The sequence below is a fragment of the Canis lupus genome, chromosome 17 (assembly GCF_003254725.2).
Source record: "Canis lupus dingo isolate Sandy chromosome 17, ASM325472v2, whole genome shotgun sequence".
Lineage (NCBI taxonomy): Eukaryota > Metazoa > Chordata > Mammalia > Carnivora > Canidae > Canis > Canis lupus.
Window position 1 is genome coordinate 59,234,005 of NC_064259.1, and position 144,179 is coordinate 59,378,183.

At 40.1% G+C, this 144,179-nt stretch overlaps 2 protein-coding genes and 2 long non-coding RNA genes across 9 annotated transcripts; 2 read left to right on the top strand and 2 right to left on the bottom strand.

Moving 5' to 3' along the window:
- Positions 1-11,939: 11,939 nt before the first annotated feature.
- LOC125752800 (uncharacterized) lies at positions 11,940-13,692 on the bottom strand. Its single transcript, XR_007403133.1, has 2 exons — positions 13,365-13,692; positions 11,940-12,843 (listed from the first exon to the last, which is right to left on the bottom strand). It is a non-coding gene; the product is annotated as an uncharacterized LOC125752800 (long non-coding RNA).
- A 19-nt stretch (positions 13,693-13,711) lies between these two features.
- VPS45 (vacuolar protein sorting 45 homolog) lies at positions 13,712-88,120 on the top strand. 4 transcript variants are annotated; one of them, XM_049095873.1, is made up of 15 exons: positions 13,712-13,936; positions 14,574-14,708; positions 17,547-17,607; positions 21,132-21,211; positions 22,256-22,324; positions 22,446-22,583; positions 22,991-23,101; positions 26,805-26,939; positions 27,413-27,526; positions 27,930-28,097; positions 37,508-37,666; positions 37,880-37,987; positions 38,970-39,091; positions 53,967-54,098; positions 55,520-55,937. In XM_049095873.1, the coding sequence occupies exons 1-15, from the start codon at positions 13,844-13,846 to the stop codon at positions 55,665-55,667; spliced, it is 1,773 nt and encodes a 590-aa protein (XP_048951830.1). In that variant the 5' UTR covers positions 13,712-13,843; the 3' UTR covers positions 55,668-55,937. The 4 variants fall into 4 exon arrangements, with proteins under 4 accessions (XP_048951830.1, XP_025308952.1, XP_025308950.1 ...); XM_025453167.3 differs by lacking the exon at positions 55,520-55,937 and adding an exon at positions 87,981-88,120 and having other exon boundaries at positions 13,713-13,936; XM_025453165.3 differs by lacking the exon at positions 55,520-55,937 and adding an exon at positions 83,315-83,978 and having other exon boundaries at positions 13,713-13,936.
- Positions 81,678-88,342, bottom strand: LOC125752801 (uncharacterized). The gene is made up of 3 exons (XR_007403134.1): positions 88,237-88,342; positions 87,690-88,106; positions 81,678-82,102 (listed from the first exon to the last, which is right to left on the bottom strand). It is a non-coding gene; the product is annotated as an uncharacterized LOC125752801 (long non-coding RNA).
- Positions 88,343-88,722: 380 nt separating this feature from the next.
- PLEKHO1 (pleckstrin homology domain containing O1) lies at positions 88,723-99,527 on the top strand. 3 transcript variants are annotated; one of them, XM_025453169.3, is made up of 6 exons: positions 88,723-89,151; positions 89,627-89,773; positions 94,470-94,610; positions 95,310-95,414; positions 95,806-95,907; positions 97,045-99,527. In XM_025453169.3, exons 1-6 carry the CDS (start codon positions 89,125-89,127, stop codon positions 97,747-97,749), a joined length of 1,227 nt encoding a protein of 408 aa, XP_025308954.1. In that variant the 5' UTR covers positions 88,723-89,124; the 3' UTR covers positions 97,750-99,527. The 3 variants fall into 3 exon arrangements, with proteins under 3 accessions (XP_025308954.1, XP_048951832.1, XP_048951831.1); XM_049095875.1 differs by lacking the exon at positions 88,723-89,151 and having other exon boundaries at positions 89,635-89,773; positions 94,374-94,610; positions 95,259-95,414; XM_049095874.1 differs by lacking the exon at positions 88,723-89,151 and having other exon boundaries at positions 89,635-89,773; positions 94,374-94,610.
- Positions 99,528-144,179: the final 44,652 nt, after the last annotated feature.

Consider the following 144,179-nt stretch of genomic DNA (forward strand, 5'->3'; position numbering starts at 1 on the left):
CAAGGTTTTGATGGAGATTACATCAAATTTAGAGATTAATAGGAGAGATTGACATCATTATAAAATTGAATTTTCCCATTCAAGATTTTATTATCTCTTCATTTATTCAAAATGCCTTAAATTGTCTTTCAGGAAATATTTACAGTATCTTAAACAGAAGTCATATATTTCTTGTTGGGTTTTGCTCTTGTTATTCCTATAAATGAATTTTTTTCCCACTATATTTTTTTCATTAGTTATTGCTAGCATACAGGAAGATGCGATTTATTTATCTTGTATGGAACCATTTTATTTCACTCATTAATTCTAATTAGTGTTTCATTAGTTGCCTTACATTATCTAAATAGGCAATTATATTGCCTGCATATAATGATTTTTGTTTCCTCTTTTCTAGTACTTATTTCTTTTATTTCTTTATTTTTTTTTGCATTGGCTAAGACTTCTAGAACACTGTTGAATAGTACAGCAGGTATAGCAGCCATTCTTGTCTTATCCATGGAAAAACTTTTAATGTTTCATAATAAAGTGTAAAGTTTAAGTTTTTAACAAATGGCCCTCAATTAAGGTAATTTCCTTTCCCTAGGTTAGAACAATTTTTATCAGGAATGGGAATTGAGATTTATCAAAAAATCTTTCAGCATCTTACAAGATTATCTTTTTATTTTTTATTCTTCCAGTATAATGAATGTATTCCCTAATATCAACCACATATTCCACATTGCATTCCTGGAATTAAATCTATTTGGTTAATTCAATTCATTCAATTCAACAAAAATGTATGTACCTAATATATGGCAAGCACTTGACATGTGTTAGGGAACCGGCAATGATTCCTCATTGAGCTTATGGTCTAGCAGATGTCTATGATCTATTTTCCTTTTAACCCACTGCTGAATTTAAATTGCTAATACTTGATTTAGTATTTTTATATTTATATTCATAAATAAGATTGATGTCAGTTTTTTTGTGTGTGCTATACTTTTTCCTTTCCTTGTCTTGTGGTTAGGATAACCTTATAGAAATATTTTGCAAATGTTTCTTTATTTTCCATGCTATAGGAATGTGTAAGACAAAGATGAATTAATACCTTTCTTACAGCTTTTCTATAACCTGCCCGTAAAATCACTGAGACTTGGGGTCTTTTCTTCTCCTTAAATTTTTTTTTTCAATTGTAAATTGAAAATAAATAAAATTTACCATCTTAACCATCTTTAAGTGTACAGTTCAATGAAGTATATTCACATCATTGTGCTCTTTTCCTTTCAAATACATTTATTTTACTATTCCTTTCACTATTCTTGTTTTAAATACATTTCTTTTACTTTCTAACTGCTTCTATGGTTAGTGGGCTATTAGATTCTCTACCTCTTTTTTTGGGTTACCTCTGGCTTGTATTTCCCAGAAATTCCCAGATTTTAAATGTATTGCTCTAAAGCAGTACACAGTAAATTCTTATGCTTTCTAAGTCTTCACTATTTCCGTGATTATGTCCTCTTTCCATCACCAATGTTGCTTTTTTGGTTTCCTCTCCTCCATCTTTTTTTCTCTTTTCATCAGACTTTTCTGTTTTGTTGGTCTTTCCAGGAAATCAGTTTGGATACACTAATCAAGTATATGTTTGACTGTTTGTTTGTTTTAAGATTTTATTTATTTATTTATATATATATTTATTTATTTATTTATTTATTTGTTTGAGAGAGAACACAAGCAGGGGGAATGGCAGAGGGAGAGGGAGAAGCAGACTTGCCACTGAGCAGGGAGCCAGACTGGACTAGTATTTCTTTCCTAAGACCCTGGATCATGACATAAGCCAAAGGCAGATGCTTAACCGACTGAGCCACCCAGGCACCCCAATTGTTTTTTACTTCATCATCTCTTCATTCCATAGCTCTGCTTTTTTAGGTTTATTGTTGATGTTCTTTGCCTAGCTTATTGAGTTCAATGTTTGGTTCATTGATTAACATCCATATTTCATGTTTTCTAAGTGCATTTCTAAAGTTGAATGTTTTCTTTATAATACTACTTCCTCTACGCTGTAGGCTTTGCTATGTAATATTCTCTGTGTTGTCTTCAATTTCAATTTTTACTTTCAACCCAAGTTACTTATTATAAGGGTTCTGTTTACCTTGCAAGCAGATAGTATTGTAGGGTATTTTTTAGCTACTTCTTTTTGGCTATATATATATATATATATATATATATATATAGCCTTCCACCCTCTCCTCACACTCATTTCCACCCAGAGATCCATTCCCCCACTTTGGAACAAACTACTCCCAACACCTGTCCCATCTGTTGACCTAAAGATCTGCATACCCTCTCCAGCCTGTGGACCTCACATTCATTTCACCCTGCTCTGTCTTGTAAGGGTCATTCTAAACATTTGTCTTTCTCACCAGCTGAGGCCTTTTGGGAAGGATTTCAGAGATCTGTTATACAACGTTTTGAAACAGTATTTCTCAAAGGGAGGTCCAGAGGACTTTTGCATCAGAATTATCATGTGATACTAATTAAAAGTAGAGTTTCCAGAGCTTCATCTCAGATTTATTAAGTCAGAATCTCTATTTTTAACAAGCATCCCAAGTGCATCTATTCTAGCACATTAAAGTTTAACAACTATTGCTCTATATGATACCCTGCTAAGCTTCAGCAAGTTCAGAGTATGTCAGCCAGGTAGGAAGACTCTAAGAACCATGTCATATAAAGAATATTGAAGAAATCCAGGATGTTTAAAGCTAGAAAAAAGACTTGGTGGGGGGGCAAATGGGTGGCTTAGTGGTTGAACATCTGCCTTTGGCTTTGGTGGTGATCCTAGGGACCTGGGATTGAGTCCCACATCAGGCTACCTGCAGGGAGCCTGCTTCTCCCTCTGCCTATGTCTCTGCCTCTCTCTGTGTCTCTTATGAATAGGTGAATAAAGTCTTCTAAAAAAAGGGACTTAATGGGAAGAACACAAGAGATGCTGCTCATATGGAAGATACTGTAATTGTATTTCATATAGCTTTTATTTTTAAAGATTTATTTATTTTAGAGGGAGAGAGTAGGGGAAGGGACATCAGGAGAGGTAGAGAGAGAATCCTCAGGCAGACTCCCCATTGAGTATGGAGCCCATCACAAGGGTCTATCCCCTGAGATCATGACTCAAGCCAAAATCAGGAGTTGGCTACTTAACCTACTGAGCCTCCCAGGCACTCCTCCATATAGCTTTTAAAGGGTAAGTCCAAAGGGTAAAAATTAGACAGAGACAGATTTTGGCTCTAACATAAGGAATAGATTTTTAATAATTTGAACTCTTCAAAAATGGAATAGCCTTCTTATGGATTAGTGAGTTCGCTCTGATTTGGACATATCTAAGCAGATAATAAATGACTTTGTGCCAGAGATGAAGAGAGACTTTTATATCAGACCAGATGACTTCTACACTCCCTTTCACTTCTTAGGATTCTTAAGATTCTCTAATTTTAGGTTCATGAGCTCAGTAAGAGTTATAATCATTATAACATTTCCAAATGATACAGGAAGCCTGTTTCTTCATAGTGAAGAATCCAGAAACATTTGGTAGATTTAATACAACATCTACAAAAATTGGTGTGAAAAAAGAAGTCTCACACAATTATGTTTTTTTTCAAATTTGAGAGTTGTTAAAGGTTTATTTTAGATCATATTTCTGCACATATATGTGATGGCTAATCTCATTCTGAGAGTTAAAAACACAAAACTTATCAAAATCAGGTGTGCAGTGACCAAAAAAAACTCATTCATTCAAGGATGTGTGGCAAAGAAAACTACTTAGAACAACCCAATATTACTATCTGTCTATAAAATAACTCATCTATACTCTTTCCATTTTCATAAAAGGGAAAAAAATGTAAGTTTAAAATTTGAAGCAGACCGGGCCAGGCACCTGGCTGGCTCAGTCAGAAGAGCTTGGGACTCTTGAAATCAGGGTAGTGAATTTAAGCCCTATGATGGGTGTAGAGATTACTTAAATAAAACTTTTAATAAATAAATAAAATTTGAATCAGAGACTAGATGTATTAATCTGTGAAAATGGTTCTTCTATTGTGTGCCTTTAAAGTGATTTTTAAAAAAGATTTTATTTATTTATTCATGAAAGACACAGAGAGAGAGGCAGAGACACAAGCAAAGAAGCACAGAGAGAGAAGCTCCATGCAGGGAGCCTGGGTGGTACTCGATCCTGGCATCCTGGCACCGCAGGATCATGCCCCGGAGCGAAGGCAGGCATTTAACCTCTGAGCCACCCAGGCATCGGTCCCTAAAGTGATTTTTAAAAAGAAATAAACTAAAAAAAAAAAAAAAAAAAAGAGAGAGAAAGAAAGAAACTCAGTATTACAATAGATAAATTATATATCACTATATTTATGTGTAGTTGTAGCTATGATTCCTTAAACAAAAATTATCCAGCAGTGCCAAGGGATATCAGTAATAACATCAAGGATTTTTAGATTCAGATTTCAAATTCTTGTCGAAAGAAGTTAACACTTGTTTTTAAACTAGCTTCTCAAAATTAGAAATATTATTCAACAGATACATACCAAAGTTGAAGGAAAGTTTTGGGAAAAGGAGACAAAACGAATTGTGAATTTTCTAGAGAATTCTGCCAATATTAGATTTAAATGTTTTATTTTTTTATTTTTTTTAGATTTAAATGTTTTAATCAGATAGTAACTTAATTGCTTTCACCTTATACCTTATATCATCTCCAATTTGTCTTGTTACAGTTCTGCCTATGTTAAGTAACAAAAACAAACTAATCATATATCTTGCATAATCAGTATGTTGTAACATTAAGATCAGACTAATAATACAAATCCACTTCACCGCTAATTTTTAAACTTCCTGCAATCCTACAGTAAGTCCTCAAGAATATAAAAATGTAAACAAAAAAGCTTTCTAGTTATTTTACAGAAGGTATAAACACCAACTACAAAGAGATATAAGGTAATTTAATTAACATGATTATAAAAGCATTTCTAATAAAGCAGAGGAAATAATTGTGTTGCTTGTAGTTTTACTCTGAGTTACTCTAGAGGCAAATCCCTATTATGGAAAAACAATAAATGCAAAGCATGTTTACCTTTTGAATATTGTTCTAGCCTTCCCCTTTCCCCAATCCAAACAACCTGTTCTTAATTCCTATAGCACACAGGATGGATTGGAAAAGAAAGAAGCTAAAAGTTGGCTATTGCAGTGTTTTAGATGTGTGGTATATGCATGATGTAGTCACAGATGAAATGAAGGAGCAAAGGCTACTTTTCCTCAGTTAATGGCAGCTTCATCCCACCAATTGTTAAGGCTAAGTCTTGCTGAGACTCCTCTCTCACATATCCTTTATTTTAACCATCAGCTAATACTGTCACAGTCTCCAGGATCCAACCACTCCCTCGCTATTTCCATCTCCCTGGCTAAAACCTCATATCGCTCAACTGGATTATTGTAAATGCTCCTAACTAGGCTCCCTGCTTTTTACCTTTGCCCTCTGCAGTTTATTCTCAACCCAATAGCCAAACTGATCCTCTCCTTAAAGATCTCCAGGGACTTCCATCACATTCAAAATAAAAGTCAATGCCCTGACAATAGAGTCCTGAACACACTATTTCCAATGATCTATCTTTGCCCCTCACCATCTCAGCCCCAGCTATACTGGCCACTTTGAGCTTTTATGAACAGGCCATATCTACCTCAAAAGTTTTGCAATTGCTCTTCCTTTTACTTGGAAGATTCTTTACTTAGAGATCACATAGCTTATTCCTTTAACCTCCTTCAGGTTTTTGCTCAACGTCTACTTTTTTTTTCCAGTGAATGATTCTCTGACTATCCTATCTATAACTGCAAATCTTACACATCCCCATAGCCACCATCTCCCTTTTTAAACCTGTTTTGCTCTTCTCTGTAGAATTTATCATTATCTAATTACCATAAATTTTACTTATTTCTTTGTCTGATTGTCCTAAGATTGTAAACTTCATGAGGTTAGGAATTTTGTCTGTTTTATTCAATGCTGTATTTTCATAACTAGCACATAGTAGGTGTTCAGAAAATGTTAGTTTAAAGAACAAATAACCTCCACAAATCTTCGATAGTAACCAGTGTTGAGAATTAGCTGCTTCCACAGATGCATCTATTGGTGGTGGGGCTTCGTACCAGTGCTAAAGCAGATGCATGACATCGTTAGATTTATATGAATATACTGCTCCCAGAAATTGAACAAGGCACGTACAGTATGTGTATATAAAACAAGAGAATGATTTCTGTATGTAAAATCTACAACACAAGGATTTATGAACTGAGGTTTTCTAGTCCATTCCCTTCATTTGAAAGACAGAGGTCTAGTAAGCTTAAATCATTTCTGAAGCTCACTCAGATATTAGTAGTAAAATATACTATAAATCAGATTACCTGGTTCTCAATTCAGTGTTCTTTTTATTCTACCATGGCAAACTTGAGTTTTCTTCTGACCAGGAATTGAATCCATCTATAGCATCTGAATTCAAATTACTACATCACCAGGAAATAAAGAGTCTAATTTCCCAAAAATTATTCCTAAATTAAGCCATGGTGAGTCTGGATGTTGTTGTATTCTTTCAATAATAATTGGAAATTAAAGGGGGGAAATCACAATTTCACCATTAATTGTATATTTTGTGCCACGAACAGAGGAAATTATCATTTGCAATATAGTATTCTGTCTAGAAGTATGGATTCTGGCTGGTGTTCACACCTCCAGATTTAAATCCCAGTTTTGTCACTTATTAGTGGAAATCTTCTTATCTCCTTAGGCTTCAATTTTCTCCTTTTTAAAAAGAGGGTAACAGCCCTACTTAGTCATTGTTTGTAAGAATAATGCAAGGAAGTACTCAGCACATAGCCTAACACATACATATTTATATGGACAGATCTGTCAATTGCAACCAGACATGAATAGAAGTTATAGTCAGATTTCCACCCTTCAAATTTTAGATGTGACATTATATATATCAAACAAATCTTCCAAATTGAATTCTTATTGATTTAAACCTTACAGATTTTGTCCAGTTCCTTAAGAAATGAAAAAAGTGGAAAGCAATTTGTGCAACAATTCAATAAGATTTAAAGCAAAAACCAGCAACATTAAACTCAACATTAAACCATTTTCTAATCTATTTTGACCAAAACAATACATTTTCCCCCAATTTTGTAGCCATCACTCAATCTGCCAGCATCAAATGTTAAAAAGCCTCGTTATAACTTCATGGTGGTCCAAGGGCGCCCTCTGTCTGACTATTGAAAAAATTCAAAGCTAAATCAAATACTTTTAGAAAGCTGATGCTTTCTCAAGTAAATACTTAACAATTTTAGGAAGTTAATTCTCTCTAATCATGGCTAGCAGGTAGAAAGAAATAAAAGTCATGTCATTTGTTATGAGAGCGCCAGAACAGTTAAGTCTACATCCCTGTAAATTTACCTGGGAATTTGGAAAGAAAATCCATTATATTTTTCCCAGAATGTATCCAATATCATTCAATAAAACTACTGGCATAAATCATCTGGATACATATTTTGATCTCTTTGTTTATACTGTCCATTTAAAACTCCACATTTTATTTAACGTGCCGTTGTAGAAGTTAGCTCAGTAATGAGTATCACCAACATCAAATATTTATTGGGTAACTTCTGTGTGAAAAGGATAGAAAAAAACAACAACAAATCACTATCCTCAAAGAAATGACAATTGCTTTCTAAAAAAGGATGTGCAGAAGGAATATGTATAAAGAAACATGGTAAAATGCCCAGTGAAAAAGTTATGCTTCTCTAGGGATTTCTGGCTGGCTCAGTCAGAAAAGGATGCAACTCTTGATCTCAGAGTTTGAGTCCCCATGTGGGATGTAGAAATTACTTGAATAAATAAAAATTTTTTTAAAAAGATATGCTTCTCTAAACTTGCTGCTGTGTCATCTTAGAGAAGTTATTCAACTTCTCTGAACCTCAATTTCTCTGTAACATGGAGATGATACCTCAGAGGAAAGTTGCAAAAGCTGGGATATTTGTAAAGGGGGTCGGCTAAAAGCTCAGTAAAAGGTGGTTGCTTTTCTTTATTAATATTATTATGAGATAGGGTGCCTGGGTAGCTCAGTCACTTAAGCATCCAACTCTTGATTTTGGCTTAGATCATAATCTCAGGGTCATGGGATCAAGCCCCAGAGTTGGACTCCGGGCTCAGCTGCAGTCTGCTTGTCCCTTTCCCTTTGCTCCTCCCTGTACTCTCTCTTTCAAATAAATAAACAAAAATTTAAAAAAAATATATATATATAAAGAGAAATCTTGAATATCCTCCTACGTTAAATTTGTTTCAAATAGGATATTTGAATATTTATCACTAAATATTCTTTTTTCTTTTTTTAGAATAACTATTTTTTTAATTAATTAATTTATTTATGATAGTCACAGAGAGAGAGAGAGAGAGGCAGAGACATAGGCAGAGGGAGAAGCAGGCTCCATGCACCGGGAGCCCGATGTGGGATTCGATCCCGGATCTCCAGGATCACGCCCTGGGCCAAAGGCAGGCGCCAAACTGCTGTGCCACCCAGGGATCCCACTAAATATTCTTTCTAGTGAAGAAAAACAAGTAATCTTGATCAAATGCTTGATCAAGTCAATAATGAGTCATTTCTAAAGGGATTATTTCGCTATTAAAAATATAATTAAAATTCCTTTACCACTAATGAAATGTAAGGATTTATAAAAATATGCATTTTCTGGTATTTACTTCATATGGCTTACCTATTCTCTTGAAACATCTAAAATGTTAAAAATAATTTCATCACATTTCATGCTCATTTATGTTTCTGACACAGTAACCCAAGAACAGAATTATGATCATAAAAGCGATCTTAGCAAAATTCTAGTTCAATCTTTTTTTTTAAATGACTTATGCATTTCATTAACATTACACTTCTAAATTGATTTTGTGAATTTTAATAATTTCTTGGGGAGGCAAGCATGTGAAAATGTATTTGTTTATTGCTATTTTTTTAAAGATATTATTTGAGAGAGAGTGAGAGAGAGCACAAGCAGTGGAGCAGGCAGAGGGAGAGGGAGAAGCAGGCTCCCCACTGAGCAGGGAGCCCCTTGCAGATCAATCATGACCTGAGCCAAAGGCAGATGCTTAGCAGACTGAACCACCCAGACGTCCTTATTCCTTTTTTTTTTTAATTGAGGTATTATCACACATTATGTTAGTTTCAGGTGTATAACATAGGAAATCAACAAGTCTATATGCTATGCTCAGTATAAGCACAGTTACCATTTCTGTGTCAAGTATTTTTATATTCAGTTTGTAATTGGGGAAACTTAAAAACAGTAAAACTTAACACCATTCAAAATATTTGCTAAGAAAAAAGTAACTAAAGCTAGGCTAACAACTACATGTATTATCTCACTTAATAATGTTCATCCCAACCTGAGGTAGGTGTTATTTTCTCCATCTACAAATGAGAAACTGAAACACTGAGTGGTTATGTAACTTGCCAAAGTCCCACTGGTATTCAGCAAAATCAAGTCCACGTTGCCTGATCCAGAGCCTGCACTCTCAACCTCTATATATCCTTCCTATTACTTAAAATTAATCCTCTTAAATATCCATGGATCTGACATAAATAAATGATTAAATAAATGCATGGGAGTAAGAGTATCACTCTATTTTACAGAAGAATGCCACACAATAACTGCAGAAGAAATGAGGAAAATAATTACTATCAGGTAAACACCAATGGTTTCAGGTAGAACTAATAGTGGATTCCAGTTAAAATTTGCAGGTATAACAAGTATGATGAGAACTGGGATATTTACAATACATCAAGGCATCTCTCCATATGATATTTTTATTTTTGCTTTAAGTATACATTTTTTAATTAAAGTATAATTAACATACAATGTTGCATTCAGGTGTACAGCATATTGATTAGACAATTCTATACATTATTCAATGCTCATAACAGTAAGTCACAGGGATATCTGGGTGGCTCAGCGGTTTAGCGCCTGCCTTCATTCAGCCCAGGGCGTAATCCTGGAGTCCTGGGATCGAGTCCCACGTTGGGCTCCCTGCATGGAGCCTGCTTCTCCCTCTGCCTGTGTCTCTGCCTCTGTGTGTGTGTGTGTGTGTGTGTGTGTGTGTGTGTGTCTCTCATGAATAAATAAAATCTTCAAAAACAAACAAACAAAAAGAGTAAGTCACCACTCACCACCACATAATATTATTACCACATTGTTAACTATACTCCTTATGTTGTACTTTTCATCTCCATGACTTATTTTATAACTGAAAGTTTTTACCTCTTAATCCTCTTTATCTGTTTTCACATATTTATTAATTACAAGGAGAAAAATAATTTTACAGAGGAGAAACCCAACAGACACCACCTAACCAAACAATCAAAGTTAACATCACCATCAGAAAGATGAAACCACCCAAACTACTGAATGTGCAGGCAGAATCCTTCATGCAAATAATTTTTTTAAAAGATTTTATTTATTTATTCATGACAAACATAGAGAGAGAGAGGCAGAGACACAGGCAGAGGGAGAAGCAGGCCCCAAGCAGGAAGCCCAATGTGGGACTTGACCCCAGGACTCTGGAATCACGTCCTGAGTCAAAGGCAGATGCTCAACCTCTGAGCCACCCAGGCATCCAGCAAATAATTTTTCCTTTATGATTTAAGGTAATTGTTTTTGCTACCATAAAGTTCAGTACTAAACCACCAACTGTGACAAAAGCTTAACAAACCCTGTTTGATTTGAGGTTGGGTATTCACTAAGCCTCTGAAGTAGCTTGAAGCATATTTCTCCTAAGTTTTGTCTTGGTGAAAATCGTATGGTTCACAATTTATGAAGGAGCAGCCCAATTCTTCCCATCAATACTTCTATTATTGTATAGTAATGCAAGATAAACTTCTGGAAATTATATTGGGAAACTGTAGTTTACAAATTCTGAAATTGGATTATATTTAAAATTTTTCTTGTCAAAGGGGAATAAAATGTCATATGTAAAAAATAAGCTAAAAGTTATACCTACCTTTTGATTTTAAATAATTAAAGCTGAGGGATGCCTGGTTGGCTCAGTCGGTTAGGGGTCTGCCTTCAGCTCAGGTCATGATTCCAGGATCCTGGGACCAAGCCCCACATGGAGCTCTCTGCTTAGCTGGGAGCCAGCTTCTCCCTCTCTCTCTGTCCCCCTGCCACCCCCTCACTCATGCTCTCTCACTCTCTCTTGCTCTCTCTCAAATAAATAAAATCTTTTTAATTAACTAATTAAAGCTGATATTTACTGAGCATTTAGTATGTGCCAGGCACATTTTTTCTGCACATTATTTCATTTAATTCACACAATAGGCTGGCAAACTTTAGAACTATCACAGCATCCTTTAAATCTATAACTATTTTGTACAAAATGTTTATGGAAGCATCTTATCAATGTACAAAATAACACTGCCACTGACATCAATGGAACTTCATGAGCAATGGAATAAATTACTAAGCCTTATCAAAATAGGCATTTTCCTGTTCTTCTAAAGTGTTATAATTGTCCAACTATAAATAAAAGAATGAAGTTTCTTGCCATGTATTATTTACAGGCTGACTACTGTCTAAAAAAGCACAAATTTCATAGACAAGACTTACCTTGTTTTTTCTTAAAAAAATGCATAAAATGGAAAAACAATCCTATACTGAAATCTAAATTATAGGTAAAAGAAAAAGACCAAGTGACAGGAGAGTAGAGGTGAATTTTCAAATATTGATAACTTACAGGATTTCCAGGTGTTTTACTGGTTCATTTTAAATTGTAATGTATTTTAAATATGTTTTAAATTTTAAGTAATATTTTAAGTTAATATTAGAATTCTATACAAATTACATTTTTCTCATTTATAACCACTTTAAAGTTCACATTTTTATTTTTTTAGATTTTATTTATTTATTCATTACAGACACACAGAGAGGCAGAGGCATAGAGGGAGAAGCAGAGGGAGAAGCAGAAGGAGGCAGGGAGCCTGATGCAGGACTTGATCCCAGGACCCCAGGATCACACCCTGAGCCAAAGGCAGATGCTCAACCACTGAGCCACCCAGGTGCCCCTACATTTTCATTTTAATATAACTTTTCTTTTAAAATATAATTCAAAAATGGATTTTTAAAAAGCCCAATGGGAAGTTTTATTTACACGGTAGAAAAAGCAAAAAGAAACACATTCTGCACAATTTCAGAGGTGACAAAAATCCATGGTATTTCAAGTGGCTTCTGAGCTCTGCTAAGGGATTTGATAACTGTATATAAAGTGATCTTAACAGCCGGATTAATGTTAATATGGTCTGGGTCTAGTTTTAATTGTATACTTTTTAAAATATAATGAAAGAATGATTTGGTAAGGTCGAACCTATTGATTAAAGTGATCCCAACAAACACTGGTCATTATTTTAGTGGAAATATTTACAAGCAATTTTAGTTTCTGATTTGTGTTGTTTTTTTGTTTTGTTTAGATTTTATTTATTTATTAACGAGAGGCACAGAGAGAGGCAAAGACACAGGCAGAGGGAGAAGCAGGCTCCATGCAGGGAGACTGATGCGGGACTGATCCCAGGATCCGGGGATCATGACCTAAGCCGAAGGCAGAGGCTCAACCGCTCAACCGTTGAGCCACCCAGAAGTTGTTTATTATCTTCCTGATTTTTTAATTCCGTAGGGTAAAGGTGTAGAAAAACTAACATTTTCCCTCCTTTTCGAGAAATGGCAAAACGGAGAGACCTTCGGGGTATTAAACACAAATGCAGTCATTTAGAAGTTGATGACCTTAAAAAAAAAAAAAAAAAGAAGTTGATGACCTTAAGATTCATTTTGTGGCTACGTTTTTGTTGTTCCTTAAGCCAAAACGTGAGTTTCCCCCTAAAATTCTCACGCTACATTGCTCAGCTCCCCTGATACGTGCCCCTGCCCATTTCTGACTCTCGCCTGGGCTTCTGCCCGCAGGTTCAGCGCCCCAGGTCACCGCACCCGCTCCGCGGCAGACCGCGGAGGCCAACCGCCCAGGGCGCCCAACTCGGGGCCCCACCGCCTCACCCTCTCCCTCGCCCCCCGCAGGCCTTCGGGGGCCGACTCAGCTCCCCGCCCTGGGCGGGGTCTGGGGCCTCCCCAGAAACATCCCTCAAAGGCATTCTCTTTCGTACGCTCTTCCAACAAATATTCCCTTTCAGGAGCCCCTCGGTCTGCAGAAAACCAACTCGGGCCTCCCTTGGCAGAACTGTCCTGGCCTTGTTCACGACACGGTGAAGCCAGGAAGGGCGAATCCGACCATTACTTAGCCAACACCTTACCGAGCGGCCGGGAGCACCACACCATCCCTCTTCCCTTAATTCCTCACGGGCCACCCGAGTATTCATGGCAAATAGTGACCGCGGTCACCCTCTGCCGTTCCTGCCTCCGAGCCAGCCCTGTGTCAAGTTCCTCCACCCGGCGAGCGGGTACCCTGTCCCCAAGCCAGCAGAACAGGCTTCGGCCGCAGCCGGGCACTCCGGACCCAGGCCCATAGCGGTCGGGAGCCAGGCCTCAAGACACCACCAGGCTGGGGGTGGGCATGTTATCACTTCCGAGAGGGAAGGGGGGGCGGGTCTCCGCTGGCACCGGCGGCTCAGCGGAACTACAACTCCCAGCACCCGAGGAGATGCCCGGATTTCCGGAAGCCGAAGCCCAGCGGGGAGGAAGCAGCTGAGAGCCGGCCAAGAGGCCCTGGGTTAATTTAGCAAGAAAAAAGGGGACCAGAAGGGCTGTGGGGCTCCGCCGTCCGTTCGCCACCATGAACGTGGTTTTTGCTGTGAAGCAGTACATTTCCAAAATGATAGAGGACAGCGGACCGGGTATGAAGGTACTTCTCATGGATAAGGAGACGGTGAGTTTGCTTTTGCTCAGTATGTGAGGGAATCCTCCCTCCTCATAGCTACTCCCGCTCCACCGTAGGGTTTAGGATTTAACTAAGAATTTTGAAGCGAGGGTCGGTCCTGTGTGAAACTGAAAGGTTGTATGCAGCTTGTCTACTGTGTTGTCAATGTAAATTGCTCTATTGCCAGAGGTTTTTCCTCCCCCGCCACCCCCGCCCCCTCAACGACTTACTGGAATCAGAAGGCCTTTCCTAAATGTCTCTGCCAAAAAATAATATGTGAGACAGGGCACTTGGAAGACTTTTATTTCTACTCAGGCTTGTTTCTAAAATACAGCTGTTAGTGCTCGAGCTGAGACGATAGGCTATTATTTGTTGGTCAAAATTATTTTTTTAAAAAAACACTATAAGGTGATGGAAAAAATTTTTTCGAAATTTATGGATTCTCCGTGTTCAGAGAGAACATGTTTTTCATGTACATGTTCCGGTACATTACCTACATGTTCTGGATGCTCAGTAAATGTTATTACATACGTTAATATTTATGTTATCCAGCCAAGTATAAATGAAAAAAAATTTTAAGTCTTAAATGTTGCTGCTTGTTCATATTATTTTTGACTAGCATAATATGAGTTCTTTTTCTTTACAGACTGGCATAGTGAGTATGGTCTACACACAATCAGAGATTCTTCAGAAGGAAGTTTACCTTTTTGAACGCATTGATTCTCAAAATCGAGAGATCATGAAACACCTGAAAGCAATTTGTTTTCTTCGACCTACGAAGGTACTGAGCTGTCATTTGCCCAGGCAAATACAGAATATGATGATCTGAAAGCATGAAGAAAGCAAAATAAATTTGTATTACCATTTGTGGCATCATAATTACCCTGGTTCATCAGAGTTATAACCTTGACTCCCCTTCTTTCCACATTTCAGTTTACTCCTTTCAGTCAATTTTTCCTCCAAGATGCCTTCTAGGTTCTTGGCTACTTGGTTCTAACAGAGACCACATCACTTTATTCCTGGATTAACCTCCATACTATCACACTGAACACCATTGCCACTTAATCCTATATACTTATATACTTATGTATGTACACCAATATCTTGAGTTTATATCATTTTATTCACATCTATGCACAGGAACATAATGGCTTGATTTTACTGCCATAATTAAATCAATATTCAGTAGTCCAGCCCTCGAATCCCTCCTTGAGCTGGTTTGGTCTGCCCTTATGTATCCAGCCTCCTCTGTTCAATCTCTGCTCCTCTACTATAGCCAACTAGGCCTTTTTTCACCCCTCTACATGCTCAATCCTCTTCTCTATTTGTACTCTTCCCCTAATTAAAGGTTCTTTAGCCTTCTATCCATTTCATCCATCATTTTCTAAGTCTGGCTTGAGTCTTCCTGTAAAAATCCTGTACTATTTCAATCTTATTTTTGTATACTCTCTTTATATTCATGATCTTCAACTCCAATTGCACTCTTTGACAATGCTTGTATATTACGTACTTTCTGAAATATAAATCTGACCGTGTTACCACCACTTGAAATTTGAATGACTTCTCATTGTTTTTATGCTAAAGGCAGAACTCCTTAATTATGGTTCTGTGTGATCTAGTTCCACTAGTTCCACATACCTACAGCCTCATTTCAAACCATTCCCCCTTTTATTCTTAGCCACATTAATCTTTCAGTTCACTTTATTCCATCATGCTCCAGGACCTTTGCATAGGCTCTTCCCTCTGTTTGAAACTTCTTTACTTCCTTCAGCAAATCTTCCCTGGTTTTGTTGACCAAGTCAAACCCCCCTCTTATAAGTACTTATCACACCAATATCTTCTCCCTATTGCTTGTCATAGTTGAAGTTTTATATCGTTTGATTAATGCCTATCTTACTAGCAATAAGCTCAATGAGAGCAGAGATGGTATCTGTTTTTTTCACACTATTATGCCTTCTACATAGTGGACCTCAGTAAATAATTCCTGAATTAATTAACATATTAATACTGCGTTAGAGTTATTTTCAGTTGTTTCACATTTGTGGCTCATATGAAATTTTGTTGCTGAGAGGGATCTTAGAGATTATCTATTCCAACATTTCCTAAGATTTTTCATCAGAGAAACATCTTTCACAATTATATACATATACTCTCTCAAACTAAAAATGTGTTCCTTAAAAATTATTTTCTTTGATTATATTATAAAGTTAATTTAAATGTATTTTTTAACCTAAATGGCAATTTTAAAAACCTTTTTCCTATTTAAAAAGCAATGTGCATTGCTTAAATTACTTTTAATTCTCTAAGGAAATGTATGTATTTTTTTTTAAACATTCAAAACTGTATTTCATGTTTGGACTGGGGATCAAATTCATATAGAAATTTAACTATGTGTTAATGGTATCAAAAATAGATTAAAACCTGCATTATGATCTTCTGTAATTGGAATGCTTATGTTTTGACCATATAAAAATCAACTTCTTTTTACTTCTAAATTTCACATTTTATTTTTATTCTTTTTAAAGATTTATTTATTTTATTTGAGCAAGAGAGGAAGTGTGAGTGGGGGGGGAGGGGCAAAGAGAGAGATAGAGAGTCTCCAGCAGACTCCCTGCTGAGTGTGGAGCCTGACCTTGGGCTTTATCTAATAACCCATGAGATTGTGACCTTGAGCCAAAATCACGAGTAAGGCACTTAACCAAATGAGCCATCCAGGTGCTACTCATTTTTTATTTTTAAATAACTATATGAGGGCAGCCGGGATGGGTCAGCGGTTTAGCACCACCTTCAGCCCAGGGCGTGATCCTGGAGTCCCTGGATCGAGTCCCACGTCGGGCTCCCTGCATGGAGCCTGCTTCTCCCTCGGCCTGTGTCTGCCTCTGTCTCTCTCTCTGTCACTCACTCACTCATGAATGAATAAATAAATAAATAAATAAACAAAATATTTTTGAAAAATAAATAAATAATAATATGAAAGGTCAGCCTGCTTTTTACAGAAATCTTCATAAACATTACAGTGGTGCAGTCTTAGGTCCTGATAAATTAAAAGCCAAAGTGAATACAATTAAGTGTATTTTCTCTTGAATATTGATTTTTTTAAGATTTTGTTTATTTAGTCACGAGAGACAACGGAGAGAGAGCAGAGGCTCCATGCAGGGAGCCCTATGTGGGACTCAATCACGGGATCTCGCCCTGAGCTGAAGGCAGATGCTCAACCACTGAGCCACCCAGGCATCCCTGAATGTTGATTTTTTTAAAGAACTAGAAACATCTAGATATTCTAAGAATTTTGATTAGATGAGTAATTTATAGACAAGCAGCCTGAGGCAAATTTATAGTTGTTATCAATTTTATGTTGTACTTCAACATTTGTGTTTTTAATATTTTTACATCTTAATTTGGCCAAGGTGATGCAGCTACATAATTTTATAGATGATTCCTGATCATTATATTTAACATACCTCTTTTTCTCTGCCAGCCTTCATCCTCATAACATACATTTAAATCTAGACCTCAGCACTCGATGGACTCTCAATAAATACTTAAATAAGTCAAAAGACAATATTTATTATTCTTTAACTTAAACAATTCTCACATATTATTTGTTTATTTTTTCTAGGAGAATGTGGATTATCTGATTCAAGAGCTCCGGAGACCAAAATACAGTATATACTTTATTTGTAAGTATATTATTTCACCCATTCCATCATCAAACTATCCTAGCTAGTTTGTTCTATTGGGCACTACATATCATCAATAAGTTAACTGAATTCATTACTATACAATTCTGATTTCTTTATATCCTTTCAAAATATTAAAAGTCATGTGACCATTCTATTTTAGAGAGCTAAGTGTGATTTTTTTTCATTATTGATTAAGTGAAAATTACTTTTTTAAGTTTTACTTTACCTATCAAGATTCTTTGTATGTCAAAAATTATAAGTAGCCAAATTTCACATCCTACCTCTGCAAAAAAAAGAAAAAAGCATTTATTTATTTGTATTTTATACTTTTATGAACTGAGGCATAGAAGCTGATTATTTACTTGGAGGAGGATATGCTTGAATTTGTTGGAAAAGCAGAGATTTACTTACATTCCAGATGAAAACATTCCACTTCCCTTTGCCACTTTATTTAATACTTGAAAGTACAAGTTATCTGGTAGGTATCTCTTATGTATATAACTTTTTTTTGGTGGTGGGGGCAGAGTCCTGGAAATAAATTAGGTTTGTGGTTACTATACATTTTATATGATTTTTTTTTTTGATGTAATACATTCTGTTTGTAAGTTACATGTATTCTCCTCTAGATGTCATTATTGATCCTTATGGGATTAGTTGGTATACTTTATTTGGTGCCATTTCCAAAACCAAGGACAAACCTTAATTCTCAGTATGTAGGGCATTTGAGAAATTTTATTTTTTATTTTTTTTAAAGATTTATTTATTTATTTATTTATTTAAAATTTCTCAAATGCGGCGGGGATCCCTGGGTGGCTCAGTGGTTTAGCGCCTGCCTTTGGCCCAGAGCAATTGCTGGGCCATATGCTCGTTCCATGTTTAGTGTTTTAAGAAACTGCTAAGTGTTTTCTAGAGTGACCATACCATTTTACTTTCCACCAGCAATGTACAGGTGATCCAGTTTCTTTGTATCCTTTTTTTTTTTTTTAAAGACTATTTATTTATCTGACACAGAGACAGCATAAGAGGGGGTAGGGAATGGGAGAGGGAGAAGCAGGCTCTCCACAGAGTAGGGAGCTCCATGTGGGGCTCAATCCCAGGACCCTGGAATCATGACCTGAGCGAAGGCAGATGTTTAACTGACTGAGCCACCCAAGTGCCTCAAGTTTTTTTTTATCCTTATGAGCATTTGGTGTTGCTCTTAGTTTTTATTTTAGCCATTCTGATAAGCATGTAGTCACTGAAGTATTTTTGTCTGATCACAAGCTAGGTACTTAGAAAAATGTAGAAACTTGTACTTAGTGACATATATATACATATATATGAGAAATTCCCTGTGTTTCAAATTTAAGACATATAATGGAATCACTTCTTGTGCTGAGTCTCAGTTAAAAATTGAGTAGGTCATAAGATGAAAGACTCCTTTTTCCTCTAAAGAGAGTTCTTTGATGCAGCAGTTGAGATTAGTAACCAATAATCTAATGTTTATTCTCCTGGTTCTAAAGATTATTTGATTTGCGCTATGAATCTATGAAGTAGAAGATAAAAATTATATAAAGGTAGCATTAAAGCCTAGGAAATACAGACTCTTGGAACTTGGATAAAGCAATCAATTTCACAATTTTATTTGATTAAAATAAACTAAATGAGTTTGTATGTAGTGATTTTATTCATTACAACCTTTCAGCACAATTTATATCATCACTAACCTGGCCTTCTGCTGCTGACTTCACTTATTTATAATTTTTGTATTTTTATGTCTACTAAAAATATTGTATAATAGGCTTCTCCCTTTATTAAAAAAAGAACTCTCTATTATGGAAGTTTTCAAATGTATACAAATAGTATAATAAATCCTAATGTGCCCATCACCCAATTTCAAAAGTTACTTTGCCATGGCCTATTTTGTTTTAGCTATATTGCCACCTAATCCTCCACCAACATTATTTTGAAGATCTAAGACTTAGGAGTTCATTCCTAAATATTTCAGTATACATCTCTAAAACACAAGGACTCATTTTTTAAAATACCGTTATTATAAGCAATGAATAAAATAAAATACCATTATTATATCTAAATAATGAAAAATAGTTCCTATTTTCAAATACTCAATGTTAAAATTTCAGATTCCCGTAATGGTTTGGTTTTGTTTTGTTTTGTTTTGTTTTGTTTTCTCACTGCTTTGGATTTGAATTATGATCATAATAGCCACACATTGATACGTTAAGTTTCTTTAGTCTTCTATAGGTGTTTTCTTTGTCTCTCTCCATCTCTCTCTCTCTCTCTCTCTCTCTCAAGTGCAATTTATTTATTGAAAAAACTATATTGTTCTGTTAAAGTTTCTCACACCCTGCCTCTTGCTGATTGCATCCCCATAGGATTGTTTAACATATTCTTTGTAGTTTAAAATACTCATGGGGCACCTGGGTGATGCAGTCCATTAAACATCAAAATATCAACTCTTGTTTTCTGCTCAGGTCTTGATCTCAAGGTTATGGGATCGAGCTCCACTTCCAGCTCTGCACTCAGTGTAGAGTCTGCTTGAGATTCTCTCGCCCTCTCCCTCTGCCCTTTCTACTCATGTGCATGCACGCTCTCTTGCTCTCTCTCTCTCTCTAAAATAAATAAATCTAATTAGTAAATAAACAAAATATTCCTCTAGCCTCTAGTTCTGTAAATTGGTACTTGGATATAGAAGCTTAATTAGATTTAGATTTGATTTCTTTTTGGCAAGAATATTTCATTGTCAGTGTTGTGTGCTTTCATTGATGGTCTCTTACTGTGATATTAGCATCAGTTGATGCTCAATGCCTAGGTTCATCCATTGATGCACTAGGGGTTGATAAAAATGATGATGTTTCAATCATCATTTTCATTCCTTCTTTGGTTTTTAGCTGGAATATTTCCATAAAGAGAAATTTCCCCTCATCTACTATTTGGTTATCTGTTGTATAGTTTTGTATATAAAAGAATAAAAGCATTATATGGTCTCATTCATTTGGGGAATATAAGAATTAGTGAAAGGGAATAAAGGGAAAGGAGAGAAAATGAGTGAAAATATCAGTCAGGGTGACAAAACATTTGAGACACCTAACTCTGGGAAACGAACAAGAGGTAGTGGAAAGGGAGGTGGGCAGGAGGTTGGGGTGACTGGGTGATGGGCACTGAGGGGGGCACTTAACGGGATGAGCACTGGGTGTTATGCTATATGTTGGCAAATTGAACTCCAATAAAAAAAATAAAAAATAAAAATAAATGAAAGCATAAAAGCTTACTTCTTTCCTTTTATTTGCTATTTTCAATATAATGACGTGGTTCCCTGGCATCGTCCACTACCTTCACAGTGGTCTTTTTTTTAAGTATTATTTTGAACTTACAGATTTAAATATATTTGTGCTACTCATTTTATTTTGAAGGTGTTCAACTTTGACATATACCACAATGTATACATTAGGCTCTTTTATGTCTAATTGCAACAAAAGTGATCTCCTTGGAGTCAGCCACAGCTCATATGTCTGTTTCAGATTTCAGTAATGTGATCAGCAAGAGTGATGTGAAGTCATTAGCTGAAGCTGATGAACAAGAAGTTGTGGCTGAGGTTCAGGTAAACCTATGGGTCCTCTAGCACATCTCTTATATTGGCCCTTTTTAAAGATTTGAGTCTAACAATTAGACAGTCTGTGCTGTCTCAGAAGAAGGGATCAGATATAAATTGGTCAGACATAAATGTGCATTGCACCAAACTATACTCATATTTAGAAACTCTAAGAAGTATCACATTGGGAACAGAATTAAAGGATTCAGTGGAAATGAGATTGGATTGGTACTGGATCCTACTTAACGGATAGGGAGGGTTTCACAGGGTTGGGAACAGAGTCAGATGTATTCTATGCTAGTTTTATGAACCACATTATAAGAATGTTCATCTACAGGGCTATGTCTGATTGGAAAAGAATAGGAAGTAAAGAATATGAATGAGGTTTGTTAAAGTTCTGTTTGTGTTTATAAAGCAGACTTTTGTCATTAGGTTAAAACTTGGTAACTCCTAAATATTCTGCATGCTATATAGTACATCACATCAGAACGTATCATGTTATCTTTTATTTCTTAAATGCTTTAGTGTTCTTGAATACATTTATATAGATGTTTGAATATATTTATCACTTAAGTGAAGAATAGGGCAGCAAATAAATAAGTTTTGGATTTTCAGAAGGATGTGCTAGATGATAAATGAATAAAAATTTTAAGTCATATTCTCCCTCATGAGAATACACTGGACAAAAAAAAAATACACCAGACAGCGACGTTCTTTCTCATCTTTGTGTAACAATGTATACCCTATAGCAGGGTCTTATTTTTACTAATTGTTAAGTGTTCACAGAGGTCTCCAGAAATGTAATATATATACTTCTACAACTTTGCTTTTTGTTTTTTAAAAGATTTATTACTATTGTTACTGTTTTAGAATTATTTTATTCCCCCACATTAACTATTGCTACTCAGTTATTAAGTTTTGTATGTCTTTGACACCTGCACTTCCTCAAATTTGATTATATCATATAGTATTATGTTGCATATGAAGATATTACTGTTATGATACAGCTGGAATTTATGAAATAACTGACTGATCTTGGTGCTTTGTTTGCAGGAATTTTATGGTGATTATATTGCTGTGAATCCACATTTGTTTTCCCTCAATATTTTGGGTTGCTGCCAGGTATGGAAGGAAAGGATAAAAAAATAAGTTTATTTATCAGGTGGGAATTAATTCAGCAAGTATTGGACTTGTAAGAAAAAAATTCAAATATTTTCTCTGAATATACATTTTTAACAAAAAGGGTAGAAATTGGGATCCAGTCCAGCTATCCAGAACAACTCAAGGATTGACAGCTCTCCTTTTATCTCTGAAGAAATGTCCCATGATTCGTTATCAGCTTTCATCAGAGGCAGCAAAGAGACTTGCAGAATGTGTTAAGGTATGGCTTCCCCTATCCCCAGTACCAAAACATTAAGACCATTCATTTCCTTATCGTATTTCAGAAACTATAGCAATATTTTATCTATAACCAAGGAAGTGATGTGTTGGGTTTACTGGCAAAGAGGTAGATCTTTGTAATAAAAAATCAAAAGCAACACATTAGAACTAAAATTCTTAGGCTTAACTCAGGAAACATTTGCAAGCTAAGTAAGTTAAATACTTATTTTGATCCTAACTTCTTAAACAGGATGCTACCAAACTTTGTCAAGCTTTTGAATCCTTTTCTGAAGGCCTATGAAGGTGCAAAGAACTGTTGTTAAATGTGTTTTTTATGTATTAATTTTGTTTATTATTTTTGTCTGCAACTAACTGGTTGACCAAACCATCTATCTCTCTCATCCACAGCAAGTAATAACTAAAGAATATGAACTGTTTGAGTTCCGGCGGACTGAGGTGCCTCCATTGCTGCTTATTTTAGATCGTTGTGATGATGCCATCACCCCATTGCTAAACCAGGTGCAGAACCCTTTATTAGCATAATAGAAGCATGATTTCAAGTGGTATTCATCAAAATGCAGATGTGGAAATGAACAATGTGGTCCACTTATTTGCCTCCTTATTTTCAGTTTTTCTTTTCTTTTTTTTTTTTTTTTTTTTTGCTTTGTATTTCCTGAGGTTTTGGTATCGCTATTCTTCCAGCCACAGTCATCTTTGACTCTTTCTTCTGCCTCATCTTTCCTGTCCCTTTCTGCCACCACCTTCACCCCTATCAAGGCAACTTTTAGGCTCTGTAGCTTCTCCTTTTCTAATGTCTGGCTGCAATTTTTCATTCTTACTGTCATTACCTCTGTGTAGACCCTAATCTCTCATAGGAATACTGAAATAGTCATCTACCAATTCCTCATTTTTATTTTTTATTTTATTTTTATTTTTGAAAATTTTACTTATTTACTTCTTTGACAGAGAGAGAGCAGGAGGAGCCACAGGCAGAGGGAGAGGGAGAAGCAAGGCTCCCTGCTGAGCAGGAAGCCTGATGTGGGGCTCAATCCCAAAACCCCAGGATTGCGACCTGAGCCAAAGGCAGACACTTTACGACTGAGCCACCCAGGAATCCTTATTTTATTTTTTTATAAGAGAACAAATCTACACTTTTATTTGTTTACTTTTCAGTAAATTTAAATCCTTGAGTGTATAGCATCACATGGGTTCTATGTCCAGTGGCCTTAGCAGGAAGATTGCTTCAGAATTTGACATGAGCCATGCCACTATTTATATCAGTTACCTTCTCCAGATTACTCTGGTTTGTTTTGTTTTTGTTTTGTTCAGGTTGCCACCAGGAGTCACTGTGTTACTTGCTTTGTACACATAAGCACATCTCTTGCCTAGAGAGAACTTAGTTTCATCTTGAGCATAAACACCTTCAATTTTAAAAGCTGTGTGCTCCCTCTGGTTCTGGAGATCCTGCTTATAGCCAGGAAAGATGGCCTTGAACCACAGCCTTCCAGGCATATTTATCATTTTAGCAGTCCTGTTCCCAGCAGGCCTCCACAGCTCCAAAATGGCTGAAACAAGCCCTGATTCCCCACTTTTAATTTCTTTCAATTCTAATATATTTCATACACACAGTGTTGTCAAATCACTTTTCCTGAACCACAGTCCTGATCTTACTACTCTTGGCTTAAAAATCTTCATTTGGGGCAGCCCTGGTGGCTCAGTGGTTTAGTGCCACCTTCAGCCCGGGGTGTGATCCTGGAGACCCCGGATCGAGTCCCACGTTGGGCTCCCTGCATGGAGCCTGCTTCTCCCCTTCTCCCTCTGCCTGTGTCTCTGCCTCTCTCTCTCTCTCTCTCTCTCTGTCATGAATAAATAAATAAAAAATCTTTAAAAAAAAATCTTCATTTGGTTCCCATTTGCCTACTGGCTTAAATACAGATCCCTGAACTTGGCATCCAAGAGCCTTCACAGCATGGCCCAACCTACAGCTCACTACTGTGCAGATATGCCACATGGTTTCCAGCCATCATTTTTTTCATGTTGCAACCTCTGTCTAAATGCTGGATTATTTGGAATACCTTCTCTCTTCACCTATCAACATTCTCCTTTAAAACCACTCAAAACATCTCCTTGAAACCTTTCATTGTTTTGGTCAGTTCTTTTTTTTTTTTTTTTTCATAAAATTACTCCAGAACTTTGTGTCTCTCTTATGTCTTGTGCAGCACTTGCCATGTTGGACCTTTGATTATTTTCACACATTCCTTCAAGGTAGACTGTGTCTTACATGTGTTCTTCTGCAAGTATAAAAATAGTACCTTATACAAAGTAGAGGCTTTATTAATAGTGCCTTTGAATTCATGGGGAAAGGCATAACCTATATTTCAGTCTCTTCCTAGCTTAAAATCACGTTAATGATAGGAGAAATCTGTAGCAGTGGAGTGCAACTTTTCTATGATAGGATAGCCTTCTATTCCTAAAATACAAACTAATACATGTTCACTTAAGAAGTTTTGAGAATATAAAAAAGGAAAATGATTGCTTGTAGTTCTGTTTCCCAAAGAAAAACAACCATTCAACTGTTTCACTGAAGACCTATTATGTTCCAGGTATTATATTAAGTATTGGAGGTAATGTGGTGCCTGAGTGGCTCAGTCAGTTCAGCATCTGACTCATGATCTCAGCTCAGGTCGTGATTTCAGGGTTGTGAGTTCAAGCCCTGTGTTGGGCCACATACTGAATGTTGAGCCTACTTTAAAGTATTAGAGGTAAAAGGTTAAAAGATGCAATGTCTGCTCACAAAGAGCTCATGATCCAGTGGGGATAGAAGTAAACTGATCATTTTAATTATAGAGTAAGTGCTAATGCTAGAAGCATGCACAGGATCCTGTCTATGGGAGCATAACTATTTTGTTGTACTTATTTTATGTGCCCCCATGAAACTTGCTTTTTTTTTAAGATTTTATTTGAGGGATACCTGGGTGGCGCAGTGGTTTGGCGCCTGCCTTTGACCCAGGGCGCCATCCTGGAGACCCGGGATCGAGTCCCACGTCGGGCTCCAGGTGCATGGAGCCTGCTTCTCCCTCTGCCTGTGTCTCTGCCTCTCTCTCTCTCTCTGTGTGACTATCATAAATAAATAAAAATTAAACAAAAAATCTAAAATCTTTAAAAAAAAAAGATTTTGAGAGAGAGGGTATGTACACATGCTAGCAGGGGGAGGGGCAGAGACAGAGAATCTCAAGCAGACTCCTTGCTGTGCACGGCCCAATTTGGGGCTCAATCTCACAACCCATGAAATCATGACCTGAGCCAAAACCAAGAGTTGAACACTTAACTGAATGAGCTACCCACCCAGGCACCCCTGAAACTTGCTTTAAGGATTCATTTGGCAAGTATTTTAAGAAATGAAGCACCTTCTTTTGTAACCTTAAGTTCTTTCTTAGTAAATCTAGATTACTTAAAATGAAGTGAAAACATATAAAATATTTCTATCATTTACATTCTAGATTTAGAAGGTAATTTGCTGGAAAATACTTAGTTTTGTCTAATGGACCTATAACTAAAAGTAACCCATTCTCCAATAAGTAGTGAGAAGGCAGAATTTGGGGTTTCTCTATTCCATTTTCACCAAATAAGTTCATATTTTATAAGAATGGGAACCAATCCTTTTTTTCATAATTCTATTAAGTAAATATATGAAATAAAACGGATTCGCAGGCAAAGCTTCTGAATATGTGTGTTTTGATCAACTCACAAGGTTGTTTCTGATAGTATTAGTGTTCCCAGGATAAATATAGCACCACTCAGATCTGCAAGAACACACTTCTCATGCTGCAGAAAACCACAGAAGTGTACAGGAAATGGTACAGCTTGTAACTGCAGTACCAATATAGCCCTATCTGTGAAGCCAAAAATATACTCTTAATTCACAGGCAAAAACTGGAGCTAATGATAGATCTAATTTGTTTTCTTTCTATCAGGAATATTAATCTTGCTGCTCTTCTTCTGAAAGTGTAAAATCTAAAAGTATTTTGACTTTTAGTTTAACCAATTACCATGAATCAGTGCTTAGTAGAACACAAAATATTAATAAAACTTGAATTAAATAAAGAACCTCTATGTAAAGAAGACTAGTTGCTAAAAATATTACCAGTTTTTGTTTTCCTGAAGATTTACTATTTCCATGCTTTGTCAGTTACCAATTTTTTTGTCATAATTCTTTATTTAGTGGACATACCAGGCCATGGTTCACGAACTACTGGGCATAAACAACAATCGGATTGATCTTTCCAGGGTGCCAGGGATCAGTAAAGACTTAAGAGAAGTGGTCCTGTCTGCTGAAAATGATGAATTCTATGCTAACGTAAGTGATTAAAGTTTTTTTTTTAATTGTTTTCAGGTTTTTTGTTTTTGTTTTTGTTTTTGTTTTTTTAATGTAAGAAGGCCAGTATTGTCTTGTTTGAATGAGAACAGGTATGGGATTTCATGTGGAAGCGTAATAGAGGCATCCTGTAGATAAACTGCATCTCAAGAGAGGGCGGAAGACTTGGATTCTGACACTTTAACAGTTTGGGGGTTTTTTCATCAAAATCACATTTTTAGCTTTGTACTTTTAGAATTAGAACCCAATGTATTTACTTCCTTCCCTTCTGTAACCATTTGTGAGAATAGTAATGGTATTCATCACCAGAGTCCTGGCCAATGTCCAGATTTGGTCATTATAATGGAATTTTCTTGCCCTTCAATTCTGCCTTCAGAATTCTATTTCACTTCTTTTAAATGGTCTGAAAGTCAGACTCATCGATAGAATTGTGTTTCCACCTTCCTTTTTCACAGAATATGTACCTGAACTTTGCTGAGATTGGTAGCAATATAAAGAATCTCATGGAAGACTTTCAGAAGAAGAAACCAAAAGAACAGCAAAAACTAGAATCAATAGCAGACATGAAGGTAAATTGAACATGTTCATGGATGACTAACATGCAAGACTTTGGAACTCTTCATGTAAGCAACATTTCTGGAATATTCTCAGTCTCATTTCTGCCTTGATTCATTTTGTTTGGTTTGAGATAATTTTCTATACTATTTCTCTTTAGGAAACAATATAGTGAAAACTTCATAACAAGCCATGTGCTTCTTTCCATTCTTCAGTCACATTTGGAGTATTTAAAGAGTCAGTCTACTGACATATACCAGTTCTTCTCCTTTTAAACATAAGCAAAATGCCATGGGATTGAAAGTTGTAGATGCCTTAGTCTGGGCAGAACAATTCTTGCTTGTTTTTTCCCTTCATACATGTCTGTCCTCAGTCAAGAAATAACAGAACCCCCAATTGGTGTTTTTCCCATGGCAGGCCTTTGTTGAGAATTATCCACAGTTTAAGAAGATGTCTGGGACTGTATCAAAGCATGTGACAGTGGTTGGAGAGCTGTCTCGGTTGGTCAGTGAGCGGAATCTGCTGGAGGTTTCAGAAGTTGAGCAAGAACTGGCCTGTCAAAATGACCATTCTAGTGCTCTCCAGGTATCTATTCAGTCCAATTTGATGAGCACCTACTATGTGTAAGGCACTGTACCAGGCAGAGCAAGAGATACAAAGGCAAGTAATTCTTCTTCACCAACATGGAATTTATAATCTAACAAGGAGTTGAGACAAGAACACAGATTAATTTTATTTAAGATAGATACAAGAACCACAGGAGAAGAATAATGTGCAGTAGCAAAAGGTTCAGGCAGTTGACTATTGAGGAGGGCATCCTAGTCTGCTAGAAAGAATACTAAACTAAAATCAGAAGATCTGGATTTAACCATTTGTCACTTACTGGCTTAGTGACCTGGAGCTGTTGGCTTAATTTCTGAGCCAGTTTCCTTATCTGTAAAATAGATATAATGACATTTATCTCACGTTGTAAGGATGATTTTAAAGATACAATATATATTAAAATGCATTATCTTAAGTTTTTTATTATTGAACACCTGCTGTTTATTCCATGAACATGTAAATGCTTTCCACGTGTACATTGTGCTATAAGGATCCAGAGGTACAAAGAAGAAGACCTCTTTTCCTTTTCCTCAAAGAGCTCACACTATAGTAAGGAAGAAAGAAATTTAAACCAGGAATTATCATGCTACAAGTGCTAATATACTAGATATATTTACAAAGGAATATGGAATACAGAGGAAGGACAGCTATTTCCCCTAAGGATGAAGCTTCTTAAAGAAGAAGACATAAGACTTAGGTCTGGACAAACAGGGAGGAATGCACTAAACAGAGTAGAGTGCACCAACCAGGGAGGAGAGGGGAAATTCTTGGCAGAGAGAATGCAGACACAGAGATGGGAGATGGGGGGGTGGGGGCAGAGAATGAAAGGAACAGAGAATAATTCAGTGTAGCTAGTTAGTGCAGGGTACAAGATGAATGGTCTAAGATAAGCCAGAAAGACAGCCTGGGGCCTGATTATGACCATCAAAAGGAGATTGGGCTTTAATCTTAAAATGTTGAGAGCAACCAGAGCATTTTAGAAGAGAAGAGACATAATCAGACCTTGGCCTCAAGAAATGTACAGCATTGTCAAAGCGACAAAACTAAAGCACAAGAAATACATAGGTGGTATTTCAAGGTAATATTTAATTAAGTCAAAATAACCTCAAAATAAGATTTGAGGCTATTAAGGACAGTTCCTTAGAGAAGGCTATATTAAGATGGACCACCAAGAATGAATAGAATCTGGAGGAGGATTTCAGTCAGGGATAACAGCAAAAGCAAAGAGGTAGAAATATGCAGAAAATAATAAACAGTGCGACCTGTTGGAGAGTGGGTGTGGAAGAGAAATAGGAGATAAAATTGAATTTGTAAACAGGAACCAGTTTATGAAGAAACTTGGGAGAGGAATTTGCACTTGCTGAGATAAGCAAAGAGATCCGTTGTAGGGCCATATGTAGAAAATCCATATAATGAAAGCAGTATTTTAGGCAATTTAATCTAGTAAGGATGCTTTAGAGGTGAAAAAACTGAAGTTAGGCCAGTAGACTCACAGTGATAGTACTAAAAATGCTCAGTAAAGGCAAATCTGAGAGTTCAAAGGGAAAAAAACAATTTAGCGACAGATTGGATATAAAGATAACAAGACAGAACAAATCTGATAATTCCAAGCTTCCTTAGAAATGGCAATGTGGTATCACTGGCAAGAAGTCACTTGAGAATGAGAGTCCTTTGAGAGGTCTACATTTCTCAGGCACTCACCATAAGAAATGCATGTCCTTATAATAGGACCCTATATTCTACAACCCAATCTCTTTCTTTCCCTCCTGCAATTGAACTTGACTTTACAAAATAAAGCCAAAATGGTATAATGGAAACAATACAGGCTTTGGAGCCAGACTGTCCTGACCTTTATTCTGTCTCTACATATCAGAATTTTGGGGGGAAAGAATTACTTACTTTGCCCAAGCCTCACAGATAAAGATTTCATACTTTAGATTGTTACTAGGATTCAGTGAGATATGTAAAATGTTTCTTATATGATAGGTGCTTGGTAAATATTGGTTCCCTTCTTCTAAGCATAATGCTTTAAATATATGGTACAACTAAAACAAGGAAATCCACCGACCTGTGATTGCTCTAGTTATAGCAAGGTCCTTACTGGGATTTAGAGTTGCTACTTTTGAATGTTTCTTAAGATGCTGTTTGCTTTATATTTATGAAAAGGGCTTCAGTCATCACTGAATTTTATCCCTATATTCTTTAATCCTTTCAAAGAACTTTTAGGCTGATTTTATTATTTTTTTCAATTGTATTGAATTCTAATTCGTTTTTTTTTTTTAAAGATTTATTTACTTATTCATGAGAGACACAGAGAGAGGGGCAGAGACACAGGCAGAGGGAGAAGCAGGTTCCCCACTGAGCAGGGAGCCCGATGTGGGACTCGATCCCAGGACCCTGGGATCACACCTTGAGCCAAAGGCAGACACTCAACCACTGAGCCACCCAGGCGTTCCTCTTATTCGTTTTTTTAAGACATTTTTTATTTATTTATGGGAGAGAGAGAGAGAGAGAGAGAGAGGAAGGGAGCATAAGCAGTGGGGAAGGGCAGAGGGAGAGAGAGAAGCAGACTCCTAGCTGAGCAGAGAGCCCGATGCAGGACTTGATGTCCTGGGATGATGACCTGAACCAAAGGCAGACACTTAGACGACTGAGCCACCCAGGCACCCTTGAATTATAATTCTTAAATAGATAATATAAGTACTTGGTGAAAGAGATATGTAGTAAAAAATGAGTCTGTTACTAGTCTCACATGCATCCTTAGTTATCCTGTATCTGCACAAGTCTGTGTGATATGTGTATCTCTCCCTTTCACTCCCTCCCCTCTCATTCTTTTTTTTTTAATTCAGACGATACCATACTATACACATAGTTCTGCATTTTGCCTTGTTATTTAACCATTTATCTCAGAGACTGTTCCAGATCAGAACCTAAACACTCACTCTTTTCAGTCATTAAATAGCATTCCTTTGTAAAGATGTATCACAATCTATTTAGTGACCAACCTACTTGAAACAGTACTATTAATCACAGTTTGCAGTTGTTTTGTGGGCCCATAGAAGTATTCTTGTGAAAACTTTTTATCTTTCCCAAGAAAATTGATTTTCTTCTCTTGTTAAATAAAAACAAAATTTTATTCTATAATTAAATGTAAATTTCCTTCTGTTTATCATTTTATTTTTCCCTTTGAAACAATAGAACCAAACTTAACCACTAGCCAGTTCCAGTATCTTTATTTGTATCTCTCTATGTATGGAAAGCAGACAAGGTTGCTATAATTCCTTGCCTGAAACCTTATTTCTGGGCAGCCCTGGTGGCGCAGTGGTTTAGCGCCGCCTGCAGCCCAGGGCGTGATCCTGGAGACCCTGGATCGAGTCCCACGTCAGGCTATGCATGGTGCCTGCTTCTCTCTCTGCCTGTGTGTCTGCCTCTGTGTGTGTGTGTGTCTCTATGAATAAAAAAGAAAAAAAAAAAAGAAACCTTATTTCTTATTCACTTTAAAAGAAAAAAAATAGATACTTTAAAATATGAATTCCATTATGATCCAAAATATGATCCATTCGTGGTATTTTTAAAAGTTATCCTTTGAAGGTTTTCTTGCCCATGTTAATTAGGGTTTTACAGTGAGCAATTGATTTGGACTCCCCCACCATAAAGGATTTCTTTGGCAATACGATTTAAATAGTCTATAAATGGAGCTTTTGTCTGGTAGTGAGTATGTGCCAGGGGCCTGACCCCTAGATTGGTTATAGCATTCCTTGGCCTGACCTTAGATGATAATATGTCATGAAGCAATGAATTGAGGTTTTTAGTAGGGATGGGATTTGCTTTATTGAATAGTAACTGTATCATGGTGAAGGGAAAAAAATTATATTGCTAAAAATTAACCTATAAATTGCTGCCACTTCTAACCAGTTACTGTACAGACTAACAAAAATTTGATTTAGAAGAATTTTCATAAGAACCAAACTGCAGTGTACTGTCATTAAAACCTATCCATAGCCTTGGAAAAGACTCATTTGATTAGTGAGGAATTTTTTTTATTGTTGTTTTTGTTTTTTTATGCCATGAAGAGAAATATCTTCAGAAAGTAAGCAGTTTTTCCCCCCCATGTGTCATATTATAGCTTTTTGTTTGGAAGGAAGAATTACTCTATTTTTATATACTTCTTTCCTGACCTTGGGTAAAAGACCTCAAATCGTCCTATTAATGGTATATAGTAAAGACTCAATAAATACTTGTTAGAAAAATGAAGAGAAAGTTCTGTTTGAAGCAGTATAGAGTAGTGGCTGAGAGTTTGGGAATTTGATGGCTTGGCTTTGAAAATTATAACCACTCTAAGTCTTAGTCTTTTTGTCTGTAAAATGGAGAAAAATCATAGTACTTAAAGATTTTTGTGAGGGTCCAGTGAGCTAGTACATGTAAAGCACTTAATATGGTACCTGGTACTTAACAACATTCAATAAGTAGAACTTTCACCATTATCTGTACTATTATTTGTTAATATATTCTATTTTCTTTATGGCAACCAGGACATTGTTTTCTCATCTACTCATCACCTCAGATCTCTTTCTCCCTGATTTGAGAAGGGTTTTCTGCTTCTCATTAAAATTATAGGAAAATTGTTTGAGACACATCGAGGTGACAATTTTACTTTCACCAACTAAGAATAAAAATGATCATTTTCTCTCTAACCCAACATTTAGCCAGTGTTTCAGACAGTGTTGACCAGCAGAAGACCTACAGCAAAGCTAAGTATTTTAATTTTCTTCTTTTGACTAGTCATTAAGGAAAAGAATATGACAGATATATTTACCAGTCAATGGAATTTGGTCCTACCTACTTTCTATCATTTTTCCTAGCTAACCTCTTAATTGTTCCACAACACTTTTATTTCAAACTGTTAGATTAGACTCATTTTTTTTTTTTTTATCATATCAGCATGTTGAAGGCTTCTGCCAATTTCAGCCTGCTGTTCTAATCTGCTGGCTTATTATCATGCTATTCATTGATGATTTTACTACATTAATGTGATAGTACATACCAAGGTAGAGTTCTTGTTCTTTAGGTTAAATTAAAACAAAAAATAAAGACTATTTTTGGTTGCTGACTTCATCTGTAATTTATACAGTGGTGTAACTATGTCTTTATAAAAATGTGTTCTTGTTGTGCTGCTTCATCATAGTTTTGGTAGAAGAAAATAGAAAAGTAGCCCAAAACAATGAAAAGATCTTAAATATCAGAAAAAAAACTGTTTTTTAACTGATGTTTTTTGAGTGACCATTAGCTTCTTTTTAAAACTTGACCTTCAGAGATAGTGTGTTTGCTTTCCTTTTCCTATTCTTTGATTAGGGCTATATGAATGTTAGAATTCATTGAATTCTGTGTTTGAATCCTATCTTCTTAAGAGGACAATAGTTTTCTTTCACTCTACTCAGCCATTGTTATTATGTGAAGTATACTTTTCTCTTTTGAAAGTCTCAAGGTTTATGGAAAATTTATTAAGAAAAGAGAAGTCAGAAGTTCATTATGTAATTCACTCATATTTCCAACATATAAGTACCTCCACGTAGCAGATACCTGCTGTGTAATTAGAAGTCCCTCAGATTGTTTTCTCCTCTTCCCTGGTTAGTACCCTGGAATTTCAATGTAATGTATGCCACTATCAATCAAGTTGATGAGTCAAGTAGCCATTAGTGAAATGTTCAAAATCAAGTCAGAGGATAATATGGGATCTAGGCAGACAAAAATGCCCTTCTTCTTCAAGAACTTACATAAAGTGAAAGAGAAGAAAGAACTTACCTTGTTACCTACGTGTTTCCTTCCATGAAGAAATAGATAAGCCTCGCTGGAACACTGACCTGAGTCATGGGTTGGGTTCTAAGGGCTCAAAAGTAAGCGAAATAATCTACTCAAAGTAATCTTGGTTCACATCTGGGCCACGTCCTCAAGGGAGAGCTAAGAGTCAGACCAGGGACTCTAAATAACAAGCACCAAATCTCAAGGAAGAGAAGTGGATTCTTTAATGGGAAAGAGCCAAGAGTCAAGATGCAAGTAAAAGTAACCAACAAAGGAGGAAATACAAAGGAGGAGGGTACAGGCTTATTGCAGCAGCCTTTGTCCCTATACCAGTTCTTTTTTTTTTTTTTTAAGATTTTATTTATTTATTCATAGAGACAGAGAGAGAGGCAGAGACACAGGCAGAGGAAGAAGCAGGCATCATACAGAGAGCCCGACATGGGACTCGATCCAGGGTCTCCAGGATCACGCTCTGGGCTGCAAGCGGCACTAAACTGCTGCGCCACCGGGGCTGCCCCCCTCTACCAGTTCTGTGGTTTTTATAGTTAATTGAGAATCTCAGATTTGCTAAAAAATATAGAAATTTAGTAGATTTAAGGTAAAAAGAGAGTGACCCCAAGGGCAGAAATTGAAACATCATGCCCATAAAAAGAGATCCCAGATGGATGTTTTAAACTTAGGCTAAGTTGATTGAGAGACATAGGAAATAGGGTATTCTTACTTGGTAATAATTTGTACTCTGAAATTTCTTCATATTATCCTAGAAACTAGTGGCGAATTTGAACAGATATTCTAAATAGTCTGTATTCTGTGATTGCTCTGGAAAGGGTACCACAAAAGAAAAAAAAGTAAGGAAATTCTTATGACTACAAGGTTTAAATCTATAGAAGAGAAATTTCTTCCCTTTTGATTCCTTAAAGATGATGCTAGTGAAATATTCACTTAGAAGAGCAACAATAGAAATCTTCCCCAGAGACCTTCCTACTTGAGAGCCACCTGGGAGGTTCCCCATGTCATCATAGTGCTCTTTGGTGTGAACAGAAGAGTTCTTAAACATTAGACCTGGTTGTTGTGAAGCATGAAAAAGATAAGGTACAGGAAAGCATCTTGTAAGTTGGAAAGCTTCATTTGGATGTTATTATGTCCCCAGAATCTAGTGCCTTCCAAGGCTCTTGTCAGTCTTTCAACTGAACCCATTTCTTTCTCTGATTGCCATGTTCCTGGGTTTTTTTGTTTTGTTTTTAAGATTTATTTATTTATTCATGAGAGACACACAGAGAGAGAGAGGCAGAGACACAGGCAGAGAGAGAAGCAGGCTCCATGCAGGGAGCCCAATGTGGACCTCGATCCCGGGACTCCAGGATCACACCCTGGGCTGAAGGCAGGCACTAAACCACTGAGCCACCCAGGGATCCCTGCCATGTTCCTGTTAAGAGAGTCTCCCAGGGTAATTCCAACACTTACTGATTCTTTAGGGCCTTTTGCAAATGTCACCATCTTTATGAAATCCTTCTGGATTCCTCAGCAACCAAGTGTACTTTTCTTCACTCTCTCCCCTTTCCCGCATCGCACTGTTTCTCAGTTTTTGTTTCTTGTTTTGTTTTTTGCAAACATATGTTTGTTATAATACCACATATGTTTTTCTGAAAAATCTCCTATTCTGCAAAATCATGTACAAAAAATAAAAGTGTTATGGGAAAATAGGGTTATAAGCAGGTCACTTAAAATCTACCTAGCTAAAAAAAATCTATATAACTTTGTACTCAGTGCCCTCATAAAAATAATGATAAGCCTAATAAAAATATTAGCACAGTTAAATCTCCATAGGCATTTGCACCCAGAAATATACTCAGTTCATCCATTGTAGCCTTCCTTATTCCTGGTTATTCTTCAGGATGTAAGGTCACAGAAACTTTTGCTTCTCATACAAACTAGTTTCACCAAAATTAAAAATATAATATGGGGATATCCGTCTGTTTTTTGGCTGTCATTTTTTTTGCTTTTTTTTTTTTTTTTAAATTTTTTTTTAATTTTTATTTATTTATGATAGTCACACAGAGAGAGAGAGAGAGAGGCAGAGACACAGGCAGAGGGAGAAGCAGGCTCCATGCACCGAGAGCCCGATGTGGGATTCGATCCCGGGTCTCCAGGATCGCGCCCTGGGCCAAAGGCAGGCGCCAAACCGCTGCGCCACCCAGGGATCCCTTTTTTTTTTTTGCTTTTTAACTCAGAGAAATATCTTTGCATCCTTTTCATTTGTACTTGCCCTTTCCCCAGATAGCTTAATACTGTGGAAAATACAGCAGTCCTTAAAGGTATAAAGCCAGCTACTACTTTTTTTTTTTTTTTTTTAAGATTTGTTTATTTATTCATGAGAGACACAGAGAGAGACAAAGACATAGGCAGAGGGAGAAGCAGGCTCCTGTAGGTGGCCTGACGTGGGACTCAATCCTGGGATCCCGGGATCCTGGGATCATCACCTGAGCCAAAGGCAGATGCTCAATCACTGAGCTACCCAGACAACCCAAAACCAGCTTCTTCTTGCAGAAAACACTGGTATAGGATTTACATACTTTTTTCCTAACATAGTGTTAAAGCTTCCTCTTTCAAGAGGAAGCTTATCCCTATTTCCTTCTTAATACTAACATGCTGGAAAAACTACATATAAATCAATATACTTTCCATGTTAAACTAACACCATTCCCATATTCAATGATCTCGTGGAGTTAAAATGCATTCAAGAAATGTGCTTTGTAGCAGAATAGGCTGTAATTGTTTCATTCTCCTCACCTCCTTGTCTGTGAACTCACTGAGGACATAAACTGTGTCTAATTCACCTCTGCATCCCCTCCAGTGCCTGGCATGGTGCTTTATGTTTAGAGGGGGATCACAAAGTATCTCTCGGCTTGAATTAATTTGTTCTGCTGCATAATAAATATAAATACATACTCTAGGGAAGTCCCTTAATGTGAGAATTGACAGAACCTAAATGATTTTGTGTAGCAGCCTTTGCTGTCAGTACCTGTCCTCTTAAGATCATTAACTGTTCAATTTAGAGATTACATGCTTTACATACTCATATCTCTGAAAGCCATGTTGAGACATATTGTTACATCTGATGCTTCTTGGAGATTAAGCCTAGTCCTCCTACATAAAATTCTACCAACTTGTCTCCATATCTCTGGCAGTCACTAACACTAAGCAATAGTTTTACAAGTCAACAGATCAGTTGTGTGCTGTATTGATTGAAATAGTGGAAATAATCTGTGTTCCTTGTTTTAGCAAGGAAATTGCAGTCTTTTCCATATGAGAACACAGACCATCTCATCAAAGGAAAGAAAGGAGTTAAATTCATTTTTGTCCTAAAGCAATTGCAGTGGGAATTTTTTTCCTTATTTAATTCTTGTCTTAGGTAAAGGCATTTAATTTTCTGTAGCTGAAACAATTGCTAAACCTAGGACCCGTACATTGCCATAGTTGTAATCTTATTCATGAACTCAGATATATCACTGCCATTCAATAATTATTAGACCTAAGATATTATATATCACGCAGGTGAAGGGGAGAGAAATATCAGCTCTTTCTTTTTTCAGAATGTAAAGAGGCTCCTGCAGAACCCCAAAGTGACAGAGTTTGATGCTGCCCGCCTGGTGATGCTTTATGCTCTACATTATGAGCGACACAGCAGCAACAGCCTACCAGGACTAATGATGGACCTCAGGAACAAAGGTGTTTCTGAGAAGTATCGAAAGGTAACCAAATTTGTATATTAATCCCACCAAACAGGTAGCAACTTTATTATTATATTCTTAGTTCTGACAAATGAGAAGTCATACTGTTTTTACTTACAGAAATGTAGAATTCTGTCCTCTCATGTCTTAATTTCCTTAATAAGGGTATTTTCTTATGAAATTAATTTCCTGATCCCTAAGCAGTAAAAGGTGGTTTCTCTTTTTTCCTTTTAGCTCGTGTCTGCAGTAGTTGAATATGGTGGTAAACGGGTCAGAGGAAGTGACCTCTTCAGCCCCAAAGATGCTGTGGCTATTACCAAACAGTTCCTCAAAGGATTGAAGGTATGGCATGTCCCTTCTGCTTTCTTAAATGAGAAACAGTGAATAAAAATGATCTTCAAAGTAACTTTAAGATTGCTGCTGATTTAGTACTATGTCAATTAAATGAAATTAAAGCAGACATCCTCCTGATAGCTTTTTCTTCAAACGCTTTCTGTATTGGAGCAGCATCAGCATTGGACCAAGCAGCTGAACAGGGAATAATGAAATATTTCCAGGAAATACCCAAGAGTAAAATGACGACAATTCTGTTAGTCATAACTGTATTACTCCACTTGTTTATCATTTTTAAGATTTGTTTGGTAGTTTTTCTTTGAAGGAAATTAAAGATGAAGCAAACCACTCTAAATCTTTTAAAAATATTTTCTTGGGATCCCTGGGTGGCTCAGTGGTTGAGCTCCTGCCTTGGGCCCAGGGCGTGATCCTGGAGACCCAGGGTCAAGTCCCATGTCGGGCTCCCTGCATGGAGCCTGCTTCTCCCTCTGCCTGTGTCTCTGCCTCTCTGTGTGTCTCTCATGAATAAATAAATAAAATCTTAAAAAATAAAAATAAAAAAATAAAAAATAATAAAAATATTTTCTTAAAATAGTAAAAATAATAATAATTTTAATCTGCAAGCCTTTCTTATGTTTCCTGAAATATTTCCATTTTCCTGAGTGTTTCTAGACTCCTTTTCTACATGGTCTTTTCCTTTTATTTGCTCTGCCTATCATATCACATTTTCACAAAAAGAGATGATAAAGGATTTAAGCAATTCCATTTTCGAAATTCTTTTATAATAGCTAGGCTTAAATTACAAAGCATTTTTATGAGATTGGAACATTTCTCTTGATGAAAAGAAATTTTTAAATTATTTAACCATAAAATCCCTATTGGAATCTATCCCGTGAAATCCCTGTTGAGTGCATGTCCTTTTCTGATGAGTATCATTAACTGTTATATTGCAAATTTCCCAAAAATGATATAAGAATCATCTTCCCCTTAGGGAGTAGAAAATGTGTATACTCAACATCAACCTTTCCTACATGAGACCCTGGACCATCTCATCAAAGGAAAGCTTAAGGAAAATTTGTATCCTTATCTAGGCCCCAGCACACTCAGAGACAGGTAAGATAACCAAGATATTAATAATAAAAACCAGAAACACTAAGAAAATGGAAATGTAGAGTGTTGTAAGAGACTACAACTAAGATTATATTGCTCTGTTATTTTAGTTCTGAGATTCTTTTGGTTTTACATGTGTCAGGATTAAATTCATCTGCCAAGCCTGAAAGATTATTTCTTTTGGAATAAAGAAACAGGTATTTTGGAGTATCCCAAATACTTGTATTCTGTCCTTTAGTTTCAGATGAGTTTACTTATGCCATTTAAGGTTCGGTTCCATGGCATTTAACATTTGGAGTTTCAAACATTAAAGCCAAAAATAGATTTGCTGCTTGATTGCCATCCAGAACAGGTTGTTACTATTTTTGGTGAGGACTGGACTTTGCCAAATGTGGCCAGCATACAAACTGAGACCTAATTAACAAAGGCCATTTGTTATACAGGAGCTAAGAATGGCTCGCTTTTGGGGTATTAACCAAAGGAAGCAATTAATTTGTCATTTTAATCCAGTAGTCTGTTAGTTTTAATAAAAACAAAACTCATCCAAAACAACTTACTTAAACCAACCTGAACTTTTAAATATACACAAAGTCTACTTTGTTATAAATTATTTTGTATTTTTTACTGGGACCACATATTATAAAGAGCTTAATGTATGTAATGGAACGCTGTTGGATAGATTGATATGCGAATTGTTACTATTGGTAGAATTCTTCTATCATTTCAGCTCATCTTAACCTAAGAGTCTTGGAAGAAGAGTATATATTAGTATACTATAATAATATATAAATAGTATATTTATAACTGTAATAAGCTTCTGAAAGGAAAAGATGGCTCTTTTACATGATAAAATGTATTTTTTTCTATATTGTTCCTAAAAAAAAAAACACAAAAAACTCTAATTTGGTAACAACAGAAAAAAAAGATCTTTTTAAAAAATCCAAAGTTGTGGGATGCCTGGGTGGCTCAGCGGTTGAGAGTTTGCTTTCAGCCTAGGGCATGATCCTGGAGTCCTGGGATCACTTTGGGCTCCCTGCAGGAAGCCTGCTTCCCTCTGCCTCCGTCTCTGCCTCTTTCCGTGTCTCTCATGAATAAATAAATAAAATCTTAAAAAAAAAATCCAAGGTTGAGAGGCAGAATATCTGGGGTTAATTTCAGACAGTACATTCATTTAGATAAAATGTTTAAGGACCTTGGAATCAAGATTCAGAAATGTCAGCTTAGTGGAAACTGTGCAAACCAGCCTAAAGCTATTCACCTTAGAGGCTTTTTGAAAACCAGTGTAACTCTATTAAATGACCTTCTAATTAGTATGATAAAAATAAAAATATTACTTTTTTATGAATTTCAATTAAGAATTATTGAACAAGGAGTTAGCTACTTATTGCTAAAGGGACACCAGAGACCACCAGAAGAGTATATTATTTATGGTTGGTTCGTAACAGCAAACCTTTCTAATTTGGGTGATTCATTTCCAACGAAAGCTCAAAATGATGCTCTTCCAGCAAAATGCACATTTATCAGTTGTCAGCAATCTGTTAGCATTTGTCATTATTACCTAAGTACAAATATAGTTAATAATTCAATTGCTCTATCCTTTTTTATAACAAATATTTTTTTATTGAATGTCTTCAGTATGTCAAAAACTGTTGTAAAGGCTTGCTTTTGGGGTATTAACCAAAGGAAGCAATTAATTGTCATTTTAATCCAGTAGTCTGTTAGTTTTAACTCATCCAGAACAACTTACTTAGATCAACCTGAACTTTTAAATATACACAAAGTCTACTTTGTTATAAATTCTTATGTGTTTTTTACTGGGACCACATATTATAAAAAGCTTAATATATGTAATGGAACGCTGTTGGATAGATTGATATGCGAATTGTTACTATTGGTAGAATTCTTCTATCATTTCAGCTAATCTTAACCTAAGAGTCTTGAAAGAATAGTATATATTAGTATACTATAATAGTATATAAATAGTATATTTATAACTGTAATAAACTTCTGAAAGGAAAAGATGGCTCTTTTACATGATAAAGGCTGGGGAAATAGAAGTAACAAGAAAAACAAGTTACCTGCCCTTAAGGAACTGACATGCTGAAGACAGTAAACAAATAAACAAAGAATAAAATTTATTAAGTGCTACTGTGGAAATAAATAGGGTAATAACCTACAACATAACTTTGTAGAGGTGAGGAGGGTTGCTTTAAATGGAGTGAACTGAGGAAAAAATAAAACAAGACGAAATCAGGGAGGGAGACAAACCTTAAGAAACTCTTAATCATAGGAAACAAACCAAGGATCTTTGGAGGGGAGTTGGATACATTATATGTTAATTAATCGAATTTAAATGAAAAAAATTTTTAAAGAAGAAAAAGTTATAGTATCAGTTAAAAAAAAAATAATAAGAGAACCTCTCTTGAGGAAATGCTATTTAAGATGAGCTTTAAATTACAAGACAGAGGGCAGCCCGGGTAGCTCAGGGGTTTAGCGCTGCCTTCAGCTCAGGGTGTGATCCTGGAGACCTGGGATCAAGTCCCATGTCAGGCTGTCTGCATGGAGCCTGCTTCTCCCTCTGCCTGTGTCTCTACGTCTCTCTCTCTCTCTCTCTCTCTCTCTCTCATGAATAAATAAATAAAATCTTAAAAAAAAAATTACAAGACAGAGCGAATCACATAACAATTAAAATGCATCCCAAGCAAAAGGAACACCAGAGCAAAGCCCTTGAAGAAAGAGAGAACTTTGCAAGTTCATGGAACAGAAAAAAGCCCAGTGTGGTTGGGGCATAGTGAAAGGAGGAAATAAATTGAAAAAATAAGTAGGGACTGGATTACTTAGGGTCTTAAAGGCCCTGGTTAAGAGGGGTTTTAAATTTTAAATGTCATAGGAGACCATTGAAGAATTTAGCATGTAAGTGACATGAACTGAATTACTTATAGGATCACCTTGTGGGGAGAATGGTTTTTTTGTTGGTTTTTTGTTTTTGTTTTTGTTTTTGAGAATGGATTTTTGAGGGCAAAAATAGCAGGGAGACTACTTAGGAGGCAGTTGTAATAGTCTAGGTAAGGAATAAAAGAGGTTTGGTTAAGGGGCCTGAGAGAGAAAGAATCGATAGACTTGTTTAATGGATCTACTCCATTAAAGGGGGGTATCTACTCTTACCCTCTTACCATAAGAGAGAAATCAAGAATAATTCTCGGGTTTGGGGGGGGCAAAGTTGCAGGTGCCTATTAGATAACCAAGTAGAAATGTTAGATAATAAATGGGGAGTCAACAAGATTTTGGTGATATTTAAAGCTATGGGATATAAAATATATAAGATCACTGAAAGAAAAAAAAGAAAAGAAAAGAGCCCTGGACCGAGCACTGAGTAGAAGACATGGAGCCAGAAATGGAGACTGAGGAAGAGACAGAAAGGTAGAAGGAAAACCAGGGGAGCATGGTGTCATAAAGACCAAGAAGCCTGTGGTAACCTGAATCTAGTCTTCTGAGAGGTAAAGGTGAAAGCAGTACAGAATCAGATAGGGCAACATGAAGGTCTTTGGTGACCTATTCCCTAGTTTCAGTGAGATTGGAAACCAAATCAGGGTTACAGGATGTAAGATAAAATAGAGATAACAAATGTATATCACACTTTTAAAAAAATTTTGCATGAAGATGTCAGAGAAATGGGATGGTAGCTAGGATAGAGTGTGAGCTCAAGGGAAAGAGATTCTAGAGCATATCTGATGAGACTGTAATCTGATGAGAATTACCCTAAAGAAAGAAAAGTCAAAAATACAGAAGAGAAAGAGGAAGAGCTGCAGAAGTGAAGTCTAGGGATCCAGATAGAAACAGAAGTACTTTTTTTTTTTTTTTAAGAAGTACTTTTTTCTTTTTAACAATTTTGATGGTGAGAATTTGGGACCATCTTGTCTGATTGCTTCTATTTTCTCAGTAAAATATGATGTCAAGTTATCAGCTGAGGTAGTGGGTAAAAAGAGAAAACATTGTGAAACTGTCATCTTGCAGGCCAGGAATCAGATTTACTAGGGAAATATAATTAGGACTTCTAGGGCAGCCCCGGTGGCGCAGTGGTTTGGCGCCGCCTGCAGCCCAGGGCGTGATCCTGAGACCCAGGATCGAGTCCCACGTCGGGCTCTGTGCATGGAGCCTGCTTCTCCCTCTGCCTGTGTCTCTGCCTCTCTCTCTCTGTCTCTATGAATAAATAAATAAAAATCTTTAAAAAAAAAAAAAAAGGACTTCTAGCCAAATTGAGTGCCCATTAGAGTTTTATAGTCATTAATTTAAAATAGAGGGGCACCTGGGTGGCTAAGTCAGTTAAACATCTGATTTCACCTCAGGTCATGATCCCAGGGTCCTGGGATTGAGCCCTGCGTTGGGTTCCCTGCTCAGTGGAGCGCCTGCTTCTCCCTCTCCTTCTCCCCCTGCTCGTGCTCTCTATCTCTCTCACTTCCTCTCTCTCTCAAATAAATAAAATCTTTTAAATAATAATAATAATAAACTAAAATAGAGGGGTGCCTTGGTGGCTCAGTTGGTTAAACGTCTGACTCTTGACTTTGGCTCAGGTCACTATTCTGGAGTCTTAAGATCGAGCCCTGTGTGGGCTCTGCACTTAGCATGGAGTCTTCTTGCCCCTCTCCCTCTGCCCCTGCCCCCCACTTTCCCCCTTGAATGAATGAATGAATGAATGAATGAATGAATGAAATCTTTAAAATAGAGGTTATGGTCTAATTGTGTGGTTTTCTCCAGCAACTTTTGGCTATACTAGATTAAATGAGGGCAAGGCTGGTAGCTAGGCCCAACCAGGATTTGGGGAATTGAAAACAGAAGGAGGGTATTGGATGGGAAATAAAGTATTTGTTTTGTGGATTGGAAGTCTTAAGTCAAAGAATTATTAAGATAGAAGTATTAGTGTAAGTGAATTAGAAATTGAAAAGGTGATTATTAGAGAAAAAGATCTTGAATTGAAGACTTCACAGTACAGATACTTATAGTAAAAAGTTTATAATTACGGATGTTGATTACGAGGAATGGAAGAACAGATCATTCTGGGTGAGAAGACCAGGATGTGATATGAGTAATCCATGTTGATGTGAAAGTCACTGAAAATCCTGAAAGGAGCAGCAGTGAAAAGGACACTAAACCAGACCTAAAGTCCTTGGGAATAAGAGAGTGACCAGGAAAGGAGGGGAGAAACAGTGTTTTCAGGAGAAAACAGTGCAACTGCCTCATGAGTTTCTAACATAAGAAAGAAGGTGAAGAAGGCAGAGAAGTTGGAACAAAACAATAGGACGGGGCACAGAAGATCCCTACACCTTTTGGCCCTGCTTAACATCAGGTAGACTACAGAGGCCTTGAAAAGACCTACTGAATAATTCTGCTTCTAAAAGCTTTCTTTCTAGATATATTTGTGCAAGTACACAAAGACATAAACAAGGATACTTACTGAAACCTTTGGAGTTTTTTTTTCAATTTTTTAAATTTTATTTAAATTCAGTTAATGTATAATGTATTAGACCAATACCAATAATGTATTATTGGTTTCAGAGGTAGAGTTCAGTGATTCATCTAGAGTATATAACACACATTACATTATGTGCCCTCCTTAATGCCCATCACCCAGTTACTCCATCCCTCAACCCACCTCCCCTCCAGCAACCCTGTTTGTTTCCTATGATTAAGAGTCTCTTATGGTTTGTCTCCCTCTCTGATTTCGTCTTATTTTTTCCTCTCTTCCTCTGTGATCCCGTTTTGTTTCTCAAATTCCACATATGAGTGAAATCATATGGTAATTGCCTTTCTCTGATTGACTTACTTTGCTTAGCATAATATCCTCTAGTTCCATCTATGTCATTGCAAATGGCAAGATTTCATTGTTTTTGATGGCTGAATAGTAAGTAGTCCATCATATACATATATATATGTGTGTATGTGTGTATACCACATCTTCTTTATTTATGCATCTGTCAATGGACATCTGGGCTCTCTCTATCATTTGCCTATTGTGGACATTGCTGCTATAAACATTGAGGTGCAGCTGCCCCTTTGGATCACTACATTTGTATCTTTGGGGTAAATACTCAGTAGTGCGATGGCTGGGTCATAGGGTAGCTCTATTTTCAACTTTTTGAGGAACTTCCATACTATATTCCAGAGTGGCTGCACCACCTTGCATTCCCACTAACAGTATAAGAAGGTTCCCCTTTTTTTCGCGTCCTCATCCTTACCAACATCTGTCGTTTCCTGACTTGTTCATTTTAGCCATTCTGACTAGTATGAGGTGGGATCTCATTGTGGTTTTGATTTGATCAGGTTTTCCCTGATGCCGAGTGATGTTGAGCATGTTTTCATGTGGTTTTTGGCCATTTGTATGTTTGCTCATGTCTTCTGCCCATTAATTGGATTGTTTGCTGAAACATTATTTGTAATAGTTTAAAAAAGAGAGAAACAAACTAAGTATCCATCAATAGAGGACTGGTTACTAAATTACAGTACATTGCTATTCATTCTTCTTAAAAAGTGGCATAACTTGGGGCACCTGAGTGGCTCAGTGCTTGAGCATCTATCTGCCTTTGGTTCAGGTTGTGATGCCGGAATCCTGGGATCAAGTCCCACATTGGGTTCCCCGCAGAGAGTCTGCTTCTCCCTCTGCCTCTCTCTGTGTGTCTCTCATAAATAAGTAAAACCTTTAAAAAAAAATGGTATAACTCTTCATGAGGTGATACAAAAAACTTTTTAAGATATATTGGATAGAAAAGCAAAATGCTATAATATCCCTTTTGTGTAGAAAAAAGAACCCATATCTAAGCATAAATGTGATTATATATGTATGTGTATATAAACAAGTCTGCTTAACTATACTATATGTATACAATATGTGTGTAATATATATGCAGGCACATATATGCATATGTATACAATAAATATTTCATAAAGGATAAGAAAGTGTTAATAATGGTTACCTCTAAATATTGAGACAGTAGTTAGTTAGATATATATCTGTCTTTCCCAGTAGATATTGATACTGTTTTAAGTATCATAATCTTGAAGTAAAAACTGTGTTTCATTAATACTTGGGTTTTTTACAATATTTGACACAGTGCCTTACAAATTGGTATTGAATAGGTATCAAATTTCTTGTGTAGGCATCTATAATAGTAGATATGACAAGATTTATAGTTGGAAAATTTAAACTAGAGAATAAATTTGGTTGATGTTACCAGAAAATTTAGATTTTATAGTTTGCTGGTATCCCTCTACAATATATTGGCTTTACATCATCTTGGCCTCGCTCTCAGTTCTAGCCACTATCTTGGATCATCACACTGAGAAGAGTCATTCATTTTAGTCATCTTTATGATAATTTAAGTCTTATCATGATAAGAGTCCTTGGTTTAATCGTTATTAGGAAATATCAAAGGAGATGTGGCAAGAATACAACTTTGAAACCAGGAATGCTTGTAGAATTGTTTTAGTCCTGAGCTATTAAATTCATGGTTAACCTGTTTGGCAGTATAGCCATATCTACAAATTGAGTTTTGATCTTTCCCCTGCAGATGAGACTCCCCCATTTCCTATTTAGTAGGCTCATTTTTCTTTCTTGCTCCAGAATTGCTTCTTGTCTCTGATAAAAATAAGCAACTTAAAAACATTTGGTGAGAAAATGGAGCTACCTGGTCATGCATTCCACAATCAGTTCAAAAAGGAAGTACTTTTTCACATTTACACAAATTTAGTGGAATCTTGTGGTAGCAATTCATATTGTTTCTATAACCGCAGCAGTCCTTTTCCAGTGGCCTTTTTTCCTATAGTAAATGCTCATAAGATCTTTACACTCTATAAGTACTCAAAAATTTGAATTTTAGCCATAAGTGTAATGGTCCACAAAGTAGATAAAATATTGCCTCTTAAAAGTTTTTCTACTTCGTTTATTCATGTACAGAAGTAATGATTTCCAGAAATACTATATGTGAAAAATGTTTATTTTTCTAGTAAAATAATATGTAAATTGTTTGAATTCTCAAGGTGTTCTTGTGTATGTATATGCAGCATGAACTGGCTGCTGTTTTCTATCTAATGTTTGCTGCCTGCACTAATTAATGCTTTTAGTTGCTATGGTGAATTACAGAGCACTTGTATATTCCACTTAGCTTCAACCATCATATAAAAATGATTCATTGTGTATTTTCCCGTTGGCCTCATCAGAACATCTACTTTTAAAATTCACCAGGGAAAGGAATGAAAAGGAAAAATGTCAGGGTGTTTGTTTGTTTGTTTTTTCCCCATCACTGTTCCTCCTTAAGCCAGCTTGAATAAGGAGTAGGAGGCTCAGGAAAACATTTATTAATGTTTTCATAACCAAATGTGACATAGTTATCTTTGTTAGGTACACAATTAAGCTATAAGAGTCTATCCCAGTATCTAAGTTTTGTTCTTATATTAATATAACCTACACCCACAGTTACCATCTGTGACATTTTCTTCCCTCTCCAGTAATACTCCAGAAAATACTCTGGTACCCTGAAATTATCAGACTAAAGGATAGTATTCTAACGCTCTTCTAGGAGCCTGCTTGAGGGGTGCCTGGTTGGCTCAGTGGTTGAGCATCTGCCTTTGGTTCGGGTTGTAATCCCGGAGTCTGGAGATCAAGTCTCACATCAGTCTCCCCTTAGGGAGCCTGCTTCTCCCTCTGCCTCTGTCTCTGCCTCTTTCTGTGTCTCTCATGAATAAATAAATAAAATCTTAAAAAAAAAAAAAAAGTGCCTGCTTGAGTTTATTCCTTCCCAGTTCTTGCCTTTCTTTCCCACAGAGACAGGTGTACTCTTGAGGCAAATTATAGGCAGAGGGCAGCTCTAGGGAAGAAACATCTCCAGAATGATCCTTGCTTAGCTGCTTTTTCAATTGACTTAGCAGATCAGGTGCCCAAGACAAAAATGTTACTGTCTGGTTCCTCTTGGTCACTGTACCTTTGCAAGGAAGAAACTTCCTTCCCATCTTCTTAATGAAATAATCTATGCAATTCATGAGTATTTACTCAAAATAACTGCATAACAAGTGTCAGTTTAGGGTTGCCTCTCAGCATAAAGAGTATTACGTATGGAATCTCACTATAAAAATAATACACATTTTCTGAGAATAGAATTTCATTTCAGCTTTGAGGATATTATTACTTCTGAACACTGCAACTGTTTTTTGTTTTTTGTTTTTTGTTTTTTGTTTTTCCTGTTTCTACCTGGGCTGGCCTCCAGATAGTTACATAGACTAAACAATTGGCAGAATGTCTTCTGTCTCCTTGGTGGCACATTCTTATAACATTGGATTTTTTTCTCCATAGAACTCATTCTTCATCAGTATTCTTTAATGAATATTAAACCAAGTATGACAGTATTTGAGAAGCCATTATCATCTCAGCTCATTCATACTTCTAGAACCAATATAGTGGGAAGAATTAAAAATTTATATTCTTCAAAATTTCATGTTGAAAAGAAATTGTCTATACCCATGAGGGTAATACTGTGATAAAAGTTACAGAGACTCATATCAGTATTTAAAATTATAGCCAACTGTAGCTTGGTAGATTCTTTTGGTCTATTCCTAAAGAATCTACAAGATCTGAACTTAAGTTCCTTTCCCCCTTCTGTAGAAATATTAGTCAGAACTGAAACAATACCCTCAGTTGGAGAAAAAAGAAGAGAACTTGTATTTTGCCTGAATATTCAGTCCTTGAAAAATGAAGAGTTCATCATACTTGGTAGCAAAATGTTACTATCATAATTATGCATTATTTCCTAAGCAAATGACCCTTCTCAACAAGAGAAAGCTGACCTGTAACTGGAGGCAAGGACTTGAAGAAAAAAAAATCTTGATGGTAGAGAATTTTAGTGATTCAAGTCATGCTTTCCTATAAGTTACAAAGAGCCTCTTTCCCTGCAGCCTAAAGCACTAGATTAACCCTGGATTAATAACTTAGCTTTATCTACTCCGTGATACTAGAGGAAATCACACAAATTATAGATTAGTGCCACTACAAACTCATTGTTTATAAACTCACTTGGGCCTTCCCAGGTACTCAAACTTTTATGCATGCTTAGTCTTTGTCTCTCTCCACAGCAGTTTTGAATGTTTTCCATTCGCCAAATCACCTAACCCACCCCAGCCCACAGCAGTGTTTCCTAGAGAAAAAAAATTGAATGTCAGACATTAACTCCCTCAGTGTCTAGCCCCCATAATTATTTATTCTTTCCGTATTTATAAACTTATTTATATATACCTACCTTTATGTCCTTCCTCCATTCTAAAGGAAATACATCCTTTTTTGGTACTTAGAGCTGATCATTCTGTCAGCACTCTAGTTTTAGACTCCTACCATTTCTTCTGAAGCCTTCCTGTAATGGTTATTTGCTTGTTCCCTCTCTCTCCTTGTCTAATATATTTTCAGCTTCTCCTCATTTAACTACTTTCCCACAGACTATAAGCATACTTGGGTTTTTCCTGTTAAACAAGCAATAAGTATAAAGCCCTTGAACCTGGGTTCTTCTCTAACCTGTGTCCTTTCTTTCACAGCCAAACTTCCTGGATGAAGCCACTGTCCTCTTCAATCCATGCACCCTGGCTTCTTACTCCACTATAATACATGAGACTTTTCTTACAAATTCATTATACAACAGCATACACAGCGGTCTCTTTCAATCCTCATCTTATTTACCCCACTGTGTATTTCACACTGTTAACCCTTCTGTTCTTAAAAGTCACTTGTCCCTTGGCCTCTACCTTCTGGTTCTCCTCCTACCTTTCTGACAACTTCCTTCTAAGTTGCCTTTGCTGGCTATTCATCTTGCTTATCCTGCAGCTGTTTAAAGACTCTCCAAAGCTCTTTCGATTCTCTTCTCATTCTATACAATCTCCCTAGGTTGAACTCATCTATTCCCCAGCTTCAGCTTTCACCAGTATTTGAGGAAATCATTAGGCTTAAATGTCCAGATAGATGCTTAGTGGACATCTCTGTTGGGATGTTCCACAGGTATCTCCAACACATGTTTTTGTCTTACTTTCAGGAAATCAGTCTTGCTTTTTTTTCTCAAACCTAAACCAGAAAATTTAGTTATCATGGACTCTTCCTTTATCTTCATCCTCCACATTTAATCATTGAGTAAATACTGAAGAGTCCTCGTTTTTTGGGGGTGGGGGGTGGTTTGGGGGTTTGTTTGGTTTTTTTTTTTTTTTTTTGGTCTCCTATATATACAGCCCCTCCTCTCCATTCCTGGTATTTCTTTAGTCCCATTTTTCATCTTCTCTTTCTAAAAGTCTTACAGTGTCCTTTTGTTCTCCAGCTTTTCCCACCTGCACCCCTCCCCCAATTCATTCTCACACAGCTGCCAAAATTGCCCTTCAAAAAAGCAAATCTGATCACTCTAACCTAAAACCCCTCAGTGACTCCCCCATGACCTATAAGACTCAAGGCCTTCCATGGTCTGGCCTCTGCTTATTTCTCCCTCTCTTTCTCTCATTATGTCTCTAACTTACCTGCTTTATTCCAAAGGAGTTAGGATGACTCCAAAGTTTTCATCATAAGCAACTGAAAAGATAAACTGGCCATCAACTAAGATGGGGAAATCTATAGGTGAAACACGCTTGGAGCAGAATTTAAACATTTGAGTTGAGAAATTTATTAAACAACCAAGTAGAAGAATCTAGTAGATAGATATTTAAGCCCGGCATTTAGGAGATAGGTCTACCTGGGCTGGAGGTAGAGATTTGGGAGTCATCAGCAGAGAGATGTGTTTAAAGCCATACAACTTGGGTGTGATCATCTAGGGATAATCAGTAAGTTTAATAGCACTTTCTACAATGATGGAAATGTGCTCTATCTCTGCTATTTTATAAGGTAGTCAGTCATTAGCCATGTGACTATTGAGCGCTTGAAATGTGGCTAGTTCTACTGAGGGACTGAGTATTTTATTTTATTTTAATTAATTTAAATTTACATAGCCATATGTGGCTAATGGCAACTACATTGGGCAAAGCAGATCTAGAGAGTAATTGTAGGTGAAGAAGAAAGGAAGACCAATGACTCCATCATTAAGAAGTCAGGGAGATGAGGTGAAGCCATCAAGGAACACTGAAAAAGAGCAACTAATGAAGTAAGAAAATCAAGAATCTGATATCCTGGAAGCCAAGTGAAGAAAGTATATGGAAGAAGAACAAGTAATCAACTTAATCAACTTAAAAGGACCAAAAGTGGTGCTGAAAGGAGGTGGAGAAATAGGTACTTTCTGAGTTGCTGGGAATGACATCTATAGAGTATCTTGGCAATATCTACCAAAATTTAAAATGCGCTCTAGATCCAAGATAAGGGCAAGGAGCAGAACAATGCACATTAAATGCATGTGTGTGTGTGTGTGTGTGTGTGTGTGCGCGCGCGTGCACGCACACACACTATACATATATATGTATATGTATGCAAATATGTATATATGCATATATTTACGTATATGTACACAAAGGTAATATCTCTGAAAAGACACATAAGAGACAAGTAGTAGTGTTTGCCTCTCAGGAGAAACTGAGGTGCAAGAACACTGGTGAGAGGGAAACTCACCCCTTTTGTATTTTATGTTATATGCAAACATTTATCTAGTCAAAAATAGTATATTTTAAAATAACAAAAATAATGATAGAATATGTAACAGTAGGTAATTCCTAAAGCATGGTAGTGCTAAATACATTGTTTCAGGTGAATTAGTCTAAAATGCTTCTTTTGTCTTAAAAAGTAAGTTTGTGGAGTGCCTGGCTGGCTTGGTTGGTTGGGCATCTGGCTCTTGGTTTCAGCTCAGGTTATGATCTCAGGGTTGTGGGATTAAGTGCCTTGCTCAGCATGGAGCCTGCTTGGGATTCTCTCTCTTCCTTCCCCCTCACTGCTCCTGCTCATGCTCTCTCTTTAAAAAAATAAAAAATAAAAAATAATGCTTAAAAGCATGATTTTAAGTTCTAGGTTCATACAGAAATGCCATGATTGACTACCTAATTCATTGTAAAATAACCACCTTTTCATCATTGGGAGCCTTTTATTGGGTAATCTGCAATTCAGAGATACTCTGAACATTTTTAATTTTTGCCATGGTATCTGATTCTGTTTCCATGAAGTGTCATAAAAATAAATACTCTGTTAATTCCTTTAAGGTGTTTTAGAAAGAGACAAACAAACAGAAAAGAAATGTAGGGTGGGTTTTTTTTTTCATGATTTATACATAAGCCTGTATAATTAAGGAGGTTTCTATTTAATTTTGTGCTATAACCTCCAAAATGGATGCTTCTCTTGGATACAGTTTTAAATAATGTCCAATGAGTCATTTAATAAAATTACTTACTTGCTAAGATTAAGTAATTTTGTCTTCTTTTGATGGCATGAGAAAAGAAAAACAGGTAAACTTTAACAGTTTTGAAGTGATACGGTCTCCTTTTTTTGTTGGTTTTTTTAAGATTTTATTTATTCATTCATGAGAGACACAGAGAGAGAGAGAGAGGCAGAGACACAGGCAGAGGGAGAAACAGACTCCATGCAGGGAGCCCAATGTGGGACCCCAGGACTCCAGGATCACACCCTGAGCCAAAGGCAGATACTCAACCGCTGAGCCACCCAGGCGTCCCTCCTTCTTGATATCTACAGAAGGAGCCAATAGAAGGCCCTTACTTTTGTTTTGAAGCCATTTTGATAATGATTGGAACACAGTAAAACTACACAGTGCTACCCAAATGAGGCAAGTGACTGAGCTGAAGTGTTAGTATGTCCAATAACAAAACTATACTCAAGAGTTTTTTGTTTGTTTTCACAGGGTTGGTATTTTTTCCTTGGTTTATCAAAGGATTTGAGAACAAAGATTTTAAGAAGTGGAGTTCCTAGAAGTGCCATTAATTTATGTATCCCATTCTCTTTTTATACTCAAAGTACTAATGTTTCTAGTTTCCATCTATTTTTTTAAGTTTTTTGTTTGTTTGTTTTGTTTTTTTGTTTTGTTTTTTTTATTCATGAGAGATACATAGAGAGAGAGGCAGAGACACAGGCAGAGGAAGAAGCAGGCTCCGTGCAGGGAACCCAATGTGGGACTTGATCCTGGGTCTCCAGGATCACGCCCTGGGCTGAAAGCGGCGCTAAACTGCCGAGCCGCCCGGGCTGCCCCTCCATCTTTTTTAAAAAAAGATTTTATTTATTTATTCATGAGAGACACAGAGAGAGGCAGAGACACAGGCAGGGGGAGAAGCCTCCGTCCTGTGGTGAACATGATGCGGGACTCAATCCCAGGACCCTGGGATCACAACCTGAGCCAAAGGCAGATGCTCAACCGCTGAGCCACCCAGGCGTCCCTCTAGTTTCCATCTTATGGGAACACCCTAATATACTTATAGTTTCCCAAATACTTTAAGTCCTTGGACAGAGGCTATTGTAATGACACTGTATTAAGTATTTGACAAAGGACTTCTATATGAAAGGAATTGTGCAGTACAAGTATAAATTACTGCTATATTGATATCATGGCACAGTGAAGTACTTGGGCAGCCTCTCGAATATAAAAGTACATTTCTAGATTTGGTTCCAGCAAACACTATTGTGCTATTCTGAAATCCACAGCACAGAAATTATAAGACATCCGCTCATAAACAGAAAGCAAATCACTATTCAGCATTTCCTGCTCTGTTTCCTGCCAATTTCAGATAATTAAAACTTTTTTAAGCCTTTTATTCTATTCTGCTTTAATTCTGCTTCCTCCACCAAAAATGAAAGATTTAGAAATTAAAACTGCATATAATAGTAACACCAAATCTTTGCTTTTTTTCCCCTCTTATCCTATGATGTTAACTTTCTTCATTATTGCAGACCTCAGGATATCATTGTGTTTATCATTGGAGGAGCCACCTATGAAGAGGCTCTAACAGTGTATAATCTGAATCGTACCACTCCTGGAGTGAGGATTGTCCTGGGAGGAACCACAGTGCATAACACGAAAAGGTAAGGGAGAGCAATTCAGTCCTACAACTCTGTTCCCTTTCCTAGAGGATAAAGCTTAAATTTGTAAAGCTGAATAAACTGCTGTAGACCAGTGCATCAGTTCATAGTGTAATAATAAATTGTGTGAGATGAGAGCTCTAACTCCATGAGGTTCATAAATCACCTAATTAAGGTCAAAGACCTGAAGAGTAAAGACCAGCCTGTAATATTAATCTTATAGCCACAGACTGACACTCTGAAATACTGAAACGTAATTGAATTCTGTGAGTTTTTTCTTTTTTATTAATTACATTTATTCAGTTAGTATTTAGTAAGAAGAATACAAAGATGAATAAGATAAAGTCCTACTTTTAGGAAGTCATTGTCTATTAGGAAAGATAGAACAGGGATCCCTGGGTGGCTTGAGGGTTTAGTGCCTGCCTTCGGCCGTGGGCATCATCCTGGAGTCCTGGAATCGAGTCCCACATCAGGCTCCCTACATGGAGCCTGCTTCTCTGCCTGTGTCTCTGCCCCCGTTCCCCCCGCCCCGTCTCTCATGAATAAATAAATAAAATCTTAAAAAAAAAAAAAAAGGAAAGATAGAACATAAAAAATAACAAAATAAGTACCTGAAGAGACAGACCATAGAGCCATGGATTATTAGTGACTAAGAAAAATTAGTAGATGTTTCATGGAGAAGATAGTGCATATTCTGAACCTTGGGCAGAAAATGGACATAAGGAGGGAGAGCACATATTGGCAGACTTAACCACATGAACAAATTACTGAGGCTGTAGGCAACGAGCATAGAAAAAGAACAGCAAATAGTCACCCAGTTGGAATGTGCAATAATAAGTGAGAAAGTTGACTGAATGCCATCATTGTGAAAGGCCTTGAATTCCAGGCTGAGGAATTTTTACTTTCTAGTGTAGAATATGAAGAATCATTGGAAGTTATTTAAGCAGTAAAATTACAAAAGGGTCACAGTATTTTGGGAAGATTAATTTGGAAACTAAGGGTAGGGAACACAGGAGAAGGAGACTGGAGAAGTGTGGCATGATAGTTGAATTTAATGATTAGAGACCCTGAGATCCATACTGAGCCATGTACACATGGATACATTGGGAGTCATTAGAGGTATTTGTGTACGTTTTCCTTTTTTATTATTATTTGGCTTTTTTTTTAAGATTTATTCATTTAAGAGCACACAAGCAGAGGTGCATGGGTAGGGGCAAAGGGGTGGGAGAGGCAGACTCCCCATGGAGAAGGGAGCCCCACTCTGGGTTCCATCCTCCGATGCCAGGATCATGATCTGAGCTGAAGGCAGATACTTAACCGACTGAGCCACCCAGGCGCCCCTATTATTAGGCTTTTTAACATAACTTTTCCCTTTTATTATGGAAGTAATACACATTTATTCTGAAATTCTTTTTTTGTTTAAGATTTTATTTATTTATTCACGAGGGGCACAGAGAGAGAGGCAGAGACACAGGCAGAGGGAGAAGCAGGCTCTCTGTGGGGAGCCTGATGTGGGACTCATCCTGGACCTGGGATCACGCCCTGAGCCAAAGGCAAATGCTCAGCCACTGAGCCACCCAGGCATCCCTCTGAAATTCTTTTAATTCAGAAAATATAAAGAGAAAAAGAGCTCCCCTAATCTCATCATTGTTACACTTTGATCTTTTCAGACCTTTTTTCCTAAGTGTATAAACACGTATGTGAATGTATCGACAGAAAGGAATCTCTTTCTTGTACATTCTGTTTTTGACCTGAATTTTGTAGTCTTTGATTAAACATAAACATCTTTTAGTGTTAAAAATGTAATCATTCATTCATTAAACAAATATTAATTAAAAAAGATTACCTGGGTTTGAATCCTGACTTTTTCTCTTACTATTTATCAATTTAGGCAAATTAGTTAATGTCTTTGTCAGTTTCCAGGGCTTACTGGAATTTATATTTTATATATTTACGTATTTGCTTTTGATTTGCCAGTTCATATTCTTTGTCCATTTTGCAATTGGAGTATTCCCTTTTTTTCCCAATAATTTTTATTTATTACCTACATAATTAAGGATATTGACCATTTGTTACATAGTTTTACAAATCTTTTTTCCTTGTTTGATATTTTTGTTTTATATTATTCACAGTATTTTATTGTATAAAAGTTTTATTATATTTCACTTTTTACTTTTCTGTGGTCAAAATTACCAGTGATTTCTGCTTTGGTGTCATGCTTAGTTCTTTCCCAGCCAAAATTATATAAATACTAACCTCTCTTTGTCCCATGATATTTAGGACTTGCATTTAAATAAAGTTATAGCTTTACCATCTATCAAAATTTTATTTTATTGTAAACTGTGTGGTAGTTTCCTTTTACAATTTATAGAAATACTGCATATACGTACATATTTTATTACATACAGAGAAGCATACAAATGATAAGCAGACTGCTCAATGAAATATGACAAAATAAATATATAACTATGTAACCACCACCCAAACCAAGTAGTAGAATGTTACCAGCACCTCCAGAAGTCTCCCTTTTGCCACATGTCTCCTCCTTGTCACAATTCCCACAGAGTAATCACTATTATGACTTTTGTCACTATAGATTAGTTTTACCTGCCCTTAAAAGATACTTGTTAGAAGAATGAAGAAACAGGTTAAAAGTAATCTATTTCTGCCTTTCTCATAAATAATAAAGGGATCTTGGAAGGATCCTGTGAAGGATCTGTAATCAGCTTCCTCCCAACTGACAAGTTATTATTGTCCAGCATTTTGGTTCCATTTTGTTTTTATAATCTCCAAATTAGTCATCATCATTATTTTCAATTATCATTATTTGTTTAGATTTACCCATTTATTTGCCTTTTCCCCTCCCTCCTACTTTTTCACCCTGGCCCTTCTTTCTGATCCAATCTTCTTACTAAAAACATCCTTTAATAGTTCTTACAGCTACTTGATTTTTTTTTTTTTTCCTAAAAATATCTTAGGGGATCCCTGGGTGTCTCAGCGGTTTAGTGCCTGCCTTCAGCCCAGGGTGTGATCCTAGAGTCCCGGGATCAAGTCCCACATCAGGCTCCCTGCATGGAGTCTGCTTCTCCCTCTGCCTGTGTCTCTGCCTCTCTCTCTGTGTGTGTCTCTCATGAATAAATAAATAAAATATTTTTTAAAAATAAAATAAAAATATCTTAGTTTATAAATCTAGAAATCCAGGTTGATAATTTATTCTTAGCACTTAAAGGTCAGAAGACAATGGAATACTACTTTTAATTGTTGCTGTTAGGAAGTCTACTTTCAAGATAATTGTTTTTTTGGGTTATAGGCAATATATTCTTCTCTAATTCTTTTTTTTTTAAAAAGATTTATTTACTTATTTATTCATGAAAGACACAGAGAGAGAGAGGCAGAGACACAGGCAGAGGGAGAAGCAGGCTTCATGCAGGGAGCCCGACATGGGACTCCATCCTGGTCTTCAGGATCATGCCCTGGACCGAAGGCAGGCACTAAACCGCTGAGCCACCCAGGGATCCCTCTAATTCTTTTTAAGATTATCTTTTTGTCTTTGGTGTTCTGGTTTTAGTATTATGTATATAAATGTGCATTTATTTTTATTTATGCTACTTGGTATGAAAATTCATGTTTGGCATAATTACTGGAAATTTTCCAGTCATTATTTCTTTGAACATTGCTGCTTTTCTATTTCCTGTGTTCTCTCCTTCTGGAACTCCTATAAAGATATACGTTACGCCTCCATCTATTCTTTGTGTCTCTTAATCTCTCATTTATATTATCCATCCATATCTCTCTATGCTGCCTTCTGTGTAATTTTTTCAGATCAGTATTCCAGTTTAATAGTTCTGTCTCCATCTCTGTTAATTTTCCCATTCAGTTTTTAACTTCAAAAGTTATATTTTTATGCTTGTAATTTCGTTTTGCTTTTTTAAGTTTGCCTGTTTTTATTAATTTCTTCTATCCTCACATTTTCAGATCCTTCATTTTTCTTTGATCACATTAATTCTATACTCTAAAACACTTTCCAGTTCCTGAGCAATTAAATAATCTTTTGTGTAAAAGGAAGAAAGTGAGGCAAAGCAAAAGCTTTAGACTAGATTCTTCCAACTAGCCAGCTTTGGTATTTCTTTGTCTGACCTAACAGTATGCTAAGCAGTACATCGAATTATGTTTGAACTGATAGCCTTAGCAATAGAGGTTTTGATAAAATCTTGGACAGGATTGTTCACTGGCCCTAACAATGAAACTTTTTTTTCTTTTTTGATGAAACTTTTTAAGAAGGAGGGAGCTACTATGGTAATTGTCACCCTGGAAAAACTTTAGTTAATGTTTGCAATACATAAATGATCCAAAATCGGGTGTTTATCATTTATTTTTATAAAGATATAACCTCCAGTAAATAATAGTGAAATGTATCACTATCAGTAAAAAAAATAGTGCAATTTGTATTTCAGAATCAAGTTGGGGATCCCTGGGTGGCGCAGGGGTTTGGCGCCTGCCTTTGGCCCAGGGCGCGATCCTAGAGACCCGGGATCAAATCCCACGTCGGGCTCCCGGTGCATGGAGCCTGCTTTTCCCTCTGCCTGTGTCTCTGCCTCTCTCTCTTTCTCTCTCTGTGACTATCATAAATAAATAAACATTTAAAAAAAATTAAAAAAAAAAAAAAAGAATCAAGTTGTTGTAAAGGCTTAAGTAATCGAAAGCAACTTAGCTTCAACTTCTAATGGAAGGGCACCATTTTCATGATGAATGTAGGCTACCTTGGGTATTACTATCATATTGAGTAAGTTCACAACTCAATGTATTTTGAAATTTTAGACTCTAAGTAAAAAGATTTTTTTAAATTAGTTTTATAACTGGATTTAGTGGGGCTACTGTGAGCTAGCAAATAACCTTGATTCGGGAGAGAGAAAGTTTAATAATTTGTTTCTCTGAGTTGTTAGGGTTTAATTTTTGTGCAAGGGGTTTATTGTACAATTCCTTATGTAATATGTGGGTTGTTTCTTAAGGAAAAGTCCAAAGGAATAAGTAACACACAGCATTGATCCCAAGAGCTCTATAGCGCAGAAGTATTCTTTTGAGAGATTGGTGATCAGAAAACAGTATACTTTTAGATACGAGCGATGAGTGCCCTCCTTTTGTACTTGGAATCATGTAAAATGAGATATGGGCTGCCCCCACAACAATATGGTTTAGTAGGAATATTGGATTTCCCAATAAACAGGAAAAGAAATCACGTCTCATAGCTGGGAGTATGATGTGCTGATATAGAAACTACTGTCCCTCTGGAGTGGGAAATGTATGTTGCAGGATATTTCTGAGATGCAGGCCACTTGAGTTCCCTGATCTCTTAAGTAAAACTCGAGATCACTACAGGTTTATTTTGCAGTCAGATCCCAGTACCACCACTTACTTGTTATGATTTTGGGCAAGATACTTAGTGTAATGGTAGATAGGTCAAAATTGGTCTCTTGCATCCTAGAAAAATTACATGTACCCTTACCTCTGATGTAGCAATTTTAGTAACCTTCATCCTAAGTTACCTTCTATTTCTAAAATACATCAAGATTGGGAGTGCCTGGTTGGCTCAATTGATAGAGAATGCAATTCTTGATCTCGAGATCATAAGTCTGAGCCCCACGTTGGGCATAGAGTTTACTTAAAAATTTTTTTAATAGGGGATCCCTGGGTGGCTCAGTGGTTTAGCGCCTGCCTTTGGCCCAGGGCGCGATGCTGGAGTCCCGGGATCAGGTCCTGCGTCGGGCTCCCGGCATGGAGCCAACTTCTCCCTCTGCCTGTGTCTCTGCCTCTCTCTCTCTATGTCTATCATAAATAAATAAATATTTTTTAAAAAATTTTTTTAATAAAAAAATACATCACTATTACTGTGTATTAAAACAAAATCTTTTAAAAAAATAAAATAAAAATCTTAGTTGTAGGCAAAAAATAAAGGACAGAAATCAATTCTTTCCTCTCTCCCTTATATATTTCCAGAAATTAATTTTTGTTGAGAGAATGTGCTCTGTGTAAGCTTCATCATAAGCCAAAAAGTATCTGAAGATATATGTCCGTTAGATTTTTTTTTTTTTTTTTGTCCGTTAGATTTTAAAAGGAGATATACAGTAGTTGAATCTGAAATTCAACTTGCCATTCAAAGTTATAATTTAAGGCTGGTCCAAGTGCAGTGGTATTTACAATTAATTGATCACAGCAAGTTACAGATTTCTTGGGGCACCTGCGTGGCTCAGTCAGCCTCGTGTCTGTCTTAGGCTCAGGTCATGATCCCAGAATCCTCAGATTGAGCCCTGAGTTGGGCTCCCTGCTCCGTGGGGAGCCTGCCTCTCCCTCTCCCTCTCCCTCTGCAGTTCCCCCTGCTTGTGCTGTCTCGCATACTCTCTGTCAAATAAATAAATAAAATATTTTAAAAAACAAAATAATGATTTAAGCTGCTCTTTTCCTTAAGTACCTTTTTTTTAATTGAGATATAATTGATATATTAGTTTCAGGTATACAGCATAATAGTTTGATATTTGTATATATTGCAAAATGATCACCATGATAAGTAATTAACATCTATCATCACATATGGTACAAAATTTTTTTCTTGTGATAAGAACCTTCAAGGCTCTCTTAGCAACTTTCAAATATACAATGCAGTGTTATTAACTATAGTTGCCAGACTTTACATTATATCTCCATGATTTATTTATTTCATTAATAGAAGTTTGCACTTTTCAACTCCCTTCACCCATTTCACCCACCCCTTCACCCACTGCCTCTGGCAAGTACCAATCTGTTATCTGTATCTGTGAGCTTGTTTTGATTTTATTTTGTTTTGCTTTGTTTTAGAGTCCACGTATAAGTGAGATCATACAATATTTGTCTTTTTCTCTGATTTATTTCACTGAACACAATGCCCTCAAGGTCCATCTGTGTCTTTACAAATGGCAAGATTCCATCCTTTTTATGGCTATTATTTCATTGTATGTATATGCATCACATTTTCTTTATCCGTCCATATGCATCACATTTTCTTTATCCGTCCATCTGTTGATGGACTCTTCAGTTGTTTCCTTATCTTGGTAGTGAAAGTAATTCTTAATGAACATGGGGGTGTGTATATCTTTTTGAACTAGTGTTTTTATTTTCTTTGGGTAAATACCTAGAAGTCAAATTGCTGGATCCTGTGGGAGTTCTTTTTTTTTTTTTTTTAAGAGAGAATTTTTTTTTTTAAGAATTTTATTTATTTATTCATAGGGACAGAGAGAGAGGCAGAGACACAGACAGAGGGAGAAGCAGGCTCCATGCAGGGAGCCTGATGTGGGACTCGATACTGGGACCCCAGGATCACGCCCTGGGCTGCAGGAGGCGCTAAACCGCTGCGCCACCAGGGCTGCCTCCTGTGGGAGTTCTATTTCAAATTTTTTTGAAGAACCTCCATACTTTTTTCCATAGTCACTGCACCAATTTACATTTCCTCAACAGTGCACACAAATTCCCTTTTCTCCACATCCTTGCCAACACTTGTTATTTCTTGTCTTTTTGATAATTGTCATTCTAACAGGTATGGGGTAATAGCTCATCCTGGTTTTGATTTGCATTTCCCTGATGACTACTGATGTGGAAAATCTTTTCAATTACCTATTGGCTTCCTGTATGTCTTCTTTAGAAACATGTCTATTCAAATCCTCTGCTCGTTTTTAATCAGATTGTTTGGTTTTTTTTTTTCTATTGAATTGTAGTAGTTCTTTTTTTTTAATTTAAGATTTTATTTATTTATTCATGAGAGACAGAGAACGAGGCAGAGACATAGGCAGAGGGAGAAGCAGGCTCCCTATGAGGAGCCTGACAGGGGACTCAATCTCAGGACCTCAGGATCACTACCTGAGCCAAAGGCAGATGCTCAACCACTGAGCCACCCAGGCGTCCCACCATTGGAGTTTTGATAGGGATCTCACTGAATCTATAAGTTTCTTCAAGTAGTATTGATATTTTAACAATACTAATTCTTCTAATACATGAGCATGGACTATCTTTCCATCTATTTGTGTCTTTATTTTCTCTCATCATTATCCTATAGTTTTGAGCATATAGGTCTTTTCCCTTCCTTTGTTAAATTTATTCCTAGGTATTTTATTCTTTTTGATACAATTGTAAATGGGATTATTTTCTCAATTTCTCTTTCTGATAGTTCATTATTAGTTCATTATCATTATCATTATTATGTATACATATGCAATAGATTTCTGTATATTGATTTTGTATCTTGCAACTTTACTGAATTCATTTATCCTAATATTTTTTTGGTGAAGTCTTTAGGGTTTTCTATATATAATATCATGTCATCTGCAAATAGTGACGGTTTTACTTTTGACTTTCCCAATTTGAAAACCTTTAATTTTTTTTCTTGCTTAGTTGTTCTGGCTGAGACTTCTAATACTATGTTGAATAAAAGTGGTGAAAGTGGACATACTTGTCTTGTTCCTGAGCTTAGAGGAAAAGTTTTCAGCTTTTTACCATTGATTGTGATGTTAGGTGTGAGCTTGTTACAGTGACCTTTATTATGTTGAAGTACATTTCCTGTGTACCTACTTTACTGAGACTTTTTACCCAAAATTGTTGTTGAATTTTGTCAAATGCTTTTTCTGCATCTAGCAAGGTAATTGATCATACAATTTTTACCTTTCATTTTGTTAATGTAGTATATGAGTATCTTCTTTCTTTAAAACAGTTCTTTTGGGGGACACCTGGGTGGCTCAGCAGTTGAGTGTCTGCCTTTGGCTAAGGGCGTGATCCCAGGGTCGTGGGATTGAGTCCCACATCGGGCGCCTGCTTCTCCTCTGCCTATGTCTCTGCCTCTCTCTCTCTCTCTCTCTGTCTTTTGTGAATAAATAAAATCATAAATAAGTAAATAAATAAACAAAACAGTTCTTTGTGATAATTTTTTCAGTGATTCCAGTATTGATTACAATGAAGCAAAGTTCTATAGGCCTTCTGTAGCTATATAATTTGTTTCTATAGGGCCTGCTCTGAGTAGGTGTAATAGTAATTATCTTTGTTTAGATTTAAACACTTTTTTTTTTAATTTTTTTTTTTAATTTTTTTATTTATTTATGATAGTTACAGAGAGAGAGAGAGAGGCAGAGACACAGGCAGAGGGAGAAGCAGGCTCCATGCACCGGGAGCCCGACGTGGGACTCGATCCCGGGTCTCCAGGATCGCGCCCTGGGCCAAAGGCAGGCGCCAAACCGCTGCGCCACCCAGGGATCCCTGATTTAAACACTTTTTAAAATAGAAGGCATGTCCGGCAACCCTGGGTGGCTCAGCGGTTTAGCGCTGCCTTCAGCCCAGGGCGTGATCCTGGAGACCTGGGATCCAGTCCCACATCGGGTTCCCTGCATGGAGCCTGCTTCTCCCTCTGCCTGTGTCTCTGCCTCTCTCTCTGTGTCTCTAATGAATAAATAAATAAAATCTTTAAAAAATAAAAAAAATAAATAAATAAAAATAAAAATCTTTAAAAAATTAAAAAAAAAATAGAAGGCATGTATATACTGCAAAGACACCAAGGAATTTTGCAGAAGCTAATTACCTCCTTAGCAGCATTCCTTTTTTTTTTTTTTTTTAAGATTTTATTTATTTATTCATGAGAGAGACAGAGAGAGAAAGAGGGAAGCAGAGACATAGGCCGAGGGAGAAGCAGGCTCCATGCAGGGAGCCCAATGTGAGACTCAATCCTGGGACTCCAGGATCACACCCTGGGCTAAAGGTAGACGCTTAACCACCCAGGTGTCCCAACATTCTTAATAAAATTGCCTTCTGGATAAAGAGACAGCCAATATTTTCTTCTCTCCAAAGCCATATGAAGTTTAATACGAATTTTGTATTGCCTTCCCTTTTCCTTTTGTACATAATGAAACAGAAAAATGAAAAAGATATTAACCAGTCACAGAGACCTCTTTAAAGGCATAATTGTAATGCTTTTTTGATGGCCGGGAATCTGACCTGATAAAGGATCTAGGTAGTGGATTTTTTTTTTAAGATTTTATTTATTTATTCATGAGAGACACAGAGAGAGAAAGAGAGGGGCAGAGACACAGGCAGAGGGAGAAGCAGGCTCCATGCAGGAAGCCTGATGTTGGACTCGATCCCAGGACCCCAGGATCAGGCCCTGGGCTGAAGGCAGTGCTGAGCCACCTGGGCTGCCCTGGGTAGTGGATTTAGCAGGGATCTGAACACATGCCGGTGCCGGCCCTAAGTGGTTAGTCTGTTATGTCTGTGGGGTCCATGCAAGTTTGCAGTGTGGATGCTGTAGTCTCCTGTCTTAATGTTTGCCCTTCTTATGGAATTATTCCCCCCACCCCACTTCCTTCTTCATTTGTTTCATTAGTCATACTGGCCCTCAATTGCAGGGAAAGGGAGAGGGATACATCAAATTTCAACTTCTAGGAATTATATATGATGTGAGTTATTCTATCATATGACAGATATTTTCATCAACATCTAAGTTGAAGAGTCAGAAATCATATTGACCAAGTTACGAATTCTGGAATACATAAATAAATATATTTGAACACATGAGAACAACATAAAGTTAATAGTTCATTCACTTAGCAAATATTTATTGACCATGGGATACCTCCATGAATAAAACAAAGATCCTAACCCTCATGAAGCTTACATTTTAATTCAGAGGGAGATGAAAATAAACAATAAACTTAAAAAATAAGTAAACTTTATAGTAATTCGAAAGGTAATAAATACTATGGAAGAAAAAAGCAGCACAAGGCAAAGGGAAATTGGTACTGAGTGGGGTTGTGGGGATAAGTTACACTACTCAGTATGAAGGCAGGAAAGACCTAACTCAGATATTTGAGGAAAGACTTGAAGGGAGGTGAGGACGTGAACCAACTAGATGGAGAGAAGACCGTCCCAGGCACAGCAGAGGCACACACAATCATGTAGTGTGGAGACCAAGAAGGAGGCTGGGAAAGGCTGGGAGACTGGAGAGGCTGGGAAAAGGAGGAGATGCAATCAGAGAGATATTGGGGGGGGCCTCACGGTGGGAGGCCTTGTCGACTGTTGCAAGGACTGTTTGGGTTTTTTTTAAGATTTATTTTTCATTCATTTATTCATGAGAGACACAGAGAGAGAGGCAGAGACACAGGCAGAGGGAGAAGCAGGCTCCATGCAGGGAGCCCAATGTGGGACTCCGTCCTGGGACTCCAAGATCACGCCCTGAGCCTGAGGCATACACTCCACTACTGTGCCACCCAGGCATCCCACAAGGTCTGGTTTTCACTATGAGTTAGAGAGCAGTGTAGGGTGGTGGGGGTTTTTTTTAGCAGTTTTATTGAAAATATAACTTATGTTATATACAATTCATTCCTTTAAAGTGTACAATTCAGTGGTTTGGGGTATGTTTGCAGATATGTGCAAACATTACCACAGTCAGTTTTAGAATATTTTCAACAGCTCAGAAAGAATTTCCCTTCTGCCAGGTCTAAGCAACCACTAATCTATTTCCTGTTTCTATAGAGTTCCCTGTTCTGAATTCTTTATGTAAATGGAACCATATAATATATAGTCTTTTGTGAGTGGTTCCTTTTACTTAGTATAATTTTTTCCAGGTTCATCCATGTTGTAACCTATATCCATACTTCATTCCTTTTTAACACTGAATATATTTCATTGTATGTATACATCATATTTTGTTTATCCATTTCCAGTGATGGGCATTTGAGCTGTTTCCACCTTTTGGCTGTTATAAGTAATGCTCCTATGAACATTTATGTACAAGTTTTTGTGTTTATTGTAGATTTTTGAGCAAAATTGTGACATATGACTTATATTTTATTAGGATCACTCTGGTTATCAAAACTAATATGCTTAAAAGAAGTATTATTTCTCTTAAATGTTCAAAATAAATATGTTATTATAAAAATGAAAATTCCTAGGTGTATTTAAATGAACGATACCCATTGTTTATTCACCTACAATAGACTGATCTGCTGTTCTAGTTGTGTTTCTGATGGACATGATCCTATCTTGCAAATAAATGAGCATCTTGGTTAGGGATTTGAGCTGGCTTGCCTTATCACTTCACAGGTCAATCAATATTAAAGAGTTCTAGTCCCTGCTGGCCGCAATTGACACTTTAAGTTAGCTGTTTGAGCTGAGAGGCCAAGAACCAGATCCATATGGATGAAATTGTTCTCCCAATAGAAGAACTCCCTCTGTCTTCTCAGAATTCAGGATAGAAGTGGAAGGGAAGAGGGAAGCTAGGTAGATGTATTAGCCAAAAGGGCTGCCACTGCCTGAATCCCACCTAAACTTAGGCAAAGAGAGGACTTTAGTCCCTAGTGCTATCAGTTTCATACTTAAGAATTTTGACAAGGAGAAAGAGTACCCTGCTAGAAGGTGACCGCAGATCAACAATCTTCTTACTGCCAGATTCCCTTTCAAAGCAGTAATAATGATTATACATAGTAGGTTCTCTGTAATAGTATTGGGTTCAATTAAATTCTCACTAGCTCTATGCCTGCAAAATAATGGTCCCATTTTTCAGTTATTTTCTCTTTAGCTAGCAAAGACGGCACCACAAGTTTTATTTTGTTTTTCACATAATTAGGATCATATTGTCTATATAGTTTTCTACTTGTTTTCTTACTTTTAATTATATTGAGAACACTTTCCCATGTTATTAAAAATGATTTAAGGGCAGCCCTGGTGGGGGCTTTTAAAATCTTTTAAAAAAATGATTTATAATAATCTCACAGGCTATATAATTTTAATTTTAAGAATGTGTCTTTTTTTTTTTAAGACTTTATTTATTTATTCATGAGAGACACACAGAGAGAGAGAGGCAGAGACACAGGCAGAGGGAGAAGCAGGCTCCATGCAGGGAGCCCGACATGGGACTCCAACCTGGGTCTCCAAGATCACTCCCTGAGCCAAAGGCAGACACTCAACCACTGAGCCACCCAGGCGTCCCTAAGAATATGTCTTTAGGGATGCTGAGGATGGCTCAGTTGGTTAAGTGTCCAACTTTTGATCTTGGCTCAGGTCATGATCTCAGGGTAAGGAGATCAAGCCCCATGTCAGGCTCCACACTGGGCATGGATCCTGCTTAGGATTCTGTCTCTCTCTCTCTCTCTCTCTGCCTCTCCCCCACCACTCACTCACATGCACTTGTGCTTTCTCTCTCTCTCTCTCTAAAAAAAAAAAAAAAAAAAAGAATGTGTCTTTATTACTATTAGACATTTAATTTACAGTTTTTGTTTGATATGTCGATAAACATCTTGTATATTGATAAACCCTTATTGCATCTCTGATTATTTCCTTAAGAGAAAAGTGCAGTGGTCAGTCTCAAATATTACTACTAGAAGTATAAATAGTATAACTTTCCTGGAAAGCAATTTGACTTTACATGTTCAAAGATGTGGGGTTGACTTCAGGGCTCTCACGGTTGTTGAGTAGTATGCTAGTTTCCTGATTTTTTTTAGAAGCCCTGGCTTCGGTGATGGAAATGTTCTATATCTTGATTAAGGAAATGGTTACATAACTGTATACATTTGTTAAAATCATCACACAATGCCCTTGAAATTGGTACACTTTATCATCCATAAATTATATATCAATAAGAAATTAAAAATTAAAAAAACAAAGTACTGTAGTATCAAACACACTTTTCCTTGCTATAGTGAAAGATGAAAAAGCACAAAGGAATAGTTTTCTTACTATGTAATTCAGTGTTTTTAATGCCATTGCTCTAGAACTACCTGATATTAACTAGTGTTATGAGTCACATACTTGGAGAGACACTGAACAATTCCTCTAAAAAGGATGTCATGATGATACTCAGAACTAAAATTTATTTAGCACATATTATATATATATGTGTGTGTGTGTGTGCTAGATACTGTTTTAACACATTTTACCTGTGCTATCCAATAAGGTAGCTATTAGTCACATGTAGCTATTGAGCACCTGAAATGCAGCTAGTCTAATTTGAGGTATGCTACAAGTATAAAATATATATCAAATTGCAAAAATTTACTACCAAAAAAGGAAGTATAAAATATCTCATTAATAATTTTTTGAGGGATCCCTGGGTGGCGCAGTGGTTTGGCGCCTGCCTTTGGCCCAGGGCGCGATCCTGGAGACCCGGGATCGAATCCCACATCGGGCTCCCGGTGCATGGAGCCTGCTTCTCCCTCTGCCTGTGTCTCTGCCTCTCTCTCTCTCTCTCTGTGACTATCATAAATAAATAAATAAATAAAAATTTAAAAAAATTTAAAAAATTCTCTCTTTATTAAAAATAATAATAATAATTTTTTGAAATTGGTAATCTTTTGGCTATATGGGTTAAGTCAAATATGCTAAAAATAAATTTAGCTTTCTTTTTACCTTTCTAATATAGTTTAAAACATTTAGAATTGCACAGCAGCTCACATTTGTAATTTGCTTTACGTTTCTGTTGGATTGTACCGCCTTACCCATTCAGTTTTGTTTCATTCTCATAACACAACAAAGGAGATATAGGTTTTAGGAAAGTGAAAATCTTGTCCAAAATCATAGAGCTAATAAGTGGCAAAGCTGGACTTGAACTCAGATAATCTGTTTCCAGTCTGGACACCTAAGCACTCAGTTGAAATATTTTAAGAAGATTTATCTAGCTATGATTATTTTAATCTCTCGCTTGTAAATGTCACTTATAAGGTAGGCAAAATTTGTTTTTACCAAATGGACAATATATGAAGCTTTCTGCCTACTAAGAAATATTGTAAACCAAAGGAGGGGGGAAAATAGTACAAAAGTGAGGAATCACATAGTGTTGTTTTAAGATTTTTGTCATCCAAATGTAATTAAGAATGAGATTTAAGACAGTGTTGCCCTTTAAATAAAAATGGTGGGGATCCCTGGGTGGCTCAGCGGTTTGGCACCTGCCTTTGGCCCAGGGCGCGATCCTGGAGTCCCGGGATTGAGTCCCGCGTCGGGCTCCTGGCATGAAGCCTGCTTCTCCCTCTGCCTCTCTCTCTCTCTCTCTCTCTCTCCTTTGTGTCTATCATAAATAAATAAATAAATAAATAAATAAATAAATAAATAAATAAATAAATCTTTTAATTAATAAAAATGGTTAACTTGATTAACGAGTTGCAGCTGTTAGTTTCATCACTACCTAAGATGATGCCTAAGTGTTGGTAATACTATAATCCAGACAAAGTCAGTAACAGTATAGAGAATACAGTTTTTTTGTAGAAAGTACAGTTTAGGGCTTAGAAAACAGTTGGCATTTTGAATTTCTATAAATAAATTTGAAGCTGAGAAGAGGCTGATTCATATCATCAACAGGTACTTTATAGATTTCTACCTAAACAAGTAACACTAGAAACTTAGGCCTTCTCCTGTAACCACGAGTTGGTTTGATCTCTGAATTATTTACAGAAAAATTAGGATCCTGTAACAGAATTTGCATTTCAAGGGAAGAGGAATCCAGAGGACATTCTTTTTCACTTATGGGCATTTCAGGATCGGTTTTGAAATTGCTGGAATCATTACCATCTCTGTAGAGATGCTGGGGGTAGTTTACTTTCCGGCTGTGACAAGAGTGTTAGCCACCATTGAAAGAGCCATAATGGAGTGTATCACCTGTCACTGAGGAGCATTTATTGAGTGCTGATTATGTGTAAGGTTTTGTGCAAGGTGCTAGAAAGATGAAGGCATGTTCTATATTTGTAAGGATTTAAATGTTTAATGGGAAAATAGACATATAAATGAATAACTCTAACAAGATGCTTTTTTTAAAGAACTGGATTTAACCCAAGATTCAAGTGTAGGTCTGTCTCTTGACTCCAATTTATTTGTGCATTTGGAACATATGCTTTTAAAATTAAAAATAGCTTTTCATTGCAAAATCAATACATAATACTTGTAGGAAGCATTTTAATACAGCTGAGCAAAAAGAAGGTAATAGAAATATCCACACTGCCAGCATCCCACCTTGAGAAGTGTCAACATCTTGATGTATATATAGCCTTTTAGACCTTTTGCTATTAATGTGTACACATATATTTTTAAATAAAAGGGAATATACTATATATGTACTTTCTTTTTTTTTTTTTTTATGTACTTTCGATGAAAATACTTATATAGGGCAGCCCCGGTGGTGCAGCAGTTTAGCACCACCTGCAGCCCGGGGTATGATCCTGGGGACCTGGGATTGAGTCCCGCATTGGGCTTCCTGCATGGAGCCTGCTTCTCCTCTGCCTGTGTCTGTGCCTCTCTCTCTCTGAATAAATAAATAAATAAAAATCTTTAAAAAAAAAAAAAAAAAGAAAATACTCATATATGTCATTTTCTAGTGACTGCATAGCATTCTGTTGTCCAGTTGTGCCCCAATTTATTCAACCAATTCTCAGTTTTTTGTTCATTCAACACTTACTGAGCACCTACTGTATTCCTGGAGCTATCTTGGGGTTAACAAAATTGGTATTAATTGTTTATAATTTTTCATTCTTCTAAATAGTGCTGCAATAAACATCTTCCTTACATACTTGTCTAGTTGCTCGCTTGGGATAATAATAATTGAGCATATACTATATATGCCAGACAGTCTGGACTTCATTACATATATTTTCTCATTTAATCATGATCCAAGAGGTAATATTGTGATTCCATTTTTCAAATGAAGAAACTGGAACATAGTAAAATGAAGTAATTTGTCTTAGGTCATAAAGCAAGGAAGTACAAAGCTAGAATTCAAGTTCAAATTTGTGTGATCTTAAATTCATGCACTGCTAGCAATGTTGAGATGAAATTACTGCCTCAGAAAGCATAAAGATCTTTTTTTTAAGTAGGTTCAACCCAATGTGGGGCTTTAACTCACAACCCAAGATCAAGAGTTACAGATAATAAACATTTTTAAGATGCTGAATTACTAATTTGCCAGCCAGAAAAGTTTTACCAGTTTCAACCTTTACACCATACCCTTACAACACTGAGGTCAGCTGCTCCTGATTCTTAAAAATAAACCTAAAAACTTAAAAAATCATCAATGTATATGGAAAAGGTTGATAACACAAATAAAAAATTTTATTTCAATTCAAATGCAGAGAAAAAAGAAAGAAGCAGTGTGAAGCTGAGAGACAAGTAAATAGACACAGAGACAAGAGAAGTCAGAGGTAGATATTGTCTGGTCACAGAGCAGTACTCATCTCCTTCCCATGTTCCTTCAGTTCACACCCAGGCCCCAGGACACCTTTTTCCTTTGCATGAACTTGGTTAAATAGTTTGTTTCTTGTAGCTAGAAGGTTGCATTTTAGGAAAATGTTCTCAACCTCTTACAGGTTTATAGGATGTGCCTTTTTGTGTATATGTAAGACTCAATACATATTTGCATATTTATTTCAGGCTTTGTTAGGTTAAACAAGAAAAGGTTAAAAGTGGAAGGAAAAATTCAAAATAACTCTGTGAGTGACGTAAGAGTGACTTGTTTACTTCCTATATTAGCTACATTTCTGTTTCTCATGATAAAAAATACTAAAATGTTCTACAGATTTTTAAAAGTCACCAATTTGATGTCATTGGGATTATTAAGTACTAAAGTATTTGGTTATCCTCAGCACAATCCTGAGTTGTCATTTCTCCACCAAAACTGTATTACCTTCCCCAACTGAATGATATATCCATCAGGACAGCTGTTCATTCACTAGGATTATCATGAGAACCTCTGGGCTTGAGTGGGACCTGTAACTTACAAATCACCTTTTGGTACCCTTTGGTCTTTTTTTTTAATATATTTTTTAAAATTTAAATTTAATTAATTAACACATAGTGTATTATTAGCTTCAGAGGTAGAATTCAGTAATTCATCAGTTGCATATGACACCCAGTGTTTATCACGTCACATGCCCTCCTTAATGCTCATCACCCAAGTACCCCATCCCCCCACCCACCTTCCCTCTTGCAACCTTCAGTTTGTTTCCTAGAGTTAGGAGTCTCATATGGTTTTTCTCCCTCTGATTTTGTCTGATTTTATTCTTCCCTCCCTTGTCCTATGATCCTCTGTCTTGTTTCTTAACTTCACATATGAGTGAAATCATATAATTATCTTTCTCTGATTAACTCATTTCACTTAGCATAATACCCTCTAGTTCCATCCATGTAGTTGTAAATGATAAGATTCCATATTTTTGACGGCTAAATAATATTCCATTATGCATTATATACCACATCTTTATCCATTTATTTGTCAATGGACATCTGGGCTCTTTCCATAGTTTGGCTATTGTGGACATTGCTGCTGTATCAGCGAAGTCAAACTTTCACTCTCTTCACAGATGACATGATACTCTTTGGTATTTTTTTTTAAGATTTTATTTATTTATTCATGAGAGACCGAGAGAGACAGGCAGAGACACAGGCAGAGGGAGAAGCAGGCTCCACGCAGGGAGCCCGATGCAGTACTCGACCCCAGGTCCCCAGGACCACGCCCCAGGCCGAAGGCAGCACTGAGCCACTCGAGCTGCCCTCTTTGGTCTTTTAAAAGGCAGTGTAGTATAGCAGTTAAAAGCCTGGGTTCCAGCGCCAGACTACCTTTTCTATTTATTTTTATTTTTATTTTTTTTCAGACTACCTTTTTTAAATCCCACCTTTGCCATGTGTCCACTTGTATGACTTCACGTAAACCATTTAACTTTTTGTACCTCAGTTTCTCAACTGTAAAATACAGGTCATAATAGCTCTTTCATATCATTGTTGTGGTGACTGGATAACAGAACATATATAAAATGCTTGGAGGAGAATTTGGCACAGGGTAAACACTCTATTACTGCCACTGCTACTATTTACTGCTGTTATATTTGGGGGACATAAAGTGAAAGGGACCTTGGATATTATTCATCATCACCACCTCTGTCATGACCCACACTTACAAGTCACTTGTTTTGAAAATGACCAACATAATTCAAGAGCAGAATTAGATTATTATCCCAAGGAGGAATATAGTGGGGCAGTGATATAGTTTACAATGAAGGTAACCAATGCCAGACGATCTTTGTGGTCTATGAGGACAAAAATGTTTAGTAGCTCAAGTTCCATTTGTGCGCACTTCAAATGTCCCCTTTGAGGCTTCCAGAGTCAGCATCTCTGTAATTAATCAGCCTGCAGAGTCTTCAGCAGCCACGCTTGCTACAGGTAGGTTATTTGGGGCTTTGTTTCTTGTATTTTTTTATTGTGGTCACCATTCTACTCCTGTAGCTGTGGTCTCTCTAACAAGTTATATGGTCTTGAATGTTCTCAGTGCTGAGAAAATACATATCTAGCTCTCTTTGTTTTCAGATGATAATTTCCTTTCAGACCTCTGTATAACTGATATTACAAGCAGTTCTGTCCCTGAGAAGTCCATCTTTCGTCCCATGGACTAAGAGGGTAATCCTATGCTGAGGGCTCCTTTTTATTTGTTTTTTTGCTTTGCTTCTTGTTTTATTTTGTTTTCATAAGTCAGGTGTCCAGTGGTAAGGTGGGAATTGGGAAAGTAGCTACATTTTTTAATAGACAGTTATACTGTTTGTAAGAAAGTGTTATAGGATAAAGTAGCCTCAGTGGAATTGGTTATAATCAAGGAAATATTTTATGTCTTAATTCAGTGTTTCCCAAGTCTGTCCTATAGAAAATGTATTTGGCTTGGTATTTGTTAGGTACTGATAGATAGTCCCTTAAAAAAAGGTTCTCTAGCTGACTAAAGTTAGAAAGTACTGCATCCTTTTCTTGAAAAGTCACAATTCACATTAGTATGTTAAAGATTCTGAGAAACTCCAGAGTAAAGAAACCCATTCAGCTTTTTCCCCCTTTATTGTATTTTAATATAATTTTTTTTATTTTACTTTTATTAATTTTTAAATTTATAAATGAATATAGGTAACATACAAATTAGAAAGTATAATATAATGAACACCTTTGAATCCTTCCCCTAACCCAAAGACTAGAAAATTGCCAATAACAGAGGTCTGTTTGTTCCTCTCCAATTTTATCCCTTACCTCCCTACAACAGGTAAGCACTATGCTACATTTTGTGTTTAGTTCTCTTCCTTTGGTGAGAGATTTTTATCACTGATCCATATATTTCTGAACAATGCACTATTTAGCCTTGCTTGTTTTTGAGCTTTATAAAAAATGGTATCATACTTTTTTCATTGAACACTGCTTCTAAGATTCATCTTTATTGTACCATGTAACCTTTGTTCACTCATTTTTCAGTGCTGGGTAACATTTTATTGCATGAATATACCACAGTTTACTTCTCCATTCACCTGTCCATCTACATTTGAGTTGGCTTTTTGTTTAGTCTAGTGTTGTCCTGTTTACTATTATTGCTTCTATCTAAGAGCAGCAAGAAGAAATGTGAGTCAAAGATATTGACAGATGTTATGATTATATTGTTTTGGAACAAGAGGGAAAATATGTACTGAGTCGCTGCTTTATACAAGATACTACTCAAGGGGATCCCTGGGTGGCGCAGCGGCTTGGCGCCTGCCTTTGGCCCAGGGCGCAATCCTGGAGACCCGGGATCGAATCCCACGTCGGGCTCCTGGTGCATGGAGCCTGCTTCTCCCTCTGCCTGTGTCTCTACCTCTCTCCTTCTCTCTCTGTTTGACTATCATAAATTGGAAAAAAAAAAAAAAAAAAGATACTACGCAAGTCAAAGTCTAAAATACAAACAAGAGGGACACCTGGGTGGCTCAGCGGTTTGGCGCCTGCCTTTGGCCCAGGATCGAGTCCCATGTCAGGTTCCCTGCATGGAGCCTGCTTCTCTCTCTCTCTCTGCCTCTCTCTCTGCCTGTGTCTCTGCCTCTCTCTCTGTATCTCTCATGAATAAATAAAAACTTTAAAAAAATAAAAAATAAAATACAAACATGGGGTGCCTGGGTGGCTCAGCAGTTCAGCATCTGCCTTTGGCTCAGGCTGTGATCCCAGAGTCCTGGTATCGAGTCCCACATTGGGCTCCCTGCATGGAGCCTGCTTCTCCTCCCTCTTCCCATGTCTCTGCCTCTCTCTCTCTCTCTCTCTCTCTCTCAGGAATAAATAAATAATATTTTTAAAAAGTAAATAAATATAAATAAAATAAGATGTCCTTATCTTCAATGATTGTATGGTCCAGTGACTGGGGATCAAAAAAATCTGTATTTCTCAAATCAGGATATAATTAATCCTGGGACACAAAAAGGCACAAAATAAATGATATATCTTTTGGATTTTCTTATAATTTGAGGAGATGTTCAGAGGTAGAATTAAATAACTGAGAAGTACCTTAAAATATGTTTACACCAAAATTTAAAAGGTCCTTTTATGAAAAATAAAATTTTTATGGAGTTTTCAAACAACATATCGGACCTCAAAGAAAGCTGTAAGGTGGTAAACCAATTTGGACTATACCCTCAAGACCTACTAAATTCAGGGGTGCCTGGCTGGCTCAGTTGGTAGAGCATGTAGCTCTTGATCTCAGGATCAGGAGTTCAAGCCCCACACTGAGCGTGGAGCCTACTTTAAAAAATAATAATAATAATAAATTCATTATCTTCTGTTGTTAGAGGTTTTCAGGCACAAAAATGTGAGAAGTGTTCATGTATGTAACTTAAGTAAAATGTGCCCTAAATAGAAATGATTAATTCAGGCAAAGTAATCAGGAAATGCTTCACAGAAGAGATAGCATTTTTTTTTCATTTGTCAGAGAAAGAGAGCACACACACAAGCAGGGAGAGGGGCAGGCAGAGGGAGAAGCAGGCTCCCTGCCAAGCAAGGAGCCTGATGTGGGACTCGACCCAAGCTGAAGGCAGACACCTAACCAACTGAGCCACTCAGGTATCCCAAGAAGATAGCATTTGAGCTAGACGTTAAGAAATAAGTTGATTTCCATAGTAAGAGCAGTCAGGACAGAGGAAACAGCATAGTTAAAGACAGGAACTTAAAAAAAAAAAAAAAGGGAATGGCACATTCAAAAAATAATAAGTTCTTTATGGGTAAATTATATATGCAGTGAAGAGCTGTATATAAGATTCCTATGATTTTCAGACATCGGTGCTGAATGTCATGTGGTTTTCCTTGCTCCTGATAAAATTGCTGTTGGATATTTAGGAAATGTTTAGCATGACAGGTAATATTTAAGATGAAGTCTTAACTTTTTTAAAAAATATGAATCAGGGGTACCTGGGTGAGTCACACTTAAGCGTCTACTTTCAGCTCAGGTCATGATCTCCGAGTCCCACCTTGGGTTCCCTGCTCAGTGGAAAGCCTGTTTCTCCCTCTCCCTCTCCCTCTGCCATTCCCCCTGCCTGTGCTCTCTCACTTGTGCTTTCTCTCTCTCGCTCTCTCTTTTTCTCTCTCTCAAATAAAAATGAATCTGATTCAGGTATTTACTCAGCAAACTCTTAATTCAGCTATTTTTTATTGCGGATACACAGATCAAAAAGATATTAGTCAAGATGTACATTAACTGGTAAGAGAAACCATTAGAACTCCCCCAAACTCTCACAGCCACCACCCCTTCTGCTATCTGTCCCATCCGCTGTGACCAGTGTTCATAGCCTAGCTCAGCCCCCCATGTGGGCACCAAATCTTATCCCTCACCTACTCCAGGATATCCCTTCAAACTGATTCCTCTCTCCTCATTCAGTTTTACCCATGCTAGTGGATCATTCATAGAAGCATAGAAACATACTCACTTTTCCCCCACCTTTAAAACCCTCTATTAGCCTATCTCTTTCCAGGTTCTGTATCATTCTGTCATTCCTCTTGTTCTTTTTTATAGCAAAAATTCTTCAAGAACCATTTCTAATTATTGTCTCTGATTCCTCTTCCTACATATTCTCTTAAATCCACATACTCTTAAAACTCACTGTATTCAGGCTTTCACCCCCATCACTCTGGAATTGTTCTTGCTATGGTTCCCAGGGACCTCCACATGCTAAATCCAGAGTCAACTTTTAGCACTCATTTTATTTAACCTATCAGCAGCTTTCGACACAGTTGATCGGTCCCTTCATCTGGAAGCACCTTTATCTCTTAGCTTCCAGGAACTATAGTCTCCCAGTCTTCCTACCTTATTGGCCATTTCTTCTCTGTCACTTTTGTTCATTTCTCCTATTTCTGGAATCCCTGGAACTCTGTCCTTAGACCACCTCTCTTCTCTGTCTATATTCACTTCCTTGGCAATCTCATTCAGGCTCATGGCTTTAAAATCTGTCTGCTACTGACTCCTAAATTTATATCTCTCATCCAAAGTTTTTCAATGTCAGTGCTATTAGTGTTTAGGACCAGATAATTCTTTGTTGGGTGAACTGTCCTGTGCATTATAGGATGTTCAGCAACATCCCTGGCCTCTACACACTGGACGCCAGTGGCATTCCACCAACTATGACAACCAGAAATGTTCCAGACATTGCCAGATGTCCCCTGCAGACAATATCACATCTCTCTCACACCCCTCCCCATTAAGAACCACTATTTCTAGCCTGAACTTCTCCCCCAAACTCCAGATTTGTATATTCAGCTAATTGACACTTCTATTTGAATGTCTATCCATATTTAATATGATCAGGACCAAGCTTCTGATATATCTTTCTAAACACAATCCTCCCTCAGACTTTCCATCTCAATTAATTGCATATTATCCTTCTAGTTGCTTTGGCCAAAAACGTTGGTGGTTTCTTGACTCCCCTCTTTCTCTCACACCTATATCCAATTAATCAGTAAATCTTATGATCCTTTCCTTCAAAATATGTTTAGAATCTGAAACCCATCATTTCCTACCTGGATTGTTACAACTGCCTCACCCTTAACCCTACAGTCTTTGTATCACTAGAGTGACCCTATGAAAATTCATAATTCAGGGCGTGTCTCATCTCTGCACAAAAACCTCCAGCTGTTACTCATCTCACTCAAAGTAAAAATCAAAATCCTTATAGTAAGCTATCAGGCCTCCTGTGATCTCATCTTCATATTCCCCTCCCTCCCCTTTCTTAACATCTCCAGTCTTATCTCTTATTACCAATACCTTATTTACTTCACTCCAGCTGCACCAGCCTCCTCTCTGTTCCCTGAACACACCAGGCTTTGGTCCCTTTGTCTTTGCCCTTCCTCCAGATATGTTCCCCTGGCCTCGTTCAGGTCTTGGCTTAGATGTCAGTTTCTCAGTGAGGCCTTCCTTGGCCACAGGATTTAAAGTCTGAGACCACCACCACCACTTCCAACTCTTTTTCAAACCTGCTGTATTTTTTCTCTGCAGCACTTTCTTCGTATTACAGATGGTAGAGAGGCAGTGCTGCATCATGCTTAGGACAAACTCTAAAGGCAGATTGCCTGGGTTTGTATCCTAACTCTTTCACTTTCAACATGTAAGGCCTTGGCTTCTCTGTGCCTCAATTTCTTTATAAAATGGAATCGTTTTTACCTCATGAGACTCTCATGTACGGTGATAGTTCATTATTATTACTGTTGTGTTATTATTATATTTTATTTATGAATTTCATTTATCTTCTCCCATTGGAATGTAAACCTCATAAGGGAAGTTTTTTGTTTTGTTTTTTTTACTTTGCTTATTGCTCTATCTTCAGCTTCTAGAACAGTGCCTGGCATATAGTAGGCAATTAATAAATATTTTTTAATCACATTGTCAACCTCTGGAAAGAGTAATGAGGAAAAGAAGGATCCAGAAGGACTACAGTTCTGTGTGTACTATTTAAAACTTTTACCGAAAGAATGGATTCATGATTTACTTGTGTCCTCAAAAAGCTTATAGGCTTATGTGGAAAAAAGACATGTAGACAAATGAATTCCTAAAGGATTCATGTGAGATTGAATTGTTACAGATGCACAGTTCAGATAAAGTACAAGAGGGATGGGACAGTCTTACAGGCAGAGGGAATAGTATGTGCAAAAGCAAAGAAGTCTGAAACAGAATAGCAGCTCTGACAGATTTAAGCAGTGGAAATTGAGAGGACTTGTCAGTGTTCTAGGCTAGTAACTGCTCCATCATCCTTTTATCTCACCCACTCCTCTATTCCAGCATATTCAGCTAAGTGTTTGGCTGTAATTAGAAGATTATTACTCCATTAAGGCAAATATTTGTGGGGGTTTTTTCTCATTATTTTCCAGAAAGTCTTTTTCTAGGTTCCTGCTTTCCATAAATTCCATTCATTTTGTTTCATTATGCCACTTCACATTTGATTCTGGCTTGCTTTTGTGTCTTTGCTTTTTTGTTATGAAGAAACTCACATATAACTTCTATTTGTGGAATTACAGAAAAAAAAAAAAAAAGGAAGTTAGGGCACCTGGGTGGCTTGGTCTGTTGAGTATCTGCCTTCGGCTCGGGTTGTGATCCCGGGGTCCTGGGATCGAGTCCCTGTGTCGGGCACCCTGCTCAGTGGGTAGTCTGCCTTTCCCTTTCCCTCTCCCCCTCCCCACTGCTCTCGCTCTTTCTCTCTCACTGTGTCTCTCAAAATCTTTTAAAAAGAAGTTTTTTAAAAGGAGGAAGACATAGATACTAGATAGATAGATAGTCTTGTTATATAACTTTGTTTAGGAACACAGTTGTTCAACTCAATGACTTTATTAATTAAAATCTAAAATCCTTTAAGTGTTAGTATCTACTTCCTTACCAAAGACTGAAAAGTTTTTTTTCAATGTGTGATGTAAGAGTTTTTGAGGTTGACTTTTTTTTAAGATTTATTTATATATTTGAGAGAGTGAGAATGTGTGCGCGTGGGCGCAAGTTGGGGGAAGGGCAGTGGAAGGAGGAAAGAATCTCAAGCGGACTCCTGCTGAGTGCAGAGCTAGACCGAGGCTCAATCTCATGACCCATAAGATCACGACCTGAGCCAAAACCATGAGTCAGATGCTTCACCAACTGAGCCACCCAGGCACCCCTTGAGGTTGACTTTTTAAATTCAGGGCTTTGGGGGTTCCTAGGTGGCCCAGTTGGTGAAGCAGCAGCTGACTCTTGATTTCAGCTTAGGTCATGATCACAGGGTTGTGAGATCAAACCCCACGTCGGGTTCTGTGCTGGGTACCTGCTTAAGATTCTCTCTCTCTCCCTTTCCTTCTGCCCTTCCCCATCTCTAAATTAATTAATTAATAAAATCGGGGCTTTATTCCTGCCCACTTTGCTTCTCTTCATAAAGTTAGGAATGATGACAGCACACATTCCCTAGGTTAGTTCCTCCTACCATCTTTGTTTACATCTTGTCTCACACTGAGTTGTAACTGTGTATCTGCTCCTAAGAGTCCCTTACAGGTAGGAATCATAATAAGTGCACCTAGCTCAGTGTCTGCTTGGTAATCGATGCTTAGTAAAACACTTGTTAAATTGAATTGAAGTGAACTGAATTGAATTAGATTATGATATCACAGGAGAAGGGAATTTTTGAGTTTGCTTTTCAAGTGAAATTGATTTAAAACAAAGCTAGAAAAGAAAAATCATTCTTTTGTTATTGTTTTTATACATAGTCTAAATTTGGGGTATAGATACCAATATGTTCATCACCCATAATATTTAAAGCATTCTGCAGTGACTCATCAAAGTCCTCAAATAGATCCTTTTTAAAAGTCACAATAGCCCTAGGAAACAAAATTAGACTTGGCAAATATAAATAGTATTTTCCCTTTTCAGTTAAGAATGTGGGGTCCTGTTGATACACAGAGGAGGATCTTTAAGTATAATTTCAGTTAAGTTACTTCTTTTCTTTGCACTGGTAGCAGAGTCTGAAGTGAAGCAGAGATCACCTGATAAATTCCTGTAGGCTTTCCCAGCACATCTGTTTCATTCTTACTGTAAGTCACTAATCAAGGACTTCTTGTGTTATCTTTCAAAAAAGCAATGCTACCTCATTTCCTGACACTTGTTCTCTGCCCTCTGAGTGTTTCCATTCCAACTGGCCAAGAAACAAGGCCAGACAGAGGTGCCTGTCTTTTAGTAGGAGAATAAATAAATTTAGCTTCTACTCCTCTCCTTTGTTTCTTTTGCAAAGGAATTTGGAATTTAAATCCTCTGAGTCTAGAATCGGCAAGGTCTAAAGCTCTAAAACAATGGTGATACTAGGGTGCCTGGTCATCCCTCCAGCCCTCTGCTACAGACCCGTCTCCTGAGAGAGGGTAGCACACTTAGAAATACTGTCCCAGAACTCCTGTGTGATAGCAAAGGCTATACCCCTTGCCAACATGTAACTATTTCATCTTTTTTTTTTTCTTTTTAAGATTTTATTTTATTTGAAGGAGGGAGAGGGAGAGAGAATCTGAAGCAGACTCTGAGCTGAGCACAGAGCCTGGCTTGGGGCTTGATCCCACGATTGCAAGATCATGACCTGAGCCAAAACCAAGAATTGGATACTTAACCGACTGAGCCACCCAGGTGCCCCAAAGTGTAGCTCTTTTAGTGAGTTCATTTATTCGGTATACCTTCACTGGGTCCCTACTAGATACCAGCCTAAGTTCTATAAGCCCTGGAGATCCAAGCTGAAAAGTCCTAGACCTGCCCTAAGTAGTTCACAGTCTAGTGTGGCAGCAATAAAATGGAGAGTACCTAATGAATAATAATAATAATAGAGCTAAAATAGCACTAGAACAAAGAGATTTATAGCCATGGGAGGGATCTGTCCAACCTGAAGGAGTTTAAGAAGGCTTCACAGAAAAGGCGATTTTTAATCCTCAGCCTTAAAGAATAAAAAGGATTTCATCAGACAGAGAAGGGCTGTCTGTCATTTCAGACACAGGACATAAGAACAAAAGCATACAGGTGGGAAAGCTCAGGAGGTGTTCAGGGGAGAGCAAGAGGCTGGACACTGCTAGGTGGCATGGTGGGAGGTGGAGCCAGAGCACTCTGTTTGGTGCCCAGGGGTGCAGGTTCCAGAGCCTGGGTTTGAATCCCAGCTAAGCCGATTATTGGCTGTGGTGAACTTAGCAAGTCACTTGACCTCTGTAGCTTGGTTTCATCATCTTTCAAATGAGGATAACAGCATCTGTTTCACATATATATACATAAACATGTAGCTTAAAACAGTTCTCAGAACAAAATAAATACAAGTATTAGTTACTATGAGAATACATTATGAAGGCCTTGAATTTTAATCTATACATTGTTCTGTAAGCATAAGAAAGGCTTTAAAGTAGAAGAGGCAAAAGTATGCAATAGGTATCATCTGTGTTTTAGAAAATCAACTTTGGTGCCACTTTGCAAAAGTTCCCTGGCTAAAGAGGAGACTAGAGGCACAGTCCAAGTTCTGAGGCCATTTCAAGAGTACAAATAAGAGATACTGATGTAACCTGGTTACATTAACTAATGCAGTAGCCTTGCATTCTAGGTTCCAGGTAACCTCGGTGGTTCAGTCCATTAAGCGTTGGACTCTTGATTTCAGCTCAGGTCATGACCTCAAGGTCATGAGATCAAGCCTCGCATTGGGCTCCACACTCAGCATGGAGTCGGCTTGAGACTTTTCCCCTTCCCTCTCCTCCTCTGCGTGCTGTTCATGTTCTCTCTCTCTCCAAAATAGATAGGGGCGGGGCACCTGGCTGGCTCAGCAGTTGAGTGGCTGCCTTTGGCTCAGGTCATGGTCCTGGGATCGAGTCCCACATCGGGATCCGCAGGGAGCCTGCTTCTCCCTCTGCCTGTGTCTCTGCCTCTCTGTGTCTCTCATGAATAAATGGATAAAATCTTTAAAATAAATAGATAAAATAGATAGGGGCACCTGGATGGCTCAGTTGGTTAAGTGTCTACCTTCAGCTCAGGTCATGATCTTGGGGTCCTGGGATGGAGCCCCACGTAGGGCTCCCTGCTCAGCCAGGAGTCTGCTTCTCCCTCTTCCTCTGCCCCTCCCCCCACTCATGCTTTCTCACACACAAATAAAATCTTTAAAAATAATAATAAAATAAAATAGATAATTTTTTTAAAATTCTGGGTTCCAAACTAAAAATTTCAAATTGGAAATCTGAGTCTTGACTGATCTTACAGGTTTAGTGCTAAAAACCACAGTGAGAACCCTGGGAAGATCATGAAGGGGTGCTCCTAGTCCAGATGTTTGAGGGTTCAACTGATGCTTCTCTGCTGCACCCAAATATCAGACCAGTAGTTCTTGCATACTAATCATGATACCCTTTATCCAGTTAAATGTCATGGGCAAGATATTCTATTTTTGGAGATGCTCTTTTTTTTTTTTCTTTTTTTTTCCTTTGAGTAACCTCAAATCTACTCAGTTTCCTAGAGGAAGTTCTGGCCTCTGGACTACACAGCCGAAGCAAGGAGAGCTCTCAAGTTACATCAAGGTCAGCAAGCAGAAGATGAAATGGTGATGGCAAGGCGAACAGAATGGCTCAGCTTCCCTTCTAGCCTTGCTGCGGGCTTCCCCGCTGACCAGAGGTACTGGAGAAGAGCCTTGGGTTTTGTGCTTGTCGTTATAACCCATCTCCAAGTAGCCTGCTAATTCCCAAACTGTTGGCACAGACACCAAGACTCTGAGCAATGATGAGTTGAGAATAAGTCTGTGCCCATCCCAATCCACTTTTCTCATGGTTTCCTTATCAGATAAACCTTGTATTCCTTGTACTTGGCAGCACAATCACTTTAGTTTCTGATGAATTTTGTTGGGATCTTACTTGAGAAAAGAGTTATCAGAGCTCAGAGAAGTTTAAAAAGTAATCATTTGATACACATGCTACACATCCTCTCTTCTCTTGACCACTTTTACTTTTCATTAACCACATTCCTGAACACCTCATTTTTGAGAACTCATCATGTTTCTGTAAGGAACCATCCAAAAATTGTTCCTACATTGCAATTTTCTGTGGCACTGAGAAACCATGTATGACTACAATAAAAATCCATTTTGTGAAAAGACACAAGTTTGTATTTCTTTGGGGTTAATAACTATTTATGGGAATTCATGAGCCAGGCATGAGCTGGCTTTACACCAAATGTAGAGAAGGCATTGCTTCTATCCAAAGGATATTTAAAGTATGTCAAGGCAAACAATAGATTCTAGTGTCAATTTCTATTCTCTTAAAAGCAGTGGAAAGTGGTGATATCACTAATGCCAGGAAGTTATGGCATCCTCAAATCATAGCAAAAACACCACAGCACAATCCCTCTGTGGTTCTTTGTAAGCCCTTTATATATTTTTTAACCTTCCTTTTATGTTGAACATAAAATATTCTCTAGCCTATAGCCTAGGCTCAAATCTGTCACAGTTATTAGGCTCTGGGAATGTTACTTAGTCTCTTTGTGGCTCAGTGTCCTCATCTGTAAAATAAGAGTTATAGGGTTGCCCGGGTGGCTCAGTTAGTTAAGTGTCAAACTCTTGATTTTGGCTCAGGTCATGATCTCAGGGTCCTGAGATCGAGCCCTACATCAGGCTCCCTGCTCAGGGGGACTCTCCTCCTTCTACACCCCTTCTCCCCCCAGCTTGTATTCTCACACTTGCTCTTTCTCTCAAAACAAAATCTTAAAAAAATAATAACAGAGACTTTCAGGTCGCCTGGGTGGCTAAGTCGGTTAAGTGACCAACTCTCGATTTCAGCTCAGGTCATGATCTCAGGGTCGAGGCATTGAACCCAGAGTTGGACTCCTCGCACTCTGGGAGTCTGCTTGAGATTCTCTGCTTCTCCCTCTGCCTCTACCCTCCTCCTGCATGCACTCTCTTTCTCTATCTCTCTAAAATAAATAAATCTTTTTTAACAAAAAGGAAGAGACTTTTCTTACATTTCTCCTATTATTTGCCTGCTTCCATTAAGCCTCTTCAACTAACAATACCAAGAAGTCTAAAAAATGAGCCTTACCCTCAGTGTGTGATGCCAGAAGCTGGCCTTTCTTTATTAAGGATCAAAGCCTTACATATATTTTTTATAATTTAAAAAAATTTTTTTACAGAGAGACCATATGCACATGCGAGTGAGTTGGGAGGAGGGGCAGAGGGAGAGGGAGAGACAGCATCCCAGGCAGGCTCCATGCCCAGCACAGAGCCCAATCAGGGCGCAATTTCATGACACAGGTCTCAACCTGACCTGAAGTCAAGAGTCCAACATTTAACCAACTGAGCCACCCAGATGCCTCAAGACTAGCATTTTTATTTAGGACTTGCAGAGCTGATTACATTATTAGTGGCCCTTTATTTTTACCCCCTTTTTTTTTTAAGATTTTATTTATTTATTCATGAGAGTGAGAGAGAGACAGAGACACAGGCAGAGGGAGAAGCAGGCTCCATGCAGGGAACCTGATGTGGGACTCGATCCCAGGTCTCCAAGATCACGTCCTGGGCTGAAGTCGGCGCTAAACCGCTGAGCCACCCAGGGTGCCCAATTTTTACCCTTTAAAAACAGCATTTTAGTTAAAGTTTCATGTGGTTTTAATGACCTCTCTTCCATAGATTAAAATGTCCTAGTCAAATGTCCCATTTACTCTACAAAAGCCGAGGCACTTTTTTAGCAAAACAACTGTTTGACCTCAGTAAACTTGCAGGCAGCAACTCACAGTCCTTATCGCTGATAGCTCCTTTCTTCCTCAAGTTTAGTGGCTTATAAAACAGCTGAAGAATAAAGTTACTGGCAGTTGTGTCTTATCCATGGTGATGCTGTTAGGGAGGTAACCCCATCACAAGTCCTCCCAGTTCTTATCTCCACCAAAGAGAGGAATTGGCTTGAGTCATTTTTGTGATTTGTGTGTATGGTGGTGTCAAGCTCACTCAGGAGACAGTGCTATGAAACGTGTAAGAGAACCCATAAATTCTCACTGAGATTTCTCACTTAAGAATTGGTCTTTGGGGGGATCCCTGGGTGGCGCAGCAGTTTGGCGCCTGCCTTTGGCCCAGGGCGCGATCCTGGAGACCCGGGATCGGGTCCCACGTCGGGCTCCCGGTGCATGGAGCCTGCTTCTCCCTCTGCCTGTGTCTCTGCCTCTCTCTCTCTCTCTCTGTGCCTATCATGAATGAATGAATGAATGAATGAACTGGTCTTTGGGGCAGCCCCAGTGGCGCAGTGGTTTAGCACTGCCCTGCAGCCTGGAGTGTGATCTTGAAGACCCGGGATCGAGTCCCGCGTCAGGCTCCCTGCATGGAGCCTGCTTCTCCCTCTGCCTGTGTCTCGTGTCTCTGTCTCTCTCTCTCTCTCTGTCTCTATGAATAAATAAATAAAATCTTAAAAAAAAAAAAAAAAAAAGAATTGGTCTTTGGAAACAGTCCTAAGTCAAAGATCCCAATTCAGGTGCCATGAAGTTCACCTGGTGAGAGAGAAATCAGTTGAAGAATAGGCCCAAGAAGAGTATGGCACAGGCAGAGATGTAACAGACAAAAGGAGGCAAAGTGAGGGAAGGTAGGGGCAGGATAGTAAGATGAGGCAGTACAGGGGTGCAGGTTAGTGAAAGAGAGAGAAAAGCCCAGAGATTTATATAACATCTTAAGGAGCAAATAGGCAGGAAAGGTTCTCCAGCCCACATGCATCTGTTCTGGAATCTGAAAATTACTTTGGAGGGTTTTGATTTTTTAGCAGTCCCTCTGCCTGATGTTCCACAAAGCTCCTGCACAAGGACCCCACTACCTTGCATACAGAAGACACTCAAATATTTGTTGACTTTTAAGAGGAGGGGAAAGAAAGATGAGGCAGATCATGAATTGTTTCCCATAAACCATAATCTATTTAAACTATGACTCCAAACCACTCTGATCTGCCTGGCCAGCAGATCATGCAGGCTAATTTTTCCTCCCCAGTATACTGGGACATTCTGCTTCCTCATTTATGAAGATACCTTCGATTTTTACTTCTTATTAAAGCACTTTTTAAGCAGAAAGTGAGAAACAGAGGCAGTGAGAAGGGGAGAGGTGTGTGTGTGTGTGTGTGTGTGTGTGTGTGTGTGTGTTAACAAAGCCTAAACAGTAGACTGGAGTCAGAACACCTGGATTCTAAGCCATTTAGCCAGTAACTTGCTGTGTAAACTTGGACAAGTCAATTGATTTGCCATGCAGTTTACTCATTTTCCAAGTGGGAATAATATTATATACACCTCACAAGGTGGCACTAAAGATTTCAAGAAATGATATACAAGAGCATTTTGAAAGGATAAATTTCTATAATAGGGGAATTAATTACTATAGTAAATGAAAAGAGGTTAAAAGGAGTATTGTTGAATTAGGAAGAAAGGGGGTGTCTGGGAAAGGAGAAAAGCCCCTCTGCCATTTGACAGATGCCAGAAAAAGCCAAGGCCACCCCATTCCTGAAACCACAAAGTTGGGGAATACTCTATCTTGAGACGTCTCCAGAAAAAAGAGTTCTCTTTTCCTGCTCGTGTGCCAGGAATTTGTATTCATTTTGTGGCTATTGCATGTCTATCATATGCCAGGCAATGTGTTTGTTAGCTTATTACTGTTCAATAATTAGCACTGGAAGGTAATACTTGTGTATTTTCATAGGACTTTCACAGGTCATCTCCTGTATTCCGCTAACCTTCCTCGTTGATGGAATCAGCAGTTCATCCCTCACCGTTTAATATGTATGTGGAGGAACAGAGTCCTAAAGAAATTCAGTGACTTGGGGCACCTTGAGTGGCTCAGTCTGTTAAGTGCCCACCTGGACTCTGGGTTTCATCTCAGGTCATGATGCCATGGTCGTAAGATGGAGCCCCACCTGGGCTCTACATTCAGTGTAGAGTCTGCTTTCCCTCTCCCTCTGCTCCTCCCTCTCTCAAATAAATAATATCTAGAAAAGAGAGAGAGAAAGAAAAAGAAATTCAGTGACTTGACCAAAAGCCACAAAGTAGTGATGATGAAACTATTCCCCCAATCTGGGTTTCCTGACTCCCCTCTTCCCGTTAAATATGTACTGGGGAAAAAATGAAGTCACTAAAATGTTGGTCTGCAGGCTGTGAGGCGGATCTGGTGTAGGAGGCATCAGCAGAGGTTCCTCGGGTCAGGGCAACCCCCAGCCATTGTCCCCTTCCCTTCATTGGACTCGAATCAGATGTTTCCATGGATCGGATGTTTCCACCTCCATGCAGCAGGAAGAGACACGCAGGTAAGAGGAAGTTTAAGCCTCACCTGAAGCTTCTCTTTAAAGCCACATGGTCCTCTGGACAAGGCCTCTGGCGACAGAGAAATCCACTCCTGCCAGTACTTACCGTGTGTGTCTGTTTATCTCTCAGCCATCCTGAGTCTCACTTTTCTCTGTGCAATGGAGAGAGCCACTACCCACCTCGTACTTAGGAGGCTCCAAGAAGGCCCGAGGCTTTGTAAATGGGTAGAAACGTGTATTGCCATCAACTCCACGTCCCCCGCGACCCCCTGCACACACCTAAAACTTTTCCCCAACACGACCCACCCAGGCCACTGTCCCTACCACCCGGGGCGTGTGCGCCCCAGATGCCCCCTGTCGGTGAGGCGGGCGCCCTCCCACCTCCCGCTCTTGTTTGCTTGGGAGGGAGCCGGTCTCGATCTAGGGGATCTCGGTCTTCCGCGATCTCTCCCCGCCGTCCGCTCCCGCCGCCTCCGCCGGCCGTCTGGGTCTCGGGCTCCGCCCCCGGCTCCGGCCGCAGGTGCGAGCGCCGGCCCCGCGCCCCCGCCCTCGCCCCCGCCCCGCCCGGGGGCCGCTCTCCGGCGGGCGTTAGGTCTGTCTCCCTCACCCTCCTCCAGTCGGAGACAAAGGAGGGGGGTGGGGGAGCGCACCGTCTCCGGCTCCGCGATTCGCCCTTTATTCTGAACTCGCAACGTCAGCGGGCCGCGGATGGAGGCGCGGGGCGCGGGCCGGGAGGCGGCGGCGGGGGCGCGCGGGGGCCCGGGCCGCGTGGGCGCCGGCATGGAGGGCGCCGGGGGGCGGGGGGCGGGCGTGCGTGCGAGTGCGAGTGCGAGTGCGAGTGCGAGTGCGAGTGCGAGGGAGGCCGGCCTCTAGTGTAACCGGAGCTACAAAGAAGGGGAGAGTCCGGGCGAGGGAGGGCGGAGCGGCGGCGGCGGCGGCGGCGGGGGCAGCTCCGCGGGCCGGGCCCCTTCCCCGCGCCGCGCCTCCGGGAACGATGAAGAAGAACCATCCCGCCAAGAGGGTGAGTGTGCCCGCCGCGCCCCGGACCCCGGGCGGCCCCTCGAGCTGCTGTGCGCCGCCTCGGGCCGGGGGCTCGCACTTGGCTGACTTTGCTGCTCCCCCCGGCCCCGGCCCGGCCCGGCCCGGCCCGGCCCCGGCGGGAGACAATGAGGAATCCAGCGAGCTGCCTCGGATGCCGGCGCCGCGGGACCGGGGCTGCGGGCGGGGCGGGGGCGGGGGCGGGCGGGCGAGGCCCCCGCGCCCGGGCCGCGGCCGGGACCCGTCGGTCGCGAGGAGGGCGAGGCCGGCGGGGCAGGGGGCCCGGAGTGGCAACCTTCGGGGGCGCGGGCAGCGGACGCCGGGGCGCCGGCAGCGCAGCTCGGGGGGACGGTCGCGGGGACCGCGGGGACCGGGCCGCCGAGGGGGGTCGTGAGGGCCGGCACGACCCGGGCGGATCGCGGCAGCCGCTGACCGGCCTGTGCTGTCGCCCGGGGCAGGGGCTTCAGGATGGCAGCCACCCGTGCGCACCGCCGGAGAAGGTCGGCTGGGTCCGGAAATTCTGCGGGAAGGGGATTTTCAGGGAGATTTGGAAAAACCGTTATGTGGTGCTGAAGGGGGACCAGCTGTACATCTCGGAGAAGGAGGTAGGTGCCCTCCGCCTCCCGCCCCTGGCTCCTCCTGTTCCCGTGCTGTCCCTCCACAGGGGACCTGCCTGCCTCCGCGTCCCCCTGCCCTCGCCCCTCCCCCACTTTGTGCAGAAGCAAGTTCAGCAGTTCAGCTGGTCTCTACCCCTGTCGCATCTGCAGAGAAAGGTCACCCTTTATCCAGAAAACCCGAGTCAGAATTCCAAGTTGAGTGTCCATCTTATTTAATGATTTTTCTCGGCCAACACCTTTCTGACAAGGATGATAAGCCCCCTCCCAGGATGTCCCAAAAGTTCTAAGTCCCCTGCTGCCCCCTACTCTATCCTGGCAAGCTAGCTGGAGGTAGGATTTTTTTTTTCTTTGCCAGAGCTGCTGAAAAACTCTATGGGGTTTCTTCTCCACCTCTTCCCGCTCCCCTACCCCAAGCCAGCTAACCTCTTTCCTGTCTCTAGCCGGGGCAGGCGCAGGCCATATTGCAAGTACAGCTGCCCCAATCACAGAAAACACATACACAGCCCTGGGTCAGTCTCCTATGGCCTCGGGCAGAGTGTCTGTGAGTGGCAGTTATTTCTGTTGAAGCCAATGATCCTAACCAGTCTGCTTCCCACTCCGTTAAAAGGAGGAGGAGGAGAAGCAAGGAACTCATTCACCACCCTCTTCATAACTTCTCCCATTTGTATCAGAAAGGAGACAAATGGAGTCACCAACCCCTTATCTGTCTCTGGGTAATTAAAATGAAAACCACAGTCTACATTCAGAACCTGAGCCCGGATCGTTGAATCCACACTCTTCTCCCTTTTCTCTCTTATTTCTGGAGATCGGTTAACACTTGAGACACTGACATTGGCCTCCATGAGGTGAAAGACATTCAGTCCCTCCTTCTGAGATGCTGTCAACACTAGCTTGGAGACTGTCCTGTGCTCCCCGGGTGGCACGGCCCCTCCTGCCCCGTGTTCCCTCACCCCAGAGCTAACTGGGAAGTCCACCCTGAGCTCTAACCTCTTCTGCTTTCTGCAGTAGACTATATTGAGGTAAATAAATCCTTTTATGGTATTGAAACAGACACAGACACAGCCCTAGAGAAAGTAATCGTCTCAACAGAACATGTAGCTAGGCAAGTAGGGAAGAACTAAGCCATGCCAGGGCCAGAGCAATCCCTCTTCGGGGTGTTTCGACCTGACTGTTGACGCCAGGCGGGAACTTGGTGATGGTAGGTGGTGAGAGAAGCCTTTGATAGGATTCATTTTTAAGGGCTACCTCTACCCAACCCCAAATCCCGTAGAAGGTTTTCCAATTTTCTGGCTTTCCAATTTAATAATAATAATAATAATAATAATAATAATAATAATAACAACAACAACAAGCAAGTGTCAAAGTGTATCTCCTGTCTTCCCCGAACTTCATAATGGCAGCAAACTCTGGTGAGCAATTGGAGAGAACTTCCCATATGTCAACAGTGAAAGGGTAGAAGGAACAAGAGATCTTTTCTCATTTGTATTTGTCCAGAGAACAGAGTCTGGAGCAAAAGTGTGCTTGCTCCTTGTTTGTGGAGGAAAGGGTACAGAGACTGGGGGAAGGATGAATGACCTCAGCCTCCGAGGCCTGGTGTCCTATGAGTCAGGAGCATCTGACCAGTCATGGGGCCCGCTGCCCCCTGCCGAGAGGGGTGCAGGAGCAGTGGGCACAAGCCTACCCTTACTCCTCTTCTTTGGAGCCCGTCCCCCTGCTCAGGCAGCCCTGGACTAAGGATGAAGCTACTGGAGGACTCTATGCTCTATTCTCTTCGCTTCCCACAAGCTCTAGAGCTAACAGATTCAAGATTTTTTTTAATTTAATTTAATTTTTTTTAAGTTTTTATTTATTTATTCATGAGAGATGCAGGCAAAGGGAGAAGCAGGCTCCCCACAGGGAGCCCAATGCAGGACTCGATCCCAGGACCCAGGGATCACACCCTGAGCTGAAGGCAAATGCTCAACCACTGAGCCGCCCAGGCGTCCCTCAGGATATTTTTTTAATGCAAAGTATGATGTTTGTAATTTATGTAGTAATGCAAGAACATCCCTAACCCATGGGACGCCTGGATGGCTCAGCAGTTGAGCATCTGCCTTTGGCTCAGGGCGTGATCCTGGGGTCCCAGGATCGAGTCCTACATCAGGCTCCCTATGGGGAGCCTGCTTCTCCCTCTGCCTGTGTCTCTGCCTCTCTCTGTGTGTCTCTTATGAATAAACAAATAAAATCTTTAAAAAAAAGAATATTTGTAACCCTCTCCCCTCGAATTTTCTTTCTTTGTTGCTTTTCCATATAAAGCCAGGCTCTCCCACCCATCAAAGAAATCCTCCTGTATTTTTTGTTATTAATCATTTTCCTCATTCTCAAAGGGTACCTTATGATCATGAGGTTGATGTGTTGGAACAGAAACTTGATCTTCTGGAGATCTCCTGGTAGAGGAAATTGGGCATCTTTCTTGGCAAGGGAAAAGCCCTGTCTGTGGGCCAGCAGAAGGGTGGGGTTACCTTTGGAAAATGGGTAGTTATAAATGAGGCTTTGGGAATTTGGTGGAGGAAAAACCATACAGTGGAGAGCAAAGGTCTTAGAGTTGTGTACCTTCCGTGGGAATTGGAATCTACCGGTCCTGCTGCCTGTCTTGCCCCTGCCCTATCAAGGCCTAACCTCTGTCCCTGCATCCTCCTTCCTTGTCACCCGTATCCAGGGCAGAATGCCCCCTCCCTTCACTTGCCTTCCTGTAAGGAAAACAACAAGGACCTCTCCTCCCCTGGCCCCGCACACACACCCAGCACTTTCCTCTCTAAGAGTTCTGGCATCTGCTGATAGTCTCAAGCCTGAGGAAGGAGGACGGGAGGATGCAGCACATCATCCTCCCTCCCTGCCCCCATGCTTCTGGGAATTGTCCTCAGATACCCCTTGCTGACATCTTCTCTGCTTCCATCCCCAGTCCTGCCGGGCCCAGAGCCGGGGAGCCCCGGAAGGGGGAGGGCCCTGGAGGAGGCCAGTCGTGCCAGAGCAGATGGGCAGATGGGCAGATGGATGGGCAGCCATCGACCCACACGAGGCTGTGTGATCAGCCTTCCTCCTCTGTGTCCGCCTCTGGGCCCAGCAGCCCGTCCGAAGAACAGAGAGACGCCAGACCAGAGATGGGCTGGGGGTGGAAGAGAAAAGCGCTCCTCTACTTCAGGGCTGGGGAGAGCCAGGAGAATAGATGAAGCCACCTGGGCACCCAGTTCCCGCTGTGGCGCATGGGAAGTAATTCCAGTCGGGGAGGGTGGGTGACTTCCAAGTAGACACGAGACTACTTTTATTTGCTTGTTTAGCTTTAACAAGACAGGCACTGGTGCTTTTCATCACTCGTCCCAGGAAAGCACAAGCAGCACGTTCCCAGGGTCCTTGGAGGCGGCAGAGGGCCAGAGGGCTTGCGGATGTCAGGCTGCTGGTGTCTGAGGCCCTCTCTTCCTGTGAGCCCGCACAGTCCGGGAGTCACAGCCTCCCAGCACCCCCAGTCCCAGTCCGGGGATGGCGGGGGGTCACCTTAGTGGGGAGGACAAACAACTGAGAGATTTCAAACAGACCTCGGCAGAAGTCTTACTGGAATTTGCTTTGCGGTGCTCAGCACAGGCTGGGGGGCGTCAGGGGATGTAGACAGAATCAGGGTCTCCGGTGAGACACTGAGCAAGAGGGTGAGGGCCCGAGTGCCGGCTGAAGCTGGGAAGGGCAGCACCGGGTGCAGGGGAGGCGCCAGGGCAGGGGAGGGCCACGTGTAGACAGAACTTCCAGCAGGAAGGGGCTTAGGCTCTCACTGGAACCGTGCAAGGAAGTAGCAGGGCGCAGATCTGATCCTCCGTCCTCCAGGGACAGAATAAGTGCATCTTTGTCAAGGGAGAGGTGGATGGATGCCCTCAGTGGCCTTCGAGGCCTGCAGGGGCGAGGCTGGGTTGTCCCGGTTCCTGGGAGGGAGGAAGGAGAGTAAGAAGTACAGGCATGTTTCTCGGCCTTGTCTGAACAAATTCAACACACGGATCCAGGGAACTGCTGTTTTCGTGATGCTGAAGTTCCTGAAATGAAGGAGGTAGATGACTCTTTTTGATAGTATATATTTGAGGAGGGAGTCAGGTCAGGTAAGAAAGCCCAGCTGGCCCAGCCAGGGGAGTAGGCAACGCTTCATCTTGGGGTTCTAAGTTCGAGCCCCACATTGGGTGTAGAGATTACTTTAAAAAATAATAAATAAATAACCAACACGTTTAATAAGATGGGGGAGACCTTTGCCTCAAGACATCCCCCAATACTGACGGTGCTTTTATTTCCTCCCTTGGGAGATCAACAGCAGTCCAGGGATGATGATAGGATTAACCTGTTAGCCATGTAAGCCTTGTCTTTTGAAGGACATAATGGGGGTCATAAGGAAGAGAGACATCCTGGGGCTCTGGAAACAGTAGCTTAGCTGGAGAGCCTGTGGATAGGGTTTACATGGAAGCCCACCTGAGGAATCCCGGGTTTGAGGGCTGCCCCAGGGCTGTGTCCCTGTCCGGCCTGTGTGGGCCTTGGGTGAGACAGCTCTCCTATCCTGTTCTCCCTCCCCTCTTCTTAGGCTTATCCTGCTTCCCAAGACCGGTCCAAATCAACAGTCTGAGGGAAGGCATGAAGTAATTTTATCCTCAGCACCTCACGTCTAACCCTCCCTTAGGTAAAAGATGAGAAAAATATTCAAGAGGTGTTTGACCTGAGTGACTATGAGAAGTGTGAAGAGCTCCGGAAATCCAAAAGCAGGAGCAAGAAAAATCATAGCAAGTTTACTCTTGCCCACTCCAAACAGCCCGGCAACACGGTAGGTTTGTCCTGCCTCCTTGGCCACTAGAACATTGCCGCTTGCATGGGGGAGGGGGGGTGCTGGGGGTGAAGAACACCCTCCCCCTGTGGGTTCCATCCCCCATTCCTGGCTCAGATGGCCTTGCTCTTCTACCAGCTTTTGTTATTTAACCTGAGAATATTGTGGCCATTTCCTTCCCTGCAGGCAAAGCAGCTTTTAAACTGTCCAGTCACAAAGATCGTCTCTCTCGCTCGCTCTCTCACATACACGCACATATACATCACACATCTCTTGGAAGAAAATCACTTTTCCCTGTACCTGATAGATGGTTGAAGTTCTGAACCCAGTTTCTCTTGTCTGAGAGAATTCAGGGGAGATCCTGTTACATTCTGTTTACTCAAACATTAAAGATCTTTATTTTAGTCTCTGTCCTTTATCATTTATCAAACCTCCTTATAATTATCTCCAGTGACAGATGTATGTATATCCATTAACCTTCTTAGCTCGTCCTTGGTCATTTCTAAAGGAACCTCTAAGCTGTGTGGCATCTTCTAGGAATAGGGGCCAGTTTTCTTAGTTCTGTGGGTGACTCTGGAAGCAGAAACTCTCCTACGAGCTGAGTCTAAGAGAATGAGATGATAATTCCTTATTTCTTTACTGTCCTAGTGAGGCACCCACCCTAAAACCCTGGCTGAACCAAGAATCTTCCCCTCACAGGCTCCCAACCTGATCTTCCTAGCAGTGAGTCCAGAAGAGAAGGAATCATGGATCAATGCCCTCAACTCCGCTATCACCCGAGCCAAGAACCGCATCTTGGATGAGGTCAGGGGGGCTCATTTGGGGAGGAGGAACAGCAGGGCAGAGGCAGTAACCATGACTCACTAAAGGGACAGATTATGGGTGGACCACACTTAACCTGCTACCCCCACGAGCTACACTTCTTTAGCTCCCTTTGCAAACCCCATTCTCCCACCTTTTATGTCTTTCTGCCAACTCTTTCTGTGCTTTGGATGCATGGGGCCAGCCTTGGAACCCCCCCCCCCCCCACACACACACACACCCCACCGCCCCTCACAGGCGCCATAAAGGCTTTGTCTTTGAATTTTCTCAGAAGCAGTTAATGGGTGGGTTTATTTCCCAGTCGAGGACTCAGGGGCTGCTTCACATGGGTCTGTGAAGAACACCCATGACTCATCACAGTGCATCTCTTCAGGTCACCGTGGAGGAGGATAGCTATCTCGCCCACCCCACTCGAGACAGGGCAAAAATCCAACACTCCCGCCGCCCCCCAACTCGAGGACACCTGATGGCCGTGGTATGTAAGATTGTAAGGGTGTAAAACTTCTTGAAGGGCCAACTCCACATTAGTCTGTCTCAGACAAGACTATCTGAGACGGCCCACCAGAGGCATTTGCCATACCAAGGCCAAAGGCTAGGGAAGCCCCTTCACCCCGTCCCCCAGCCCAATTCCTCCAAGCAGAAATATTTAGTTAGTACCTACTATGAGTTCAAAAGTCCTTGCCCTCTATCAGTTTATCATCCCCTGTGGGAAATGAGATCTACCCACAAGGAAAGTGAAAAATAGCAGCAGTGATTGCTGTGCTGCGGGGCCTGTTACTGTGCAGTGGCCGGCTGTCCTGAGGGGGAACAGCATGAGGCTCTGCACCATGCAGCCCTGTGACACACCAAGTGCTGGTCCCTTTCACTGTCCAAGCACTCAGTCTCTAGGGAGGCAGGCAGATGGGTAGAGTGGAAAGAATATAGGCTTTGGAAACAGAACCAGGTTGGAACCCAGCTTTGCAATCTCTTCTCCCTGTGATTCCCTGAGGCTCTATGTCTTCAGCAGTAGAGTAGAGCAGTCACCATGCCCACCTTGAAGGGCTGCTGGGAGGAATGAACGACTCAAGCCACATATGTACAAGGATGCATGAGGGGCTGAATAATACCCGTATTATTTTTTTTATTACGATATTCTGGAAGTAGAACAAGTTTTCCTGTAAGGCAAGGGGTTGTGGCTCTTTAGAGCAGAGGCGGTTGAGGTGTGTGGCTGGGAGGGCACCGATTACTGTGCGCCGTGGAGCATCCTGTGTGTGCCAGACCCCAAAAGATGCTCAGAAGAAGCATGAGATGGAGAAGAAAGGCACTCTTGGGGAGGTCTGTAGGAAAGTGGAGAACATGGGAAACAAGCAAAAGTTACTTTAAGACACAGAAGAATAAGAGAAAAGTTCAAATCACTATCAAAGGAATAAGAAATCGTAAAAACAAGTCAGAAAGTTGTTAGGATGGAGCACTTCTCATTTAGGGGAAGCGCGTTGAGGGGGAAATGGCCAGTCTGCACACACGCGCGTGCGTGTGTGTGTGCGTGTGTCTCTCTCTTTCTCTCTGGCAGTCACTCCCAACAGGCCCCCTATGGCAGTCCACTCCCTTCATTCCCATCCTCTCCCCCCTCTAGGCCTCCACCTCTACCTCGGATGGGATGCTGACCTTGGACTTGATCCAGGAGGAGGAGCCTTCCCCTGAGGAGCGCACCTCCTGCGCCGACAGCTTCAGGGTGGACCTGGACAAGTCAGCGGCCCAGCTAGCCGGCAGCCGGCGGAGAGCAGACTCGGACCACGTCCAGCCCTCCTCGGAGCGGGCCAGCGGCCTTCCCCGGTCTTGGGAGAAGCCGGACAAAGGGGCCACCTATACCCCTCAGGCACCCAAGAAGCTGACCCCTACAGAGAAAGGCCGCTGTGCCTCCCTGGAGGAGATCCTGTCCCGGCGGGACGCTGTCCCCCCCTGCACCAACCCGCTGCGGCCCGAGGACCCCCCCACCCTCCTTCCGCCCCACCCGGCCCAGCTGTCCCGGATCCAGGACCTGGTAGCCAGGAAACTGGAAAAGACTCAGGAGCTGCTGGCAGAGGTTCAGGGCCTGGGAGACGGGAAGCGGAAGGCCAAGGACCCCCCTTGGTCTCCCCCTGATTCCGAGTCGGAACAGCTGCTGCTAGAGACAGAGCGGCTGCTGGGAGAGGCGTCGTCGAACTGGAGCCAGGCGAAGAGGGTGCTGCAGGAGGTCCGGGAGCTGAGGGACCTGTACAGACAGATGGACCTGCACAGCCCCGACTCCCACCTCAGACCAGCTGCTCAGCACAGTCAGTACCGCAAGAGCCTCATGTGAGGGAAGGGGCTGGCATCTGGAACTCGGGGGGCTCGGACTCTCACCTCCAAGTGTTGCAGGATAAAGCTTTTTTATTTACCTCAGTCAAAAAAAGGAAAAAAAACACAACTCGTTGCTCTTCCTGCTCCCCAATCCTCCTCCCATCCTCCTTTCCTGCCCTCCTCGCCTCCCTTCTCCGGGTCTGTCTCTCTGATGCCTAAATTGCCTCAGATTTGGGGAGGTGACCCCTATAGTGGTGGTAAGAAGCTTTCACCTAGATGAAGTGAGAGGGGAATAAAAGCATAGTCTAGCCATTTAGACATGCCAGGGAATGTCCTGCTGTTCTCCAGGACCCAAGGACGTGGATAAGCTAAGTTTGGGGGGAAGGCTTTTGCTCTGAGGTCCCAGTCCAGGTTTTCAGTCTGAGGGTGCAATTTCAGCTGCCCAGCTCTAGTCCTAGGGATATAGAAGCCATTGCCACTTGCCTGTGTACACAGAAGTGACATCCATCCCGGCCCAGAGTGGGATTTGTGGGATCCCACAAGGTGCACCAGCTTCTTGCTCATCCTCTGAATGACATCGAGCGGCCTGGATTTCTTACTTGCCGCGTTTCATCCCTCGTTTCCCACATCTCTCCCAACCCTGACTCAGAGATCCGGTGCTGGACAGTTGGGGGTTGGCCTGGTCCCTAGGTGAGGGGGGCCCGGTGCAGGGGAACTTAGGGCATACTTACTAAGAACAAAACTAATTTGCAATGCAAGCTGGGCAAGATTGGGGGGAAACCAAACATGTGCCCAGGTTCCTCTTTTGGCCAAGCTAGGGTTTCCTGTAGCCTCTCCCTCTCCTTCCTCAGACCTCTCCCAATACTCATCAAGCCCCAACTTAAGCAAAACATCTTTATGCTCGTACCACCACCCTCCTGGCCAGGCTCCCTTGCATTCTTGTCATGGCAGATCTCACACTATTTTGTTGGCATCTTCCCTCTGAACTTCCTGAGAACAGGTTAGCAACAGTGACATGGTCCAGAGAAAAGTTGTGAAGCCAAGAGAGGAGTAGGTTTTGACAAGGAGACAGAGAGTCTTATGGATCAACTAATGGGGTTAGAAACCACTTGGAAGTATATGCACCTCTTCCCACCCCTTGGCCCCTTCCCTAGCTCTCCACTTGCCTCCAACAGCCAAGCCCTGGCACTTCTCTTGGGGTGAGAGGGGAGATGGGGGAGACCATGGGGACAGACTGGGCACTGGCAGTGAGGCTGCCCTCATGGGACATTCAGGAAGATTCAGTAGGAGGGAGAGAAGGGAAATCCTCTGGGTGAAGCGCCGACCCTTCACCTCCCATTCTTCTGCTCTGCTGTTACTTCCACATCCCAAGTAAGCGAGATGGGCGATGTCTCCACGTTAAACGGGCTGCATGGAAGGGAGGTGCTGTGTTTTCTGTAGCCCTGCATGCGGCCCTGAGGATTGTCCCTAGAGCTAGCCTGTAGTTCTCTAAACAACTCTCCTCCCTGAGGAATACGTACCCCAGTACCCCACCCGAGAGGGAGAGGCCGCCTGAGTGTCCTTCCAGGGTTTCCTGGGGTAGCAGGTGAAGAAATCTGGGTCTGCAGACTTCTCCTCTCCTGCGCTCAGCATGGTCAGCACACCCACCCATTGCCAAATCATGAAAATCCAGGTTAAAATAGTTACTTTCTTTGTAGAAGTCCCCATCTTTGTATGTATTTTATTTTACCAGCATTTTCCCTCTTTTTATTCCTTTGTGCTCCACATGATAAAAGACAAAAGTGAAAAGGACACATATCCCAACGTGCCAAGTATCTGTGGCTGCCAGGGGAGCTAGAGGACAGAGGGAGGCCCTGGAAGGAGAGGTGGGTGAGGGGAGCAGAAAAGAAAGATCAGGCCCCTGGGAGATGGAGGGCCAGGCACCGGGCTCCTGCGGCCTCCTGGGCACCAGAAGCAGACCACAGGGCAGTAAAATGAGCCCCGCTTTGGAACCAGACAGATGCGGGTTCAGATTTACTTACCAGGCCCTGGGCGAGGCCCCAGCTTTCTGCGCGTTGGTTTTCTCATCTGCAAAATGGAGAGTTCTCGTTGGGCAGACGACAGACAGAGATGCTTGAAGGCCAGGAGATCAGGAAAGGGCTGCTGGCACTTCCCGGGGCCTGGCCACGTGGCCACGGCCGCTGTGATCAGCGGCAGGCCGGGGTCCCCACCACCATGCTCCAGCGTGGGAGCCGCGCTGGGCCCACGCCCTTGCTCTGACAGCGGGCACCAGGGATGCGCTGAGGCCGGGACAGAGGAGCAGCACAGGGTCTCCTGTCTCCGGGAGCTGCAGTCTTCCCTCGAGGACACCAGCCAAGGACACCAGCTGCAAGCTTACCCCAAAGGTGGGTGGCCAGCACGGCTCAGGAAAGGAGGGAGCCCCGCCCCAGGCAGCAGCAGGATGGGAGGCAGGCAGGGACCCACAGCATGGGAGCCCAGCCTCCCCTCTCCCCGATCGCTCCCCTCCTTCCAGCATCCCAGTTTCTCTACCTGCCATATTGCCTCCACTCCTGCCCAGTTGCTGGGTTCTGGGGTAAACAGGTAGCTCGAGTAGGGGGACAGGAGCCAACTTGCTTACTACCCCGTTGCCAGTACACCTGCATCTGTGTGTGTTTTCCTCCTCCCCTGGTCTCTCCCATCAATTGTGCCATCTTTTCTTATACAAATGCTGGAGAAGGGATAATCTTTGGGGAGGCCCTAGGATAGGGAGACGAGGAGCTCCAGGACGCGCAGTTGAAAGGGTCAGGAGTGGAGACAGGTGAAGAACTCAATGCCTGAAATTCCATATTTCAAAAGTGACACTTTTACCCATTTTGCCTGTTCTTCCCCACCCACTCGGTAAGTAGGGGTTTGGGGAACAGGAGGCCAATGTCTGAAGTGTTGACCTGAAGTGCTGACGGCTTCCTAGGCTGCTGTTCCGCACAGCCGGTAGGCGGTTTAGGGTGAGAAGAAAGAGGAGAAGCCCACGAGTTTCTCTGACTCCGGCTCCAGCCTTCCAAAAGCATTGCCATGCTGAGCCTGGAGCTCTGACCCTAGTCCCAGCCCCTCTGTCAACAGTATATTTTACCATATTCTCCCCAGAAACCAGCCCCCCCCATCTCTCCCTCTCTACCCCGCCCAGGCAAGCGGACGCAGCCCTGTAGCACAGCCCTAGAAGCCCAGCTCCAGCCTCCTCCCCTTCTCACCCCCAGCCCCTGCGTGGTTCGTTTCTCTTCCTCCTTTCTTCCAAGCTCCCAGTCTCCCAACCGCAGCAGCCAATCCCCAGCCTGCTCTGGAGCCACACCATATAAGGAGAGGTTGGAAAGAAACCGGAGTAAAAGCGAGAGCAAACACACACACACACACACACACACACACACACACACACTCGCATGCATGCGCACACACCCCAGCACACGCACACACCCAAGAGTTTGAGCACCTCTCTTCACATGACCCTGTCTGTTCGACCATGTGTATGACACCAGTCCCACCGTTCCCTGTCCCAGGCTCACCCCACCCACAGAACCAGGAACCTGTTTGCTCTTCCTCGCCTTTATTCACGCCCCCTGAGACCATCACTCCAACCAGTTGCCTCTGACCCAGATTTTCTGCACTAATTACAAGCCTAACGAGATCTAACAAACACCCAACTTAGAACAGCTGAGACCCTTGAGGTCAATTAGTACAACCCAGCTCAGCTCAGGAAGTGAGAGATGAGCCAGAAACTCTTGTACTTGCCTCACCCCAACCCCAACCCAACCCTGGCCTTGGAAGCAGGCAGGGGGAGAATGCAAAAATTAGCAGAACCAGTTTAAAAATAGGATCTTGGAGAGTTAACAAATGTGTGGAAAACTGCGTTAAGGTTGGAAAGAATACAGCATCTCCTAAGTTATCAGTTGGGTAGGGGCTGGTGCAGTAACAGAAATGAGGGACATAAGGCAGTTTTCCTTTTCTCAAGGACAAAATGGAGAAGAGTAACTCGTGGAAGAGGGGGCAGCACTAGAATCTGGATCTGCACCTCAGTCTCCAACTCTTAATGCCTCTTCCTCTTTGCCTCCTGCTTTGGACAAGTTGGGGTTGTCTCCCCTGTCTTTCCTGATGGTTTGGAATAACTCTGAAATCACTTCTTTCTTTCAGAAATGCTAGCTTCGGCCTCATTTCTTGCTTATCCTTCTTCCAGATATTAAAACAATGAGAGGGAACAGATCCTTCTTCCCAAGAAACACAAAAAAAGTGTAGAATAAAGGTGATCAGGTGTGGGTTAACCAAGTATTGCAATGATGCCCACATGACTGTCTTCTAGATGAAGACTAAGAAGAAATAGAAGTGGTAGCAGCTGGTTGCTTTTGCAGCTTTCCTACCTGGCAGCAACTGCAACACAACAGAAAGAAGATGGAGGGCAGCCCCGGTGGCGCAGCGGTTTAGCGCCGCCTGCAGCCGGGGGTGTGATCCTGGAGACCTGGGATCAAGTCCCACGTCTGGCTCCCTGCATGGAGCCTGCTTCTCTCTCTGCCTGTGTCTCTGCGCCTCTCTCTCTCTCTGTGTCTCTCATGAATAAATAAATAAATAAAATCTTTAAAAAAGAAAGAAAGAAGATGGAGCAGGGCAGCGTGCTTCTCATTTTCAGGAGTTCCCGTCTTTAGGTGGCAAAACAAGGCAGATTCTAGAATGGTTTCCTGTCCTACATCCCCCGACATGCAGGCCAGTTGTCCTAACCTCATCCCTAGCACTTGTGACTCTGTTGAGGTGGGAAGGGAAGGAGAAGGCTGGCGAAGTGCTCTCTGCCCTAGCGGGGAACGCGACCTGGAGCCGCTGCAAGACCAAGAAGGAAGGTCTCTCCTCCCCCAGCCTCCAGCCTCCAGCCTCCAGCCTCCAGCCTCCTGGCTGTGGTGGGCTGCACCCTGCTCGCACCCTGCCTCCACCACAGCCCAGACACGCGGTAGCCAGGAGCCTGGTGGACAGGACAACTCAAGAAGCATCACAGCTACCCGGCGAGGACTCCCAAATGTACTTTCCAGCCCCAACCCACCTCTGAGATCAAGGCACTTACAGCATGTGGCTGTACTTCAGTGTCTAAGAGGCATCTTAGATAAATGTGGAAAATCCTTAAGTTACGGTCCTCAATCTCTCAGCCTCCCCGCAAGCTCCTTTGCAAGGTGAGTTTACTGTTCCTCCACTCAAGAGGCATCTCTGTATCTCCAACTGCCATTTGAATCTCGGTTTGCCTCGTAACTTGCTTTGATCGATATGATGTGCTGTTGTGTAAGTTGCAGAGCTTAGACCCTAAAAGGTCCTGCAGTCCCGTCACCACATGTAAAAAGCCCACGCTTCTTCAAATTCAGTTATATACAAGAAGCTTGGACTAGCATTCTTGAGGATGTGAGACCACATGGGGAAAGAGGTCCTGAAACCACACAGAATCTTCCCAACATCCAAACCTCCATACAAACACTGGCTAAACGTAGGACACCATGCAAGACCCGAAGGCCAACTGTCTGGTCAACCCACAGAATTGTGAGAAATTCTATAAATTATTGTTGTCCTAAGCCGCTAAGTTCTGGGGTGATTTGCCATTCAGCAATACATACTGAAGCAGAAATAGGTATGTGGAAGTGGGATACTGCCATAATTAAAACCTAAAACACATGGCAATGGCCCTGGGACCTGGGAGCAAGCAGAGGCGAAAAAGGCCGGTGGCAAGAAGACTATTAGTACAAGTTGGTTGAGCAGGGAGAAAAACACTTTTGGATGCTTACAGAACAGCGTCATCTGTGTTATACAGCAGTGGAATCATTTATGAAACCATTACCTGTGGTACTTGGAAAATAGAAAACGTACGTAACAAACATGTTGGAGGTGGCTTAGGGGAATTCCAAGCAGAATGCTAACAATACCAATATGTTTTTCTTAGCTGTAAATATTAAGGTATTGAAAGAGGAACTAAAGAAGGAATCAGTTTGCAAGCAACATTTGAGGAAAAAATAATAAAGAGGAACAGTCTCCATCCAGAAGACACTGGGGAAATTGAAACCCCTGTGCACGGTTGGTAGGAATGTAAAATGGTGCATCCACTATGGAAAACAACATGGCGGTTCCTCCAAAAAATAAAAGTAGGATCACCACATGATTCAGCAGCCCCACTCCCAGTATACAGTCAAAAGAATTGAAAGCAAGATCTTGAGATATCTGCTCACCCAGGTCCATAACAGCATTATTCACAATGAGCCAGGGATGGAAGTAACTCAAGTGTCCATCAAAGGATAAATGGATAAACAAAATGTACTATATACATATGATGAAACAGTATTCAGCCTAAAAACGGAAGGAAATCTGTCACATATCACAACATGAATGAACCTTAAGGACTTTTTTTAAAATTTTTATTTATTTATGATAGTCACAGAGAGAGAGAGAGAGAGAGAGAGAGGCAGAGACACAAGCAGGCTCCATGCACCGGGAGCCCGATATGGGATTCGATCCCGGGTCTCCAGGATCGCGCCCTGGGCCAAAGGCAGGCACCAAACCGCTGCGCCACCCAGGGATCCCCTTATTTTATTTTTTTAAGTAGACTGCACACCCAGTATGGAGCCATCGCAGGAACCTTGACTTGAGGACATTATGTTAAGTCAACTACCATATGATTCCACTTATTTTTTTTAAGATGTTATTTATTTATTCATGAGAGACACAGAGAGGGACAGAGAGAGGCAGAGGGAGAAGCAGGCTCCATGCAGGGAGCCCGATGTGGGACTCGATCCCAGGTCTCCAGGATCAAGCCCTGGGCCAAAGGCAGGCGCTAAACCGCTGAGCCACCCAGGCTGCCCCATATGATTCCACTTATATGAAGTATCTAAAGTAGTCAAATTCATAGAAACAGAAAGCAAAATGGTGGTTTCCAGGGCCTGGGAAAAGGGGGAAAAGGGGGGTTTTTGTTTAATGGGTACAGAGTTTCCGTATTACAAGATGAGAAAGTTTTAGAGCTGGGCTGCACAACATTGTGAATATACTTGACGCTACTAAACTGCACACTTAAAAATGAGTAACATGACAAATTCTATTATAGGTCTTTTAACCACAGTTAAATATAAAAAAATTGTTAAAGACTTATTTATTTATTCATGAGAGACACAGAGAAAGAGACAGGCAGAGACACAGGCAGAGGAAGAAACAGACTCCTTGCAGGAGCCTGATGTGGGACTCGATTCTGGATCCCAAGATCATGACCTGAGCCGAAGGCAGCCGCCCAGCCACTGAGCCACCCACCCAGATGTCCCTAAATTTTTTAAAGACACTTAAAAAATGTCATGATCCCTTGCCCAGTCCCTACACCCGAAATTGTTTTCAGACCTGAAATCTATTGAATGAAAAAGGGGGTGAGTCACCAGGAGGAATTCCTCCAGTCCTTCTCCCAAAGGGACTTATAGCCATTTACTTGAATACCTGTAAGCTAGAGGAGGGCAGGTATCCTGTGTGACATGGAGCCTGAAATGATACTGATACTGAGACCTGAAATGTCATCGTGGACATGGACTACTCTGTGGATTAGAGTGGACGGACTACCGGCCCATCAAAATGGAATCCTGGCTGAAGTCCATCCTAAGGTGCTCCACGGGCCCATGGCCCCACCTGGTGGTCACTGCCCCAATTCCTGAATGTGAATGTGTAACTGGAACTGACGATATAGCTGGCTGTTAGGAAAGCCCCTACATTGGATCATTGGTTTATCTGATAAGAGCTGTCACAGTGGGGAAGCTTCTGAAATTGTGCCTCTCCCCACACTGTCACATCTCTAAGGCAAGATGGTAAATAAAAAGCAATATCCCAGGGCAGCCCGGGTGGCTCAGCGGTTTAGTGCCACCTTCAGCCAAGGGTGTGATCCTGGAGACCGAGGATCGAGTCCCATGTCAGGCTCCCTGCATGGAGCCTGCCTCTCCCTCTGCCTGTGTCTCTGCCTCTCTCTCTCATGAACAAATAAATAAAATCTTAAAAAAAAAAAAAAAAGGCAATATCCCAGAAAAAATTGGTGGTTGCCAGAGAGGAGGAGAGTGGAAGGGATGGGCAAAAAGAGTGAAGGGGAGTTGTGTGGGGGAGGGTTGGTATAGGCTTCCAGTTATGGAATGAGTAAGTCATGGGGCTGAAAGGTACAGCATAGAGAATATAGTCAATGGTATTGTGTTTTATGGCGACAGATGGTAGCTACACTTGCAACGAGCATAACATACATACAGAGTTGTGGAATCACTATGTTGTATACTGAAACACTGGTGTCAAATGTACTTCAATTTAAAATATATATTTAATTTTGGAGGGAAGACAGAAATCAGGACTACCTTTAGGGATCTCAAGGGATAGTGGTCTCTATCATACCTCTGTTTGATTATCCAGTCTGGTTCCTACAGAAAACAGATAGATCCTGGAGAATGGTAGCTCCATTCAAGCCTTGATTGCAGCCACCACACAGGATGTGGTCTCATGGCTACAGCATATAAATATGGCTTCAAGTACATGACATGTGGCCATAGATTTTTTTTTTTAAGATTTTTAAATTTTTATTTGAGAGTGAGAGAGAGAGCTAGTACAGGCAGGGGGGAGGGACAGAGGGAGAAGAAGCAGACTTCCCACTGAGCAGGGAGCCTGATGGGGAGCTTGATCCCAAGACCCTGGGATCATGGCCTGAGTTGCTTAACCGGCTAAGCCACCCAGGTGCCCAAGTGGCCAACGATTTCATATATGCATCCTTCTTTTTCCCAATCAGGAAACAGAAGCAGCATTCACATGGACTGAACAGCATTTATTTACCTTTTCCCCCAGGCTATTACACCTCTCCCAATCTATGTCATGATATATTCAGAAAAGATCTAGCCCATGTGGACATCCCAGAGAACTCTGTATTGATCCACTGCATCAATGACATTATGCTGATTGGCGAGAACAAGCAAGAGGTGGCTAGCATCTGAAAGCCTTGGTAAGACACACTCACTCAAGACGGTGCTGTATAAACTCTATGAAAAAATAAAATAAAATAAACTCTACGAAGATTCTAAGGACCTCCTCCTATCAGTAGTTTGGGGGATCCAGCAGTCAGAGGCATGCTAGGATACCTCCTAGGAAGAAAAGACAAACTGCTGTGTATTGCATCCACAAAGGAAACACAATACCTTGTGGACCTCTTTGTTCTGGAGATGACATGTTCATCGTGGCCCATATCCTGGATGACACACAAAGTTGTTGCTTTGAGTGGGGACTGAGTGAGACTCCTCAACATCTGCTTCTCAAAGGACGCAACCAGCACACCTTGTGTCTTCCTGCCCTCCCCAGCACCACCATCTACTCCATCTGCAAGGTGTTTGGCTCTACTTAAAAGCATATCTAATATCTGACCATTTCTCTAGCTCTCCTCTGCCAGACCCTCACCTGAATCCTCTCTTCTTTGCTTCAACTCCTCCCCATTCAGCAGCTGGAATGTCTTCTTAAAGCAATTCATGTAACTTGCCTACTTAAAATCGTCTAAGCTTCATCACTTTTATTTTTTTTTTAATTTTTATTTATTTATGATAGTCACAGAGAGAGAGAGAGAGAGAGAGAGAGAGAGAGAGAGAGAGCAGAGACACAGGCAGAGGGAGAAGCAGGCTCCATGCACCGGGAGCCCGATGTGGGATTCGATCCCGGGTCTCCAGGATCGCGCCCTGGGCCAAAGGCAGGCGCCAAACCGCTGCGCCACCCAGGGATCCCCGCTTCATCACTTTTAAATAAAATAAAAATCCCACCTCAGGCCCTTTGCCCTTGCTATTTTTCTGCCCGAACAACACTCTAGTTCTCTTCCTGAAAATCTTTATTCAAATGTCAGTTCCTCTGAGAGCTCTTTACTGGTCACTCTGTCTCTTCCAGTGGAAACACCCCTTCCGATTGCTTCCTGACATATCGCTATTTGCCTCCTTCAAGTCCTTCCAACAGTTACCACAGCCTAATCATTTTCCACTTTTGCTTTTTCCTTCTCTCTCTCTGCCTGAGTAGAATATGGGAACCACAGGGGCAGGGCCTTGACTCAATCACAGTTGTCTCCCTAGCACTCTGCACACAATATACAAACACAATGATTATCCGTGTGGAATTAATGATTGAATAGTCTTCCTATCCCACCCACACCTCTGCTACAGTCATCCCCACCATTTACTTCCATTGTAGTAATATTAATAGATCTTGATGGCCCGTCATGGTATTTAAATAGCATATTATTTTACTCACATTAAGAATTAACCCCGTGAGGAAAACAAGAGTTAAGGGTAAAAAAAAAAAAAAAAAAAAAAAAAAAAAACACCCTGAAGCTGACAGAAGTAATCAAGCTAGAGAGTGCCCGAATCTAAATCTAAAATCAGGTTTTGGGAAACTCCATGATGTCTGACACCAGTTACCACAGGTAGACCAAATTTCACAGGTTAAGGGCACAGTCCCCACAAGGCTGCCCTCACTTCAGTCACAAGTTCAGGGGTCCCACTGCCTCCTGAAGTTTGATAATTTGCCAAAACTATTCATAGAACCAGGAAAGCATTCTACTTACAATTAAGGGGGGGTTTTTGTAAGACTTTATTTATTTATTTGAGAGAGAGAGAGAGCACGTGCGCGTGCATGAGTAGGGGGAGGGGCAGAAGGAGAGGGAGAAGAAGAAGTAGTGGAGCCCCACTGAGCAGGGAGCCCAACACAAGGCTCCATCCGGGGACCCTGAGATCATGACCTGAGCCGAAGGCAGATGCTTAACCAACTGAGCCACCCAGGCGTCCCATAGTTAAAGTTTTATTATAACAAAAAACATAAATCAGAACCAGCCAAAAGAAAAGACAGGTGAGGTGAAATCTGGGAGGGGCCCCAACACAAAGCTTCTCATCACCTCCTCTGGAGTCCTGGATGGCATTACCTCCTCCTGGTTACAATGTGTGGCAATACTCAAGTGTTGCCAACCAGTGACACTTATCCAAGTCTTTGGTGTCCAAAGTTTTTATTGGGGATCTATCTCACACCGCCCACACTGCTGACCCATAGTCTCCAGCTCCTCTATTCCAGAGCCATCACAAATCACACTGTCCAGTGGCCAATCCCACCCCCAGAGCAAAGACACTCTTATGAAGTAGGACATTCTAGGTGCCTAGAGATCACCTCCCAGTAGCAGAAGGCAAAAGCCATACCTCTGCTTCAACTCTTCCCTTTACTTTGGGTAAAGTTAATTCTTCACTATACAGGGGAGTTTTGCTCTTCTTTTTTAAAATTCCAAATCTAGTGCACTAAAGATACTGTTCTGTCTAATCTTTTTCTTTTTTTTTTTTTTTTTTAAGATTTTGCTTATCCATGAGAGACACACAGAGAGAGAGAGGCAGAAACACAGTCAGAGGGAGAAGCAGGCTCCATGCAGGGTCCATGCAGGGAGCCCAACGTGGGACTCAATCCTGGGTCTCCAGGATCACGCCCTGGGCTGAAGGCGGCGCTAAACCACTAAGCCACCAGGGCTGCCCAAGTAAGTCTTTATTATCAAGCAAGAAATATGCTGTTTACAAAGGAAATTATTACAAATTCTCTTTTATCACATGATGTTGTGGTATCTGTTAGCAAGGATAAGACCAAAACAATGCTGGGCAGTGACATCAAAGTAACATAATACTGTAATCTACTTGACATTCTCTGATGATACGCTACAGCACCTGCAGTCTAAAATCTCCTACAGGGGATCCCTGGGTGGCGCATCGGTTTCGCACCTGCCTTTGACCCAGGGCACGATCCTGGAGACCGGGGATCGAATCCCACGTCGGGCTCCCAGTGCATGGAGCCTGCTTCTCCCTCTGCCTCTCTCTCTCTCTCTGTGATGACTATGATAAATTAAAAAAAAAAAAATCTCCTACAGATTAACATGCCAAGAAAATGCCAGTTACTTACTGGAATGTAAAATTCAGATGATTTTCACTGATGGGGCAGGGGGCTATGCATCACACACATGAGTATATATGTGTGTGGCTTCTTTCTCACACTTTTTTTTCTTTTTTTTAAGATTTTATTTAGTTATTCATGAGAGACACACAGAGAGAGGCAGAGACACAGGCAGAGGGAGAAGCAGGCTCCATGCATGGAGCCCAACATGGGACTCAATCTTGGGTCTCCAGGATTACACCCTGGGCTGAAGGCAGCGGCACTAAACCACTGAGCCACTGGGCTGCCCCTTTCTCCCACTTTTTACAAAAACCAATTGTGATTATTACCTTTTGAGAAAAAACTATCACCATGTATCATTAAAAACCATTTATTAAATCTCCAAATTTCAAAGTATGTTTTATCTTTGATTGTAACTGTTTATTTACTTTTTTCCCAACTTGATGCTGAGTAGTTTACAAAAGTGCTCAATAAATGTTTTGTAATAAATGTCTACACAAGGTTATCTAATTTGAATTTCAGAAAAAGATAGTCACAAAGGCATAATAAAAGCCTAATAACAATAATGAAAGTATAAAAAAAGGCATTGATACCGTTGACCAAAAAGCCAGGTTCCTGTTCTGGCTCTGTTCCTTACTGGGTGTTTAACCTTGGGAAGGTCTCATTTCCTAAATCTATTTCCTCATCCGCAAAGTGGAATTACTCCTATTTGCTCTGCTTACCTCATAGCATTATTGTCAAGAATCAAACGAGTCCATGGATTTTAAGGTGTTTTGCAAACTGTAAAATATCTTGCCAATAGTATTTATTTTTTCAATGAAAATTTGTTTTGAAAGTAACATGCAGGGGCACCTGGATGGCTCAGTCAGTTGAGCATCTGCCTTTGGCTCAGGTCATGATCCCAGTCTCCTGGGACTGAGCCCCACATCAGGCTCCCTGCAGAGGAGGCTTCTCCTTCTCCCTCTGCCTGCTGCTCCCCCTGCTTGTATGCTCGCTCTCTCTCCTTCTGTCAAATAAATAAAATAAAATCTTTTTTTTAAGTGACAGGCATTTTACTAGGATGTAAAATATGATTGGGGAAAATTGGGGAAGCAGACACAAGCATTGCTAGCCTAGGCAGATTGAGAGCAGGGCAGTTATCTCTCACCTCATCAGTCCTGTAAGTAGTCTAGAGGGGACCTATTCCTGCTCTCTGCTGTTTATTATTTTTGTCTTCTCTGAGTCTCAGTTTCTTTGTATCAACCTCTCTGAGCCTATTATACCACCTGTTACCTGGGAGTTATACACGTCTTACTTACCCTGGACAGTTTGCTGGGAGGCTTATATTAGATCACTGTTGCTAAGGTCTTTTTGCCAGTCACAAAGTGATATGCAATTATAAAGAAATTTGGTAATATTTTCTTAAAGGCAGTGAATTTTCAGGAGTAGTTTAAATAAAGCACACAAGGTCAGGGTATGAGAGGATTACACTGGCCCCTGTCAGGCACATCCCAGAAAAGAACAGATTATGCCTCGCTGTCTTGGATTGGATCACATATTGCCTTACAAATTCCATTCTGTGAAGGCCTTGGGAAAAATAAAATAAGCCCTTCCATATCCATTAGCTTATTCAACCTTCCCAGTACTTGTGCCAATCAGGAATTATTATGCCCATTTTATTGATAGGGGAACTGAAGCTTAGAGATGTTGACACATCCCCAGAATCATGCAACTGGTAAATGAGTGCATCTGGAATGGACTCTTCCCACAGCAGTGGGAGAGGACAAATGTGCTTAGATGAAAGGAGGTGGCCTCACACAAATGGCCCATTTGTCATTCTTCCCTGACATAACTTTCTATTCATGCCATCAAGCCTATTTTCTGTCTTTTACAAATACTTCGTGTTTCTCACTATGGCTGGGGTGCCCAGAGAAACAATTATGATACCAGGCAGATTTAGAATGCAATGAGGTGACAGCTAAGGATGGGCAACAAGGCATTTCTACAGGAGGGGAACACAGTCAGTGTTCACACCTCCTCCCCTGAAAGACCTTTAACTGGTGAAGAAGTGCGTACTGTTAGAATGCCCAGCTCTTAAGTCACATTCCAATTCTACACATAGACTTGAAGGTCTGCATAAACACCACTGCACTCCCACCTCCACCCTCATAAATCTGTCATCTTAAGGCTTAGGCAAGTCAAGAACAGCTCCTTGGTCACAAAAATGCTAGGGGGTCCCTGTTTATGTATAAACCTCTTTTCACTATGAATTCTTCCTTCATTATGTGTCTGCTCTTATTTAAAATCTAATTCAAATATTAAAAATTGGAAACCGGGATCCCTGGGTGGCTCAGCGGTTTAGCGCCTGCCTTTGGCCCAGGGCGCAATCCTGGAGACCCGGGATGGAGTCCCACGTCGGGCTCCCAGTGCATGGAGCCTGCTTCTCCCTCTGCCTATGTCTCTGCCTCTCTCTCTCTCTCTCTCTGTGTGACTATCATAAATAAATAAATAAATAAAATTTAAAAAAAAAAATAAAAAATAAAAAATAAAAATTGGAAACCGCCCTGAAGTCCATAAGTTTGGAGTCCAATATAAGTAAATTATAACACATTAATTCAATGGACCATTAAGGAATCATTCAAAAGAATAAAGTAGATGTGGCAAAACTACCACAATATAATGCTTGGGTGAATTCGTAAAGGGAAGAGCAAGGTGCATAGTATGTTCCCATTTTATAAAAAGAGAAATATTAAATGTTTTAATATTCATTTTAATATGAATAAATATTATTTTTGCAAAAATACTAGAAATAACAGGCATACCTCGTTTTATTGTGCTTTGCAAATATTGCCTGTTTTACAAATTGAAGGTTTGTGGCAACCCTGCATCAAGCAAGTCTATAGGCACCATCATTCCAGCAGCATTGCTCACTTTACATCTCTATCACACTTTGGTAATCCTCATAATATTTCAAACTTTTTCATTATTATTCTATTTATTATGGTGATCTGTGATCAGTGATTACAACTTGCTGAAAGCTCAGATAGCATTTTTTTAGCAAGAAAGTATTTCTTAATTAAAACATGTACAATTTATTTTAGACACAATGCTATTGCACATTTAATAGATTACAGTTTAGTGTAAACATAATTTTTAGATGCACTGGGAAACCAAAAAATTCATTTGACTTGCTTCATTGCAGTGACCTAGAACCAAACCCACAACATCTCTGAAGTATGCCTGTGTTAGAGTAGCCAGCTAGTTAGGTTGTAACAGGATGCCTGGAGGTCAGCAATGAGGAAATCATGGGCAGCTATCAGGAAGGTGAGAGGCCTGTCCTGGCAGCATCCAACAGCTGAATCAAAACAGGCCCATGATGGCAGATGCCATGACAGAAAACCCCTGCTTCCCACTCCAAGTAGTAAATATTCTGCCCCCTAGTTTGTTTGTTTGTTTTTTAAGATTTATTTATTTATTCATGAGAGACACAGAAAGAGAGACAGATAGACAGACAGGCAGAGGGAGAAGCAGGCTCCATACAGGGAGCCCGATGTGGGGACTCGATCCTAGGACTCCAGGAACATGCCCTGGGCCAAAGGCAGGCATTAAACTGCTGAGCCACCCAGGTGTCCCTGAACATTCTAAAATTTAAATGATACTAATATTCTCCATTGCCCTTCAGGTAAAATCTACTTTCTTTTCCTTTCTTTTCTTTTTTTCTTTTTTATTTCTCTTTATCTGCAAAGGCTTCGGAATCATACTTAAGGATATACATTTCTTCATGTATGTCCCCCAGCAGCACAGAACAGAGACCAGATTTCTCTGGTTCTTTTGTAATGTTCACACCACACCCATTCCTCAAAATCTGTCATCCGTCCAGATAACTCCAATTAACAATGAACTCTCCCCATATGTGATGGCAACTGATTATTCAATTAACGCTTAATTAGGGACACCTGGGTGGCTCAGTGTTTGAGCATCTATCTGCCTTTGGCTCAGGTCATGATCCCGGGGTCCTGGGATTGAGTCCCGCATTAGGCTCCCCACGGGGAGCCTGCTTCTCCCTCTGCCTAATGTCTCTGCCTCTCTCTCCATGTCTCTCATGAATAAATAAATAAAATCTTAAAATTTTACAGCTAATTATTCTCTGAATTGTTCTCTAACAGCTACAAAGCACTTTAAACAAACGGTGAATGGAAAAATACCAAGCTGGGAGTAAAAAGATTTAGCTTCCAGAGAGCCAAGAATCTGCCACGAACTCTCCATGTAATCAAGAGCAAATCACCTTTCTGGGCCTCAGTAAACCCTGCAGAATAAGGGTGGAGTACTGATCTCTGAGGATCTTCCAGTCTGTGGGTCTATGACTCTGAGCTCCTCAAAGTTCAGGAGCACAGGCCACATCCTTTCCCAAGACACATAATGGAAGCTCTATTAAGACTTGAATGAAAGCCATTGATGAAGAGATTGCCTGGCCCCAGCCCTTCGATACCAAACCAACATGCTACAGATGACTATCTTCCTTGAAGGGCTGTCTACGTTTACAAATGAGTATACAGCTTCACTGATACAAACCTAATAACTCTTAGTATCTTGTTCCACTGGAAAGTTATTTCTTAAAACAAACTTAAATCTCTCCACATCAACCTTCAAGGGAACGGAGAAACTATCAATAATGGTTTAAATCATCACCTCCAGATTTGCCTTATGTCCCCCCCACTGTGGTACTCCTTTTTGCTTGCAGCCCTTAGACTCTGGCTCAGAAAACAAATACTAGACCACTGATTTGTCAGAGACATGCCTTACTGCCCAGACTCCCACTGTTCTCACCAGGTAAGCCACATGATTATGTAAATCATTGACAACACCCAAAGGTCAAAGATAAACAAAAACAAACACCTTTTCAGGAATTTCACCTAGAAAACCACTTACAATGGCAAAAAAAAAAAAAAAAAAAGAAAGAAAGAAAGAAAGAAAGAAAGAAAGAAAGAAAGAAAGAAAGAAAGAAAAATACCCATACACAGAAAAACAGGAAAAAAAAAAAAACTAATTTTTTAAGCTTTGGGAGATGTTGGAGGCGTGGAAGTCTCAAGAGCTGGTTTCCGAAGGGCAGTGAATACCAGACAATATGGTACAAGAGACTCCCGGCTGTTGTGTCAATGAAGCCTTTCAGACCTTCCACACTACTTCACTTGTTCCCTTAAAGTAGCGCTTTCTGGAAGCTCAGCTCTCAGCTGGCGAGAACAGTGAACCTTGTGCTATTTGTCCATCAACTTCTTTAAAAAGAAAAACCTCCTGTACAGCTGTCTTGTTTTGCATTTTCTATTCTGTACTTCAGGACACATAATGACAAACAGTGGAGGCAAGGGGCTCTTTAAAAACTGTGAAGAAAGAAGAAAAAGTACCCAGAAGTCTCTGTTTTCAGCTATTGGAGAAAAGTCTGCAACCCACAGAAACCAGCACTAATTAAAAAAGAAAGAAAGAAAGTCAGTCAGTCCCTGAGCACTGGGAATTAACAATAAAGCACTCTTCAGGTTTTGAGATACAAAAACAAAACAAAACAAAAGGTGCATAGCCCATCCATCCTTTCCAAATCAAACAATACAACTTTCCAAAATTTGAATCTAAAAATCTTTTCATATGTAAATTGCATCTCAATAAATTAATTTTTTAAAAATCTTCACATGCAACCAACTCTGAAGAGTTGGTGAAGATAACCCAAAGTAAATATTCCCAAAGGCATTTTTTTCCCAAAAGCATTTTTTCCTACATTTTTTGTAGAAATTGGGCCCACATCCATTGACCGTATAAGAAAGCAGTTCAAAAGAGCACCTAAAAGCATTGAAATGGGTAGGAAATATCAGAAAGGGAGACAGAACATGAAGACTCCTAACTCTGGGAAACGAACTAGGGGTGGTGGAAGGGGGAGGAGAGTGGGAAGTGGGGGTGAATGGGTGAAGGGCACTGAGGGGGGCACTTGACGGATGAGCACTGGGTGTTATTCTGTATTTTGCAAATTGAACACCAATAAAAAATAAATTTATTATTAAAAAAATAAAAAATAAAAGCGTTGAAACTAAATGTTTTCTTCAAATAATATTTTAACAAAAACCTTAATGTTGAAAATTGGTGTTTAAAGGAATATTTTTTTTTTATTTTTATTTATTTATGATAGTCACACACACAGAGAGAGAGAGAGAGAGGCAGAGACACAGGCAGAGGGAGAAGCAGGCTCCATGCACCGGGAGCCCGACGTGGGATTCGATCCCGGGTCTCCAGGATCGCGCCCTGGGCCAAAGGCAGGCGCCAAACCGCTGCACCACCCAGGGATCCCTGTTTAAAGGAATATTAAAGGAACTGTCAACACTATTCATTTAAAAAATTAACAATGTCTTACTTAATACATAAGAACTCAAACTGATAAGAAAAACCCGGAAAAAAAAAGAAAAGAAAAACCCGAGAAAATAGCAAAGTAAATTATAACATAAATAGAAAATAGCCATAAATATCAGGAAATGTTCATACTGAATAATAGTGACCAAAGAATTGATATTAAAACAATAACATTTTGTCCCTCAATTTAGAAAAAAAAAAAAAGAGTACTTCAGTGCTGGTGACTGTCATGAAATGGGCCCTTTCACATACGATGAGTTGTAAATGGGACAAACCCTTCTAGTATGCAATTTGTCAAAATATATCAGGAACCTTAAAAATGTTTGTATTCTTCAGAATGGCAGTTCCATTTGCAGGAACTCGATCTAAAGAAAATAATCTTGCTCTGGAAAACATTGTAGAGGTTCCTCAAAAAAGTTAAAAACAGAACTACCCTACCATCCAGCAATTGCACTACTTACTAGGTATTTACCCAAAGAACACAAAAACACCGATTCAAAGGGGCACATGCACCCAATGTTTATAGCAGCACTAACAATAACAGTCAAATTATGGAAAGAGCCTAAATGTCCATCGACTGATGAATGGATCAAGAAGAGGTGGTATAGGGGCACCTGGGTGACTCAACTGGTTGAGCAGCAGACTTTGGATTTGGGCTCAGGTCATGTTCTGAGGTGGTGGGATCAAGTCTCATGTTGGCTCTGCACTCAATGTGGAGTGTGCTTATCTCTCTCCCTCTGCTTCTTCCCTCCCCCTCCCCAAACTAGGTCTAAAATAAATAAATAGGGATCCCTGGGTGGCGCAGCGGTTTAGCGCCTGCCTTTGGCCCAGGGCGTGATCCTGGAGACCTGGGATCGAATCCCATGTCAGGCTCCCGGTGCATGGAGCCTGCTTCTCCCTCTGCCTATGTCTCTGCCTCTCTCTCTCTCTGTGTGACTATCATAAATTAAAAAAAAAAAAAAAAAATTTAAAATAAATAAAATAAATAAATAATAATTGTAAAAAAAAAAAAAAGGATGTGGTATACACACACACAAGAATATTACTCAGCCATCAAAATAAACCCTTGGGCACCTGGGTGGCTCAATGGTTGAGTGTCTGCCTTAGGCTCTGGGTGTGATCGTTATGTCCTAGGGTCTAGTCCCACATTGGGCTCCTTGCCAGGAGCCTGCTTCTCCCTCTGCCTGTGTCTCTCTGCCTCTCTCTCTGTGTGTGTCTCTCATGAATAAATAAATAAATCTTAAAAAAAAAAAAAAAAGAAACCTTGCCATTTGCAATGATGTGGGTAGAGCTAGAGTGTATTATTATTATGCTAAGTGAAATAAGTCAGCCAGAGAAAGACAAATATCATACAATGTCACTCATGTGGAATTTAAGGGGGGAAAAAAAAAACAGAAGAACATAGGGGAAGGGAAGAAAGAAAGAGAAAAGCAAACCATAAGAAACTCTTCACTATAGGGATCCCTGGGTGGCGCAATGGTTTGGCGCCTGCCTTTGGCCCAGGGCGCGATCCTGGAGACCCGGGATCGAGTCCCACGTCGGGCTCCCTGCAAGGAGCCTGCTTCTCCCTCTGCCTGTGTCTCCGCCTTTCTCTCTCTCTCTCTCTGTGACTATCATAAATAAATAAAAAAATAATAAAAATAAAAAACTCTTCACTATAGACAACAGAGGGTTGATGGAGGGAGGTAGGCTAAATTGGTGATGGATATTAAGGAGGGCACTTGTGATGAGCACTGGGGTGTTATATGTGAATGATGAATCACCAAATTCTACACCTGAAAACACTTTTACATATATATTAACTAACTAGAATTTCTAGAATGAAATCGAATATTTTTATAAATAGAGCATAGAACCCCCAAAAAGAAATAGAAAAAATAATCCTGAATATGAAAAAAGATGGCCACTGAAGCATCAAATTCCAGCATACCTCATTTTTATTGCACTTCACTTTATTAAGCTTCAAAGATACTGAATTTTTTACAATTGTAGAATTTGTGGCAACTCTACATTGAACAAGTCTATTGGCATCATTTTCTCAACAGCATTTGCTCACTTCATGTCTCTGTCATATTTTGGCAATTCACACAATGTTTCAAACTTTTTCGGTATTATTATTTTTCTTATAGTGATCTGTGATGTTACTATTGTAATTGTTTTAGGGTGCCATAAGCCATGCCCATGTAAGATGGAAAACCTAATTATAAATGTTGCAGGTGTTCTGACCACTCCACTGACCAACCATCCACCTGCCTCTCTCTCTCTCATTGGACCTCCCCATTCCCTGAGACACAATAAAATTAAAACTAGACCAATCAATAACTCTTCAATGGCCCCTCAGTACTTATAAGAAAGGAAGAGTCACATGTCTCTCATTCTAAATCAAAAGCTAGAAATGAGTGAACTTAGTAAGGAAGGCATAGCAAAAGCCAAGACAGGCCAGAAGCTAAGTCTCTAGAGCCAAGTTAGTTAGCCAAGTTGTGAATGCAAAGGAAAAGTTCTTGAAGGAGGGATGCCTCGGTGGTTCAGCGGTTGAGCATCTTCTGCCTTTGGAATTCCTTTAAGAATTTATCGGGGGAGGGATCCCTGGGTGGCGCAGCGGTTTAGCGCCTGCCTTTGGCCCAGGGCCCGATCCTGGAGACCTGGGATCCAATCCCACATCAGGCTCCCGGTGCATGGAGCCTGCTTCTCCCTCTGCCTATGTCTCTGCCTCTCTCTCTCTCTCTCTCTCTCTCTCTCTCTCTCTCTGTGTGTGTGTGTGACTATCATAAATAAATAAAAAAAAAATTAAAAGAAAAAAAGAATTTGTCGCGGGGAAAAAAAAAAAGAAATTGTCTGCAAGGATGCCTGGCTGGCTCAGTCGTTGAGCATCTGCCTTCAGCTCAGGTCGTGATTCTGGGGTCCTGGGATCAAATCCCACATCAGGCTCCCTGCATGGAGCCTGCTTCTTCCTCTGCCTACATCTCTGCCTCTCTCTGTGTCTCTCATGAATAAATAAAATCTTTAAAAAAAAAAAAAGAAAATTAAAAGTGCTACTGCAGTGAGCACATGAATGATAAAAAAGCAAAACTGCCTATTTGTTGATATGGACAAAGTGGTAGTCTGTCTGTAGTCTGGATAGATCAAACCAGCCACAATATTCCCTTAAACCAAAGCCTGATCCAGAGCAAAGCCCTAACTCTTCATTCCTGTGAAGTCCAAGAGAGGTGAGGAAGCTGCCAAAGAGTTTAAGCTAGCAGACGTTGGTTTATGAGATTTAAGGAAAGAAGCTGTTTCCATAACATAAAAGTGTAAGATAAAGTAGGAAGTGCTGATGTCAAAGCTGCAAAGTTATCCAGATGATCTAGCTAAGATCATCAATGAAGGTGGCTACACTAAACAGGTTTTCAATGTAGATGGAACAGCCTTGTGTTAGAAGACGTCACCTAGATCTTTCATAGCTAGAAAGCAGAAGTCACTGCAAGCAGAAGCCGTCAAGGCTTCAAAGCTTCCAAAGATAAGCTGACTCTCTTGTTAGAGGCGAATACAGTTGGTGACTTACAGTTGAAGCCGATGCTCATTTACCAATTCTGAAAATCCTAGAACTTTAAGGATTATGCTAAATCTACTCTGCCCATGCTCTAGAAATGAAACAAAGCCCACCTTTTGAGAACTACTGTTCATAAAATGGATTCCTTTCAAATATGACTGCTCATTGAAAATGCTCCTGCTCACCCAAGAGCTTTGATGGAGATGTACAATGAGATTAATATTGTCTTCATGCCTGCTAACACAACATCCATTCTGTATGTAGCTCATGGATCAAGGAGTCATTTCAACTTTCAAATCTTATTATTTAAGGAATACAGGATGCCTGGGTGGCTCAGCAGTTGAGCGTCTGCCTTCAGCTCAGGGCATGATCCCAGGGTCCCGGGATTGAGTCCCTCATCAGGCGCCTCTCGGGGAGCCTGCTTCTCCCTCTACCTATGTCTCTGCCTCTCTTTCTGTATCTCTCATGAATAAATAAAATCTTTTTAAACAAAGAAATACATTCCATAAGGATATTACTGCCATAGTGATTCCTGTGATGGAGCTGGACAAAATAAATTGAAAGCTGCCTGGAAAGGATTCACCATTCTAGATGCCATAGGACTATTCATAATTCATGGGAGGAGGTCAAAAATGAACATTAACAAGTTTGGAAGAAACTGACACCAACCTTCATGGATGACCTTGAGGAGTTCAAGATCAGAAGCGGAAATGATTGCAGGGTGGTGGAAACAGCAAGAGAACAAGAATTAGAAGTACAGCCTGAAGATGTGATTGAATTGCTGCAATCTCATGATCAAACTTGAAGGAATGAGGAGCTGCTTCTTCGGGGATGACCAAAGAAAGGTTTCTAGAGATGGGAGTCTATTCCTGATGAAGATGCTGTGAAGATTGTTGAAATGACAACAAAGGACTTGGAATATTACATAACTGTAGTTGATAAGCAACAGAATTTGAGAAGATTGACTCCAGTTTTGAAAGTTCTACTGTGGGTAAAATGCTATCAAATAGAATCACATGCTAGAGAAATCATTTGTGAAAGGAGAAGTCAGTCAATGTGGCAAACTTCGTTGTCTTAAAAAAAAAAAAAAAAAAAAAAAAAAAAAAAAAAAAACTTTGTCTTTTTTATCTAAGTTTTTAAAAAATGTTTCAGGTAATCTCTACACCCAACGTGGGGCTTGAACTTAAAACCTCCAGGTCAAGAGTTGCATGCTCTTCTGACGGAGCCAGCCAGGCAGGCACCCCATTGTCTTATTTTTAAAAATTGCCTCAGCAGGGCAGCCCCTGTGGCACAGTCCCACAACGGGCTCTCTGCATGGTGCCTCCTTCTCTCTCTGCCTGTGTTCTCTCTGTGTGTGTCTCTATGAATAAATAAAAAATATTAAAAAAAAAATTGCCTCAGCGGCCCAGTCTTCAGCAACCAACACTCTGATCAGTCAGTTGTCATCAACATTGCAGCAAGACTCCACCAGCAAAAAAAGATGATTTACAGAAAGCTTAGATAATGGTTAGGATTTTTGAGCAATAAAGTATTTTTTAAAAGATTTTATTTATTTATTAATGAGAAACACAGAGAAAGAGAGAGGCAGAGACATAGGCAGAGGGAGAAGCAGGTTCCACTCAGGGAACCCGATGTGGGACTCGATCCCAGGTCTCCAGGATCACACCCTGGGGCCAAAGACAGGCGCTAAACCACTTAGCCACCCAGGGATCCCCAATAAAGTATTTTTTTAATTAAGGTATATACATTTTTTAAAAGAATTTATATATTTGAGAGACAGCACCAGCGGGAGGAAGAGCAAAGGGAAAGGGACAAGTGGACTCCCAACTGAGCACAGAGCCAGACTCAGGGCTCAACCTGAGGATCATGATCTGAGCCAAAGTCAGATGCTTAACTGAGCCACCCAGGCGCTCCAGTATATACATTTTGTTAGAAACAATGCTATTGTATACTAATTAGACTACAGTATATCATAAACATCTTTTATATGCAGAGGGAAACCAAAAAATTCATTGGACTCACTTATTACAGAGGTCTGGGGTCAAATTCACAATATTTCCAAAGTATACCTGTATGGAAAAGTAGAATAAATGTCTAACTATGTCTAAATAGCTGAAGAAATTGTGAAAAACTTTGGCACATCACACTATTGGCACATCGGAATTTTAAATTATATTTGTGAACATTTTTTTGAAATGTTCATGATTTTGGGGGTGCCTGGCTGACTCAGTCTGCACAGCATGAGACTCGATCTCGGAATTATAAATTCAAGCCCCACGTTGGGTACAGAGATTGCTCAAAAATAAAAAATCTTTTGGGGTACCTCAGTGAGAAATCTACTTCTCTCCCTCTTCCTCTGCCCCTCCCCTTGCTCAGTCTTGCTCATGCACCCTCTCTCTCTAAAATAAATAAATCTTAGGGGCACCTGGGTGGCTCAGTGGTTGAGTATCTGCCTGTGGCTCAGGTTGTGATCCCAGGGTCCTGGGATTGAGTCCTACATCGGGCTCCCCGCAGAGAACCTGACTCTCCGTCTGCCTATGTCTCTGCCTCTCTGTGTGTCTTTCATGAAGTATATTACTACTCTTGCCATATTCAGCAGATAAATAAATGCCCACTGACTAAATGGACCTCAATTCAGAAATCTTTCCCCAGAAATGCTCTTATATCATTATTCCTAAACACTGGCTGCTGGCAATATTGGCAGTCCACTAATATATGTGGTCCATGGCATATAGTACAAGTCAAGTGAAATGGCATCTTTCTGGACTATGAGTTGGGCAAGGATTCATTTCATAATTCAAATAGCAGGTCATATTTATATACATTCACTGATATATTTACAGGAAAACTTATGCCATATTTCTCTATTGCACCTTCAAAACCTCTCACAATCAGTATCATCATAGAAAAATGACAAACTGCTTGGAGGACCTTTTTGCATGTAGTTATATTCCTGAGTTCTTGGAGGTTACTGGTAATAAGGATATTTTTTAAGATTTTATTTATTTATTCATGAGAGACACAGAGAGGCAGAGACACAGGCAGAGGAAAAAGCAGGCTCCCTGAGGGGAGCTCGATGCTAGACTCAGTCCCAGAACCCAGGGATCATGACCAGAACCAAAGGCAGACACTCAACCAGTGAACCATCCAGGTGCCTGGTAATAAAGATTTTAATTCCAAAAAGACATTAACTTCACCAATTTTTTTACTGTTTTAAATATTATACTAGAAAAGTTTTAATTTTAAAAAGTGACTCATGTTATATATTTTTTAAAGATTTGTTTATTTGAGAGAGATTGTGCAAGTGCATGATTGGAGGGAGGGACAGAGAGAGAGGGAGAGAATCTCCAGCAGATTCCCCACTGACTGCTGAGCTCCAAGATGGGGCTTGATCCCATGACCCCAAGATCAAGACCCCAGCAGAAATCAAGAGTCGGAGGCTTAACTGACTGAGCCACCCAGGCGCCCCTCATGTTATGTTTCTATTACAGAGCTTGACTTAAAAGGACTGGACTCTAGGACTTCAAATATCCCTACTGCCAGGTTTAAACAATAACATTCTTCCAAACTGATTTTAAATCTCTGCTCTGATATTTACTAGCTTTCTGACAGTTATTTAAGCTCTCTGCTTGGTTTCTCCATTGGTAAAAATGGAGATGAATAATACCTACCTCATAGAGTTGTTACATGGATTAAAAGATTGTGATGCCCTGTGCCTAGCCCTTACTCACTAGAGTTAACTTTTTTTTTTTTTTAAGATTTTATTTATTTACTCATGAGAGACACAGAGAGAGATCGAGGCAGAGACACAGGCAGAGGGAGAAGCAGGCTCCACACAAGGAGCCCGATGTTGGACTTTAACCCGGGAATCCGGGATCATGCCCTGAGCCAAAGGCAGGTGGCTCAACCGCTGAGCCACTCAGGTGTCCCGAGTTAGCTATTTTCATTATTATTCACTGTGGAGAACAAAGTCAACTGTGTCTTTACTGTGTAAAATATCTAAATGAAAAACAAGAATATCTTGATAATTCTAAGTATAATATTGCTTAGTGTTAACTGATGTATTTTAAATAGTAGTTCAGTGAATTTTAAGTGTTTATTAAGATGGATTATGTTCTATATATTCATTCATTCAACGACTAAAATATTCCTTTAACATCTACTATATGCTAGGCATTTTTACAAGTATAAACAAAAATAGACAAAAATTACTGCTTTCATGGAGTTTACATTCTAGTAGAAGGCAATAAAGCCAGTCCAGACCAATAAAGTCTGTCTGAAGAGGCAGCCCCGGTGGCTTAGTGGTTTAGCGTTGCCTTCAGCCCAGAGCCTAATCCTGGAGACCTGAGATTGAGTCCCACGTCAGGCTCCTTGCGTGGAGCCTGCTTCTCCCTCTGCCTCTCTCTCTCTAATAAATAAATAAAATCTTTAAAAAAAAAAGTCTGTCTGAACTATTTATTTTTATATGACTTATTCGTGGATATTTAAAAGAGATTTTAAAAATTAAAATATTAAAAAAATAAAATTAAAATTAAAAAATCACATGAGCCCATTATTTTCCTAGTCTTTTCTCCATTCCTAGCACCCTCTCAAAAGAAACATCTAATGGGTATTCTGTACCACTACACCAATTACTAACCTCTTCCTAGCCCCAGAGGCAACAACAAAGATGTGTTTAAGCTCATTACTTAAACCAAATGAAAGCATAAGACTCAGAGAATTCACTTCATATTTCTTAAGACTTTCAGAAAATATGCAGTCTGATGGAACAGATTATAGGGTTCTGCATTTTTAAAAGATTTTCTTTATTCATTCATTTATTTATGAGACACAGAGAGAGAGAGTGCATGTGCACACAGGGGAAGAGCAGGGGAAAGAGGAAGAAGCAGGCTCCCAATGAGCAAGGAGCAGTAGGGCTCAATCCCAGGACCCTGTGATCATGACCTAGTTGAAGGCACATGCTTAAGCTGCTGAGCCACCCAAGCACCCAGTTTTGCATTTTTAAAAATTAGTTGTAATTGATAAAATAGCAAAAAAAAAAAAAGAGCATGCACACATGTACACAAAAACAACTATATAAAAATGTACATAACATCATTATTTGTGTTATCAAGTATCTGGAAACAATCTAAATATAATAGTAAAGATAATAAATGTTGATATAACTGGAGCTATTTGTATGAACATGGACATAATGTTGAAGGAAAAGCACAAATTATAGAACACTTACATGCCTGTTTGGGGAAGGGGATTCAATTTTTATTAAAATCCCCAAAACTCAGGCAAAGCCTGGATGTCTCATACTAAAAAGAAAAAATTGCTTCATTTTCATTTTTTCTGTATTTTTTAAAATTTAAATTAAATTAGCCAACCCACAGTACATCACTAGTTTCAGATGTAGAGTTCACCACCTACCTCAATTGTTTCATTTTTAAAACTACACCAGGGGGCAGCCCAGGTGGCTCAGTGGTTTAGCGCGGCCTTCAGCCCAGGGCATGATCTTGGAGACCCGGGATTGGGTCCCACGTTGGGCTCCCTGCATGGAGCCTGCTTCTCCCTCTGCCTGTGTCTCTGCCTCTCTGTGTATTCTCATGAATAAATAAATGAAATCTTTAAAAAAAAAAAAAAAAACTACACCAGGGACACCTGGGTGGCTCAGCTCAGGGAGTGATCCCTGAGTCCTGGGATCCCCTGTGGGGAGCCTGCTTCTCCCTCTGCCTATGTCTCTGCCTCTCTCTGTGTCTCTCATGAATAAATAAATAAAATCTTAAAAAAAAAAAAAAGCTAGACCAACTCTTAGGGAAAAAAATAGAAAATTGTACAGCATTCTTATATAGAAAGCTAATGTAAATACTTCCAGCAAAAAACTGGGTATTATTTATCTGTTTCACAGAATCACAGAATTAAGTCAGACTCAAGTGTCTAATGGGTTCGATCACTTTGCCTTTCTAAGTTACCGTGTTCTAGACATTACATTACAGTCATCCATATGCCCTAGGAATAACGACTTTCCATCACCTGCTTCAAGACAGAAAATAGAAGTGTAAGTGGCAATGCCGTTAGTGTTCCAGTGTGTGAAAACCTAACGTGAATTTTCCCCTTTCTCTGGCAACAGGTCACAAGATATAATTATAAAAAGAAAAGGAAAACAAAAAAACCTTTCTTGCTCTGCTTTTACTGACTTCAGAAATAGTACTCGTTAAAACTGTCTTTTGATCTAGAATTACTAAATACTTCTTTAAGGATCTTTCAGTCACTTATCTTCAAGTTACCCAAATCACAAGCTCCTTTTTCCTTTAAAGATCCTCCCCTCCCCCACCAAAGTTAAGTAAAATCAGTTGCGATTGTTGGGCAGGTACTGCCCTCTAGTGCTTACACTTTTATAATAAAGTTTTTAAACACCACATCATTACCACAGAAAACCTGTCAAAAATTAAATAATATCCTATTAACCCAAAATTTTTCAATTTCATACTATTTATATTGTGGGCCAGTAAGTCTTTGTCCTTGCATCATTGGATGTTTAGCAGCATCCCTGACCTCTGGCCACTAGATGCAGGAACACTCCTCAACCCCAGCTGTGACAAAAATGTCTTAGGACTTTGCTAAATGTCCCCAGGGGAGCAAAATCACCTCTGGCTGAAAATCAAGTATTGCTAAAGGTTGTCCAAAATATTCACATTAATTCTGAAAATTATAAGCAGAAAAAGTCTTCTTGTAATAAAGCAAGATAAAGGAGAATTTCATTTCTGCATTAAACAGAAAAATAAAGAATTACGGTTTTCAGGTCTCCTCCACACCCCACAAAGTCCTGGCTAGTGGGAAATTCTTCACACCTTTAACTTTATATTCCAGTTTTACTTCTCAGATCTGTTTACTTCCCTTCAAAGTGCTTAGAAAACAAAGCTTGTACTTCTAGCTGAGTATAGGAAAGATGTCAGGAAAAATGGGGGGGGGGAATGTATCTGTACTATGTTCTAACATAATATGAAACATAATAATTATAAACATAATATGAAAATTCTCAAAAAATATCAAAAGAAGTTTCAAATCTGGATTTTAGAAAGTTACATTAAGAGGGTTTATTCAGGGCAGCCCGGGTGGCTCAGCGGTTCAGCACCCCCTTCAGCCCATGGCCTGGTCCTGGAGACCCGGATCGAGTCCCACGTCAGGCTCCCTGCATGGAGCCTGATTCTCCCTCTGCCTGTGTCTCTGCCTCTGTGTGTGTGTGTGTGTGTGTGTCTCTCATGAATAAATAAATAAAAATTAAACAAAAAAGAGGGTTTATTCAGATCTGCTGTGTTAAAGCACATTATGCTTATAAATCCTGATTCTGTGAATTTAAAACCTACAAATGACTGAGGACTGATTTTTTTAAAGATTTATTTATTTATTTAAGAGCACCCACCAGAGCAGGGGGAGGGGCAGAGGAACAGGAGACAAGGAGACTACCCCCAGCTGGGAGCCCAAGGAGGTATCAGCTGATCACTGTCTCCATCCCAGAACTCTGAGATGACCTGGAAATCAAGAGTCTGATGCTTAACCAACTAAGCTACCCAGGCTTGGACTGGCACTGAATGTAACTTCCTCCCCTCATTAAATTTCTCACTGACTTAACTGGGTTTACTAAAGAAAAAAGACAGTAAGAATCAATAAGCAATTTTTATTATATTATTAAGAATATATCACTTATTAATGTATTGCATTTATTGTTTTTAAAATTTTACTTATTTGAGAAAGAGAGAGGAAGTACAAGCAAGGAGACCAGCAGGAGAGGGAGCAGACCCCCCCACTGAGCTGGGAGCCCAACACAAAGCTCAATCCCAGGACTCTGGGATCATGACCTGAACAGAAGGCAGATCTTAGTTGACCAAGCCACTCAGTGCCACTCACAAACTTTTAAAAAGCAAATTATTTTTGGGCCACCTGGGTGGCTCAGTCAGTTAAGCGGTTAAGCGTCTGCCTTCAGCTCAGGTCATGATGCCAGCTCCCTGCTCAATGAAGAGTCTGCTTCTCTCTCCCACTGCCCCTTCCCACCACCTCAAACATGTTCTCTCAAACAAATAGAATCTTAAAAAAAAAAAAAGGCAAATCATCCTAGAAATTAGTTTATGTTCATTACTAATTTCACATCACCTTAAACTTCTCTGTGAAAGAAGTATTTCCTTGGGCTTTGATTTAAAGGAACTGTAGTAGTCAGAATAACCGCCCTACCACTTGCCAGAATTCCATGTCCCAATCCCCAGAGTATGTTATCTTACATGGTAAATGAGATTTTGCAGTGTGATTAAGTTAAAGATTTTGAGATAGAGGGCAGCCTGGGTGGCGCAGTGGTTTAGCGCCTCCTGCAGCCCAGGGCGTGATCCTGGAGACCCCGAATCGAGTCCCACATCGGGCTCCCTGCATGGAGCCTGCTTCTCCCTCTGCCTGTGTCTCTGCCTCTCTCTCTCTCCTGCTCTGTATCTCTCATGATTAAATAAAATAAAATCTTAAAAAAAAAAAAAAGATTTTGAGATGGAGAAATTTGCCTGGATTATCTAGCTGGGCACGACGCAATCACAAAGGTCCTTATAAATGAAAGGAGACAGGAAAGCCAGAAGAGAAATGATCACAGAAGTCAGAGTGATACCATGGCTCCCTGTGAAGTTGAAGGGCCATGAGCTTAGGGATAAGAGCTGGAAAAGACAAGGAAGTGATCCTCTACTAGAGCCTTCAGAAGGAACACAGCCCTGCTGACATCTTTATTTTAGCCTCCTATGACTCATTTCAGATTTCTGACCTCCGGAACTGTAAGAAAATTAATTTGTATTGTCTTAAGTAACTAAGTTTATGGTGATGTGTCATAGTGGCAGTAGGAAACTAATACAGAAACATTTCATTAATCTTTTACTATTTTTAATATCTCATTAAGTTGGCATCTCAGAGTTTGAATAATCACATCTCATCATGTTTGTTTGTTTTTTTAAAGATTTTATTTATTTATTCATAAAGACACAGCTAGAGAGAGAGAGGCAGAGACACAGGCAGAGGGAGGAGCAGGCTCCATGCAGGGAGCCTGATGTGGGACTCAATCCGGGGTCTCCAGGATCATGCCCTGGGCTGCAGGCGGCGCTAAACCGCTGCACCACCGGGGCTGCCCATGTTTGTGTTTTTAAAATGTGTGCTCTCTTTCTCTGGTTGCTAATAACTATCATTATTATCATTTTTTTCACTAATTATTATCGTTATTTTCACTAAAACACACTTGTTATTTATCTTTAGCTAAACAACATATCCCAAGATTAAAACTTGGAGGCTAATAGACATACAGTGAGGAGCACCCACTCTAGTGCTGCAAGACAAATTTAGTAAACATGACACATGCATTTAAGTATGTGGCAATAGCTACCTATGAAATCTCAAGAGAGAGATAAATCCAGTGGTGCAACCACAGTGGCTGTTGAACAAGTTGATATTTGATTCAGAAAATAGAATCTGACTTCAGGACACAAAAATGACAAAGTTAACAATGCTACTTTGATGTGACCCTTTAGCAGAAACAAGTTAGGTCATTGTAGAAGAGAATGAAGCTTGATAAATTGTGAAAAATGGGCCTATCCCCTTAATGTAGATAGAGGGAATAGGCTAACAAAGTATTCTCACCTCATTTCACTGGCATTTTAATGGTGAAAGCAGCCACTATGGAGATTCCCTACACAGTGCCTGCCTGCTATGCCTCATTCTGATGCAATAGTCCTGATGGCAAGCATCCATACACTACTCCTTCCCTTGTAGAGGTATTATTCAGACACTCAAGGAATTATAATTAAAATCTACCTTCAAATAACTAAAATACTGGCATACACTTCCAAAAGAAAACAACTTTCCCTCCTTTGCCAACCCACTGACAAATTTGGAAAGATACAATTCCAAACATAATGTTCATTATTGCTTATGATTTTGATCCTTGAAACTTTACGAAGAAAATTCTGTACACATCTTTTCCAAAGTACTTATGAAAAACAAGAATATTTAATCCAGATGCTGTTTCCTAAATTGGCCAAAATGTGTTCTTCCCTGATTTGAAATGTAAGAATTCAGTTTAGCTTAGCACTTGCAGTTTAAAAAAGTAAGCTTCAGAAATTATCTTGCTTCATCCTCTCTTGTCCTGTTTCAATATCATCTGGCCTTTCAATCGGAACATGTGTTCATTGCTTCTTAGTGTCCACAGAGATCATTAATTCAATACAGAACATTTTCTTTATTTTAGGCTGGTATCAATGTGGACATCAAGGTATTCCTTGTACTAAGCAATTTAACCTGAATTGGCAATATATAGATTAAATCTGTATAGTAATTAAGGGATTTTTTTTTCTCCTTCCTTGATAGGGTAAAATGTCTCTAGACAACCTTATGTTTTATGTCTAAAAGACAAGTACAATGTGAGTTCAAAGGAAAATACGTCAAGAAAAGTAAACTCTAGCCATTTTTAACCTATACTTGAAAATTTTCCCTTCTTATATTTCTGTAATGGACAACTAATAACTGAGGGGATTATAAAAATCTAAAATATTATAAACAAGACACTGCTACAAAAGGTAGAAAAGGCAAATTCCTGCCCTCCAGGAGTTTTCCTTTTAGTGGTGCTGTAACAGGAATTCAGTAAGAAAGAGATATAACACTTCTACTTTTGTTTTAAACAAGTTTTATAACTTTTTTTATATCAGGTCTACATCTTCATAAAATCAAACTTACTAATGATAACAATCCATTAGAAAAGAAGAAAACACATTTTTACTTATATCTGATTACTTTAAAATGTTAATACTTTGTTCACTAACGTACCCCTAGAGTTTGGAATACAGGAATCAATAAATACATATTAGATGAATAAATATGTCTTGCTCTTATTCTTTTAGATCAACTTTAGAAAAAAATTTCAGTTGCCACCCAAAAAATTGCATTGGAAATTGTATTAAATTTTTAAGTTGATTTAAGATGGCCTGAAATATTTACAATGTTTAGGCTTTCTATCCAAAACTCAGTACGCCTCTCCTTTCATTCAGTGGTGAAAATGAAGGATGTTTCTATTAAACGGTGTTTCCAGTGTTTTTTGTCTCTGGTAATAATTTGATAGTTTGGCTTATATAGATCAAAAACACTCTTCACTGAGAACATAAGTATAAATTTCATTGATATGGTGAATGAAATCTTTTTTTTTTTTTAAGATTTTATTTATTTGTTCATGAAAGACACACAGAGAGAGGAAGAGAGGTTAGGCAGAGGGAGAAGCAGGCTCCCTGAGGAGAGCCCAATGCAGAACTCGATCCCAAGACCCGGGGATCACAACCTGAGCCAAAGGCAGACGCTCAACCACTGAGCCACTCAGGCGCCCTGAAATCTTTTTTCGTTACATTTCCTACCTAATTATTGCCAGAACAGTGGAGTGTTTTTTTCCTGAACGACTTTATTAATTCAAACATTTAGTTTAACAAAAAATTCAATCATCTACTTTCCATATCACACCCAAGTTTATTTATTTTTTTAAGTAATTTTTTAAGTAACACCCTCTATATTTAAATCACTTGCTTACTATCTTATTGCATTCAGAAATTTCAAAACAATTTTAAATTACAGTGTTTGAGAGATTAAATACACAAATGGACAATGGCCAGACCATATGGAAAACAGAATTTTGGCCACAATCTGCAGCCACCTGCCCAGGAAACTAACTCCTTATCTATAATAAACAACCCAGGAAGCCAGTCTGTTACAAGTCAGACTTACAGGAAGCCAGGCTGCTATCTACAGTGACAATCCGAGAAGCTAAACAATAACTTCTATAACAATCTGCCCAAAATGACCATGACTTCATTAATAACTGACAGCTTCCCTAATTTGGTCCCAACATCCAATGTGGGACCAACCACAGACAGAAAAATATGCATCACTAACAAATCACATAGGATGTCTCATTTCTAGTTAGCCTGTCTACAAGCTTCCCCGTGCCAAGCCTTCAATCAGGTAAACACAGATTAAGTCTTCCCTTTTCTCTACTATAAAGCTTTCTCAATCTTCTGCCTACCTTAGAGTAACTGACAAAACTCCAGTGATGGTAGCTAACTCCCTTGCTAGAGCAAACTCAGAATAAATAGTCTTTATTTTTCTTATTCGGTTGGTCTTCATTTATTTGCACAGGCAACAGCCAGGATCCCTTAATTTTGCTCCTCATTTTAATGGAAATATTCTTAATTATTTTGCCAACAAAAACAGTATTGTTATTTTGAAAAAGGTTTTACCATGTTGAGTTGTCCTTCTATTTCATTTCTGGTAAGTACTTAAAATAGAATGTTCATTTTTATCAGATAACTTTTCAGCATCTTGTATTTTTCATATTCAGTATTTTAAGATTAGACTTATTATTGAACCATCCTCAAATTTCTAAGATAAGCATTTCTCAGTTACTGAATTATTCTTTCAATATATTATAGGTAAGACCCATTTTTAGTAGTCAGTATTAACCTTACTAGTTTTTGTCTTCCAATGGATAATTTTATTTTCAGATTAGGAGGGTATATTTTAGGTAACTAAAAAGATAAACCATAACATTAGTATCCACTTACAATTACAAAGGAATAATTAAAAAATACCTCATCTTCAAGAGTGTAACAAAAATCAAATGTATTCAAAAGTGAAATGAAGGTGCACCTGGGTGACTCAGTCAGTTAGGAGTCTGCCTTCAACACAGTTATCATCTCAGGGTCCTGGGATCGAGCCCCACAGCTCCACATCAGGCTCCCTGCTCAGGGGGGAGCCTGCTTCTCCCTCTCACTCTGCCTGCTACTCCCCCTGCTTGTACTCTCTCTCTCTGTCAAATAACTCTTTATTTTTTTTTTTTTTTCAAATAACTCTTTAAAAAAAAAAAAGTGAAATGAAAATAAAGCTACTTGCAAATTTTTGCTTTAATCAAATAGAAAACCATTATTTTAAGCATTGTCTTTATTTGAAAATTCTCTACTGTTGAAACATTCGAGCTAGAAAGAAAATTCTACTGATATTAGAGGCAGAACTTAAGACATCTCACAAATAGGAATGGTAAATACATATAACAATGCTTTCTCTTAACCCTAAATTATGGGATCCCTGGGTGGTGCAGCGGTTTGGCGCCTGCCTTTGGCCCAGGGTGCGATCCTGGAGACCCGGGATTGAATCCCACATCGGGCTCCCGGTGCATGGAGCCTGCTTCTCCCTCTGCCTGTCTCTCTTTCTCTCCCTCTCTCCGTGACTATCATAAATAAATAAATAAAAAATTAAAAAAAAAACCTAACTTATTCCTGTATTACATGATAGCAAGTTTTACAAATTAGATTAATACATGTTTAAAATTTAACTTAATGAAGTTAATATCCTGATGTTAAGGATACTAATATTTTTTTTAATTTTTATTTATTTATGATAGTCACAGAGAGAGAGAGAGAGAGGCACAGACACAGGCAGAGGGAGAAGCAGGCTCCATGCACCAGGAGCCCGATGTGGGACTCGATCCCGGGTCTCCGGGATCACGCCCTGGGCCAAAGGCAGGCGCCAAACCGCTGCGCCACCCAGGGATCCCTAAGGATACTAATATTTTAAAATAATTAGACATATGTAAAATATAAGCATTTAATATATGCTTTAAAAGATTTCCAAATCACTGGTAAAGAGATAGATTATTCAATAATAAGTAGTGTTGGAATAATTAACAATTTGGGGGTGTGGAGAAACAACAGAATTGCCAAAGAATGATCCAGGGGGCTCTCCAAAGGTTACCTGACAAAGAGCTGGCTGATATCTGGAGGTACCTGATCTCACCTTCACCTAAACTATCCAAGTGCTGGGCAGCTATCATTTCTAGAAGCTTTCTGAGCTGGCACCCAAGCTAAGGCTATTTGACACTCCAAATCAGCTCCACTCTCAAGGTCACTCCCATGTTTGACCACAGTGTGTCTGGTACACTTAGCAAGCACACCACTCTCCTGGCCCCATGCATCCTGCTGGCCCTTCTATTTATCAATTCCTGCTTAAACCAAATAATACTGCTGGTGTTTGCCTGAGCCCTCTTGCTTGAGGGAATATGGCTTTAAACTCTGACCACACATTATGCACAAAAACTAATTCCAGGTGGTCCACAAGTCAATAAAAATAAATCAAGACAATGAAAAGCTAGAGTAAAATAGAATTAAATGATCATCAAATCTCTGGAGGATGAGACACGTTTCTAGGGTTCATAGAATAAAATGACTCACAAATAAAAACACAAATTCTCTTACTACATAAATATTTTGAACATCCATATAACCAAAATAAAAAGATGAAGAATAGAATATTTTTATCTAGTATGACAAAGGGTTAATATCCCTATTACATAAACAAATTAATACAACTGATTTTTTTAATCAAACAGTAAAAGCCCACTTGGTAAGGTTATAAACAATCTACAAAGGAACTTGCAAACAGTAATCAAAGAAAAGCAAATGAAAGCAATAATGAGGTAATTTTTTTTACCTACTTTTCCTCCTGACAGCTCCATCTTAGCCTCTTTTGCTCTTCATCTCCTCAACTTCTGTATGTTCAAGTGCTCCAGGAATCCAATACTTAGACTTCTCTTTTTTCTATCTCTACTCATTCCCTAATGATCTCACCCAGTCACATGGCTTTAAATAGCATCTATTTATCAATGAGTCCCAAAATTTATATTTCCAGCTCGGACTAGAATACCCAGCTGCCTACTTGCCATTTCCACCTGGATTTTTAACAAGTGACTCAAACTTAATGAAAATGTACCCAGTGTAAACTACTGATACTACCTCTCTCCCCCAAGCCAGCTCTGCCTGTAGCCTTCCCCTTCTCACATAACGGCAGTTCCATTCTTCTGGTTGCCCAGGCCAAAAATCTTGGTATCACCCTGACTACGCTTTTTCCCTCATATGCCACATCTCAACAGTCAGCAAATTCCTGTCAGCTTTACCTCCAAAATACACCCACAATTCAATTCACTTCTCCCATCACCACCAGGATCCAAGCCACCATCATCTCTCACTTGGATTATTGCAATAGCCACCTAACTTGTGTCCTGGCTCCTGTCTTTGCCCCTCTTCCTCTGTTTTCAGAATAGCCAGAACGAACCTGTTAAAACGTAAGGCAGATGCTGTCACTTTTTTGCTCAGCTCTCCAAATGTTGCCTATTCTCATAAAGGGTAAAATCTAAAGACCTTACAAGCCCTACATGATCGATCTATCCCCTTCTTATCCTGCTCCACTCCTTATCTCCAAGACAATATCTAATATTGCCATCCTTCTTGCTTACACTGTTCTAGCCATATGGCCTTGACATCCCTCCACCACACCAGCCATGCTCTACTACACAGCCTTTACACTTGCTTGCTATTCCTTATCATCAAATGAATGGTCTTGGGATCCCTGGGTGGCGCAGCGGTTTGGCGCCTGCCTTTGGCCCAGGGCGCGATCCTGGAGACCCGGGATCGAATCCCACGTCGGGCTCCCGGTGCATGGATCCTGCTTCTCCCTCTGCCTGTGTCTCTGCCTCTCTCTCTCTCTCTGTGTGACTATCAAATAAAAATAAAAAAAAAATGAATGGTCTTACCAAGGTATCAAACAGTTGGCTTTCCTTTTCCTTTGGGTCTTTACTAAAAACTTTCCTTGACTTTTCCTCCTCCCTTTCTCTTGCCTTTCTAAATAACTCAGTCCTAAAGACATGAGGATGGGGCAGAACTAGGTACACTAGTGCATAGTGGTGTGTCAGAGCCAAGAAGGATAAGATGACACCCCCACAGAGGGGTGGCCTGGCATGCATGGGATGTCAGACCTGAGTGAGGTGGGGGCATGCTGCGTGAGGTTAGAATGGTATTGAGGCAGGGAAAGGTGTGGCAGCAGAGGAAGAGACTGATAATATACAGAGGATTTGATCAAATAAGTAAATAGAGGATGAAGGGAGCTAATTTCTCACTGTCAGATTATAGAGACACAAAGACGGAAACAGGATAAAACTAGAATGAACCCGAGGTGTTAGACTGAAATTCAAGTGAATTCATGGTTTTCAATACAAATATATAGACATAATTTTGTGTATATTGTGTGTATATATGTTACATATATATGTAAATACATATATACACAAACACATATATTCTCTGTCCATTAAGAGGGTCTGGGAGGGGCAACTCCATTCAACCCCAATAGTAATGAGCATGCCTAGCACCTAGAGTGTGACTTCAAAATAGCATTCTCAAGGGCTCCTGGGACAAATGGCTGATTCCAGGATGGGGCCAGGAAAGCACAAGATAAGCCTGGAACATACTGGTATGCCAGAAAACAGGGAAGTGCTCAAAGAATGATGGGGGCATGTCAAAGGACAAGGAAGCTAAGCTTGAAGGGCTTCCAATGGGAAAATATAAGAACAATTTAAATACCAGAATAATGACATTCACTCACTAAAATAGGAAATTATGAGCTCATATACATAAAAGCAAACAAAATGAAAGTTGGATGAGGAATGTGATCGAGCTTCTCCCCACTAAACACTTAATTACAAAGAGAAAAAGAACTTTACAGTGGACAAGCTTTAAAGATACCATCAAAATCAAGTGATCAAAGTAAACATTATGACTAATTGAACAAAAAGAAATTATGTGCCACCTGACATGATGCAATAAGAACACAGCTTTGGGGGCACCTGGGTGGCTCAGCGCTTGAGCATCTGCCTTTGGCCCAGGGGGTGACTGAGTCCCACATCGGGCTCCCTGCAGGGAACCTGCTTCTCCCTCTGCCTCTGCCTCTGCCTCTCTCTGTGTGTCCCTCATGAATAAATAAAATCTTTAAAAAAAAACCACAAGGGATCCCTGGGTGGCGCAGCGGTTTGGCGCCTGCCTTTGGCCCAGGGCGCGATCCTGGAGACCCGGGATCGAATCCCACGTCAGGCTCCCGGTGCATGGAGCCTGCTTCTCCCTCTGCCTGTGTCTCTGCCTCTCTCTCTCTCTGTGTGACTATCATAAATAAATTAAAAAAAAAAAAAACCACAAAAAAAAAAATACCACAGCACTGTTTTTGTCATAGTCCTGCCAAAAATGAATAACCCTAAGTTTAACCATGAGGAAACAGCAGACAGACTTAAATTAGGGGATACTCTACAAAGTAGGTGGCCAGGAATTTTCAAAGGCATCAAGGTCACAAGAGTTGAAAAAACACTGAGAAACGGTTTCAGCCGGAAGGATACTAAAGGGATATGATAACTAAAACCAACAAATTGATGCAGAACTGGGTCCTTTTTCTACGATTTTTGCTGAGACAGTAATGCTGAGACAATTGGCAAAAATCTGGGTTATGAAAAAAAAAAAAAATAAAAAAAAAAAAAAAAAAAAAAAAAAAACAAAAAAAAAAAAAAAAAAAAAAAAAAAATCTGGGTTATGAGGATAAGAATATTGATATCTCAGTATTAACTATTCTTATTTTGGTGTGTATATTTTGGGTATACAGGAGAAATGTCTTTGTAGCAAAAACACTAACGTATTTGGAGAGGAGGGACATTAGATGGGTAATTCTCAAATTTTCAGAAAAAAACATTTTTTGCTTCTATACTTGCAAGTTTTCTGTAGGCTTGTGATTTAAATCTAGAATATATTTTTAAAATTTTGTCACTTACTCAGTAAGACCTTTACTAGTCACTTTAATTAAAATGCTCACCCCAGTGACACACTCCTTCCTGCTTTATTTTTATTTCTTAACACATATATTTTGTTTATTTAGTTGATTATTTCATCCAAGAGGATCTAGGAGCACAGGAACTTTTTTTTTTTTTTTTTTTTTTAGTAGGCACAGGAACTTTTGTCTTTTATTCACTACTGTGTCATGAGAGTTTAGGACATTGCCTGGAGCATAGTAAGTACTCAATAAATATTTAATGAATAAGTGAATGTATAAACTTATTGAGTAAATGTTTTAAGACAGATAATAACCATTATGAGGACAAGTGAAGTAAAAGTGTTATTCTCATTATCAATATAGCTTATTAAATGCTTCTGGAAAATAATTTGGCAATTAAGAATCATAACAATATTAATGCCCTTTAATCTAGAAATTCCATTTCTTGGATTTTATTCTAGGAACTATCCTAAAATATAGGAATGCAATCACAGTGTTAAGCTGTTCACTATACCAGAAAAAAAAAAGAGAGAGAGAGAAAGAGAGAAATGAACAAATAGATAAAAAATATTGGATAAAGTATGCCATATCCACAGATTAAAATTCTATTTCATTTGAAAATCCATTTGTTTTGAAAACCATTTCATTTGAAATTATAGTAATATGGGGGAAATATTTTATGTATTATTATATTGAGAAAAATAAACAATATTAATTTATAGTCTATAAACTCAAAAATATGTACTATAATAAGCAATTATTATGTTGTGGTAGTTTTTATTTGCTTTTCTCTAATTTTTAGTAATATTATAATTTAACTTCTTTTTTTTTTTTTTAAGATTTATTTGAGAGAGAGAGCATGAGGGCAGTGAGGGAAAAGGGAGAGGGAAAAGTAGACTCCGCACTGAGCAGGCAGCCGGATGTGGGGCTCAATCCCATAGGACTTTGGGATCGTGACCTGAGCCAAGGGCACACGCTTAATCAGCTGAGCCACCCAGGTACCCCATGTAATTTACATTCTTAAAATGCATTTATAATAAAAAATATTTATATTTTAAAAACACATCATGGATAAAGTTAGCCAGATGTAGTATTAACCTCATGAAAGTAAGTACTGCTTGGATAAAGAGATATATAAATAAAAAATTAACTAGGCTGTGGGATGACTGGGTGGCTCAGTGGTTGAGTGTCTGCCTTGGGCTCAGGGAATGATCCCTGGATCTGAGATCCAGTCCCACATCAGCCTCCCCATGGGAGGCCTGCTTCTCCCCCTGCCTATCTCTCTCTCTTTGTGTCTCTCATGAATGAATAAATAAATAAATAAAGTTTAAAAATTAACTAGTCTCTGTTCAAATGTGACCAAATATAAAAGATGTATGGGGTACCTGGGTAGCCCAGTCAGTTGGGTGTCCGACTCTTCATTTCACCTTGGGTCATGATCTCTTGAGTGGTGAAATCCAGCCCAGGCATCTGGTTCCAAGTTCGTCAGGGAGTATGCTTGAAGATTCTCTCCCTTTGCCCTTCCCTCTACTCTCTCTCAAATAAATACATCTTTTACAAAACTAAAAAATAAAAGAGGTGGGCAGCCCCAGTGGTGCAGTGGTTTAGTGCCGCCTGCAGCCTGCGGTTTGATCCTGGGGACCCTGGATGGAGTCCCACATCAGGCTCCCTGCATGGAGCCTGCTTCTCCCTCTGCCTGTGCTTCTGCCTCTCTCTCTCTGTGTCTCTATGAATAAATAAATAAAATCTTTAAAAATAAATAATAATAAATAAATAAATAAGGTAAAAAAAAATTTAAATCTGTCTGAAAACAAATTATGTTAATAGAAGAAAGCAGTTTACATAATATCAGGAGAATTTGGCCATATTAGTTTTGTACTTCTGAAGCAAGACATGCTAAATACAACAAACACTAACACCATGAAAAAGGTATACTCTGATGTGGATCAGGGTAGGTTCATCATGCTTGCCAGACCAACAAAATATCTCTCAACACCATCTAGCATGTTCTGTTCTAATTCCATGCTCTGATTATAACTTGGCCTCCCCATTATCTTTTTCTGGGAAGGGGTTATTCTAGAACTCCACGTAGCCACATGAGTACTTGAAATGTGGCTAATCCTAACTAAGATGTGCTTTAAGTACAAAAACCACCCCAGATCTCAAAGACTTAGTATGAAAAAAAGAATGCAAAATATCTCAGCAATAACTACATATTTATATGTTAAAATTAGAACATTTTGGATATATTGGGTTAAATATATTATTGTTACCTGTTTCCTTTTACTTTTCTAATATGGATACTAGAAAATTTTAAATTACTTCTGTGGCTCACATTTGTGGATAGTATTTTTTTTCCCCCCACAGGAGACAGAGAGAGAGAGGCAGAGACATAGGAAGAGGGAGGAGAAGCAGGCTTCATGAAGGGAGCCCAATGTAGGACTCCATCCCGGGATTCCGGGATCATGCATGCCCTCAGCTGAAGGCAGATGCTCAACCACTGAGCCACCCAGGCATCCCCATATTATCTTTTTATTGATGAACACTGATCTAGAACATTAAACAAGAATACTGCAATCAATATAAATGTACAATCTCCCTAAAAACCAATAAATTGACACCAGGTTTAGACAGCAGTCTCTTGAGTTTTCATGGCACAAGTCTAGCCCTCATATTTGCAATGACAAAATCAGATCCTCAATGAAGTGAGCAAATTAAGGTTCCGGCACCCTCTGAGCTTCCTGGGCATAAGCTGTTAGCTCCACTATTTGTCTACCTCCTAACATTTCTCTCTTGGCTCATAATCTTGTGTTAGACTGTATTCTTCGAGGGATAGGATTGTGTATTATTCATCTTTGTTTTCCTAGCACTTCAGTGCCTTAAACAAAGGTATTAAAAGGTTTTTTAGGAGCACCTAGCTGGCTCATGTGGGTAGAGCCTGCAACTCTTGATCTTAGGGTTGTGTTCAAGCCCCATGCTGGGTATACAGCTTCCTTTCAAAAAAAAAAAAAAAAAAATCTCTTTAAAAAAAAGTTTGTTAAATAAACATTCTTCCACATCTTATGCCTTTGATCATAGTTATAGGCCTCCTTACCTTAAAAAGCTTGTGAACATAACCTCTCCATTGGTTTTTTTACCAGGTAAACGTAAATGATTCTTGAAGATTGAACACATAAAAACCTGAAAGTAAATCACAATCATGTGAATTAAAAATAATTAATATCTAACTTGGAGTGATAGCTTTACAACCATCACAGCACAATGTATTTTATTATTAAGGACAGAGCCTTAGAGACAGACTACAGAATTGATATTTCATCATTATGCAATGGCCTATATTATATGACCTCTTATTTGTCCCTGAATTCCAACAGCAACCTCATGGCTGATACAGAATAGCGGCGGAAGGGAAAATAGATGAAACAAAAAGGAAAGACTTATCATGAGATGTGTGATGCTTTGGCTTCTTAACATAGACCAGATAAGGGATACCTGGGTGTCCCGCAGTTGAGCGTCCGCCTTTGGGTCAGGGCCTGATCCCGTGTTAGGGGACGGAGTCCTGCTTTGGCCTCCCTTTGAGGAGCCTGCCTCTCTCTCTCTCATGAATAAATAAATCTTTAAAATATATAGAGAGACCAGATAACAATAACTGCTTTCTCAGCAAGTAGTTTCACAAGGTTTAGTTGAAAACTGCAAAAAAAACAAATTCACTACCAACTTTCCCTGTTAATAACTATTTCTGAATACTATGACAGCAACAAAACAATGCTGAAAACACAATCTCTCAATATGGCGGCGGTGGGGTCAAAAACCTTCCTCCTAAATATTAACCTGTCAGAAGGAAAATCCTTTTCTGAGAAATGCTGGTACCCAACAGAAAATCCTGACTTCTTAAAATCCAGGTATGTGCCTATCTCTTATTTTAAATGAAGTAGTTGGTCTTCATTTAACCCAATTTTGTGACTTTTATAAAAGCCATTGAAAAAGCCTGAGAAACTACTGTCATTAGATTTACTAGATTATTTGTAAACATTGGGTTTACATGTAAACATTGGGTTTACATGTAAACATATGGGTGTTGCGGGGGGCTCAGTTTCTAGAGCATGTGACTCTTGATCTCAGGTTTTGAGTTCCAGTCTCACCTTGGGTAAAGATTACTTTAAAATAATTTTTAAAAAATTAATGGATGGGTTTATGTTTCTATAGAATTAGCAACTCTAAATTTTCTGGTAAGATCTTATTTTTAAGTAATCTCTACACCTAATGGGGGGCTCAAATGCACAATCCCAAAATCAAGAGTCACGTGCTCAGGATGCCTGGGTGGCTCAGTGGTTGAGAATCTGCCTTCTGCTCTGGGCATAATCCTGGAGTCCCCGGATCAGAGCAAGTCCTGCATCAGGCTCCCTGCATGGAGCCTGCTTCTCCCTCTGCCTATGCCTCTGTCTCGAATAAATAAATAAATGTAAAAAAAAAAAAAAAAAAAAAGTCACATGCTCTACAGACTGAGACATCCAGGTGCCCCACTGTCTTTTGATGTTTTTATAAAAATTGTGTACACACAAATATTTTCTGAAATGTGACTAATTCTAATGAAAAGTATAATTTAATGAGTTTTTCTCCAATAGTTTGAGACACTTCTAACAAACTGCAATTCAGTTGCCCAACCTAAAAGAATTGGAAAAAGTCCCAAGCTTGCTGACCTTTACAAAACTTCCCCACTGGAACCACTCTTCCCTTTCAGGAGAAAGAACAAAAAACAACAACAACAAAAAAAAACAACCCTCAACCTATATTAAATCTCTTTATCATTTTCCATGTGGTCTAAGTGTTATTTTTCAGTGCTTTATCCACGAGTAAATGGTTGCTCTAATATTTTCCAGAACTGATTTGTCCTTAGGCACCAAATTGATGAAGACTAAGATCCAGCAATTTTGGCATTCAATCGGGAAAATGAAAATAGGAAAACCACAAAAGAGCGGGCTAGCTCCTACAGACAAGAAGCAAAGCTCACGGAACAAAGGCCCCTGGAGGGCAAACTTGAACCTACACAATCAAAAAGCAGCAAAAAGTGTCCTCCAGTTGCACTTCCACCGTAGAAACCTTGAAAACCTAAACAACCCACCAACGTTTACACTTGCTAACTTGAATGATATTCATGAATGTGCGACCAAGAATTCAAATTTCAAATTAAATTAGGAAGAAAACAGAAACTCTGAAAATCGTTAAGCGAAGTTTGGCAAAAGCGTAAAAGAACAAAGAAAAGGAAGGTCCTGAGGACCCGAGCAGCGAGCTCTGCCCGCGTTAGCCCCGCCGACCGCGGAAGAGGGAGGAAGCGTAAGCCAGAGCCGGGCCGCCCTTCCGCCAACCGTTGGCGCCGACCTGCGGGCGCGGCGTTGCCGCTCAGCCTGCGCGTGCGCAGCTCGTGACTGAAAGCCGCGGGAGCGCGCGGGCCCGCGCTAGTCTGGGGGAGGGGCGGACGGGGCGAGGGCACGTGACCCGGATTGCGGCATTTCTGGCCCAATCCAAGGCGTTCCGGAAAGCGCCCTTGCAGAACAATTCGGGTAGCCCCGGTTCGACCGGGGAGGCCTGACTTCTTTTTAATCTCCCGGCTTCCCGGTTGCGCTGTCGGATCTAAGAAGCTTGTTTTGCGGCACTTTCTGTCCTGCGTCCCGCAGATCACATTAGGGGCACAGTCTGGAGTGACTGGCGCTTTTTTTTTTTTTTTTTTTTTTCTTTTTCTCCGTCATTAGAGTGTGTCAGCTCCTTAATTTCAGGGACTGTTGCGCTCTCCCTAAAACGCGCAAATCCAATTTCTACTGCTGGAGACTCCAGAATCCCAGGAGGGGGACTTGTGGTAAAAATAGTACTCTAAAAAAAGAAAAACTGGTTTATCTCTATCTCAGAAATTGAGGGTTGGGGAAATTAAGGTAAAAATTTAAAGAGACAGCTGTTCCATAGGACTAGGATAGATAACTTCCCTCAAAAATGTACCCTCAGGAACGCCTGGGTGGCTCAGTGGTTGAGCATCTGCCTTTGGCTAGTTGTGATCCTGGGGCCCTGGGATCCAGTCCCGCATCAGGCCCCACACAGGGAGCCTGCTTCTTCCCCTGCTTGTAGGTCTGTCGTGAATAAATAAATGAAATTAAAAAAAAAAAAAAAAGAATCTAAAGTAGAGATGCTGGAATAAGGTGTGGTTGGTAAGCCCCAGAGGAGTGTGACAGGAAACAGTTCTTGGAGAAACTCACTCTTAAGGCTAAAGTCCTTGACGTGAGAGGGAAGTGGAGTAAAAGAAAAATGAATTGAGGCAAAGTTGAACCGTTCTAATCCTTCACATGCTGACTGCTACATCTACAGCCCAGGAACCTTGGCAGTGGGGAATGAAAGGTGCAAAAGGATCAAATGACAACTGAGTCAAAACAATTTTTTAAAACAAGATATCACTCTCCATATAACCTATTACAGAAAGCTTGCTAAAAGTAAGACCCCTCACCTGGAATCCACGTCAGAAAATTTCATTCATTTCCTACAAATAATAAATCCTCCACACAGCGGAAATGAATTCCTTCTTAACTCAGAATATTCTCATATGGAATGGGGGGTGGGGGAGGGATAGTTAAAAGTGCTGGACTTGCACTGACTTTTCTGCAGGCGTTGCAGAGTGATTGTAATTGCTGCTTCCCCTTGCAGATGTTAGTTTTCCCTGGAGCTGCTGTCACTGGGTCTTTAAGTAAGTATAGTCGCTTCAACTGCAGCTCCTTCCATTACCCTTACAGGTTCTTCCATTACCCTTACAGGTTCTTCTATCAACTCCAGTCCTCCTCAGTCACAGCTGTCCATAGAAGTGATAGTAAGCTCCCCTGAGCACACTTTGCCAAGAGAAGACTGGAAGAAAATACCTCCACGTAGAGAAACCCAGTAGCTTCAGTGAGCTAATTCTGGGG

Bases quoted from the DNA above. Each gene is read 5' to 3' on its own strand.
- VPS45 (XM_049095873.1), top strand. From the start codon at position 13,844: ATGAACGTGGTTTTTGCTGTGAAGCAGTACATTTCCAAAATGATAGAG. The intron at 21,212-22,255 runs GTAAACCTATGG...CTTTGTTTGCAG, and splicing joins AAGTTGTGGCTGAGGTTCAG to GAATTTTATGGTGATTATAT. The intron at 22,584-22,990 runs GTATGGCTTCCC...TCTCATCCACAG, and splicing joins GACTTGCAGAATGTGTTAAG to CAAGTAATAACTAAAGAATA.
- PLEKHO1 (XM_025453169.3), top strand. From the start codon at position 89,125: ATGAAGAAGAACCATCCCGCCAAGAGG. The intron at 94,611-95,309 runs GTAGGTTTGTCC...TTCCCCTCACAG, and splicing joins CCAAACAGCCCGGCAACACG to GCTCCCAACCTGATCTTCCT. The intron at 95,415-95,805 runs GTCAGGGGGGCT...GCATCTCTTCAG, and splicing joins AGAACCGCATCTTGGATGAG to GTCACCGTGGAGGAGGATAG.